Here is a 144,179-nt window from a genome sequence, read left to right on the forward strand (position 1 = left end):
ACCTGGGCATAGTGATGCATGCTTTTAATCCCAATACCTGGGAGGCAGATACTGGTAATCTCTGAGTTTGAGGCCAACCTGGTTTATATAGTGAGTTCCAGAATAGCCAAGGCTACATAGAAAGATCCTGTCTCAAAACAAAATAGAACTGAACAAAACAAAAAGCAAAACACTCAAACCTAAATCAACAAACCAACCAGACAAAAAAACAAAAACAAAAACAAAAACAAAAACAAAAGAACTTTCAACTTTCCTTCCTTTAGAATTGGGAGCAAGGTTAGCTACCCCAGGTATCTAGTATCCAATAAAACCACAAATCTATAGTGGTTATCACAGAGGAAGGGAGTTCCAGGGATTCTGGTGTTCCATGACATTCCCAAGGGTTTCAGGGAGAAAGTAGACAAAGTCTGGAGGTTCTGGAGGTTCTGGAGGTTCTGGAGGCTCTCTGTAGCCCACTTGCCTCCTGCCAAGTCCTCACTCTTATTCTTCAGCATTTAACTCAGTCTGTAGACTCCTAGCTCTGGCCCCTTGGAATAGAACCCCTTGTTCTGAAACACCTAGCTTTGCTTCCAATCCTGGAGACTCCCCTCTTCTATCAAATAATAAGTGACAAAGTTTGAAAAAAGTATTATTGGGACTGAGACATGCTATTTTCTCTCTATGTATTTGGAAGATTAAAAAAAAAAGTGTTAACTGGAGTGGCCTTTCAGTATATCACCTTTTAGGTAACCAGTCATATCTAGAAATGATTTTCAAGTGACCCTGTTTTCACAGTGGGAGTGCGCTCATGTCAGATTACCAAGGAAACACTCTAGAGAACACTCATCGTACACTATGCTGACAGTGTTTACTGAATTTATGGTTTCTACAAAAGCAACAACTCCCATTTAAGCTTCTTTTGCAATACTTCATACATACATGAAAGATATTGATAAGCATATATTAAGTATGCTTCTCTAAAACAGTTTTCCCCTAATCTTTCATAAAGAAATGTAAGTACAACTAGGAAGTTGTACTCACGATTTGGAGAGTCAATCACAGCTTCCACTGGATATTAGCAACAGATTCCTTCCACAGGACTGGGGGAAATCTTCCCAGTGAAGGCTTGGGTTTGAATTTCTGGCTTGTTCTCATGTACCTATACTCACCTTAGGAAGCTTCAAAGATTATGTTGCTGAGATTCTCACCCCTAACTTGATGTATTAGACAAGCTTTATCGATTTAACGTACTTTAAAATGCTCCAAGTTTGAACATAATATTGGGTTCTTTCTCTCCTCTCTCTCTCTCTCTCTCTCTCTCTCTCTCTCTCTCTCTCTCTCTCTTTGGACATTAAGAGCTTTCTCTGGTTTTGAAAAAAAAATATTTTGGTCCTCATCTCTTGGTGAGAAGGTTTGGATGTTAATAGAGTAATTGTTTGTTTTATTTGCCAAAGCTGAAGTGAAATAGCCACAAGAGACCTTGGTGACCCAATTTTAAGATTCCCTAATGAATTTTCTGTGTAATGAACTTGGCGGAAATCCCCAAAAGGAAAAAAAGTAACAGCAAGGACAGTGTCCTCAGAGAAAGGAAGATGCAACAATTGCAAGGAGTGCAGGCTGACATAGTATTGAAGACCAAAGAACACATTGACTTCCTACGTTTGTTTCCCACTCCTGGAGTGGACACAAGATCATCAGACTTACTTTACTTTCATTTTAAAATTATAACTGAGAAATTGAGCATCCTTGGAGTTACTCCAGTTGTGCGGTGACAGCCACTAGGCAAGAATTGCCTCTTTCCATCTACAGACAAATTACTGTCCAGAAAAGGACACACTTGCAGAATAGTCGACTGATTATATCTGCCTAGACAGAGTAATCAGCCCTTAATAATTCTGCATCACTAAGGTCTGTCAGATGATCCTGGGCCAGAAGGATGAAGATTTGATGCTTCAATGTTCGGTAGTATAGGGGCTTTCCAGGTGTTCAGCGGTCTCTATAAATTGGCTAAGTTTTAGAAGCTATGCTTAGTGCTTCCCATAATTCCAGTTAACTCAGTCATTCTGGATTTCTGAAGGGGTTGAAGACCTATAGTCTCATAGACAATCCTGGCTATTTACTTTGAGTGAAAAGATCTGAGTGGATGGTTTTCAGCTGACATTCATTCTAAAGCCAAGAAAAAAGCCAGGTTCAAAACTAAATGTGTTTGTTAGGACAGATGACAGAGGTTCTGGTTAGTCAACAAAATGATGGACTGGGTATTAGGATTATCTTGTACCTCACTGGTACAATTAGGAATAACTATGCTCTAATTGCATTTTGAGAGAAAAGTTTTATTTTAACAGGAAGAGTGACACCAGGTGATGAGAGAGAGAAAGAGAGAGGGTGGGGGCATGGAGGCAGATGTTCACGTGTCTTCACCAGTCAAAGATAGTTTATATATCTAGGTTGGGTATTGGGTTACACTTCTGATTGAGCATTACCAAACTTATAAAGCCTTTGATTAACATTTTAAAATGTATAAAAGCAAAAAGGAAAAGGGGGCATGGGATAGGGGTTTTCTAGGGAGGGGAAATGGGGATGGCATCTGAAATGTAAATAAAATATAAAAAAATAAATAAAAAAGAAAAAAATAAACAGATGATATATCTGTGGAAAAAAAAAACAACAACAAAAAAATATAACTGAATGCCAAAGACCAGCTCTGGCAGAGGACAGGACTTGAGAAGGATGGATGTCGCAGCCAATGTGGAGATAAATTACACTGGACAGCAGCTTGAATTTTCTCTCAGCCTCTGAAGATGTTTTGTCTGTGTCTGCACTGGGGAGGCAGAACACAGAGGAGGAAGCACTGCTTTATCAGGACTACAGGGCTTATTTATATTTCTTATAGCAGTAATTAAATAATTTTATATTTGCACTTCAAAGAATTTCTAATACATAGTTATACAAGGAGAATAAAACAAAACTTTTAAATTAATGATTATAGTCTAAGTGCCAATAATCATACTTCTTGTGCCAAAGTTTAGCTAAGCGGGCGGGGGTGGGTGGGGAGGGGGAAGAGGACTTGAACTCCCTATCAAAGCTTTGCTGTTTCAGGTACTTGACAGTTTAAAGTTTGAAAAATTTAATCTTTTATAGGTGATTATAACAAGCAAAGTAAAACCTTTTCCTTTCTTTCTTTCTTTCTTTCTTTCTTTCTTTCTTTCTTTCTTTCTTTCTTTCCTTTTTAAAAAAATTAATCATTTTATTCTTTTACATTTCAAATGATAGCTCCCTTCCTGGTATCCCCTCCACAAACCCCCCATCCCATCCCCCATCCTCTTTGCCTCTATGAAGGTGCTCCTTCACCCACACCCCTACTCCCACCTCACTGCTGTAGCATCCCTCTACACTGGGGCATCAAGCTTCCACAGGACTAATGGCCTCTGCTCCCACTGATGCCAGATAAGGCCATCCTCTGCTACATATGCAGCTGGAGCCATGAATCCCTCCATGTATACCCTTTGGTTGGAGGTTTAGTCCCTGGGAGCTCTGGGGAGTCTGTTTAGTTGATACTGTTCTTCCTATGGGGTTGCAATCCTCTTTAGCTCCTGCAAAGCCAAAACTTAACAAGCAGAATTACAACCCATTTCAAGCCTTTCTATTTCTTATTTTCTTTTCTATTCTTATATATGTCTCTCCAATATGCTCTTTATACTCATTCCACCATTGTGTGTGAGAAGTTTCGGGAGCCATTTTCCTGTTTCTAAAAGCAGAGTAAAAGTTTACCTGTTTCTCTGAAGGAGAGAGAGAAAAAGAGAGAGAGAGGGAGGGAGAGAGAGAGGGAGAGGGAAGGAGGGAGGAAGGAAAGGGAAGGGAAGGGAAGGGAAGGGAAGGGAAGGGAAGGGAAGAAGGGAAGGGAAGAAGGGAAGGGAAAGGGAAAGGGAAAGGGAAGGGAAAGAGATGTCTGCTTTCCAGACAGTGTCAAGGAAAGTCAGGGTATATTGGCAGATTTCCCTGCCTGCTGAGGCATAAGAGAAGGTGCACTTGAGAAACAAGGCCAGGGGCTGGAGGTTCCGTTGACCTTAATGGAAGGAACGGGAAGGCAGATATCTTTTTTTTTTTTTTTTTGTTTTTCGAGACAGGGTTTCTCGAAACCTGGCTGTCCTGGAACTCACTCTGTAGAACAGGCTGGCCTTGAACTCAGAAATCCGCCTGCCTCTGCCTCCCAAGTGCTGGGATTAAAGGCGTGCACCACCACCGCCCGGTGGGAACAGATATCTTATGTGTATATTTCAGCAATTGTTTCTGTTAGCTTGTGGCTTTGCTTCCTATGGTTTACTGTGTAATACAAAAGGCTATGGCAAATACACTCACTGCTAACATGGTATTGACCTGCAGCCCTCTCCTATCTGTCTCTTGCATCTTCTTTCTGCCTTTCCTTTAGTCATCCTCACTTCCCCCTCAGGGGACTGTTTGACTTCTTGCTGATGGGCCAGTACAGAGAAGAGTGTCAAATTCTAGTCTCCACAAAGTTCTATGTCTATTGTTTTCGCATTCTCCAGTAAAATGCACCAGGACTAATAATGATTAACTTAGATTCATTGCTTCTTGGCTTCCTAAACTCTTTTACATACTGTTTCTTTTTATAAACTTACTCAAACTGATATTATCACTACAGAATTAGTGGGAGTTGTTCCCAATTCTATTTGTGGGTTTTCTGCATGTCCACAGTCCTAGCCTCTGTCCCAGCATCCAGGGGTGAGGTGAAGACATTCTACTTGATTTTTATTACTTTTAATTTTTTAGTTGACAACATTTTTTTTTATTAACAATCAAAAAAAACACTTTGCACTTACAATAGGAAAATAAACATTTCTTTGATTAATAATTAAATGAAAACTCCCCAGAACCTTACAGGTCTTTCAGCAGGTAGAAGACCTGATGTTCAGAAAACAGATACTAGCTTGCTGGCATCAGTAGGATAGCGTTTTTGTTGTGATTTGTTTAAAAATGTACCTAGAAAATTTCCTGTCCAATCTATTTGCAGCGGGAGGTCTGTGATTGGATATAGAAAAGGGAGGTGGAGCTAAAGGCGGCAGAGACAAGGATGCAGAAACCGGTCAGGGCAGGAGGAAGGCGAAATGGAGGCAGACGTGAACCTGTGTGGCTTTAGTAGTCTCAGGTAGTTATGCATATCAAAAGGCTAGGATAATTGGAATAACTTGTCTAAATTATGTGGGCATCTTGAGTATGAGATTTTATTGATATATAAATCCATTGGTTAACTATAAACCTTAAGAGTTTTGATTTACTGGGTTACTGGGTATTGTGATATCTAACCTTGAGGATGGTGGTTATTGCATGGGGCTAGCCTAGCGCCGTGGAGGTAGTGGGGTTGGTGTAGGGGCCAGGCCAAGAGCCGTGGAGGCCGTGGGTGAAGGCTGGCTCTCTATCCTTACTGTTGATGTTCTCTGCATGACTGCTGACATAGACACCTGCTTGCCTTGTTGGGACCTGTACTTTGAACTTGCTGTTTCCTGCTCCTGGACCCCAGATGAACCTCTCCACTCATGGCTGGACTTTGCAGCTTTTCTGTCAATCCTTGACTCTAGTCAACTACAGCAGTAACCCCCTCCTAGGATTTATCTGCTTCCTTCTCTTTTGATGCCTTTAGCGTGACATCATCTAGGGCTTCAGAAATGAATTCTTTTTCTCTGCTGACTTTATTTTATTTTTAGTTTAATTTTATTTTTCATGTAGTAAATATATTATCAAACGATCATTTTAGAGTATATTTTTAATTAGAATATAATTACATCGCTTTTCCTTTTTCATTTCCTTCTAGCTCCTCTCATGTCCCATCTCTCCCATCTTCTCATATCCCCCATCATTCTAAAATTGATAGCTTCTTCTTCCTTATTATTGTTATACACATACATGTATATTTGCACAAATGTATGAATACAACCTGTTGAGTACATTTTTGTTGTCTGTGTGTATATGGTTTCAGGGCTGACAAGTTTGCAGTGGATAGCCAGTTAGGGGGTTCATTCCTGGGAGAAGTTAATCCTTCTCTCAGCAGCCATAAGTTGCCTGCAGTTCTTTGTCTAGGGATGAGACTCTGAGATTTTGTCCCTCTTCTGTGTTAGCGTGTCTATTGAAATTATAATTGCTTAAGTCTCGTTTGTTCAGCCATTTCTAGGAGAGACAGTCACACAGCAGACTTCCTGGTATTTTCCTTTTAACAGTCTCTCTGCTTTCTTTTTCATGTTCCCTGAGCCCTAGGTGCAGACTTGTAATGCAGATATATCCATTGGGGCTGTGGTCTCTCTGCATTGTGATCAGTTGTGCGTCTGTGTTTTAATAATAGTTTCTATTTAATAATAGCAGAAAGAAACTTCTTTGTTGAAGGGTGATAGCTACATTTATCTTTGGGTCTACAGATATAGTTAGAATTTACTTTGTCTAGCAGAGTTGTAGTAGATTCTTTTCTACCATCATCCATGATGACACTGGACCATATAAGTTGGTTGGGTTTCTAGTATCAGGCACCATTTTCCTTCTGTTGAGTGTGCATTAGTTCTACTTAGCTGTTGCTTACCACCAACATGTGAATCCCACTATTGCACTTTTATTGTTATCTTGTCATGCTGGCCATGGTTGTGGTTTATCATCTGGGTAACACTAATAATTGCTTCCCTTGGAAGCTTGCAAGGTACTTTCTGGAACTACAGAAACTAGACCACAAAACGGAGGCTTTTTGTTAGATACAGCTCAAATAATACAAGTCCTGTGTTCTAAAGTGTGAGGTATCTTCAGTAATAAACACTTGAACAATCCGAGAGGAAACCAATGACAACAGCCACAGCTTTTATTGTTTTTGGGAGTCATTTGGACTACTCTTACCAACCTCTTGAAATGTTTTTCATGACTGGTACTGGGGTTTTTGTTAGGGTATAGTTCTTGTAGTAAGAATTGTCAGCTCAGCTGGCATATACAACATATATATGAAAAGTTATATAGGTGTATATATACAAGCACAAATTATATATACATACATACATCTATGTACACATATATACACTTACAGTATTGTGTATAATTTTAAGTAAATATAAAATAAATATGATTTTTTGAGGCTTTATCCAGCAACCTTGGTGTTATTTGTTCCTTTTCTTGCATTCTTCATGGAGGCCAATATAGATCATACTTTTATTTTATGGATATGAGTGTTCTTCTTGCATATATGTATGTATACCTATCACATACATGCCTAGTTCCCTGCAAGATCAGAAGAGGGTTTCTGATCCCCTGGAACCAGAGCTTCAGATAGTTGTCTGCCACCACGTGGGTGCTCAGAACTACACCTGGGTCCTCTGAAGGACTAGAGAGTGTTCTTAATTGCTGAGCCACTTTCTACCCTCCTTTGTTGATTTATGGAAAACAAAAGACAGTAAAAACAAGGTTGCACCACTTTGTAAGATCTTATTAAAACACACACACACACACACACACACACACACACACACTCGCACACACACTCACATACACATGGAGAGGGCAGGGTATGGATGGACAGACAGACAAATATAGAGCAAAGCAAACAAGAAATATATTTCTAAGGTGGGAAAAGGAACCCAAAGATGGTGTCCGAGTCTGCTTGGAGGGTCATGGTTTTTATATGTTTGGGGATTGGCTGGCTTGGGCTATAGCAGACAATTGGATAACCCAGATAGAGCCAGGGAAGCTAATTGATTCCTACCATAGGATTCCTCTATGGGAGATTTGAAAGCACCCTCTCCAACAGTTTTCTCCATCAAGAAAGAAAAAGTCACTAAGACATGGTCTTATAAAGAGAGAAGAACCAGTAAGTTGGTTGTCCTACTTGTTTAAGTGAAAAGTCCACTAACTACCTAGAACATCCTTTTCTTACCTGTTTTACCAGGGATTTGTCTGACTTGGTCATCATCAAAACTTTCTCTTAGCCCTCTTCTGAAACCTTTTGAACTCTACTGCAACCTCTTTAACTTGTATTCATTCGGTAAACTTCATACATACATGCATACATGCATGTATACATACATATATACATACATGCATGCATAATACATATATACACACATACATGCATGCATACATATATACATACATACATGCATGCATATATACATATATACATGCATGCATATATACATACATACATGCATGCATATATACATATATATACATGCATGCATATATACATACATACATGCATGCATATATACATATATACATACATACATGCTTGTATACATACATATATATACATACATGCATGCATACATATATACATACATACATACATACATACATACATATCTACTATGTGCTGTGTGATATGAGCTAAAATTGGTAAGTGTGATTGGAACAAAAGAACCATCATTTGCCTTGACCAGATTACTAAGGTAGGAGGTTATTATCTGGCAAATCACTGTTATTTAAATCATTGCACCTTGTGAATTGACACACATATGCTTTCCTATGTTTCTGGCATAAGATATTCATGCCACACATGTTCAATAATACAAGTTTTCCATATCTCACTCTGCACAAAAATCAATCCCAAGTGGCTTGAAAACCTTATAAATGTGAGACTTCTGAAACTTTAATTAAAAAAAAAAACCAAAGAGGAAAACACTGTAGGAAGAAAATTTATCCCCTTGTGACTGCACATTCTCTACACAAGCAAAGCCAAATCTAAGAATACTCAGGGCTGTCCCTGCCTTCTTTATTCCAGAGACTGGGGTGTTTTTTTTTTTTTTTTCTTCTTCTGAAACAGGACATTTGTGTAACAGCTGATTTTAACAAGGTAGCAGCCCTTACAGAAGGCTCCTAGTCAGCTTCTTTTCCGGAATGTGGGGTCACATGCATTCTGAGATCCTTGACTGAATTCAGCTGCCATCCCCTCAGTTTTCTTGTATGTAATATATGCACTGCGTACTTGAGGGACTTCTGTGCCTTCATCCGTGTACACTGCTCACCTGTTCCCAATTTCACTTATTTGACTTTGTATTATTATTTTTTTTTAATCTCCTGTATCTCCCAGTCAGGTCACCAGACTCAGCTTTGTAGTCCTTGGCAAAACACTTCAAAATATAGGCACAGGTAAGGACTTTTTGAATAAGACTTCAGTCATCCTGTAAATTAAGCCAACAATTTACAAATATTTCATGAAGTTAAAAGGGGTTTTTCGAAGAAAACAATTGCTTAACAGAGAACTCATTAAATGGGAGAAAGTCTTTGCAAGCTATATAGCTTACAGATGATTTATATCTGGAGTATACAAATACTAAAAAATCAAATAACAAAAATACACCCCAGCCAATAAATGAGCTAATGAAATGAGCAGATAGTTCTCAAAAGATGAAATACAAATGGACAATAAACATGTAAAAAAAAACTCTACAGAAATGCAAATTAGATCTATATTCAGATTTCATCTCACCCCAGATAGAATGGCAACCATTAAGAAAACAAATAATGCTGGTGAGAACATGGATCCGTATACAAATGTAAGTCTAGCCAATATAGCTATCAATATGGAAGTTTCTTAAAATCCCAAACATTGACCTTTCATGAGACACAGGTATATCATTACGGGATAATTCTCCAAAGGACTCCAGGTCCACTATCACAGATATACTTGCACATCAGTGTTTATTACCATGCCATTCACAGTTATGGAAGCAAACAGATGAATGGGTAAAGAAAATGTAGACTATATACCCAAGGATTTATATGAACCATAAAGAAAAACTAAAATGTCATTTGCTGGAAAATGGAGGCAACTTGAGATTGTCATATTAAATGAGTTAAGCCAGACTAAGAAAGACAGATATCACATATTTTCTCTTATTTGTACTTCACATATGTGTGTAGGCACATGGAATCACATATGTACACATGGCATAGTGTGAAAATGCAGTTGTGTAGGAGAACAAGAGAACTAATAGGAGAGGGAGAGGTTGGGAAAAATGAGAGGACACATGTGTGTGTGTGACAAATATGCTCTAAGTACATTTTATACTTGTATGAAAATGTCTTTATGTAAACCAAAAAGATGTTTCATAATGACTAGAGGCAAGTTCACTAAAAATGTATAGCAGGGGTGGGAGAGATGTCTCAGAGGTTAAAACACTGGTTGCTCTTTTAGAGGATCTGGTTTCAATTCCTAGCACCTACACAGAAGCTCACAACCATCTGTAACTACAGGTCCAGGAGATCTGACCTACACTGGTGACAGACACACATGTGGCACACAGACATACATACAGGCAAAACACCCACATTCATGAAGTAATTAATGATAAAAATAACAATAACAAAGTACTCATTAGAGCCTGATTTTAAGTCTATGCAGTGTCCATGTGTGTCTGATGATCCTTGGGTAATAGTATTGGTATTCATCCACAAGTATTAAATTTTAATCAAATGTGTGGTCTATGTCTATAGGTAGAATGGATTTCCATATAGCTAAAGAATAGACAACAACAAAAAAATAAAAAAATAAAACAAACAAACAAACAAAGAATAGACAAGAATGCTTAATAGAGAAGGCTATCATTTAGAAAAATGTTAAATTTTATTTTATTTTAAAATATTTTTGGTTATTTTGTTTATTTACATTTCAAATGTTATCCTCCTTCCTAGTTTTCTCTCTGAGAACTGCCACATCCTACAATGTCTCCATGAGGGTGTTCCCCTTGCTGTAGGACAACCAGTCTCTTCCTGAGAATTAAGCTTCCCATCATTTTTTACACAACTTTTCCTCTACTCACGGGAAGTGCAATTTTAGAGATGGCAGTTTTCAAGATTTGAACATTTTGGTACTGTGATCTTTAGGATTTTTGATTTTAGGCATGTTTGTTCCACCAGTGTTCAACATTCAGAAGTATGGACAATTACGTCTGAAGAAAGAAGACAACAAACAGGCAGAGACAATTTTACCACAGGGAGACCCTTTGAAACTAAGATTAAGAAAAAAAATTTTTTTTATGTCTGTTTATTTTTGGGAAAGCAAATTTGGTGACTAATGCAAGTAAAACAGCCTCTTCTTTAACTGTTCAGTTTGATGCATGTCTAGTCTAAGATAATCAGAGAAGCTTAGATAATCTGAGAAGGCTTTGAGGATGTAATGTATGTGCTGAGTTTTTCAAAACTCAGTGGTCTTCTTCTCCATGTCTACAATATGATGACATGTGGTGGGTGTGGTGGTTTGAATAAGAAATGTGTCCTGTAGGCACACATATTTGAGCACTTTCAGTTTACCTCCTTCTTTTTCTATTTTGAGTGTGTGTGTGTCTCTCTGTGTGTATTGTATATGCAACTATGCCTGTTTGTACATACATGGGCAAACCTGTGTGGATACATATGTGTGTGTATGTGTGCAAGTGCAAGTGCATGTGTGTGTGTGTGTATGTGCTTACGCCAGAGGTTAGTGTGTTTGGTCTCTCGGCCAAAGCTAGAAGCTCAGTGATACAATAGTCTCCATAGCAGCTTGCTCTGGGGGTCCTCTGTCTTTTCTGAGTAAACCACTATGCTTATCCTGCATCTGTGCGGGTTCTAGGATCTAAACTCTGATTCTTGAACTCATATAACAAGCACTTTACCAGTGAGTGATTTTTCAGCCTTCAACTCTCCTCTTTTGCCCCCTAACTCCCTCTGGAATTCTCTCAACATGTTCCCTTCTTCCTTTCTTCCTCCCCTCTTCCTCTTTCTAATTTTTTCTAATTTTTCATAACTCAATGAGTTTATAATTAGGGAGCTTACATGTATACATATTTGGGATTATTTTCTGGGTGATTGGGCAATTTATTGGTGACTTTATCACCAAGTAAAACGACTCCCTTCATATGAATCCCTCAATAACCAGTAATGATTAATAACTCCTCAATAGGGGGTGGGTCCTCATGTGTTCTTCCCGAATCCATGCTTGAGTGTTGATGATCTCTGTTTTGTCCAGGTGACCACAGCTGCTGTGAGTTCATGAGTATAATCACCATGTCATATCCAGAAGAGAGCATTTCATAGCACCCTTCTCCATACTCTATCCTCATGGTTTGTTTGTTTTTTTCTATTTCTCTTCCCTTAGTGTTTTTTGATCTTCAGGTGGTGGTGATAAATGTCTTTTTTAGGGTTGATCACTCAACAGACACTTTTTAAAAAATTATTTATTTAATGTATGAGTGCTCTGCTGCATAGACATCCACCTGCCTGAAGAAGACATCAGATTTCCCTATAGATGGGTGTGAAGCACCATGTGGTTGCTGGGAATTGAACTCAGGACCTCTGGAAGAACAGCCAGTGCTCTTAACTGCTGAGCCATCTCACCAGTTGCCACTCAACAGACACTTATTCTCAGAACTTTTACCAATTATGAGTCTTTGACCTCATCAAAAGAAGCTACTCTGACTACTATGACCAGCATTGAAGGTAGCACTAATTTATGAGAATAAACACAAATATTTAGAAACCAGTTTGACATGCCCATTTAGCTAAATGGCAGTAGTAGGTTCCCTACTTAGGGTCTGTGACCTCCCTAGCCATTAACTTACTGTATCTAAATTACCAGGTGTGAATTTCTTCCAGTAGGGAGGATCTTAAATGCAATCAGAAAGTGACTGATTTTCCATGTAGCATATATACCACTATTGAATGAGTCAGTACATCTCACACAGAATGCTAATATTAGTACAGTATGAAAGGCCCATTTTGGGTAAGAAATTGATAGCTACTTTCCCCCTAGTACTCTGCATGGCATCTTCTGGTACAACAAAAGCTACCCATTAGGATAGAAGCTTCTAGCTCAGTTTCAGGTTGATTTATCTCATGTCTTATAACTGAAGTATGTGATGTCGTCAACCATAAGGTTTTTGTCATCTAGTTATGGTGGATAGCCAAGAGCAGGGGCAATAGCTTGTATTATTTTGGAGGTCTTTGAGGGCTTCCCTAATGAAAAGGATGTAGAGAGGTAGGTATCCACAATTCTATCGACATTCAAGCACTGGAATTTTAATTTCATAACCCACAGTTTCTGGGAACAGTATAATCTAACCATTCAGAGTATCTCTGTTCAAAATCATTTAAAAATATTTTAAATTAGCTTATAAAGAGGAGGGTTTTTATACTTTTCACACATTATTAGTTGTAGTTAACTCTCCCCTCATGATCTCTTCTCCCCTAACTCCAGTCCCAATTCTTACTTAAGCCTCCCCCACAGTGTTCATCACCTCTGTTTTTATATCATGTGTTCTCCTGTCCATTTCTCAAAATGAGAGACAAACATATATGTACTTTAATGGTTTATGCTTAATTAATATTTTATTTCTATATTTGAACATTCTCTTTCTTCATTGAGAGCATGGCAATCTTTTTGAAGGAATCACTGAAAGCTTGTCTAACTTGCTTATTTCTCAGAGTATAAATGAATGGGTTCAACATGGGAGCAATTGATGTCATCAGAACTGCTACACCTTTATTGATAGCCACTGATTCCTTTGCCGAAGGGTTGATGTAAATGAAAATACAGCTTCCATAGGTGATTGAAACTACAATCATGTGAGAAGAACAAGTGGAAAAGGCCTTTTTCCTTTGCTGGGCAGAGGGGAATCTTAGAATGGTCTTGATGATATGTAAGTAGGACAGAGTGACGCACACAAGGGTCAGAATGAAGGTCAGCACTGCACAGACAATCACCAGCTGCTCTATGAGCCAAGTATCTGAGCACGAAATCTTCAAGATAGGAGATGCATCGCAGAAGAAATAATCAATAACATTTGAGTCACAGAATCTCAAATTTAGGAACAGGGTAAGTGGTGGCAATATGACGAGCAAGCCAGCCGACCAGCAGCAGAGAACAAGCGTCTGACACACCTTGTTGCTCATAATGGTTACATAATGCAGGGGTTTGCAGATGGCCACATAGCGATCATAGGACATGATGGCCAGCAGAAAAAATTCAATCACTCCAAAAACATCAGTAAAAAACACTTGAATGACACAAACATTATAAGTGATTGACCTGTCTCCTGTTGCTATGTTGTACAAATATCGAGGGATACAAGCAGATGTGAATGAAATTTCTAATATGGAGAAATTTTGTAGAAAAAAGTACATAGGTGTTTTAAGGTGGGAGTCTAATACAGTGAGGGATATGATAGTCAGATTCCCAGTTATGCTGAGCATGTAGGCAAAAAATAGAAACACAAAAATTGGAATCTGAAGTTGAGGATCATCTGTTAGTCCCAGCAGAATGAAGGTGGTTATCGTGTTGTTTTTCATTACTTACTACTGAATTATCCAATCCTCATGTAAAATGTAGTGATGTCTTATTTGAAAAGTAGCGGAGCCAGAGAGCTGTAAGCACTGACTTTTAGAGTGAACTTATTCCTGTGTAGTTTCTTCTGCAAGTGGAAGCTGATACTGTTGCTAGTCTTGAGTGTTTAGCTATTAAATAATTTAGTTTATTGGCATCACAGTTTGTGATATATCTTAAAGATCAACTTAAATGTTATGACATTCATATTCTTCACTTTTATACTTATAATCTATACCTAATTGGGTTTTCTTGTGGTGTTAGATTTTAATCAAAGTGTGTTCTGATTCAATAAAATTATTTTCTTCGCATGTCTAAGATTTCTTTTGTATTTGTAAGGTGCACATTCAAATGCCTTTCCTAGAATATTTGGTCCTCGATAAAATGTAAACATGTAACAGCTCATCTGGATTCCATGAAGAAGCTCTGCTGCTTTAGCTGTAACTTGTACTTGCCACGATGATTAAGCATGCATTTATAAAGTGTGTTTTCTCTTTTAAGTTGAAATTTCTACATTGCTTTATAGCATCTCTATTTTTATATTTATCTGTTAGCATGTAATTCATACACACTGTTTACTGGAATCCACAATTCACTTCATGTGAAAATGTTTATTCAAGCTGAGAAAAGAAAAAAAAATATGTCCTTTATCCTTTCAGTGTGCTGAGTATGGGAAATGTTTTAACAAGGTATTAATACCATCAGGTTCAAAATCAAGTTAAAAATACTGCACACACTTTCTATGTGCTGACTCTGAATAACTACTTATTTTGATGTTTAGTTTGAATGTCACTTTACTAAAAGTCATCTAAAGCTCTATTATCTGCATTGCTCATTTGTGCTCTTGTGTCAGGTTATTCTACTTCAGCACTTTCTCTGAGAAAGTAAGCTTGTTGAAATCATGGACTGTTCTATTCTCTTAACCCAGATAGCAACCTAAACCAACACAGTCATAGATTGGTAATTCACATATAAGAAACAGCTTGGCAGTATATAAATATCCACACCATTGACTTACCCACTGAAAGGGGCATCACATTCTTTTTGGGCTTCATTTGTAAATAGTTTTGTTACTGAAAAACTGTTTTGTATCTGTGTATGATATACACATGTGTATGTGTGTGCATTAGAGGTGTTCATGTATGTATATGTGCATGCATTTGAAGTCCAGAGGTTCACACCAGGTGTCTTTCTCTATTGCTCTCTATTTTATTTTCTGAGACAAAATCTTTCACTGAACCTGGGGTTTGCTGATTTGACAAAGCTAGCTGGCCAGTGAACTCCACAGATCTTCCTAAAGACTACAGGTGTGCACCACAGCACCCGGCTTTTTATGTAGTTGCTGGGGATCTGAACTCAGGTCCTTGTGCTGGCAAGCATTTTATTCACTGAGCTATTAACTCAGCTCCTGTCATTGATTTTAACTTTAAAATTTTTGTATGTTTTAAATTTGATCTTGATATTTTCTTTTTGTATTTGAAACAAGAGAGATACTAGTGAGTAAAGTCATTACTCTTTTACATGCTGTTCAAAATGTTAAATATCATCTCTTCCTTGCATTAGCTGTCATTATAGCTTGATTACTGAAAATTTTAGCTTTCTTGAGACATTTTTCAGTAATACATTTAGGTTTGAAGTGAAGGAATTCACATACCTTAATATATAATGTTCACATTATTTACATAATAATATATAGCAAATACTTTTGCATCTCCATAAATACACTTAATACCATTAATTTACCATACTACATTTGTGTTAAAAGTTAAAAACTCTCTCTAGTTTTGTAAAACTGTTATGATTTCAGAGTTTTACCTATATTAAAAATAATATGAACATATGCTAAACTTTAAAATAATTTTCTATATGCTGTTATGCATCACTTTAAGACTGTTAAAATATCTGTAAAGTGTGTCTTTATAGTTTCACAATTCTTAAAATGTACCTTCAATAGTTGAAGCTACAATTATTTAGAAACTTTATGTACTAGAATGTTGTCTATGAACTTTACATTACTTTCCCCTGAACTTACAGTGTGGCTGTGTTGTAGTAATAATACTCAGATTGCCACAGATATGTTAAATATACCTTTTCCAAGATTATTATTATTTTTAATGCTGTGTCTCATTATCTAGACCCGGTTGGCCTGGAACTCACTATGTAGACTGGGCTGGGTTTGAACTCAAAGAAATTTGCCTGTCTGCTTCTGTCTCCCAAGTGTTGGGATTAATGGTGTGTACCACTATGGCTGGTGTGTGTGTGTGTGTGTGTGTTTTCTTCTCAAGACTTTTGGCAGTTTTCTATTCTTTGATATAAATTCTGGTTTATGAGATTTTCATTCATAAAATTACACCACGATATAGGTTCTGATCTTTAAGGTTTTCATTCATAAAATTATACCATGGAATAGTCAGCTTTTCAGTTTCCATTTAAGAATTTCACCACATTTATCTACAGGCTTTTCTCTTGTATTTTCTATTTCTGTTTCTTCCATGGATATTTTTGTAATATATGAAAGTAGGACTTCCTAATTTTTGATTTAGAATAATAGTTGCTCCATTGGTTTTTTTTTTTTTTTTCATCAATTGACCTTTAATGTCTAGAAGAGGCATGGATGCAGAGCATAGATGTGGCAGGGTCTCAGTCCCTGCACCAGAAATGAAAGATGAACAAAAAAGAGACACTTCCAACTGGCCAGAGTCTGGGAGGGCAGAGAGAAACACAGATCTGAACACTCATAAGAAAAATAAAACCTAAAACCAAACATTCAATCTTGTACCCAATAAAGGTTTGAACAGGGAACTCGGTCACCACCAGTTCCCATCCTCCCCTGCCAGCACTGAAGAGAAACAAAAGCTCAACACACACAAAGGGCTTAGGAGGAAGGGACGTTCTCCTGCCTTCCCCCAACCCCCAAGAATGGGCTGGGGAAAAAAGTAGCTAGATTTCCCCAACCCTTACAGTGTTAACCCTACACAAGTTCTGAATGTGATTCATAAGAATCAGCAGCTCAATTGGCAATGACAACCCCCACCTACCCCAATCCTGTCACCGACAGACAAGGTCCATTGTTTTTTTTTTTTAATCAGGTGACATTTTCTTTCATTAGCACATTGAATGAAGTGTATTTTAGTTTTTGAATGATCATCTCCAGTGTTTAATGATGAAGGGAAAACAATTCTGTCTACATTTCCCCAATGAAACTAGCATGTTATGTAGACAGTTGTTCTTTTGCCTTTAAAATCTTTTGCCGTAAGAGATGAAGGCTTCATCCCCCTATGTTATATGTCAAGTTTACTACCACCATCAATGGGAAGGAGAGCTGACGGTGGTTTTGGAAGACCCATGACATTCCCAGGAACTATAGAATCTTAAATGATTTTAGTCAATTGAGTGCACTATTTTTAGCATCTCTCCTTTTGTCAACACATGTCTTCGGAGTGTCTACTCCTGGAGTTAGTTTGTGGTAACTTGCTTATTCCTGTACTACTGTGTGATAACCCTGGCTATAAAATAACCTTCAGTTGCTTCATTAAGGGCAAATATATCCTAGCTTTTAAGAGGCAAAGCTTTAGAAAATTATTACATCTTACAAATGAAATTTTTTATTAAAACATTGTTAGAGAGCCAATTTTGTTCACAACAGGATGAGTTATCATACTGGGTGATTCTTGATTCTACATCTTTTCTCTTTAAAGAGAGTGAGGTTATGAAATCACAGCAACTGGCCATAAATTCACATGGTATTTACACTTTGGTGAAAAAACAGCACTATTAAAATACAACTCAGAACTACCTGTGTATCTTTATGTAACAATTTATATAAATAACTACAGCAGTTGATTTTGGTAGGTCAGGTCTGATATGCTTACCAGAAAAATCATCGCCAAATATGAAGTTGAATGAAGAACCACTGTGCTTACTCTTCTGACAGCTAAGAGTAGGTTCAGCTGATTCTTTAACAAGAGTCTGGAGTCCGTTTTGATACAGAGAACCTACAAGCAAAGGCTCATGTAGAACTTTCTAGTTTCAGCGTACCAATCCCCACTTTCTCTCATGCTGTGCGAAGGCCTAGCCCTACAAAACTCCCAGAGTTTTTCATTTCCTACACACTGGACAGATTTTCTTAATCAGGACTTTGGTTTCTTTTTAACCTAGGCATATATTCTAGATTTCTTTTGGTTGAAAATAAAACATAACTGTAAATGTTGTCTTCTTTTTTTTCCAAAGCATTGACATGATGATTTCTTTGGGTAGTTTTTTCACTGTTACAAATTGCATTTGATTTATTTCCTAGATCTGAAACTAACTAACTAACTAACTAAATATCTGAGTCCTCAGTGACCTATGTTCAGACATCACTAATGAGTATCTATAATGAACTCGGGCAAAAAAATCCTGAAAGATGCTGTAGTGGGGACAGTGTCCTTAGAGACACTGGTACAGACTAAAGACACACAGGAAAACATTCATATGGTCAAGAACTGGCTGGCATCTTCTGTGTTTTTCTCCTTACTATAAATAAAAGGTTAAAGACTATTAGGCAGTTACAACTACTATTTTTCTCAGGCATTAAGGTGATAAAACAAAAATATTAGAAAACTTGAAGCACATTTCCTTTTAATATTTGGAAATAAATGACAGCATAAATATTTAAAAGTAGAAGTATTATTTTATTATTTACAGTTATAACTTGCTTTTTCTCACTTAATTATGTAAAACTGTTATCTAAACAATGACCATAGAGATCTATGATATATGTAATATACTTTTCATCATCCATTTATATTTTAAATCACTCTTCTTTGAGAATTTTTTACAATGTATTTCAATTATATTTGCTCCCTCTCCCTCCTCCTCCCATAACAACCCAACTTTATGTCTTTTTTTGGAAACTCATCAAGCACAATCTTTCCATATATTCTTGCATGTGTTGCCTTCATTGGAGGGTAGTAAACCTGCTAAGGGCTGAACCCTTAAAGGAAAATAAATTTTCATATTGGAATTCTGTCCCCTCAGGCCTGCATAAATATTGTACATGCTGTATCAACTGCTTTGATTTAATATGTGTAACTGTCATGATGGATCCAGGAAGCACCATTTCCTTGTAGCCCTCTACCCCTACTTCCAAATGATCCCTGAGCTTTGGGGAAATGGGGTTATGATACAGGTGTCTTAGTTGGGGCTGAGCATTTAGTAGCCTATTCTCACAGACACTCTGGTCAGTTGTGGGTTTCTGTGTAAACTTCCATCCATTTGCAATGAGGATTGATAGATGCACTAATCTATAGATATAGCAAGAAGTCATTAAGAGTCAGTATAATACTAATTCTTCTAGTTATTTACTAAAATTTTATTTTTTTAAATAATTTTTTTTAAATTTTTTGCTTTGTTTTTGTTTTGTTTCTCTGTGTAGCCCTGGCTGTCCTGGAACTCACTCTGTAGACCAGGCTGGCCTTGAACTCAGAAATCCAAGTGCTGGGATCAAAGGCGTGCACCACCAGCGCCCGGCTTTCTATTTTTTAAGGTTTATTTATTTATGAGTACACTGTAGCTGTCACCAGATACACCAGAAGAGGGCATCAGATTCCATCACAGATGGTTGTGAGCCACCATGTGGTTGTTGGGAATTGAACTCAGGACCTCTGGAAGAACAGTCAGTGCTCTTAACCATTGAGTCATTTCTCCAGCTCCCTAAAACTTTATTTAAAAGAACTTTCAAATAAGAAAGTCATACATCAAATTAACCAGTCCTAAAGTCTATACATCTCAGTGAACATCTATACATTCAGAGTAGCCATTTGAAGCTGTGAAGCTTCCAATTGGACTTTATATTTCATCATCAAATATATTTTTATGTACATACCCACAACCAAAAAAGTAACAAGCCATGGCAGAGTTACAACTAGAAAAACAATTTAGTAGATTATTAGATTGACCCTTATGGCCTATGACCTGTCTACCCATAGATTTTTGGTCCTGATAATAGTGCCAGGTATAGATTTGACTTATGGGCCTTAAATCCAGTGGGAAAATTGTTGGTTACTACCTTGACATTTGTGTCACCATTATACCAATGGGCAGTGTTGACAAGATGGTCCTTGTTGTTGTTTGTTGAGATCATAGCTTGGTAATATTGTTTATTTCATTTCTTCTCTAGCAGAGTGCATAGCTCCTTCCAACAGTGTGAAATCTAACCAGTAGAGATGAAGCTTCCAGTTGTATTTCATCTTGATTTCTCTGTTATAACTCAAATTTGTGCTGTCTTCAGCAATAGGGTCTCACCATCACATTTTTGAGGGTAACCAAGAACATGGGCAATAGCTGTAATGTTTGGGTGGCACAGCCCTGACTACTGAAAAATGGCAAAAGTCACAAAGCCAGCACAGATTTTGACACAGTCCAGCAAAGCTGAGCTGAATGAAGTTTTTCACTTTGGGGTTCTGATCCCTCCATGTTGCATTTGTGGAGGGACTTTTAATATTATGATTCATTACGTCTTTTCCCCAGAAAATTATTTCTGCTCTCAAAGAAGTAACCTTCTCTGACCCTACTCGTGAGTCTTTCTTGCCTTGGAAATTGTGAAAAGCACAAAAAAAGCTGAATATCCCCAGAGTTCTGCCCCTTAGTAAACTCAGAAAACAATAGATTTGGCAACAAATCAGAATACAGGCTTCCTCTTATATGCAGTCTACAGGACATTGCCCCCAGATAACAAAAACTTAGTAACAAAATCAGTTTACCTAAAACGACATTTTATAATATATATGATATAAAATTAATATAAAAGAAATATGAGACTTTGTTAATCATAAGGAGACTTGGTGGTGGCTATGCAGCATCTGCAGGGAACAGCATATGAGTGCTTCTCTGATGGGATTCTACTATGGTGAGGTCCATGGAAACCCCTTCCCACTTGCCAAAGACCTGTGGTGAATTCAGTGGCCTCTATGCTTATTACCTAGATAGTGTGTGCTACAAACTCTTGCTTTCACTAATGCAATATTCATAGCAATATTTCACTTTGCGTTTCACTTTGTTGGTCATGGGTAAGGCTCGGCTCATGCATGCTGAAAGCCCTGTGGATGATTCTGTGCTTTTTTCAATACTCTTTTAAGGGGTAAAACCCTCCTTTAATCTTTGTCATGTATCAATCCTCTAGATTTGACTATTAATCCTGAGTATTTTAGAACATGTAATCATGTCCCTAGAGAAAGAGCTACAGTCACACCAAGTAAGACTGTGGCAGTTGTAAAGGTCCTGCTTGCATGACTGTTCTGAGGAAACTATGACCAACAGAGACCTAAAATGGGAGGCTATGTCTGATTAATAGAGATGTAAAATGGGGAAACTATGTCTGATCAATAGAGACTTAAAAAATGGTTCGTGGATAGATGGTATCAGAAACTGATAAGTGCTTATCAGGAAATGTTGCTTGGTACAATGAACATGTCTCTGAAATTAAAAAAAAAAGTGTTATGACAGAGGGATGCTCTTTGATGACTGGACTTATACTCACAAATGTTTATTCTGTCTCTCATTTACATAACTGTGTAACCACATTTGCTACTATCCGGGTATGTGCTCATGTCTACAAGACATGCCTGGCTTGTCTTTATTTATTTATGGCTTGCTGAAATTGTGCTTTGTAATGCAAATTAAGGTTGGGGAGTGATTGATCCAGAGGGAGGGGGCAAGGAAGAAGGGAAAATATTGGGGATTTTTTTGTAATGATGGGAATTTTATAATGCTGATGTTATGGTTTCTTTAAATACAATAACCAATGATTTCACTGCTCAGGTGTAGGCATAAATTTTTTGCAACCTACTTTTAATAAGGGTTCAGTCTCTCCTCTAGCACACCACCCAGGAGAGATAGTGGAAGAGAAAAGTTATTTGAATAGGGAAGTGAACCTGTTCAACAATAGTTGTTGAGGGGAGAGCTTGATCTTCTTGGGCAGCAAGCAGACAACAGGTGGCTGTAGTTCAACCCTGAAGAAACTGCCAGGCTCATCAACTGGCCTGAGGCAAGGGCACAGAAGCTGCAATCTTCCACAGGAAGCTCAAGAACAGTTCTTGGTTGAGTTTCTCTCAATTGTGGTGTTATCACAAGTTGAGCTCAGTAACTGCAAACCAGTACATGTGTATCTTTAGTGAAGAATAGCAAGGTGAAGCAAACCAATCCAAAGCTCACTGTTCCTCTTCTACTGTGGGGTCATATTTATACTCCTTCATCAAATGTCCATTCACCTGTGTCTGCTTCAGAAAAACAGTCTTGCATGTGTTTGCTTTAGCAAGACATCCTTTCACCTGCGTGCCTTAGCACAACAGCATTTGGCATAACTAACTTTCCAAAGAACTAGAAGTTTCCGCTTCATTTGGGCGAGCAGGATTATGATTGTATGGATAAAGATAGCTCAAGCTATTTGGTTGAATAGCTTGCTTGAATGTCAAGAGGTAGTCATTGTCTTCATTTGCACAGAGCCCCCTTCCCCCTCTCAGGACCTGAACCTTGCAGCTGGAGCTGGTCTCCAGCAGAGTCTGGCTCTCATTAAGTTACAGTGAGGCCTATTATGAATAAAGCTGCTATGGACATATTTGATAGGACACAAGTGTCCCTATGGTATAGTAGAACATCTTTTGGGTATATGCCCAGGAGTGGTATAGCTGGGTCTTGAGGTAGAACTAGTCCCAGTTTTCTGAGAAACTGTCAAATTGGTTTCCAAAGTGGTTCTAGGAGTTTGCACCCCCACCAGCAATGAAGGAGTGTTCTCCTTGCTCTACATCCTCATCAGCATGTGCTATCATTTTAGTTTTAGATCTTAGCCATTACGGTCGGTGTAAGATAGAATCTCAGAGTAGTTTTGAACTGCATTTCCCTCGTGACTAGGGATGTTGAACATTTCTTTTTTTCCTTATTTTAAAATAGCTAAATAAATCTTTAATATTTGTAACTGCAAAATGTACAGAAATTGCACAGCCACACGAAGTCTTTGAACACCAACTTCTCTTTATTATTGCATGGTTAAAAGTCTGCACTGGAGGGAAGAGCTACAGCCAACTCTGACGTTTGCATTTTTCCTTTTTCACATACTTACAAAAAGGGGAGCTGGGCACAGTGGGGGAGATGGGTAGCCTTGTGGCTGAGTATATAGAAAAGAGGGGCTAGTTCTCTGGATAGTCTGGCTCCCAGACCTACAGGTATAAGAGAGTAGTGTCCCTTGGGCATGTGCTGAGGTACACGTGGAGCTCTGGCCCTGATCCCCATCCCCCACTCCTGGGCAGTTAGAAGAACTTGTTGGACATTAAAGATTTGCTATAGTCTAAAACTGGAAACAACCTAGATGTCCCTCAACTGAAGAATGGATAAAGAAAATGTGGTACATCTATACAACAGAATGCTATCCAGCTATTTAAAACAAAGACATCATGAATTTTGCAGGCAAATGGATGGAACTTGAGACTATCATCCTGAGTGAAGTAACCCAGAGTCAGAAAGATACTTACAGAATGTACTCACTTATAAGTGGATATTAGCCATAAAGTGCAGGACAACCATGTTACAATCCACAGACCCAAAGAATCTGGGTAGTATGGAGGTCCCAAGGGAGAATTTTCAAATCTCAGTCATTAGGGGAAACGAGGTGGGTGGAGAGAGGGAACTGGGTAGGAGTAGAGTTGAGGAGGTGAATGGGGATGGCAATCAGGTGCAGGGAGAGGGGAAGTGAGAAAGGACTGGGAGTGAGAACAGAAATCAGAAAAGGGGGAGGGAGGTATGTATATCTGAAGAGTTGTTGACTAGCTGGAGGCTTGGGATGGGAGAGGATGAGGGAGGTGATCCTAGCTAAGATTCCTACCAGAGGAGGACATAGAGACTGAAGTGGCCACCTCCTGTAGCCAGGTATGACTTCTAGAGTAGGGAGGGGGACATCAATCTACCCACCAAACCTTCAACATAAAATTTGTCTTGCCTACAGATGTGCAGAGATAAAGATGGACAAGAGACTGAGGGAAAGCCATCCAATGACTGCCCTAACTTGAGACCCATCCCATGTGATAGAGCCAAGTCTGACACTATTAATGTTACTCTGCTATGTTGGTAGACAGGAACCTAGCATATCTGTCTCCTGAGCAGCTTCATCCAGCACTGGAGGCAGATACAGAGACCCAGAGCTAAACTTCATGCAGAGCTCAGGGGGTCTTGTGGAACAGTGTGGGATAGAAGTGAGAAAGTGGGATGGGTCAAGGACACTGTAAGAAGAGACACAGAGTCAACTAACCTGGGACCATAGGGCCTCAGAGAGCCTGGGACACCCACCAAAGAGCATACAGGAACTGTACCTAGACCTCCTACATATTTGTAGCAAGTGCATGGCTTGAATGCTCATGTGAGAGTCCCCTAATGAGCGGAGAGGCGGGCAGGGAAGGGCTGTCTCTAACTGTTCCCTGCCATTGGATCCCCTTCCTCTGACTGAACTGCCTGGCTGGGCCTCATTGGGAGAGAGTGTGCCTAGTACTGCTGGGACTAGATGTCCCAGGGTGGAATGGTACCCAACGGGTGCTTCCCCTCTCTAAGGAGAAGGGGTGGGCAATGGGAAGTGGGATTTGTAAGGGTGAGACTGGGAGAAGAGGAGGGAGGGGCTGTGATCAGGATATAAAATGAATAAGAAAAGTTACAGTGAGGTCTTTTAACTAAAAAAACCAGCAGAAAATAGAATGCATCAGTATATAGCCTGTGAGAGCTTTTAAACTTTTAAGTTAGGCTAACTTACAAGCTGTCCTTCAATCCCTAAGCATTGTTCAAGGCTTGGGAACTCAGATACATTTCTATCTGTTTAATGTTTCACTTTCCTGAAGAACAAAATGTCATAAATACTTATGTAGTCTAAAGTGATTTGAGATTGATAGTACATATTCTCTCTGTACTTGTAACACATGTTCAGGGACAAAATGATATGATATATATTTCTTTTGAAATAATAACTTTGTCCTTATTATGGAATCTATATAAAGAAACATCCTGCTTGCTAGTTAGTCTGAGATGCAAGATTCTCCAGCCACAGTCTCTGACTCATTCACTCAACACTTCCTTCTGCCCATTCCTTATCTCTTCTGCTAGGACATGTCTAAATGCTGGGGCTGACTCCTGGCAATTGACAGTCTGTGGGATCTCACTTGTTAACAACTCCCAAAGGTATAACCCATTCTTGACACTGGGCTTTTTATTTGTTATCCTGGTGTCTCGTATGAACATTTTTGCCCCATTATAGGATAGTTACACACAAAACCATTTTATATGTGTGTGTTTATGTTTTGTGGTGCTTCAACAGTAGTAATTTTCCTATGGCTTTTTCTAAATGACTTTAGTACTTTTTATGGGACTCCTGAGTGTGAGAATGAGTGATTCTTGTGGTTCCTCTTGGGACTCTTCCTTCTTTTAAGTTATCTTGAGTTGTCAATGATGGTTTTTGCTTTGTCTTACTGTACTTTACTTTGTCATGTTTTGTTGTTATCTCCTAGAAGTATATTTTTTTTCTAATGTAAAACCAAAAGGGAGTGGTTCTGGAGGGGAAGGAAGGAAGGAACTGGGAGGAGTAGAGAAAAAATTATTTTCAATTAAAGGAGAAAAATATAAAAATGAAGGGAAACAGTAAGGTCACAGGAAGAAGATGAATAAGTGTTCTGTCCTACCTCCCAAAAGCCTATAGTTAATAATATTGATTTAAAAAAGTTTTATTGAGAGTTTTGAGACTGGTTCTTACAATGTACCCTGAAGTGACCTCAAACTCCTGATCTTGCTATTTTAGTCTTTTGAGAGGGTTGGGGACTTCAGGGATGTACCACCATGCCTTGTTTATATTATTGTATTTCATATGGAAACATTTATGATATCCTAGATGATTTTACTAGATAGAAAATAAAGAAAAAATTTGAGATTACAGGCATGCTAAATTGCTTAACTCTTGTACCCATTCCCCCATGTATGTAAAAACATCTTGTTGTTTCTTTAAATATTCATTTTAAAACAAATAGAAATAACACAAAATAGAGGCTTGCAAGCAGATAATAAATTGAGCTCAATTTTGACTTATAGCTTTAGACAATGTAAATTGCAGAAAACTTTTACATTAGAATGAACAATGAACATCCATCATTGGTTTCAAATGCTTTGGTACAATTCAAATACATTGCCTCTCTGTGCCTAACTTATTTTAGTACAAATTAAAAATGATAGAATTTCACCCCATTTTATGGTCAAAAGTATTCCCTGCTATGCATGTGCAACATTTTGATTATCTGCTCACTGGCTTCTTCCTGTTTCTCCTTTGTATCTCTGAGAGTACATAGTGGGGATGGGGTGTGGTTTTGTGATTTTTTTTTTTTGTGTGTCCTCTTCTGCTTTTAGGACCTAAATAGTGCCTACCTTAAGGAGAAAATACATTAATATCCATTAAATGAATTAGTGAATAAATCAATTGAAAGTTTTAGATTAGAAGAAACAATGATGACTTACTTTTTTTTGCTGAAGATGTAAAGGTCTCCTGGCAATCGCTTCTGTGTTGATTTATTTTACATTATCATTTTTTGGTATTCTTAATTTTGAAGTGAACAGAGGTTATGATTTCTGAAATTTGCATACATGGAAGGATGTGATACTAAAAGAGGTCTGTGGGAGTAGGAATGTCAGTCAACCACGATGAGAAAGTGTGTTCAGGAAAAGTCAATCTGATCTATAAGTTTGGGGAGTTTACAGTTCATGTTTATTGGGTTTCACCATCTTATTTCTTGGAAAATACTGTAATTCTTTTTATTGAGTCACAAAAGGCTTGCTTGACTTGCCTATTTCTAAGTGTGTAGATGAAGGGGTTTAGCATAGGGGCAATGGAAGTAGTGAGAACTGTCACACCTTTGTTGATGGCCACCTCATCCTTTGCTGAAGGCTTCATGTAGATGAAGATGCAGCTGCCATAGGTGATGGAAACCACAATCATGTGGGAAGAACAGGTAGAGAAGGCTTTTTTCTTTTGTTGGACAGAAGGGAATCTAAGAACTGTCTTGATGATATTAACATAGGAGAGAACAACACACAGCAGTGTTATAATGAGTGTCAGTACAGCGCAGATGAGAACTGTCTGCTCCATGAACCAAGTGTCTGAACAAGAGATTTTAAGGAGGGGAGAAGCATCACAGATAAAATGATCAATGATATTGGAATCACAGAACTCCAGATTCAGGCCGAGGCTAAGTGGGGGGATTAAAATAAACAAACCAGCTACCCAAGAACAAAACACAAGTCTTCTGCAGACTGTGGTACTCATGATAGTCAAATAGTGAAGTGGCCTACAGATGGCCACATAGCGGTCATAGGACATGGCAGCTAGAAGGAAAAATTCAGTTATGCCAAAGAGATCAGTAAAAAATACTTGGACAACACAGGCATTATAGGTAATCCTTTTGTCACCTGTTGCTATGTTATACAGGTATCTGGGGATGCTTGCAGATGTGAACGAGACCTCTAAGAAAGCAAAGTTCTTAAGGAAATAGTACATGGCTGTTTGAAGGTGAGGATCCACTAAGGTGAGGGAGATGATGACCAGGTTTCCAGTTATGCTTAGTGAGTAGGTGAAGAAGAGAATGATAAAGACAAGAACCTGCAGTTGCTGGTCATCTGTCAGTCCCAGTAAGATGAAAGTTGTGACAGTGTGGTTCCTCATCACTGATTTCTGGTTTCTTTTAGATCTGCATGGAACATTTGGAAAGTTTTAGATATAGATTCAGATTGAAATTTGCCAGATTTTTCTTATTCATTATACCTTTAAAAACCCATTAACCTTTAAATGTCTATTGTGTAAGGACTTCTAATTCCCGTGGTTCTGTTATTTTATGTGAAACAAGACTACATTTGGCTCAAGAATTATCAAAATTGGTTGTAATTTTCTGATATATTTTTCAAGTGTGTTGCTCTTTTGTGAAGTGCTGAAACAATCCAAACAATGTGAGAGAACTATGCACATACAGTCACTTCTGGTCTGTGTTGGAACTCTGTAGTTGAAATATTTAATTTTGTTTAATGCAATTTGTGTTTTTACCCTGAAGAACTCCAGAATTAGCATTCATGAACATAGAGCGCACGCACAAATATCAACTCAATTATGTGTACCACATACCTACAGACACCACACACACACACTTCTGTAGTTGCTTCCATGATACTGCCTCCTTATGGGTTTCTCTGTCCCTTAGTGATCCTTTAACAATTCAGTGTGGTACATAGCAGAGAAAGCTTTAAATTGTGATATAATTATGCAGAGAACACACATTCTCTCAAAAAATACTTTGAAAAATAAATTTCAAAGATGCTGTAGGTGATGACTTTCTACCTCATCAAATCACATTTTAATCTACTCTTCCTATGCAGGTCAGTCTTAATCTCAAGATAAAAAAACATGGAATAAAATAATAAGGAACATGATTAATCTAATTTAAGAGAAAATATTGTGACACTGTTGAGGACATTTGCATAAGTAAATAGCATTAATTAATTTAGAAGGAACATTTGCATATCCAGTTAGAAACAATGGTTTTCTACAAACTATGAGGGTGTGAGAGTCAATTTGATTTTTTTGTTTGTTTTAGACCTTTGACAAAATTGTCAAAATTGGTGTTTTTTTAAATCCTTCTTTACTTAAAAAAGATTACGGCATTTTCATTAGTTCCTATGTGTTAAATTATAATTATTCATGTGATCATCATTATACCCATATCTTAATTTAGCCATGGCCCTTTTGATTTTCATTTGTGGCCTGACATAGTAATTTGTATATATCTCAGATACAATACATCCCAGTAGCATGCTCTTTTCAATGAAGGTAATATGTTACAATATGGACCACATCCCCAGTGACAGATGTTTTAGCCTCTGATTCCAACAGAACGAGAGTGCTCTGTTCCCATCTTACCTGGTTGATTTTCATTTCTCCAACTCTAGCTAAATATCTTCTAGAGAGTTTCCTGCATGTTTGACAATTGTGGCACTGGAAACTCCAGTCTCTGCAACCCTAAGAAACATTGCCTGTTATCAATACACAAAGAAGAAAACTCATTTAGGAATCAAATCTTGGAATATGGACCCCCCCGTTTTTGTTATACAACTTGACAACACCCAGACAATCCCACAAACAACTGGTGTCTAACGAGGGCTTCTAAATGTATTGGTCTCTTGCATGTTTTCCAATCAGATATACACAAAGATATTTCCCTTTCTATTTGGGCTTCTAATGCAAAGCATTTTCATACTGACTTTATTTACATTTTGTATGAAGTTGAACTGATGGTTAAGTATATTTTTTGGGTATATTTTTTAGTTAAAACTGTTTTCAGACATGATCTTTATATGTACAATCCAGAAGGTCTTCTAACCCCCAATCCTCCAGTCTCAGTCTGCTGTCAGGATTACCCCATGCTTCACCACAAATGACTACTTTGGTTCTTAAAAGAGACCAACATTTTGCTCTGTTTATCTTTACAGGTCACAACAGAGGAATTGCCTTCTTTTTCTTGGATGCTTGAAAAAATTCTTTCTTCCTACTCTACCTCTAGTCTCAGATGTGACCGCAATCATGCCACTGAGTAAAAGATTAGCATTGCCACTGTTAGCCCTTAATAGTCAGTGCTATTGATGTAGCTAGCTGATTTCTGTTTATTCTATTTTGAAAATGAAATGAGGAGAGAGATTTTTAATGAAGTAATTCATTGTTCATCAATTTGGGGGTGTTAACCTAGTTATATGCAAGATATGATGATTATGATGATGAGTTAATTTGAGGTTCACAATCAAGGTGATAGATTTCTTAATAGCCATCAAAATGTAACATTTATTTATTCTGTGAACCATTCAAGTGCTGAGATTATAGGCATGTGTCATCAGCTGATTTTAACACTTAAATGCCAACATATTGTTATATGTAAAAATCTTCTGAAATTATATACAAAGAAACCATGTTGTATAAGTGAAGAGGATACTCTATAACATATAGAAATTATCATTTATATTTATTTCCCATTTTAAGAGTTATTTTTTTCCAGGGTATGAAAAACTGAGATCAAACAAAGTAAACATAATAAAGACAAGGAAATAGATTGTGTTTACCATTGTGACTGCTGAGGATAGATTTTATTGCTTGTTGAAGTTTGAAGTCCTAAAATTCCTTAATTCAAATGATAATTGAGATGAATATTTTCATATCAACTCCTAGTCACCTTTGTCACTGTCAAGCTTGTGACCACTTGAGGATGCTTAGACACCTCAGTAGAATCCATCTTCATCCAGTTTTTGGACTTTCCTATTATACTGCTTTTGTTTTCTTCCTGTAAAAACAAACCAATCAGCCACTGATATGAAGGCTTGCAGGATGTGAGGAATGGTCTCCACTTATGAACCTTGTTATTCTGATTTATCAGAGTGATGAGAATCTGCTTTTTCTAGCTTAACATTGGGCTATTTGGTGAAAATGCAACTAACTAACTAAACATAATCCCTGGTGATATAGACTCCCTAATGAATCTTCTGAGTAACCTAATTTCAGGTTTAAGAAAGTATGCTGCACTGTGCTTCTTTAGAGACAGTGTCTTTGGAGACAGAAGGCTATAGCATTAGATAGAGTTCATCAAGACTGCAAAAGAATCTGATTATACACTAATCTACATGCTTAGACATAACACATAACACATAAGCTGAAATGAAACCTAAAAGGAGAGCTAGTAAAAACCACATTTCTTATCTAAAACTTCTTATGTGAATCATTTATTATATTTGAGAAATTTTAAATAGTTCAGGAAAATGGAGAAAATACACAAAATCACATAATTTAATTGCTGCTTTTATTGTAGTGGTTTGTTCTACAATTGCATCAAAATGCTTATAAGTACTACTTATGAAACACTGAAAGACTTCTGGGTAAAATAGCATTTAGCAGCCTCACCCATTTGATTGGATGAAAGAAAAGAGGCAGGATGGTTAAAATGCAGCCATTTTTATTCCTTAAAGAAGTGATAGTTTTAATTGAATTTATCAATACCAGCTGAGGTTTTTTTTTTTTTTTTTTTTTTTTTTTTTTTTTTTTTTTTTAAAAACAGGTGGGAGAGGCTGTGGACAGAGCCTAGCTGCCATTAATGGATTAATGGCTTGGAGTAGGTTAGACCAAACTACAGGAAATCCTTGCCTTAATAATTAGTTGGATGACCAAGGACTAGACACGTAATTGGTGGGGACACCTGGGAGTTGAAGCAAAACAGTAGGAACTGTCTGACACTGACATATACTCTCTCTTCCCATTCACACCTACCCTGACAAGAGCTAAAGCAGAGTCTTGAGTCCACTGGACCAATGGCCCTGTAAACCTTCATTGACAGATAGAAAGGGGATGTATGTATCAAACTGGGAGGTGGTGGCAAGCTCTCTCATAAGGATGATGGGTAAGTTTGGCAGTATTGCACAGGAAGTATTCCCATGTGAACATCCCCTCATACCCCTCCCTCTGCCAACAACATGCACAGTTGAATACCATAAGCAGAGAGGTTCTGTAAAACTCAAAGCTGGGTGAACCAATGTCCATATATACTTTGGGGTAGATAGTGAGGGGACTGAAATGTGAGTCTGAGGGTTGAGACAGCCTTGTTCTCAAAGTTTCCTCCATAAGTCAGGAGGAAACTACAACAAGGATCCCACCCTGGTTTTCCTAATAAAAGCTACTGATCCTTATAGACCATTGAAGAGGAAGTTGAACTGTAGTTGTGCAGTTGTTTGGGAAACTCACTTTCAAAGAGGGTTTGTTCAAATGTGACTGGAGCAACATGTAATCCAGATTTACTTTTACAGATTTGAATTAGAACTACAAACTGTGTCTTCCCTATGAATGAATGCAGACTCTAAGAAAAACCACACAGAGAGTGTTCAGAACCCATTCCATGAAGGCAAAAAAAATACTGATTGTTGTGACTGAAAATAAAAATCCCTCAGAATTCCGTTATAGTTTACACTCTGTCTATTGTTAATTAATTTTTTATTGTTGCAAACAATTTTGATAAGATTTAAATTGAAATAGAATTTTATAATTTCTCTCTTTTCTTCCTGTAGCCCCAGATACCTTCATTTGAACCTCTCCCATGTCCTGCTCAAGTAGATAGCTTCTTTTCCTTGATTAGTTTTATATATGTATAGATGTATGTACACACACACACACACACACACACACACACACAATCTCCTGAGTCTGTTGTTGTTGTTTGTGTGTATATGGTTTAACGACTTACAACTCTATAATAGACAACTAATTAGAGAGCTCATTCCCTGAAGAGGTTAATTCTTCTCTCAGCAGTTATTTGTTCTTTATCTATCGGTAGAACTCCATGAAAATTCTACAGGACACCATGAAATGATCAACATTATCAATTGTGGAAATAAAAGGAGATGAACATGTTAAAAGCATTAAAAATGTACTTGATGAAATCATAGCAGAAACCTTTGTAAGTGTAAAGGAGCAATCATATAGGTTCAGGAAGCATTTAAACACCAAATAGACAAGATCAGATAAGAACCTCACATCATATTACAGTCAAAACCTTAAATGTAGAGAATGAAGAAATAAATAATGAAAGCTACATAGAATAAGTCACAAAAAGGCAAACACATTAGAATTACAGAAAATTTCTGTAATAGAAATTTGAAATAAATTTGAAATTTGAATTTTGAAATAAAGTAGAAATTTGAAGCCAATCAGCAGTGGCGCAGCGCCTAAGGTGGCCGCCTGCAGAGGGCTCGGGCCCTCTGCTCTCTCTCTGCCTCCATGTGTTCGAATACCGCTATGTCCCGTGCCTCTCTGCCCGAGTCTCATGGGAAAAAAATTGAAATAAAATAGAAACCACAAAAGGCAGAATACGGAGAAATGTATTCTATTACTGAAGGCAATACATGCCAATCGAGATTACTACATCCAGCAAAACTACCAGTTATAATTAAAAGAGAAACAAATACTTTCCTTGATAAAAATAAGCAGAAGAAATTCTAATTAATGCTAATTAAAGAGGAGACTTGAAGAAATCCTTGAGGCCGGAAAGAAACATGAACACATCCAGGATCCTTCATAAAGAAGAAGCCACACTGAAATAGCAGCTATAGACACAAACACTCCAAAATCAACACAATGACAATAGTAAATACCTTTGTATTACAATCTTAAGTTTAATGGACTAAATTTTCCAAAATAAATAAATAAATAAATAAACAAAGTTGTCAATGATAGTTTTTGCTTTGTCTTTCTATATTTTACTTCGTCATGATTTGTTGTTGTCTTCTAGAAGTATATTTTTTTATAATATAAGTCTAAAAGTGAGTGGTTCTGGAAGGAAAGGAAGTGGGGAGGAACTGGGAGGAATAGAGAAAAAAATCTATTTTAAATTAAAGAAAAAAATATAAAAAATAAAGGAAAACAGTAAGGTTGCAGGAAGATAATGAATAAGTGTTCTGTCCTACTTCCCAAAAGCCTATAGCTAATAACATTGATTTAAAAAGTTTTATTCAGAGTTTTGAAACTGGTTCTTGCAATGTACCCTGAAGTGACCTCAAACTCCTGATCTTGCTATTTTAGTCTTTTGAGAGGGTTGGGACTTCAGGGATGTACCACCATGCCTTGTTTATATTATTGTATTTCATATGGAAACATTTATGATATCCTAGATGATTTTACTAGATAGAAAATAAAGAGAAAATTTGAGATTACAGGCATGCTAAATTGCTTAACTCTTGTACCCATTCCCCCATGTATGTAAAAACATCTTGTTGTTTCTTTAAATATTCATTTTAAAACAAATAGAAATAACACAAAATAGAGGCTTGCAAGCAGATAATAAATTGAGCTCAATTTTTATTTACAGTCTTAGACAATGTAAAGTGCAGAAAACCTTTACATTAGAATGAACAATGAACATCCATCATTGGTTTCAAATGCTTTGGTACGTTTCATCTTTGTTTGCTGAAAACATTTTTCCTTTAGTTTTCTGTCATAAATAGTGACTCAGATACATTTGAAAACACACACACACACACACACACACACACACACACACACACACACACACACATTCGAGAATCTCGTACCTCAAGATAATAGAAAGTCCAGGCACTATTCATACTCAAAGTAGCAAGAGCTTGGAAGTTTCTTCCTTCAGGGTTGACAGTCCATTATAGTGGCGACCTGCAGTTTAAGAACTGTGAGATTGGAAACAAAGATACTTTGGACAAACTGTAGTGAACACTCTGTGTGTTTACCATGTATGAAAATGGCAATATTATGTGTAGTTTTGCATATTTCTTTCAGACATTTCCTTATGTTTTAGGCATTTATGTATTCATTTTACTTTATTGTTTTGCTTATGTGTTGGTCATATCACTGGCATTTTGTGTAATTCAATATATGTATACACAGGTGGCAGATTGCAGTTAAAATATGTCTCAGAATAGTTGGGCACAGTGGCCATGCCTCTAATTTCAGCACTCAGGTGGCAGATTCTGTAAGTCTGAGGCCAGCTTTAGGACACAGACAGAACTATATAGAGATTCTCTCATTTTCAGAAAAACTATTTTCAATTCATTCTTTTAAACTTCAAATGTTTTACTTTTTTGTTTTGAAAACATAACATTTAGGATTTTGATGGTTGTTTATTTGATACCTTTTAAGATATGAATATTTTTCAGAGCTTGTTTGGAGGTTTTAGCACATCTAATCTTACACTCTTGACTGAAGACAAGTTCTCCTCAGCTCAGGGAAGTTTGTCCTCTTTGATGGAGTGACTTGAGGAGGGACAAACTCACATGGAGAGGTGAGGAAGGAAGGGCCCACCCATCTAATGATCCAGACCAGCAGATCAACCTTGGCTGTGATCAATGGTATAACAGGTGTCTCAGTCAGACCACCCTTACATCCTGGGCAAGATCTAGGCCAGAGGTGAAGTGTGGAGAATTGGGAGGAGTCAAGGGAGGGGAAACTGTGGTTGAAATTTATTGCAAATAATGAGTAAACCAACAAAAAACATTTTATCTCAAAATAAATTTAATACATTTTAAAGAGCATGAAGTGATTATTTTTAATATTTTTATGATATCAAAAGGCTTATTATTTTCTATCATGGCAAACATCCATATCAGTGTGGGACTTTTTATATTTAAAGTTATTTTATTTCATATTAATTATTTAAGCATGCATTAAAGCATAAAGGTGTGCATATTCATGAAGTATCACATGGTTTCTTGATACAAGAAAATACCGTGTAATGGCCAAATCAGAATACAAATTTTGTTTCTTCAAAAATTATTAATTTCTGTATGATAAAAACATTCAAAATGTATTTCATGCATTCTGAATTATATAATATGCTATCATTACCTATATAGCCACTATACTTGCAATATCACACTAGAACTACTGAATTCCACCTACCTGTGATTTAATTAAATTTTCCTCACCTTTCTCTTCCTCATTACCATCCTAGCTTCTGACAACACCAATCTAGTCTCAACTTGTCTGAGATCAGCTCTTCTATAATCCACATACTTGCCTCTCTGTGCCTAACTTATTTTAGCACAATCGTCTCTATCCTTTCTGTACTAAAAATGATAGAATTTCATCTTATTTTATGGTCCAAAGTATCCCCTGATAAGCATGTGCAACATTTTGATTATCTACTCACTGGCTTGATCCCATTTCTCCTTTGTATCTCTGAGAGTACATGGTGGGGATGGGGTGTGATTTTTTTTTTTTTTTTTTGTTTTGTTTGTTTGTTTGGTTTGTGTCATCTGCTCGTTTTAGGACCTAAATAGTGCCTGCCTTAAGGAGAATACACACTAATATCCATTAAATGAATTAGTGAATAAATCAATTGAAAGTTTTGGATTAGAAGAAACAATGGTGGCTTACTTTTTTGTTGAAGATGTGAAAAATCTCTTGGCAATCGCTTCTTTGTTGTTTTATTTTACTTCATTTTTTGCTATTAATTTTTGAGTGAAATAGGGGTTATGATTTCTGAAATCTATTAGCACACATGGACACATGTGATCCTAAATGAGGTCTGTGGGAGTAGGAATTTCAGTCAACCACAATGAGAAAGTGTGTTCAGGAGAAGTCAACATGATCTAGAAGTTTGGGGAGTTTACCATCCATGTTTATTGGGTTTCATCATCTTATTTCTTGGTAAATGCTATAATTCTTTTTATTGAGTCACAAAAGGCTTGCTTGACTTGCTTATTTCTAAGTGTGTAGATGAAGGGGTTTAGCATAGGGGCAATGGATGTGGTGAGAATCATCACAGCCTTGTTGATAGCCACCTCGTCCTTTGCTGAAGGCTTCATGTAGATGAAGATGCAGCTGCCATAGGTGATGGAAACCACAATCATGTGGGAAGAACAGGTAGAGAAGGCTTTTTTCTTTTGTTGGACAGAAGGGAATCTAAGAACTGTCTTGATGATATTAACATAGGAGAGAACAACACACAGCAGTGTTATAATGAGTGTCAGTACAGCGCAGATGAGAACTGTCTGCTCCATGAACCAAGTGTCTGAACAAGAGATTTTAAGGAGGGGAGAAGCATCACAGATAAAATGATCAATGATATTGGAATCACAGAACTCCAGATTCAGGCCGAGGCTAAGTGGGGGATTAAAATAAACAAACCAGCTACCCAAGAACAAAACACAAGTCTTCTGCAGACTGTGGTACTCATGATAGTCAAATAGTGAAGTGGCCTACAGATGGCCACATAGCGGTCATAGGACATGGCAGCTAGAAGGAAAAATTCAGTTATGCCAAAGAGATCAGTAAAAAATACTTGGACAACACAGGCATTATAGGTAATCCTTTTGTCACCTGTTGCTATGTTATACAGGTATCTGGGGATGCTTGCAGATGTGAACGAGACCTCTAAGAAAGCAAAGTTCTTAAGGAAATAGTACATGGCTGTTTGAAGGTGAGGATCCACTAAGGTGAGGGAGATGATGACCAGGTTTCCAGTTATGCTTAGTGAGTAGGTGAAGAAGAGAATGATAAAGACAAGAACCTGCAGTTGCTGGTCATCTGTCAGTCCCAGTAAGATGAAAGTTGTGACAGTGTAGTTCCTCATCACAGATTTCTGGTTTCTTTTAGATCTGCATGGAACATTTGGAGAGTTTATGTATAGATTCAGTTTTAAGTTTGCCAGGTTTTTCTTATTCATTATACCATAATAAACAAACAAACAAACAAACCATTAACCTTTAAATGTCTACTGCATACAGACTTCTAATTCCTGTGGTTCTGTTATTTTATGTGAAAGAAGACTACCTTTTGGCTCAAGAATTATCAAATTTTGCTGAAATTTTCTGATATATTTTTTAAGTGTGTTGCTCCTTTTTGAAGCGCAGAAACAAGCCAGACAATGTGAGAGAACTATGCACAATACAGTCATTTCTGGTCTGTGTTGGAACTCTGTAGTCAAAATATTTAATTTTGTTTAATGCAATTTGTGTTTTTACCCTGAAGAACTCCAGACTTAGCATTCATGAATATACAGTGCATGCACACATATCAACTCAGTTATGTGTACCACATACCTACAAACACCCGCCCCCCATACTTCTGTAGTTGCTTCCATGATACTCTCTCCTTATGGGTTTCTCTGTCCCTTAGTGATCTCTGGGTGGTACATAGCAGAGAAGGTTTTAAAACACACTATAATTATGCAGAGAACACTCATTCTCTCAAAATATTCTTTGAAAAATAAATTTCAAAGATGCTGTCTGTGATGATTTTCTATCTCATCAAATCACATTTTAATCTACTTTTCCTACGTAGATCAGTCTTAATCTCAAGATAAAAAAACATGGAATAAAATAATAAGGGACATGATTAATCTAAGAGAAAATATTGTAACACTGTAGAGGACATTTGCATAAGTAAACGGCATTAATTAATTTAGAAGGAACATTTGCATTTCCAGTTAGAATCAATGGCTTTTCTACAAACTATGAGGCTGTGAGAGTTAATTTGATTTTTTTGTTTGTTTTAGACCTTTGACAAAATTGTCAAAATTGGTGTTTTTTTTTCTTTAAAAAAAAAAACAAACCTTTCTTTACGTAAAAAAATATTACAGCATTTTCATTCGTTTCTATGTGTTAAATTATAATTATTCATGTGATCATCATTATACCCATATCTTAATTTAGCCATCGCCCTTTGATTTTCATTTGTGGCCTGACATAGTAATTTGCATATATCTCAGATACAATACATCCCAGTAGCATGCTCTTTTCAATGAATGTAATATGTTACAATATGGAATACATCCCCAGTGACAGATGTTTTAGCCACTGCTTCCAACAGAACGAGAGTGCTCTGTTCCCATCTTACCTGGTTGATTTTCATTTCTCCAACTCTAGCTAAATATCTTCCAGAGAGTTTCCTGCATGTTTGACAATTGTGGCACTGGAAACTCCCGTCTCTGCAACCCTAAAAAACATTGCCTGTTATCAATACACAAAGAAGAAAACTCATTTAGGAATCAAATCTTGGAATATGGATCCCCCAGTTTTTGTTATACAACTTGACAACACCCAGACAATCCCACAAACAACTGGTGTCTAACGAGGGCTTCTAAATGTATTGGTCTCTTGCATGTTTTCCAATCAGATATACACAAAGATATTTCCCTTTCTATTTGGGCTTCTAATGCAAAGCATTTTTATACTGACTTTATTTACATTTTGTATGAAGTTGAACTGATGGTTAAGTATATTTTTTGGGTATATTTTTTAGTTAAAATTGTTTTCAGACATGATCTTTATATGTACAATCCAGAATGACTTCTAACCCCCAATCCTCCAGTCTCAGTCTGCTGTCAAGATTACCCCATGCTTCACCACAAATGACTACTTTGGTTCTTAAAGAGACCAACATTTTGCTCTGTTTATCTTTACAGGTCACAACAGAGGAATTGCCTTCTTTTTCTTGGATGCTTGAAAAAATTCTTTCTTCCTACTTTACCTCTAGTCTCAGATGTGACAGCAATCATGCCACTGAGTAAAAGATTAGCATTGCCACTGTTAGCCCTTAATAGTCAGTGCTATTGATGTAGCTAGCTGATTTCTGTTTATTCTATTTTGAAAATGAAATGAGGAGAGAGATTTTTAATGCAGTAATTCATTGTTCATCAATTTGGGGGTGTTAACCTAGTTATATGCAAGATATGATGATTATGATGATGAGTTAATTTGAGGTTCACAATCAAGGTGATAGATTTCTTAATAGCCATCAAAATGTAACATTTATTTATTCTGTGAGCCTTTCAAGTGCTGAGAATATAGGCATGTGTCATCAGCTGATTTTAACACCTAAATGCCAACATATTGTTATATGTAAAAATCTCCTGAAATTATATACAAAGAAACCATGTTATATAAGTGAAGAGGATACTTTATAAAATACAGAAATTATCATTTGTATTTATTTCTTATTTTAAGAATTATTTTTTCCCAGGGCATGAAAAACCGAGATCAAAGTAAACATAATAAAGACAAGAAAATAGGTTGTGTTTACCATTGTGACTGCTGATGATAGATTTTGTTGGTTGTTGAAGTTTGAAGTCCTAAAATTCCTTAATTCAAATGATAATTGAGATGAATATTCTCGTATCAACTCCTAGTCACCTTTGTCACTGTCAAGCTTGTGACCACTTGAGGATGCTTAGACACCTCAGTATAATCCATCTTTATCCAGTTTTTGGACTTTCCTATTATACTGCTTTAGTTTTCTTCCTGTAAAAACAAACCAATCAGCCACTGATATGAAGGCTGCAGGATGTGAGGAATCGTCTCCACTTATGAACCTTGTTATTCTGATTTATCAGAGTGATGAGAATCTGCTTCTTCTAGCTTAACATTGGGCTATTTGGTGAAAATGCAACTAACTAACTAACTAAACATAATCCCTGGTGATATAGACTCCCTAATGAATCTTCTGAGTAACCTAATTTCAGGTTTAAGAAAGTATGCTGCACTGTGCTTCTTTAGAGACAGTGTCTTTGGAGACAGAAGGCTATAGCATTAGATAGAGTTCATCAAGGCTGCAGAAGAATCTGATTATACACTAATCTACAGGTTTAGACATAACACATAACACATAAGCTGAAATGAAACCTAAAAGGAGAGCTAGTAAAAACCACATTTCTTATCTAAAACTTCTTATGTGAATCATTTATTATATTTGAGAAATTTTAAATAGTTCAGGAAAATGGAGAAAATACACAAAATCACATAATTTAATTGCTGCTATTATTTTAGTGGTTTGTTCTACAGTTGTGTCATAATGCTTATAAGTACTGCTTATGAAACACTTAAAGAATTTTGGGTAAAACAGCATTTAGCTGCCCCCTCCATTTGATTGGATGAAAGAAAAGAGGCAGAATGGTCAAAATACAGCCATTTTTATTCCTTAAAGAAATGGTAGTTGTAAATGAATTTATCATTTACAATACCAGCTGAGTTTTTTTTTTTTTTTTTTGTAAACAGGTTGGAGATGCTGTGGATAGAGCCTATCTGTCATCAGTGATTTGGAGTAGGTTAGACCAAACTACAGGAAATCTTTGCCTTAATAATTAGTTTGATGTCCAAGGACTAGACTCGTAATTGGTGAGGACACCTGGGAGTTGAAGCAGAGCAGTGGGAAATGTCTGACACTGACTCATATCCTCTCTTCCCCTGTTGCTTCTCTATCTGACCAGCAGACAGGAATGACGCAACTCAGAGTTCTCAACACAGTTTATTCAGGATCCTTAACCATCCTCTCTCTCTCAAAACCCCTCTTTTCTTTCTCTCTGGAAGCCCTTCTCTCCTCTCTCTCTGGAAGCCCTTCTGCCTCAGTCCCTTCACGGCCATCCTTTTATACCCCTGCCTGTCCCAATCAGCACCTGCCACATGGGCATGCCTCATTGGTGCACCTCAAACAGCCCGATTCTCTGTGGCAGCAAGTCTGCGCAGTAGTTTTGCAGTCGTGGCTCTGTTAGGGAAAGGTGCTCGAGCATACCCGCTCCTCACAATTCCCCCTTATTTATTAATTTTGGCAGAGGGTGCCTGTCTTAGGTTTCCCCCTTTCAAGCAACGCTCCTTACCCATCATGGGGAGTCAAACAGCTTTGGTTTGGTCCCTGTCTTAGGTTGGTAATGTGCCCAAGGAGTCTTACCCGTCATAGACTACCTCTCTAGCATGCCAAGCTACACTTGAGGAGACTGTCCATCTCCACTGCTGCAAACGCTTGTCCTGAGATGTTTTCTGTTGGGCTTTCATCTGACACATGCACCAAAAGGCAAGGCAACTGATGGGGACCAGGCACATAGCAACCTCCCTGATTCCCACCTACTCCTTGATGTAGGACATTGCTTGAAGTGTCCAGCTGGTCAATCTGGAGGCCAGGGAGGCATCCACTCTGGTCAAGTTAATGTGAACAATGGACTGTCATAATTCTCTCGATCAATTTCCTGTCAGAAACTGAGAAAAGCTTTTGGAAAGATTACTAGCATGGCTTATAAAAACTAGCATTGCTCCTTATCATTGGTATCATCCACATCAGCAGAAGAGTCTTCCTTAGCATCTCCATTCCTGTCTTCTTGCTTTATAACCCTAGTAAGTCTTTCTGGAACCCAAATTGGCTGATGTTGATCCTGAGGAAACACACAAACAGACCCTCTCGCCCACTCCAATACTGGGTCAGGGCCACTCCATTTTCCTGTCAATATGTTTTTCCACATTACCATGCCTTTATGGGTAGCATCAGGATCAACATGGCGATCAGCTGCAGACCATCCCTGCTTATCCAGAGTCAAAAAATTTAGGGTAAAGAAGGTTATAGCTACTCTCTCTCTAGGCTTGCAGCTGGAGGCTATTCCCCCTCTTTGTTTAAGAAGACATTCCATTAGGGTGCGGTGTGCCCATTCAGCAAATCCCTGACCCTGAGGATTATAAGGCAAACCATGGTTAAGGTGAACTCCCATGGTCTTACAAAAGGACACAAAGGAAGTAGAGGTGTATGCTGATCCATTATCTGTCTTTAAACATTTAGGCATGCCCCAGGCTCCCCAGGCTTCAAAACAATGAGCAATGACATGGCAAGCCTTCTCCCCAGAATGCAGGGAGGCAAACATAATCCCAGAAGAAGTGTCTATAGATACATGAATATATTTTAATCTTCCAAACTCAGGGAAATGGGTGACATCCATTTGCAATAAATGTAGGGGGCGTAGTCCTCGGGGATTAACCCTGATTCCCATCTGGGGTAACAATGGGGCACAAGCTTGACAAGCTTTCACTATGTCTCTAGCATCAGCACGAGGAATGCCAAAGCGAGATGATAGGGTTTTAGAATTTACATGAAACTGGCTATGAAATTGTCTTGCTAACTCCAGGTAATCATAGAGCACAAAATTTGCAACATCAAAACAGGTCTTTGAAGCTTTATCAACAATATCATTTCCTTCAGTCAATGGACCAGGTAAACTAGTATGGGCACAAATACGTTGAATAAAAAAGGGTTGTTCCATATCTAGGTTGGGTATTGGGTTACGCTTCCGATTGAGCATTACCAAACTTATAAATCCTTTGATTAACATTTTAAAAAAATTGTATAAAAGCAAAAAGGAAAGGGGGGCATGGGACAGGGGTTTTCTAGGGAGGGGAAATGGGGAAAGTGGATGGCATCTTAAATGTAAATTAAAAAAAAAAAAGGGTTGTTCCCTATTCCAAATAAGAAATTGCAATTGGGTAAGTAACTCTCCTATGGTGGACTTTAGGTTTATTTTACCTACAATTTCCAATTGTTTAATAGCATTTACTACATATTGACTATTAGATATCAAATTAAAGAATGAGAAAATCGTTCAAAAACCTTTATCACAATCTGTAATTCTATAACTTGGGGGATGCTGGAGGAAATTGGATGGTTACAGGCAACGATCCTGCAACCAAAAACGCTCCACATCCTGTCTTAGAACCATCTGTAAAAATAGTAGGGCAATTTAACAAACGTTTTCTATGGGTGATCCATGGAAAGACCACAGGATGAGCATTAATCAATTGTAATATAGGGTCCTTTGGGAAATGATTATCCATTGTTCCATTAAAAGTACATCTCAAAATTGCCCAATCATCCACAGTGGCTGTCAATACTTCAAGTTGAGTGGCTATATATGGTACAATTAGGCTTGTAGGTTGGATGCCAAAGTGTTGAACACTCTGACAAATTCCCAGCATGGCTAATTGGGCTACTGCAGTTGGATAATGAGTGAGTGTCTGAGCAGGAGAAATTTTCAGATGCACCCAAAGTAAAGGGGCCCCTTGCCATAATACTTCTGTAAGCTGACATTCAATTGGCAATATGCATAATGTAATATCCTGGGATTCATCTCTATGCCTCAAGGCTGCATCTTGTATGCCCTTTTCCACTAATGTTAATGCCATTCTAGCTTCATTAGTTAAATGTCTAGGGGACTTGATGTCCGAATCACCTGGTAAAATATCATATAATGGCTGTAATTGTTTATTAGACAATGAGAGATAGGGTCTAAGCCACTGTATATCTCCCAACAATCTTGGAAAATCATTCAAGGTATGCAAATTATCTGTGCGAATCTGAATTTTTTGAGGAATTACTTGTCCTAAAGATATTTTTGTTCCTAAATAATTAACAACAGAGCCCTTTTGTACCTTCTCAGGAGCTATCACTAACTGCTTCTTTCTTAAACTTAACACAACAGCTCTATAGGCTTCATTAAGCATCTGCTCGGTAGGGCAGCAACAAGAATATCATCCATATAATGATAACATTTGATTTTCAAAAAATTCTGTCTGATTTCTTTCAAGGCAGCATCAACATACAGTTGACACATAAGTGGGACTGTTGACCATGCCTTGTGGCAATACAACCCATTCATATCGCTGATCTGGCTCTGCATGATTCATGGAAGGGACTGTAAAAGCAAACCTAGCCGTATCCTTTTGATGCAATGGGATTGAAAAGAAACAATCTTTAATATTTAAAACTACAATAGGCCAATTTTTGGGTAATGCGGAGGGTAAAGGCAGACCTTGTTGTACCAGTCCCATTAAAATCATTTGTTTATTAATTTCTCTTAAATCATGTAGAAGCCTCCATTTCCCAGATTTTTTCTTTATCACAAAAATGGGTATATTCCAAGGTGATGTAGCTGGCTGCAGATGACCTAACAATAATTGTTCTTTTACCAGCTCTTGTACAGCTTGTAATTTTTCTGAGGGGAGTGGCCACTGAGGAACCCACATGGGTTCCTCAGATCTCCATGACATTGGAAGAACATCCTCAGTGGCCACTATGAAAAACCCACTCCACTTCTATCTTGCTTCTGTTTTACAGGCATGGGAGACGTTTGTCCCTGCAATCTTTTCCCCAGTCCTTTTCCTGGAATGTAACCCATGCCAGACATTATGTGACGAGATTGTGGGCTATATTCCTTCTCATTAGTTAACACATAGCCCATTTCTTTCAGGTGATCCCTTCCTCATAAAGAAACAGGAAGCCCCATAACATAAGGCTGAAAAACTCCAGAATGTCTTTCATCATCTCTCCAGTGTAACAATCAAGAGCTCATCTCAGGCTCCTTGGCGTTTCCTAATCCCCTTAACATCTGATTTGAGTTTTGTTTAGGCCACTCCTTGGGCCAATCCTTAATACTGATTATGCTGCGATCAGCGCCAGTATCCAAAAGGCCAGAAATTGATTTTTCTTCTATAAATAATTTTATTAAGGGCCGAGAATCAAGATTCAGGGAACAAAATATGGAATTGGTTCCAGTAGAGCCAAAACCTTTGGGTCCTCGCTCAACATTCTTTGCAGGAAATCGATCATGGCAACTGGGTAATAGTAACATTTGTGTTATTCTATCTCCAGGAGAAATGGCGGACACTCCTCTAGGGGAGGACACCATAATTTTTACTATTCCTGTATAGTCTGGATCAATCACCCCAGGATGAATTATTAAGCCTTGCAAAGTGATGGAGCTCCTTCCTATAATCAAACCCACTGTGCTGAATGGTAATGGTCCCTGAAAATCTGTGTCAACCAATTGAGGGCCCATTTGAGGTGTTAATATGAGTCTGGAGGTGGAACAGAGGATAAGTCCTGCACTTCCCACTGTGGCTCGCCATGGTGACCCCATTGCATTGGAGGCCTCAGGCTTGGCCAACTCTCGGCTACTGCCCCATATATTTGAGGGTCCTGAGGTCGGGGGCCCCATGGCAAGTTTTTTGGCCTGACTCCTCTATATCCAGCATTGATAGACTGTCCATTGATATCCTTTACAGATCTGCATTCATTCGTCCAGTGGTTCCCTTTTTTACATTTAGGGCAAAGACCAGGCACCCTTGCTCTGGGGCCATCCGGGACTTGAAATTGGGGACACTGTCATTTTACATGTCCTGGTTGACCGCATTTAAAACATTTTCCACTTTTAGGGTTGTTTTGACTTTGGGTCATCTGCATAACAGCGGCTGCCAACCGGGCATTAGAAAGAGGTCCCCCTAGCTCTCTACAAATTTTTATCCACACCTCTAACCCTTTGCTCTTATAAGGATTAATAGCCTGTCTACATTCTTTGGTACATTGTTCAAAAATCGGTTGCTTTAATAGTGGCATGGCTGCATCAGGATCCCCAAAAATTCTTCCCCTGCCTCCACCATTCTAGCCATGAAGTTGGCAAATGGCTCTGCAAATGAGCCCCAAACAATCTTGGTTAGGTTTCCTGACACCTCACCTCTATTGGGAAGAGATTTCCATGCTCTAGTCCCTATATAATTGATTTGCTCATATACGTGCAAAGGGTAATTTGTTTGTTGATTTGCAAATCTGCTTTGGCCCAACAACATGGTCTGCTGGCCATTAGTGGCATTTACAGCAGCCTGCACCGCTGAGAACTCTATAAAGTAGGCCTTCTAATCTAAGTATTGGCCAGGAGATAATCAAGCTCTAGCCAAATTCTGCCAATCACTGGGTGCCATGCAATATCTATGGAGGGACTTCAGTTGAGAAACCACAAAAGCGGCACTAATGCCGTATGCTCTGACCCCCTCAGCCAGTCTTTGGATAACCTTCCAATCAAGAGGCTCATGGTGCCGATTGCCTTGGGCATCTTGAAATACTGGGAAACACTGAGCCCGTAGTTCCCTCCAGACTTCAGGGCAAAAACTCTGTCCTGATTCTCCAGTAGGAGTGTACAAAGGTGGCCGAGATGGCCCGGTGCAGAGGGTTCTATACCTTCCTCTAGGTCTTGCGCCAGTCTCTCTAACTCGGCTTCGGAAACCTCTTCTTCCTCAAAACTTTTTGTTCTCAGACTTTTGAGATCACTCCTCTTTCAGTTGCTCCAGCGCATCGCTACCCTTCTCTAACTCTGCCATCCCTCGTTCCTCGGCCATCTTAAGGTCCTTTTCCAAAACCGAAACCTTATCCATGGCCTGTAAGAACTTTTCCTTTCGCTTTTAACTCATCCCCAAACTGGGAACTTATACTTTCACTTTCAACTCGTCCCAAAACCAGGAACTTATATTGTCTCCTATCCGAGAACTTAACTTGTCCCACTTGCCTGGGAACTTTTTAGTCTCTGAACCAAGAGCTTTCTTTTGTCCCACTTACCTGGGAACTTACCAGCTAGCTGCCCTGACTGCTCTGAGTTCTGAACTCCCCATATGGGACACCACTTGTCACTTCTCTATCTGACCAGCAGACAGGAATGATGCAACTCGGAGTTCTTCTCAACGCAGTTTATTCAGGATCCTTAATCATCCTCTCTCTCTCAAAACCCGTCTCTTCTCTGTCTCTGGAAGCCCTTCTCTTCTCTCTCTCTGGAAGCCCTTCTGCCTCAGTCCCTTAACTGCCATCCTTTTATACCCCTGCCTGTCCCAATCAGCACCTGCCACGTGGGCATGCCTCATTGGTGCACCTCAAACAGCCTGATTCTGTGTGGCAGCGAGTCTGTGCAGTAGTTCTGTGGTTGTGGCTCTGTTAGGGAAAGGCAGGCAGCGCTCAAACCGCCAAGAAGTGGCACTCAAGCACACCTGCTCCTCACATTCCCCATTCACATCAACACTGAGAAAAGCTAAAGCAGAGTCTTGAGTCCACTGGACCAATGGCCCTGTAAACCTTCATTGACAGATAGAAAGGGGATGTATATATGAAACTGGGTGATGGTGGCATGTTCTCTCCTAAGGATGATGGGTGAGGTTGGCAATATTGCACAGGAAGGGTTCCCATGTGAACACCCCCTCATACTCCTCCCTTTGCCAACAACATGCACAGTTGAACACCATAAGGAGAGAGGTTCTGTAGAGCTCAAATCTGGGTGAACCAATGGCCATATGTACTTTTGGGGAGAGAGTGAGGGGACTGAAATGTGAGTCTGAGGGCTGAGACAGCCTTGCCCTCAAAGTTCCCTGTGTAAGTCAGGAGGAAACTATAACAAGGATCCCACCCTGTTTTCCCTAATAAAAGCTACTGAACCAGCTAGACCATTGAAGAGGAAATTGAACCGTAGTTGTGCAGTTGTTTGGGAATTACACTTCCAAAGAGGGTTGGATCAAATGCCACTGGAACAACATGTAATCCAGATTTACTTTTACAGATTTGAACTAGAACTGCAAACTGTGTCTTCCCTACAAATGCAGACTCTACAGGAAAAACCACGCAGAGAGTGTTTAGAACCCATTCCATCAAGGCAAAAAATACCGATTGATATGACTGAAAATAAAAATCTCTCGGAATTCCATTATAGTTTACACTCTGTCTATTGTTAATTAATTTATTGTTGCAAACTATTTTGATAAGATTTAAATTAAATAGAATTTTATAATTTCCCTCTTTTCTTTCTTCTTCTAGCCCATCCCAGATACCTTCATTTGAACCTCTCCCATGTCCTGCTCAAGTAGATAGCTTCTTTTCCTTGATTAGTTTTATATATGTATAGATGTATGTGTACACACACACACACACACACACACAATCTTCTGAGTCTGTTTTTGTTGTTTGTGTGTATATGGTTTAAGGGCTGATGACTCTACAATGGACAAAGAATAAGAGAGTTCAACCCTTGAAAGGGTTAATTTTTCTCTCAGCAGTCGTTAGTGGTTCCCAGTTCTTTATCTATCGGTAGAATCCCATGAAAATTCTATAGGACACCATGAAATGATCAACATTATCACTTGTGGGAATAAAAGGAGATGAACATGTTAAAAGCATGAAAAATGTACTTGATGAAATCATAGCAGAAACCTTTGTAAAAGGGCAATCCTATAGGTTCAGGAAGCATTTAAACACTAAATAGACAAGATCAGATAAGAACCTCACATCATATTATAGTCAAAACCTTGAATGTAGAGACTGAACAAAAAATAATGAAAGCTACAAAGAATAAATCACACATAAAGGCAAACACATCAGAATTACATAAAATTTCTGTAATAGAAATTTGAAATAAATTTGAAATTTTTAAATAAATTAGAAATTTGAAATAAAATAGAAACCAAAAAAGGCAGAATACAGAGAAATGTATTCTATTACTGAAGGCAATACATGCCAATCGAGATTACTACATCCAGCAAAACTACCAGTTATAATTAAAAGAGAAACAAATACTTTCCTTGATAAAAATAAGCAGAAGAAATTCCTTGCCTCTTTAATTAAGATTAAAGAGGAGACTTGAAGAAATCCTTGAGGCTGGAAAGAAACATGAACACATCCAGGATCCTTCATAAAGAAGAAGCCACACTGAAATAGCAGCTATAGACACAAACACTCCAAAATCAACACAATGACAATAGTAAATACCTTTGTATTACAATCTTAAGTTTAATGGACTAAATTTTCCAAAATAAATAAATAAATAAATAAATAAATAAACAGAGTTGTCAATGATAGTTTTTGCTTTGTCTTTCTATATTTTACTTCGTCATGATTTGTTGTCTTCTAGAAGTATATTTTTTTATAATATAAGTCTAAAAGTGAGTGGTTCTGGAAGGAAAGGAAGTGGGGAGGAACTGGGAGGAATAGAGAAAAAATCTATTTTCAATTAAAGAAAAAAATATAAAAAATAAAGGAAAACAGTAAGGTTGCAGGAAGATAATGAATAAGTGTTCTGTCCTACTTCCCAAAAGCCTATAGCTAATAACATTGATTTAAAAAGTTTTATTCAGAGTTTTGAGACTGGTTCTTACAATGTACCCTGAAGTGACCTCAAACTCTTGATCTTGCTATTTTAGTCTTTTGAGAGGGTTGGGGACTTCAGGGATGTACCACCATGCCTTGTTTATATTATTGTATTTCATATGGAAACATTTATGATATCCTAGATGATTTTACTAGATAGAAAATAAAGAGAAAATTTGAGATTATAGGCATGCTAAATTGCTTAACTCTTGCACCTATTCCCCCATGTATGTAAAAGCATCTTGTTGTTTCTTTAAATATTCATTTTAAAACAAATAGAAATAACACAAAATAGAGGCTTGCAAACAGATAATAAATTGAGCTCAATTTTTATTTACAGTCTTAGACAATGTAAAGTGCAGAAAACCTTTACATTAGAATGAACAATGAACATCCATCATTGGTTTCAAATGCTTTGGTATGTTTCATCTATGTTTGCTGAAAACATTTTTCCTTTAGTTTTCTGTCATAAATAGTGACTCAGGTACATTTGAAAACACACACACACACACACACACACACACACACACACACACACACACACACATTCGAGAATCTCGTACCTCAAGATAATAGAAAGTCCAGTCACTATTAATACTCAAAGTAGCAAGAGCTTGGAAGTTTCTTCCTTTGGGGTTGACAGTCCATTATAGTGGCGACCTGCAGTTTAAGAACTGTGAGATTGGAACAAAGATACTTTGGACAAACTGTAGTGAACACTCTGTGTCTTTACCATGTATGAAAATGGCAATATTATGTGTAGTTTTGCATATTTCTTTCAGACATTTCCTTATGTTTTTAGCATTCACATATTCATTTTACTTTATTGTTTTGCTTCTTTCTTGGCATGTGTTGGTCACATCACTGGCATGTTGTGTAATTCAATATATGTATATACAGGTGGCAGATTGCAGTTAAAAGATGTCTCAGAATAGTTGGGCACAGTGGCCATGCCTCTAATTTCAGCACTCAGGTGGCAGAGATAGGCAGATTCTGTAAGTCTGAGGCCAGCTTTAGGACACAGATAGAACTATATAGAGATTCTCTCATTTTCAGAAAAACTATTTTCAATTCATTCTTTTAAACTTCAAATGTTTTACTTTTTTGTTTTGAAAACATAACATTTAGGATTTTGATTGTTGCTAATTTGATACTCTTTAAGATATGAATATTTTTGAGAGCTTGTTTGGAGGTTCTAGCACATCTACTCCTATATGCTTGACTGAAGACAGATCCTCCTCTGCTTTGTCCTCTTTGATGGAGTGACTTGAGGAGGGACAAACTCACATGGAGTGGTGAGGAAGGAAGGGCCCACCCAACTAATGATCCAGACCAGCAGATCAACCTTGGCTGTGATCAATGGTATAACAGGTGTCTCAGTCAGACCACCCTTACATCCTGGGCAAGATCTAGGCCAGAGGTGAAGTGTGGAGAATTGGAAGGAGTCAAGGGAGGGAAAACTGTGGTTGAAATTTATTGCAAATAATGAGTAAACCAACAAAAAACATTTTATCTCAAAATAAATTTAATACATTTTTAAAGAGCATAGTGATTATTTTTAGTGTTTTTTATATCAAAAGGCTTATTTTATTTCATATTAATTTTAAGCATGCATTAAAGCATAAAGGTGTGAATATTCATGAAGTATCACATGGTTTCTTGATACAAGAGAACACAGTGTAATAGCCAAATCAGAATACAAATTTTGTTTCTTCAAAAATTTATAATTTCTGTATGATAAAAACATTCAAAATGTATTTTCAGGCTTTCTGAATTATATAATATGCTATGGTCACCTATATAGCCACTATATTTGCAATATCCCACTGGAACTACTGAATTCCACCTACCTGTGATTTAATTAAATTTTCCTCACATTTCTCTTCCTCATTACCATCCTAGCTTCTGATAACACCAATCTAGTCTCAACCTCTCTAAGATCTTTTATAATCCACATACTTGCCTCTCTGTGCCTAACTTCTTTTAGCACAATTGTCTCTACCCTGCCTGTACTAAAAGTGATAGAATTTCATCTTATTTTATGGTCCAAAGTATTCCCTGCTATGCATGTGCAACATTTTGATTATCTTCTCACTGGCTTGATCCTGTTTTTCCTTTGTATCTCTGAGAGTACATGGTGTGGAGGAGTTGTGTTTTTTTGTTTGTTTTGTTTGGTTGTTTGGTTTGTGTCATCTACTCATTTTAGGACCTAAATAGTGCCTACCTTAAAGAGAATACACACTAATATCCATTAAATGAATTAGTGAATAAATCATTGAAAGTTTTAGATTAGAAGAAACAATGGTGGCTTACATTTTTTGCTGATGATGTAAAAATCTCTTGGCAAGCGCTTCTGTGTTGTTAATTTTACTTTATCATTTTTTGGTATTCTTAATTTTTGAGTGAAATAGGGGTTATGAATTTTGAAATCTATTAGTACACATGGACACATGTGATCCTACAAGAGGTCTGTGGGAGTAGGAATTTCAGTCAACCACAATGAGAAAGTGTGTTTAGGGAAAGTCAATCTGATCTAGAAGTTTGGGGAGATTACCATCCATGTTTATTGGGTTTCACCATCTTATTTCTTGGTAAATGCTATAATTCTTTTTATTGAGTCACAGAAGGCTTGCTTGACTTGCTTATTTCTAAGTGTGTAGATGAAGGGGTTTAGCATAGGGGCAATGGAAGTGGTAAGAACTGACACTCCTTTGTTGATGGCCACCTCATCCTTTGCTGAAGGCTTCATGTAGATGAAGATGCAGCTGCCATAGGTGATGGAAACCACAATCATGTGGGAAGAACAGGTAGAGAAGGCTTTTTTCTTTTGTTGGGCAGAAGGGAATCTAAGAACTGTCTTGATGATATTAACATAGGAGAGAACAACACACAACAGTGTTATAATGAGTGTCAGTACAGCGCAGATGAGAACTGTCTGCTCCATGAACCAAGTGTCTGAACAAGAGATTTTAAGGAGAGGAGAAGCATCACAGATAAAATGATCAATGATATTGGAGCCACAGAACTCCAGATTCAGGCCGAGGCTAAGTGGGGGGATTAAAATAAACAAACCAGCTACCCAAGAACAAAACACAAGTCTTCTGCAGACTGTGGTACTCATGATAGTCAAATAGTGAAGTGGCCTACAGATGGCCACATAGCGGTCATAGGACATGGCAGCTAGAAGGAAAAATTCAGTTATGCCAAAGAGGTCAGTAAAAAATACTTGAGCGGCACAGGCATTATAGGTAATCCTTTTGTCACCTGTTGCTATGTTATACAGGTATCTGGGGATGCTTGCAGATGTGAACGAGACCTCTAAGAAAGCAAAGTTCTTAAGGAAATAGTACATGGCTGTTTGAAGGTGAGGATCCACTAAGGTGAGGGAGATGATGACAAGGTTTCCAGTTATGCTTAGTGAGTAGGTAAAGAAGAGAATGATAAAGACAAGAACCTGCAGTTGCTGGTCATCTGTCAGTCCCAGTAAGATGAAAGTTGTGACAGTGTGGTTCCTCATCACTGATTTCTGGTTTCTTTCAGTTCTGCATGGAACATTTGGAGAGTTATAGATATAGATTCAGTTTTAAATTTGCCAGATTTATGTTATTTATTATACTTTAAAAATTCATTAACCTTTAAATGTCTATTGTGTAAGGACTTCTAAGTCCCGTGGTTCTGTTATTTTGTGTGAAACAAGACTACATTTGGCTCAAGAATTATCAAAATTGGTTGTAATTTTCTGATATATTTTTCAAGTGTGTTGCTCTTTTGTGAAGTGCTGAAACAAGCCGGACAATGTGAGAGAACTATGCACATACAGTCACTTCTGGTCTGTGTTGGAACTCTGTAGTTGAAATATTTAATTTTGTTTAATGCAATTTGTGTTTTTACCCTGAAGAACTCCAGAATTAGCATTCATGAACATACAGTGCACGCACACATGTCAACTCAGTTATGTGTACCACATACCTACAAAACACACACACACACACACACACACTTCTGTAGTTGCTCCCATGATACTGTCTCCTTATTAGATTTCTCTGTCGCTTAGTGGTCTCTTAACAATTCAGTGTGGTACATAGCAGAGAAAACTTTAAAGCACGATAAAATTATGCAGAGAACACACATTCTCTTAAAAATTAATTTGAAAAATAAATTTCAAAGGTGTTGTCTGTGATGACTTTCTACCTCATCAAATCACATTTTAATATACTTTTCCTATGTAGATGAGTCTTAACTTCAATATAAAAAACATGGAATAAAATAATAAGGAACATGACTAATCTAAGAGAAAATATTGTGACACTGTAGCAGACATTTGCATAAGTAAATGGCATTCATTAATTTAGAAGGAACATTTGCATATCCAGTTAGAAACAATGGCTTTTCTACAAACTATGAGGGTGTGAGAGTTAATTTGATTTTTATGTTTTTTTTTTTTTTAGACAAAATTGTCAAAATTGGTGTTTTTTTAAATCCTTCTTCACTTAAAAAAAATTACGGTATTTTCATTAGTTCCTATGTTTTAAATGATAATTATTCAGGTGATTATCATTATGCCCATATTTTAATTTAGCCATTGATGTTTTGATTTTCATTTGTGGCCTGACAGTAATTTGCATATATCTTAGATACAATACATCCCAGTAGCATGCTCTTTTTCAATGAAGGTAATATGTTACAATATGGACCACATCCCCAGTGACAGATGTTTTAGCCCCTGATTCCAACAGAACAAGAGTGCTCTGTTCCCATCTTACCTGGTTGATTTTCATTTCTCCAACTCTAGCTAAAAATCTTCCAGAGAGTTTCCTGCATGTTTGACAATTGTGGCACTAGAAACTCCCGTCTCTGCAACCCTAAGAAACATTGCCTGTTATCAATACAGAAAGACGAATACTCATTTAGGAATCAAATATTAGAATGTGGACTCCCTTTTTTATTATACAAGTTGACAACACCCAGACAATACCACAAACAACTGGTGTCTAACAAGGGCTTCTAAATGTATTGATCTATTGCATGTTTTCCAATCAGATATACACAAAAATATTTCCCTTTCCATTTGGTCCTCTAATAGAAAGCATTTTCATACTGACTTTATTTACATTTTGTATGAAGTTGAACTGATGGTTAAGTATATTTTTTGGTTAAAACTGTTTTCAGACATGATCTTAATATCTACAATCCAGGATGACTTCTAACCCCCAATCCTCCAGTCTCAGTCTGCTGTTGGGATTACCCCATGCTTCACTACAAATGACTACTTTGGTTCTTAAAGAGACCAACATTTTGCTCTGTTTATCTTTACAGGTCACAACAGAGGAATTACCTTATTTTTCTTAGATGCTTTAAAAAATTCTTTCTTCCTACTCTACCTCTAGTCTCAGTGGTGACAGTGATTATGCCACTGAGTAAAAGATTAGCATTGTCACTGTTAGCCCTTAATAGTTAGTGCTATTGATGTAGCTAGCTGATTTCTGTTTATTCTATTTTGAAAATGAAATGAGGAGAGAGATTTTTAATGAAGTAATTCATTGTTCATCAATTTGGGGGTATTAACCTAGTTATATGCAAGATATGATGATTATGATGATGATTTAATTTGAGGTTCACAATCAAGGTGATAAATTTCTCAATAGCCATCAAAATGTAACATTTATTTATTCTGTGAACCATTCAAGTGCTGAGAATATAGGCATGTGTCATCAGCTGAGTTTAACACTTAAATGCTAACATATTGTTATATGTAAAAATCTCCCAAGATTACATAAAAAGAAACTATGTTATATAAATGAAGAGGATGCTTTATAAAATATAGAAATTATCATTTATATTTATTTCCCATTTTAAGAGTTATTTTTATCCCAGGGTATAAAATACTGAGATCAAACAAAGTAAACGTAATAAAGACAAGAAAATCGATTGTGTTTACCATTGTGACCTCCAATGATAGACTTTATTGGTCATTGAAGTTTGAAGTCTTAAAATTCCTTAATAAAAATGATAATTGAAATGGAAATTCTCATATCAACTCCTAGTCACCTGTGCCACTGTCAAGCTTGTGTCCACTTGAGTATGCATAGAAACCTTGGTAGAATCTATCTTTATCCAGTTTCTTGGACTTCCCTATTATACTGCTTTAGCCTTCTTCCTGTAAAAACAAACCAATCAGCCACTGATATGAATGCCGCAGGAGCCACAGGATGTGAGGCATCGTTTCCACTTGTGACACTTGTTATTCTGACTTATCAGAGTGATGAGAATCTGCTTCTTCCAGCTTAACATTGGCCTATTTGGTGAAAATGCAACTAACTAACTAAACATAATCCCTGGTGATATAGACTCACTAATAAATCTTCTGAGTAGCCTAATTTCAGGTTTAAGAAAGTATGCTGCATTGTGCCTCTTTAGAGACAGTGTCTTTGGAGACAGAAGGCTACAGCATTAGATGGAGTTCATCAAGGCTGCAGAAGAGTCTGGTTATACACTAATCTACATGCTTAGACATAACACATAACACATAACACATAAGCTAAAATGGAACCTAAAAGGAGATCTAGAAAAAAACCACATTTCTTATCTAAAACTTGTCATGTGAATCATTTATTATATTTGAGAAATTTTAAATAGTTCAGAAAAATGGAGAAAATACATAAAAATCACATAATTTAATTGCTGCTTTTATTGTAGTGGTTTCTTCTACAGTTGTGTCAAAATGCTTATAAGTACTGCTCATGAAACACTGGAAGATTTCTGGGTAAAACAGCATTTAGCAGCCTCACCCATTTGATTGGATGAAAGAAAAGAGGCAGGATGGTTGAAATACAGCCATTTTTATTCCTTCAAGAAGTGGTAGTTCTAAGTGAATTTATCAATACCATATGAGATTTTTAATTTTTTTTTTTTTTTTTTTTTTTTTTTTTTTTTTTTTTTTTTTTTTTTTTTTTTGGGAAAACAGGTGGGAGAGGCTGTGGACAGAGCCTATCTGTCATCAGTGACTTGGAGTAGGTTAGACCAAACTACAGAAAATCTTTGCCTTAATAATTAGTTTGATGGCCAAGGACTAGACACATAATTGGTGGGCACACCTGGGAGTTGAAGTAAAACAGTAGGAACTGTGTGACACTGACTTATACGCTCTCTTCCCCATTCACACCAACACTGAGAAGAGCTAAAGCAGAGTCTTGAGTCCACTGGACCAATGGCCCTGTAAACCTTCACTGACAGATAGACAGGGGATATATGTATGTAACTGGGAGATGGTGGCATGCTCTCTACTAAGGATGATGGGTGAGGTTGGCAATATTGCACAGGAAGGGCTCCCAAGTCTCCCTACCTGCTATTCCCGACAACAACATGCACAGTTGAATACCATAAGGAGAAAGGTTCTGTAGAGCTCAAATCTGGGTGAACCAATGGCCATATGTACTTTTGGGGAGAGAGTGAGGGGACTGAAATGTGAGTCTGAGGGCTGAGACAGCCTTGCCCTCAAAGTTCCCTGTGTAAGTCAGGAGGAAACTATAACAAGGATCCCACCCTGTTTTCCCTAATAAAAGCTACTGAACCAGATAGACCATTGAAGAGGAAATTGAACTGTAGTTGTGCAGTTGTTTGGGAATTACACTTCCAAAGAGGGTTGGATCAAATGCCACTGGAACAACATGTAATCCAGATTTACTTTTACATATTTGAACTAGAATTGCAAATTGTGTCTTCCAAACCAATGTAGACTCTACAAGAAAAATCACACAGAGTGTTCAGAACCCATTCCATGAAGAAAAAAATAGCAATTGATGTGACTGAAAAAAAACTTACATAATTCCATTATAGTTTACACTCTGTCTATTGTTATTTTTCATGGTTGCAAACTATTTTGATAAGATTAAAATTGAAATAGAATTTTATAATTTCCTTCTTTCCGTTTTTTCTCTACCCTATCCCAGAAACCTTCATTTAAACCTCTCCTATGTCCTTCTCATGTGTATAGCTTCTTTTAGTTTGATTAGTTTTATATATGTATATATGTATGTGTACACACACCCACCTACCCATACCCCCCCCCCCCCACACTCAATCTTCTGAGTCTGTTTTTGTTGTTTGTGTGTATATGGTTTAAGGGCTGATGACTCTACAGTGGACAACCAATTAGAGAGTTCAACCTTTGAAGTGGTTAATTTTTATTTCAGAATTCATTAGTGGAAGTAACATATAAAGGCAGACCTATAAGAATTACACCAGACTTCTCACCAGAGACTATAAAAGCCAGAAGATCCTATACTGATATCATACAGACCCTAAAAGAACACAAATGCCAGCCCAGACTACTATACCCAGCAAAACTCTCAATCAATACTGATGGAGAAACCAAAATATTCCATGAAAAAACCAAATTTACACAATATCTTACCACAAATCCAGCACTTCAAAGGATAATTGGTTGAAAACTCCAACACAAGTAGAGAAACTACAACCTAGAAAAAGCAAGGAAGTAATCTTCCAACAACCCTGAAAGAAGATAGCTATACAAACATAACTCCACAGCCAGTAACAAAAATAACAGGAAACAACATTCATTTCTCCTTAATATCTCTTAATATCAATGGACTCAATTCTCCAATAAAAAGACATAGACTATCAGACTGGATACATTAACACAACCCAGCATTTTGCTGCATACAGGAAACGCACCTCTGTGAAAAAGACAGACATTACCTCAGAGTTAAAGGATGGAAAACAATCTTCCAAGCAAATGGTCCCAAGAAACAAGCGGGAGTAGCGATTCTAATGTCAAATAAAATCGATTTTCAACCAAAAGTAATAAAAAAAGATAAAGAAGGACACTTCATATTCATCAAAGGAAAAATGTACCAAGAGGAACTTGCAATTCTAAACATCTATGCCCCAAATGTAAGGGCACCCACATTCATAAAAGAAACTTTACTGAAGCTTAAAGCATGCATTATGCCTCACACAATAATAATGGGAGATTTCAACACCTCACTCTCAGCTATGAACAGATCATGGAAACAGAAACTAAACTGAGACACAATGAAACTAACAGAAGTTATGAACCAATTGGACTTAATTGACATCTATAGAACATTTCATCCTAAAGCAAAAGAATATACCTTTTTCTCAGCACCTCATTGTACCTTCTCCAAAATAGACCATATAATTGTCACAAAACAGGCTTCAACAGATACAAAAAGATTGAAATAATCCCTTGTACCCTATCAGATCATCATGGACTAAGACTCGTCTTTGACATGGACAAAAACAATGGAAAGCCCACATACACGTAGAAACTGAACAATGCTCTACTAAATGATGACTCGGTCAAGGAAGAAATAAAGAAAGAAATTACAGACTTTTTAGAATTTAATGAGAATGAGGATACATCATACCAAAACTTGTGGGACTCCATGAAAGCAGTACTAAGAGGAAAACTCATAGCTCTAAGTGCCCACAAAAAGAAACTGGAAAGAGCATACACTAACAACTTGACAGAACACTTGAAAGATCTAGAACAAAAAGAAGCTGATATACCCTAGAGGAGTAGACTGCAGGAAATAATCAAACTCAGGGCAGAAATCAACCAAGTAGAAACAGAAAGAACTATAAAAATATCAACAAAACCAGGAGCTGGTTCTTTGAGAATATCAACAAGATAGACAAACCCTTAGCCAGACTAACCAAAGGGTGCAGAGACAGTACTCAAATTAATGAAATCAGAACTGAAAAGGGAGACATAACAACAGAAACAGAGGAAATTAAAAAAATTGTCAGATCCTACTACAAAGGCCTATACTCAACAAAATTGGAAAATCTGGATGAAATGAACAATTTTCTAGACAGGTACCAAATACCAAAATTAAATCAGGAGCAGATAAACCATCTAAACAGTCCTATAAACCAAAAAGAAATAGAAGAAGTCATTAAAAGTCTCCCCACCAAAAAAAGTCCGGGGCCAGATGGTTTTAGTGCAATATTCTATCATACCTTCAAGGAAGACCTAATACCAATTCTCTTCAAGCTATTCCAATGAATAGAAACAGAAGGAACACTACCCAATTCATTCTATGAAGCTACCATTACGCTCATACCTAAACCACAGAAAGACCCAACAAAGAAAGAAAACTACAGACCTATTTCTCTTATGAATATTGATGCAAAAATACTCAATAAAATTCTTGCAAACTGAATCCAACAATGCATCGAAACAATTATCCATCACGATCAAGTAGGCTTTATCCCAGGAATGCAGGGATGGTTCAATATTTGGAAATCTATCAATGTAATCCACTACATAAATAAACTCAAAGAAAAAAACCCACATGATCATCTAACTAGATGCTGAGAAAGCATTTGACAAAATTCAACATCCCTTCATGTTAAAAGTCTTGGAAAGATCAGGAATTCAAGGCCCATACCTAAACATAGTAAAAGCAATATACAGCAAGCCAGTAGCCAACATCAAACTAAATGGAGAGAAACTTGAAGCAATCCCACTAAGTTCAGGGACTAGACAAGGCTGCCCACTCTCACCTTATCTGTTTAATATAGTACTGGAAGTCCTAGCTAGAGCAATTAGACAACAAAAGGAAGTCAAAGGGATACAAATAGGAAAGGAAGAAGTCAAAATTTCACTATTTGCAGATGATATGATAGTATACTTAAGTGACCCTAAAACTTCCACCAGAGAACTCCTAAACCTGATAAACAACTTTAGCAAAGTGGCTGGATATAAAATCAACTCAAACAAATCAGTAGCCTTCCTCTACTCAAAGGATAAACAGGCTGAGAAAAAAATTATGGAAATGACACCCTTCACATTAGTTACAAATAATATAAAATATCCTGGAGTGAATCTAACCAAGCAAGTGAAAGATCTGTGTGACAAGAACTTCAAGTCTCTGAAGAAAGAAATCGAAGAAGATCTCAGAAGATGGAAAGATCTCCCATGCTCCTGGATTGGCAGGATTAACTTAGTAAAAATGGCCATTCTGCCAAAAGCAATCTACAGATTCAATGCAATACCCATCAAAATTCCAAATCAATTCTTCATAGAGATAGAAAGAGCAATTTACAAATTCATTTGGAATAACAAAAAATCTAGGATAGCGAGAACTATTCTCAACAATAAAAGAACTTCTGGGGGAATCACCATCCCTGACCTCAAACTACAGAGTAGTTGTGAGAAAAACTGCATGGTATTGGTACAGAGACAGGCAGGAAGATTAATGGAATAGAGTTGAAGACCCAGAAATGAACCCGCATACCTATGGTCACTTGACAAGGAACCTAAAACCATCCAGTGGAAAAAGGTCAGCATTTTCAACAAGTGGTGCTGGCTCAACTGGATGTCAACATGTAGAAGAATGCAAATTAATCCATTCTTATCCCCTTGTACAAAGCTCAACTCCAAGTGGATAAAGGACCTTCACATAAAGCCAGATACACTGAAACTAATAGAAGAGAAGTTGGGGAAGACCCTCGAATACCTAGGCACAGGGGAAAAGTTCCTGAACAGAACACCAATGACTTATGCTCTAAGATCAAGAATTGACAAATGGGACATCATCAAATTGCAAAGCTTCTGTAAGGCAAAGGACACTGTCAATAAGACAAAACGGCAACCAACAGATTGGGAAAAGATCATTACCAATCCTAGATCTGATAGAGGGCTAATATATATACAAAGAACTATATATACAAAGAACTCAAGAAATTAGATGCCAAACAACAAAATAACGCCATTAAAAATGGGGTACAGAGCTAAACAAAGAATTCTCAACTGAGGAAACAAAAATGGCCGAGAAGCACCTTAAGAAATGCTCAACATCCTTAGTCATCAGGGAAATGCAAGTCAAAACAACCCTGAGATACTACCTCACACCAGTCAGAATGGCTAAGATCAAAAATTCAGGTGATAGTAGATGCTGGTGAGGATGTGGAGAAAGAGGAACACTCCTCCATTGCTGGTAGGGTTGCAAGCTGGTACAACCACTCTGGAAATCAGTCTGGCGGGTCCTCAGAAAATTGGACATAGCACTACCTGAGGACCCAGCTATACCACTCCTGGGCATATACCCAGAAGGTCCTCCAACATATAACAAGGACATATGCTCCACTATGTTCATAGCAGCCTTATTTATAATATCCAGAAGCTGGAAAGAACCCAGATTCCCTTCAACAGAGGAATGGATACAGAAAATGTGGTACATTTACACAATGGAATATTACTCAGCTATTAAAATTAATGAATTCGAGAAATTCTTAGGTAAATGGATGGAACTAGAAAATATCATCCTGAGTGAGGTAACCCAATCACAAAAAACACACATGGTCTTTACTCACTGATAAGAGGATATTAGCCCAAAAGTTTGAAACAACAAAGATTCAACTAACAGACCACATGAAGCTCATGAAGAAGGAAGAACAAGTATGGCTGCTTCAGTCCTTCTTAGAAGAAGTAACACAATACTTATGGGAGCAAATATGGAGACAAAGTGTGGGACGGAAACTGAAGGAGAGGTTGTATGGAGACCATTCCACCTGAGTATTCATGTATATACACCAAAAATAGACGATGATATGGATGACAGGAAATGAATGCTGACAGCAGCCTGATAAGGCTGTCTCCTTAGATGTCACCCAGAGTCTGACATACCCAGAGGTAGATACTCACAGCTAACCATTAATCTGATCAAGGGTTCCCAATGGAAAATTTAGAGAGAAGACTGAAGGAGCTAAAAGGATTGGTGGCCCCATGAGGAGAGCAACAATACCAACCAGCCAGAGCTCCCCAGGGTCTAAACCACCAGCTTAGGAGCACATATAGTGGGACACATGACCCCATCTGTATATGTAGGGGAGGATGGCCTTGTTGGGCATAGGTGGGAGAGGAGATCTTTGGTCCCATGAAGGCTGAACACTGAGTGTGGGGGAATCTGAGGGTGGGGAGGTGGGAGTGGGGAGTAGGTGGCTGCACACCCTTATAGAAGCAGAAGGAGGGGGGATGGGATAAGGGGTTCTTGGGTGGTGGGGGGATTGGGGTAAGGGGATAAAATTCGAAATGTAAATATTATATCCAATTAAAGAGGGGAAGAAAAGAAAAGCTGTTAGAACCAACATCTTTAATAAAATGTCAGCCCTCTTAAAAATTATCTTGATACTAAAATTTGTTTTGAGAATTGTATATTGCAGAATACACAGCCTTGGTGTATCTACTCATTAAGCAAGCTGAGCAGACCTGCTCAAACCTCTGAGGTCCTGGAATTCCATCTGGATGCAGTGAAGACAAAGTGTCAGAGGCTTATCAATTTACTCTTCCCCCCACCCCTCTTCTAATATTTCAACACCCATAATCAGCTGAAAGAAGTTAATGAAGAGTCAGCGCCCCCATCCCCTGGGCTTGGGGACTAAGGTGGTAAATATTGGACTGTCTTTCTAGGGAAAAGTAGTGGTTTTGTGGGAATAGGGAGGATTAGCTAGGATTTATTGCATAGCCATAACCTATTGGTAGAAATCTGTACAATTAGTATCAGGATAACGTTCTAACTTCTTAAATGGCACAAATTTACTTTGATTACAAATTTAAGGTTTTCATTGGTACGAGCTTCTTATTGATATAAAAGTGAGATGAATATTGATACTCTCATAGGCATTGTACCTGTATAACACATTTAGGAATACAAGGCTTAGACCCAGTCCTTCTTTAACTTTTTTAACAGATTTAAGATGGTTAGCTTGTGAGTTAAGGGACTATAGCAAATTCATGGCTTTGAGTTTATTGTTAGGGTGTTTCTATGTTTTATTTAGAAATAGCTGAGTGGAGTTAACAGACAACAGTCCAGATTACCTTACATGGATAGTTGGTTTTCAAAACGTCAGAAATCCACAGAATTGACATTACAAACATTTCTATAGTAATGTTCATTTTGATTATAGACCTGTCTGCTCCTGACAGCTTCCTATATTGAATTCTTAGAAGAAATTGAGCATCTTTGGAGTTACTCCAGTTGTGGTGAGACAGCCATTAGACAAGAATTGCCTCTGTCCATCTACAGACCAATTACTGTCCAGAAAAGGACACACTTGCAGAATAGTCCACTGATTATATCTGCCTAGACAGAGTAATCAGCCCTTAATAATTCTGCAGCACTAAGGTCTGTCAGATGATCCTGGGCCAGAAGGCAGAAGAACAGGTGCTCAGATATTTTGCTCATCCTGATAAGCCCTTAGAAACAGTGATCACAGTAGTGTTCACGGAACTTTGTTTATTACAGCCTTTATATTTTAGTATGCCTTAAGAAGCACAGTAGCTGGGTGACAACCTAGTTCCATGCTGCTAGAATCTACCTCCTGCTGATAATTCTGAGTTACCACTTACTATTTTCTATGTTCTGTTTTGGCTGCTCTTAACTCCAATTAGTCTAGGCTATGCTTTCTTGGCCCAGATCCCAGCATGTACTCCTTGCTTCTCCACCCAATGTCTCTAGTCGCTCCACACTCTCCTGGCATACTGGATCTTCTTTCTTTCCTCTGATCCCAAGCCCAGGAAATCATAAAATCCTGCCTCTGTCCGTCCTCTGCAACTATTGGCTGCTGACATTTTTATTTACAAACAAAAACCAACTGGGGGTAGGTTTCCAGAAGCTGTCTGCATACCCTCTCTTGAAAACAATTTTTTGGGGAACATAATTGACATTTGTAATACAAGCAGCTATAGGACTCTACAAACAACAATTTTCAGGGAAATATGAAGCTATCACTGGAATACCCTACCTCCCCATGTATAGCTTCTGGGAACAACAAGATAGCTCCATTTAAAATAAAAATTAGGATTTTTTATTAGCATATAGAGTAGTATGCAGTTTTTCATCTATCCTGAGTTTTGGTTGACTCTCAAATACTAGTTTCTGCTCTAATACTTTTCTTCTCCATTTAGACTCTTTCACTCCATTACATTATCCATATATACTTTTTTTTTTTTTAAAATTGGAGACATACTTCCCCCGTTTCCAGATCTACTCCCTCTCAGAAAAGAGCAGTTTTTCTCTCTTTTCTGAAAAGAGCAGGGCTCCAAGAGATAGCAACCAAACAGGACAAAACAAGATATAATTAGACAAGGCAAAGATCTCATATCAAGGTTGGACAAAGCAACCCAATAGGAGGAAAAGAGTCCTAAGAGTAAGCAAAAGAGTCAGAAACATTCACTCCCGCTATTAGGAGTTTCACAAAACCACCAAGCTATCAGCCATAGCATATATGCAGAGGACTTGGTACAGACCCTTTCAGGCCTTGTGCTTACCTTTTCAGTTTCTGTGAGCCCATATGAGCCTTGCTTAGTTCATTCAATCGGACACATTTTCATGGTGTCCATGACTCCTACTTCTGTGGGACTACCTGATGTCTGAGTGGAGGAACCCAATGGAGACATCCAATTTAGACTCTCTCTCCACATAATGTCTGGCTGTGGGTCTCTGCACCAGATCCCATCTGCTGCTGGAGAAATCCTCTCTGATGACTACTGGACAAGGCACTGATCTATGAGTATAGCAGGAATATCATTAGGAATAATTTCATTGATTTTTTTTTTTGCCTGTCTAGATCTCTGGCCTATATCTAGTCTCTGATTTGTGGCCATCCAAACAGTGTAGGACATGGATTCCCCCTTGTAGTGTGGGCCTCAAATTAAGCCCAACATAGGTTTGCCACTCCCACAAGTTCTGTGACACCATTGCTCCAGCAATTTTTGCAGGAAGGACAGATTGTAGATTGAGAGATTTGTGGCTTGGTTGGTGTCCTTGTTTCTCTTTCCATAGCCTGCATAGTACCTTCCCCTGTCAAAGAGACTAGAATGTCAGGGTGAAGATTCCATGTAGACACCAGTTTGAACTCTCCAATGAGTTGTGTGAATGTTGTTCTTAGCAATGTGGTCTCAGTTTTGCAGTGAGCAGTGGTATCAGTTTCTAGAGAGAAGCTCTCTGTCCTACCACCATCTTGGGTTGTTTAGGAATCTCCTTGGTTCCCCCTTGGTCAACAACACAACTGAATTCAACCCAATGCTATCACTGAAGCATTGCCTGGCAACAAATGACCAATTCAGGCTTTATATTCTCCATCACTCCAGGAGTCCTTACTAGGGTCATCCTCATATGTTCTAAGAAATTTTGATTTCTTAGGTTTCCACACCCCCATATGATCCCAGGTCCTGTTGTCTTTCCCCTGCACTCTCTCCCTTCATTCCTCCCCAACCTGATCATTCCTGCTCCTGTCCTCACCCACCACCAGTCCACCCACAAAAATCTATTCTATTTCCTCTTCCCAAGGAGATCCATGTGTCTTGCTGCTAGATCTCTCCTCTTTACCTAGCCTCTGTGGGTCTATGAATTGCAACTTTATTATCATTTACTTAACAGCTAATATCCACTTACAAGTGAGTACATACCATGTTTGTCTTTCTGGGTCTGGGTTACCTCAGTCAGGATGATTTTTTCTAGTTCCAACTATTTGCCTGCAGATTTTATAATGCCATTTTTAAAAAGCAGATGAGTAATACCATATTGTGTAGATATACCATATTTTCTTTATCCGAAGGGTTGAGAGATGTCTAGGTTGTTTCCAGCTTCTGTGTATTATGAATAGGAGCATCTTTTGAGTATATGCCCAAAAATGATATAGCTTTGTCTTGAGGTAGATCAATTCCCAATTTCCTGGGATAGGAAATCAGTGGAACATTTTGTGTAATAAAATCTCTTAATGTCTATATTTGTAGACTGTATAAAATACAATAAAGTACATAAGTAACAATAAGATATCTGAATGTGTCATTATGTAATACAAACAGTTTGGTGCACTATAGGATATCTTTTCTTTATACTAATCAAAAGATTTGAAGAAATTGTGTGCCTGCTAGGGTAGGGCAAGGATAGGTCTATGTACATTGTTGTGGCTCTGGATCTTATATGATGGAACAAATATCAGTCTTAAAGTTATAAAATAAAAAACAAGAACAAGATACAATTCTGACATTTGAAGATAACAATGTAATGCTCCTTTTATTTCCCTATTTTTCTTTGCACTTGCAGAACTTATTAATTACAAAATATCAGCAAGATGGTTCAAGAAGAGACCATTGTAGGGCAGTTTAGTCCTGGGTTTAACTAATCCCAAATGAGTTGAGAATAGATTATCCCCTGGGCTTAGACTAAGTCCATGCACTCATTAAGAAAATTGCTTGACCAAAGGGAAGCCAGGTTGGATGTTTCCAGTTGATTGGTACACTTTTTTTCTCTGTCTCTCTATATTATTTGGTTTTCAAGAAAGATGAGTTATGACATCACCACATCCATGTCTTGAATTTCTGGTTACATTCTTGTCTTTAATTGACTGTGTCAGGGATTCATAGACTTGCAGAGAAGGTAAAGTTCTATTTATGTTTGTGCAGTTTTTAATTTTATTTTATCCAGAGACCTTCAAAAGGTTTCACCTTCTATTGTCTTAAAAAAAGTACCAGTTGCTTCATTTTTTCTTAAAGAATTCCAAGGATGACAATAGTATGTTTATAGCACACTCGGTTTCTATGAAATGATAAAAATGATTAAAGATACATTTATTTTCATTCCTAAGTGAAGCTGTTAGCAACCTTACAAGTAATTCTACATGTACCCCTTAACGTGGGAGGCTTCAGTGCAATAAACAGAGGCAAGAGCAAATGACAAAACTGGCTTCTGAAGAATATTACGAATATGTTTATTTTTATGTTTTTAAGTGGGAGAACTTAAGTCATGGCTGACTACTGTTTATATCTGAGTGATATTACCATATATACCAAACAGTGTGTTTCATATTTGTGAACAAATGCATCTTTATCCATCATTGAAAGGTTTAATTTACTGACAAAAGAAAGTATTCCCAAATTATTATTTAAATATTTTTATTAATGTTAATTTTACATTTAGTGTATTTTAACTATTGTGTAAACCATGTAACAGTTATTTGTCAGTTTTGATGACACATTGGTGGAAAAGATGTCTATTCTTAAAGAGAAAAAAAAATGAGACATGGAAGACTGAAGTAGAAAGGTAAATAATGTCCATTATCTGCTTTATTATTTATCACTTGCTGAACTGCATAGCATAGAAACTAGTACAGCAACTTTGATAACAGAATGTGATGTCTGTTAAACATCAGGAGATAACAGGACTAATGAAGTCATATGGGTTACAGTGTAGAGCTCTGTGGTTTGAGAAAGTAAATCCTATAGATAATATTATTTATTCTAATAATTCTTTGAGAAGGATGGCACTATTATTATACTTTGCGATAAAAAAAAATCATATGAGTTCCTTGTGTCCTCAAGAAAGTTTAGGTATGAGGTCACAAATAAACTTAGTAAAAATAATGTTAAAATAATGTGTGCCTTAGAATTCATAGAAAATAGTTATTGATTCCTGACTCTGTTTAATTATTTTCTCTGGCCCATGTTTTAATTGTCACAAATCAAAATTTATTTTATTTTATTGTCTTGCCTGTTTTATTGTTTTGAGCAGAGTCTCTTTGTGTAACTCTGGATGTCCTAGAACTAGTTTTGTAGTCCAGGCTTGCCTCTAACTTGTAGAAGTTGGTTTTCTTCTGCCTCCTGAGTCTGGGATTAAACACTTGTGGCACCATTGCCCAGCTTTATTTCTTTTTTATAATAAAATAAAATCTAGTCTCATTTTGGTGTTTACAAATACATTTACTTCTTGTCCATTTAAAAACAACACATATTGGGCTGGAGAGATGGCTTAGCCATTAAAGGCTAGGCTCATAACCAAAAATATAAAAACAACAGGTTGAAAACAACCATGACAGCATTTAGGTTTAGTAAATATGTTTGGGTTTCTACCAATAAACTATAGAAATTTTAAAATAGTATCAGAATTGAAATCAAATGTTATATATTCATTCTGGAAAACATATAATATGTAAAATCAGAACATTTGTTTCATATTGAAAATGATACTATTAAAATATTGTTACACAAATCTATAGTTCAAAGGTATCCTACACATATAGAAATTATGACTGTGTGTATAGTTTTCTGTATAATTGTTGAAGGGGCTTTAAATATCCACTTACAAATATTTTTCCATTTAACACAATGATTTCTGTTTAATAGGAATGAGCAGATAGTTTCACTTCATTGGATATTGTAATATCAAAATTTAAGCATTAATTCTCTTACACTAAATTTTCATTTGAATTTATTAATCAACAGATTTTTAGACAATAAACCAGCATGAAAAACTATTCTGTGATCACCGAGTTTGTGCTCTTGGGTATATCAGACACACCAGAACTTCAGGTTGTGATTTTTATCTTTTTATTCATTGCTTACATCCTAAGTGTGTGTGGAAACTTAAGCATCATCACTCTCACCTTGCTAGACTCTCAGTTGAAGACTCCTATGTACTTTTTCCTCCGGAATTTCTCCTTCTTAGAAATTATATTCACCAGTGTTTCAATCCCTAGATTTTTAGAGTCAATAATTACTCAAGTCAAGACCATTTCCTATAACAACTGTTTGGCTCAGTTATTTTTCTTCATCTCCATGGGAGTGTCTGAGTTCTTCCTTCTAACTGCTATGTCTTATGATCGCTATGTTGCCATCTGCAAACCACTGCACTACACCGTCATCATGAATCAGAAAGTCTGCACCCTTCTTGTCCTCACTTCATGGCTGGGAGGGTTTCTGACCATCTTTCCATTGCTCATGCTATTTCTCAAGTTAGATTTTTGTGCTTCGAATGTCATCGATCACTTCTGCTGTGACTACTTCCCCATTCTACAGCTCTCGTGCTCCGACACATGGTTTTTAGAGACAATCGGCTTTTACTTTGCATTTGTCACTCTGCTGTTCACACTGGCTCTAGTGATCTTGTCCTACATCTGCATCATCAGCACCATTCTGAGGTTCCCATCTGCCAGTCAGAGGAAAAAGGCTTTCTCCACCTGTTCCTCTCACATGATTGTCATCTCCATCTCTTATGGCAGCTGCATTTTCATATATGTGAAACCTTCTGCAAATGAAAGAGCATCACTGACCAAAGGGGTGGCTGTTCTCAATACTTCAATTGCTCCCATGCTAAACCCTTTTATTTACACCTTGAGAAATCAACAAGTAAAACAAGCCTTCAAAGATTTGATTCATAAAGTAATATTTAATAAAAAGAAATGAACATATTGGTCATCATGAATGTCATTGTACCTCTTCAAAAATGTACAAATCAACCTTTAATTATATTACGAGCACCTTGGTTTTAGCTTCTTAAAAAAGCATTTTGTGTGTATGAGTATTTTTCCTGATTGTATACCTGTGTACATTTTGGTGTACTCATTGCAAGCCTCGTACCCACAGAGGCCAGAAAAGGGCATTGGGTCTCCTGGAAGTGGAGTTACTGATGGCTGCTAGCCATTATGTTGGTTCTATGAATTGCACCAGTGTCCTCAGAAAGAATTGAATGAAATTTTAACTTTGGAGCTACGTCTCTATTCCCTGAACTTTTCTTATTATTTGAAAGTAACCTGGATATGTTTTCCTTTGAAACTTTGTGGGTATTGTTTTCTATTTTCTCTGTGTTGAAACATCTCATCATGGAGGAGGTAGGATCACTGTAAAATGTTATGGAACATTTGATAGATATTCATATTTTGGAATTAGAACCTATTTTCATTGTATCTCTATGTCCAAACATTTGATAGTGATGGTAAAATTTGCTTACATTTGGTGTTATGTGCTTGTGTTATATTAAAAAATGTACAAGCTGGGCAGTGGTGGTACACGCCTTTAATCCCAGCACTTGGGAGGCAGAGGCAGGCGGATTTCTGAGTTTGAGGCCAGCCTGGTCTACAAAGTAAGTTCCAGGACAGCCAAGGCTACACAGAGAAACCCTGTCTCGAAAAACAACAACAACAACAACAACAACAACAACAACAACAACAACAACAACAAAAACAAAAACAACAAACCAAAAACGTACATATGTGTGAATGTACATGCCTGTGTGTATAGAGGCCAGAGAACAGTATTATGGTCTCCATCTATCCTTCTTGCCTTGTTCCCTTGAGGCAGAATCTCTCACCGAACTCGCAGTTCATGTAAGATGGCCATCAACAAGCTCAAATGTTTGTTTCTGTCCCCTTGTTTCAGTTTCTACTTGTTTCTGTTCCCTTCAGTTCTTGGGTTATAGGCAAACATGGGACTATGCTCAGACCTTAATTGGCTACTGATATCCAGACCCTGCTCCTCATGATTGTACAGTGAGCACTCCTAACCACTGAGCATCTCCCATGCCAAGTAGACTGAAAATTTATTAAAATAAATTAGTCCCTTGGGCTGGTGGCAGAGAAAAGATCATACATTAAATAACTCATGCTACATGGAACGTATGTAAAAACATGCCAAATAATTCTAAATGCCTTCTGTCTTATTCTCTTCCTTTTAAATGTTCTGCTTTTTCATCTCTTCAGCCAAATTAATACAAATACTTTCTATAAAATGGGGAAACTAATATACAGAGTCATTTCAGTCATAGTCAAGAGCTGATACTATCTATACTGTAGCCAATTTGGATGCTATAATATTGTATGGAAATTGGAGATAATATATATCCATGTATTGTACATACAGAAGGCAATAGAAGATTTGATTTCAGCCTTGATTCATTAGGTAACAAACAGCTTAACTTTTTTTATGTTTTAGAATTTCATATGTGTTTATAATGAATTACATCTACCCCCAGCTTCTTCCTTCCAATTACCTCCTTCCAACCTCACTCCCCTCACCCCCATGTTTTATTTGTTTGTTCATAAGCCACTTAGTGCTGTCCATATGTTCGTGGCTGTGAGGCCACCTTCTGGAGCATGAGTAACCTACCAGTGGTCACATCCTTAGAAAACAATGAATCTCTCTCTTCTACCAACTATACACTGCCAATAGCAGTGGGGTATGGAGATCATCTGCCTTCTTTGTGCTGGAGTTTTGATTGACTTGATCTTGTATAAACCTTGTGCAAGTCACCACAGCTCCTGTGACCCCATGAGTGTGGTAACCATGTTATGTCCAGCAGATGATATTCATAGCATGCCTCCCACCTTTTGGTTCTTACATTCTTTCCACCTCCTCTTTCTTGATGTTCCGAGAGCCTTGGTGGAGGGTGACTAAAATATATGACCATTTCTGGCTGAGCACCCAGTCACTCTGTGCACTTTGGCCAGTAATGCATTTCCCCACTGACTGTCACTCACTTATAAAAGGTTTTCTGACAAAGGCTGAGGAGAACTTAGTTCTATGTGTATAAACATACACATTTAGAATAGAGGTTCTCAAGATGTGGATCATTTGGGGATCAAATGATTCTTTCATAGGGGTCATAAAAGACAATTGGAAAACACAGACATTTACATTATGATTCACAACATTAGAAAATTACAGCTATGAAGTAGTAAAAAAATTAATCTTATGAGTGGGTTCACCACAATGTAAGCCACTGTATTAAAGGCTCACAACATTAGGAAGGCTGAGAAACCACTGATTTAGAAGGTATTTGACAGCATGGCCATTTAAAATAACTTGAACCTATGGCCTACTTATCTATGGGCTTTAATACAGGTTTACAGCAAAAATATATAATCCTATCCTGTGAAGCAGGGCTCAGATCTATTCTTTAACTGATTGCTTATCCCAAGCAGTCTTGCTGCTATTGCACAAGTGGACACATTTTTTTTGTCTATCACACAGCATCACAGCATGAAGTGTGTAGTGCTAGTTAAGGCCATTGATATGTTTGCTCCCCAGCAGTCTATATGGAACATTTCAGCACGATGAAAACTTGTAGCCAGAAGAAAATTCCTTGGGCATCTTCAGATATTTTTCTCTATTTTCTGCAGTGCCTACAATTAAGGTGTGAGGTGTCTTTACAACTGGAGTTCTTACCATGTTGGATGACCAAGGGAGATGATAATAGCCTGTGTAGTTTTGCGGGCCTTGGGGCTCACTCTTGCCAATAAATCACAGAGGAAGATCTGATACCTTGTAGGGTAATTTTCATTTAACAACCAGTGTCTTCTAGGAGTTACATGGCCCACCTGTGACTCCATTTGAATTCTTATTTTAAAGTTATATTATAAAATTAATAGCTCAACTTTCATTAAGCTAAGTAAATTACCTCAAACTATATTGTGAAATGATATATTAAAATTACATTGATCTATATATTTTTGTTTTAGTGTATAAACACTAGCTTCCTACTGATCAAAAGGTAGAAATTATTCTATGCCTGTGTTTAATTCAAATACAAGTATAAAGGACAGTTTTTATAGATAATACACTTCTTCATAGTAGATCTAAGATATTTAACATTTGATAGCTATATGAATTAGTGCATAGTACATAAGATCTCTGATACATAATGCCTACTTAATGAATAATAATAAAAGTTTGAAAAGCCAAATGATGTTGAAGATTAAATTTCCAGTAATTAGAATAAATAGTACCTTTTATAAATTACTGTTGCTGTAAACATCCATTCTCAAGAATTAACTTCATTTGAAGAAAAAAAATTACAAAATTACTACAATGATTTTTTTTGGAGCATGTATGTAATACTTACATGATAAGCAATTATTTACATTATGTCACTGAATTCTTAGAAAATTTATTGAAACTATTATTCCATTAAAAATCCTGAAGATTAAGGAAATTAACATTAAGAAAATTCAACACCAAAAATTCCCTTTAAATGCCTATTAGTGCTTTTATTCTTTGTTTCCTTAATGCAAAGCTCATATGCTTATTCATTAATATTTTAATGACAATAGGTTCTTTTTTTCTTACAACATATTCTTATCATAGTCCCCATGTCCTCTAAGATTCTCCCTACCTTTCTGCCCATATAACTTCAGACATTCTTTCTCTCTCGGTTTAGAAAACAGTTCATCAAATCAACCAACCAACCAACCAACCAACCAACCAACCAACCAACCAACCAGAATAGAAGAAAACTAACAATAAGAAAATAAAGAAACAGTTAAAAATACAAAGACAGACACAGACACAGACAGACAGACACACACACCACTAAACACATAAAATTGGAAACCATACTTAAATATCAGTTATGTAAAAAAAGATCCACAAAAAACTTTCAGAGAAAATATATCCAAAAATCTCATTGAGTTCCAGTTTTGTTGGCCATTTACTGCAGCACAGGGTTCCTGCCCTTAGGTGTGATTTGTATACCCAATGACATGTCATTGGAACAGATTTGTTTTTCCTTTGTGAGTGGTTGTCAAGAGGAGAGAGCCTCTCGATTAGAGATGGGAGATCATGTCCACTTCTCTTCTCAGTGCTGGGACCCTATCTGGCTAGGCTGTGTGCAAGTTCTGCTCATGCTGTTGCAGTCTCTGTGAGTTTATATATGTGTTAGCCTGCTGTGTTTTGAAGACATTGTCTCTTTAGTGTGTCTTCCATCCTCATTCTTGTAATGACTCTTGTAATCTTTGTTTTCTCTTCTGCAGGGTTCCTCAAGCCCCAAGGAAGGGAGTTTGTTGGAGACATTCCATTAAAGATCGAGTGTTCCAAGGTCTCTTACTCTCTGCCCATTGTTCTTTTGTGGGTTTCTGTATTTGCTCTCATCTACTGTAGGAGGAAGCTTTCTGATGATGGCTGAGCAAGATTGGTCTTTGGGCATTGTATATAACAGGTGGGAGGCTACTAGTCCCAGAGTCTAGATGCAGAAAGCATGTCTTTAAAATTACATGCAATAGGATATAGCAGAATGTTGTTAGGAGTCATCACATTGCTATTGTCTAGCAGAAAAATATTTGCCTTTCCTTTATGGCTATGTCCTATCTAGTCCTAGCTCTTTTGGCCACATGGGCAGTGTCAGTCATGGGTTCTATCTTGTAGAATTGGACTTAAATCTAATCAGATAGCATGTTGTTAAGCCCACAGCAAAGTACCATTACTGCATTAGTGTAGCATGTAGGCAAGTCATCATTGTAGAGCAAAGGGTTTATAGCTGGGTTAGTGTTTACCTTTCTTCTCTGGTTGAACACAGAGTAACTTCCAGTTCCATGAACACTAGTCCATAGGGATGAAGGCTCTACTTAGGCATCAGCTTGACTGCTCTGTGTTCAATGAGATATGCAGGTGTCTCCAGCAATAGGGTTTCTGCTACCCCAGGCCTAATCAGGGAAGTGTCCTTGGGGCCACTTTCCTGGATTCTTACAGGTTTAGTAGACTTTGAATCTGTTTGGTGGCCTTTAAATCAGCTATAGGGATGGTGAGTGGAGTATTCCTGACTTGGCTATCTGATTCATGTTCATAAGTTATATGAATTACAATAGGATCCTTCAGCTGAGTGGGAAAGGTCTGAGGTTGTAAAGCCAGACTGGTGCCTGGGTCTTCCAGGTCATGTTAGGTGCCTTTGAATTATTGGGTGCTTAGAATTGTGGTTCTGTGACTCCAGAAAGGTTCTGGAGCTGGACAGCATTTGTATGGGCTCCAGTGTGAGCTGAGGATGGGCGATGGCCTGGAATCAGATATCTATGACCTCAGACTGATGCTAGGGCCAATCCAAGCTCTGATGTGGGCTACAATCTGAAAGGATATATTGACTGTTTTCTATATAAAGTAATTTATGCACCCAATGCTCCATGACTACACACTGTGTGAAACGTTCAAATTAGTGCATACAACCTTGAAGAAATTTTATTGAGTTACTGGAATTTTATCAGAGTAAGCTAGGAAAAATAAGAACAAATCCCAAGTATATATTTTTGCCTCCATGGGATCTTTAAATCTTCCACAGCTGCAAAGAACTTTAAGGCTTGTATGTTCCAGAACTGACAACTAATTTTGAATTTTCTCTGCTAAAGTACCAAATGGGAAATATGTATAATTATATGTCTTGAATAATGGCCAGGGAACAAATTACAGACATAGCTTCAAAGGCAACAGTAACAAAAAAAGAATTTTCTAAGTATAATATTACAGAACTCATAAAAAATGTTGTATAAAACACAAAAATTATGAGATGAGTGTTGAAAAGTTAATATCTTCAAATAGAGCAAACAGTAACATATAACTAATTAGAATGTTCTTGACTCATTGTGGTAATACCATATTTTTTGAAACAAGAGGAAATGCTAATACAGATATTAGAAATATTAAAAAGGAGCTTATTATGGGGAATTATGGGTATAGCTCCAATCCATGCCCAGTGTCTCAGTTATTGTTCTATTGCTGTGAGGAGACACCATGACCAAGGCAACTTCTAGTCAAAAGCATTAGATAGGGGGCCTGCTTACAGATTCAGAAGGTTTATTCATGATAATTATGGTAAGAGCATGGTATCTGGTAATGCTAGCAGTGGCTTTTAACCCTCAGAATGAGCAAGAAAGTTTTAGGACCTTTTAGAAGTTATCATCAGCATTCAGTATAGTTAGGGAGCTAGACCATCCAGAGACCATCAGTCTTTAAAGCCACACCAGAGTCCTACTCTGTGTTTTGTTTCTGGCACCAGATTGTGGGGTAGGGGCTGTGAGAGGTAGTGGGGTACCTAGTTGAGTCTGCTTTGATCCTAATGGGATGATAGGAATTCGGCCTTGCTTCTGGGCCCTGGTTCCTCTCACTTAGCTTTAGCCATCCACAGCCCCTCCCCCAAAAAGGTTTGTGGCCTTCAGTCACAGGTAGAAGGCATGACTACAGACTGCAGAGCCTCAAGAGATCGCCATATTAATGAGATACCTAAAGGCCAGAGGGTGTAGCCAATTAAGCATTCCTTTCCAGAAACCTCCTCCTTGAAAAAAATATTTAACTTCAGGCCCACCCCGAGAAAGCAGGGTTCAGCTTCATCCACTTTCCACCATGACAATAAACCTTTTAAACCCATGAACTTCCTCATGTCTTTGGGGCCACCATGGAGAACTGTAGAGGGGGCCTTCAACCAATGAGCCACCGCTTAATGTCCCGCCAGAGGACTCTGCATTCCAGCCACAGAGGCCACCAACTCAAGCAAGGTAGCCGAGCCAGCCATGACCCAGCCAAGAGAGTCTCCTCAACCAAGAGTTTCTACCCCGTGAGGTGCTACCAGAGCTTCTCTCCCTCGTCCATTCTCGGCTGTGGGCCAGTCCAGCTCATATGCTCCCCATCTCAGTCCTTCTGTGGTCTCCCAGTGGCGCCTGGGTGTCCAAGGGCTGAGACCACTGGTCTCCCACCAGCCGCCTTGGCCCGGAGACCCCTGACCCAAGAGCTCTGCCCCTGCAGGACCTCAGACTGAGATCTCTCCATGTCCAGAGTGGAGGTCAGTGGCTTCTCATAGCTCCTCATCTGCCCAGCTGTGTGGAGTAAACTCAATCAAATTCCTGAGCTTCTGCTCCCTGAGCCGAGGTTCCAGCTGCCTAGGAGACAGACACGTGGGAACCACAACTCAGTCCAACAGAATTCATGCCCACGCGAAAGCTATAGCCGCATACCAGATGACACAACTTTTCTAAGAAGGCCACATCTCCTAAACCTTCCTAAACAGTTCATCAACTGGAGACTAAGCATGCAAGTAACGATCCTATGGGGGCCATTCTCATTCAAACTACCATATCTGGTGGTCTCAGAATGAGGGCCTATTTGCTTCAAGCCAAGTCTGAGTTTTAACACATGAGAACTGTCCAAGGTCAGGAATAGATGAACATTACAGTTCAAGATGTAAGATAAATGAGCCTGGCATGAAGGCTTAACAATAAACGTGCAGCCCGGTGTAATGACCTCATTTCAATCCTATGTAGAGGAAAAATAAAACTGACATTTGCTAGTTGTTCTCTGACTTCTACATGCATGTTGTGGCATGTACACATGCACACACATTGACAAACACACCATATAAGAGAGAAAATTCACTCTTGCTTTGTTCTTTTATTCATTTGTGATACACAGTAGACTAAATGTACACCCACAAAGGAAAGGTCATCTTTAGACTGTACTAGTTCAAATGCTAATCTTTCAGAAAACATCATCACAGACATCTCACAAAAGAGAGTTTTACCACCCAGTTGAGAATCCTGTAATTCAGGAGGACGATTCATTTACAATTACCATATAGAGTAGGTCTTTACTTTACTGCTGTAGTTCTAGGTTAAGCGGGAAATTGCTGGAGCCTGTTCCATTGTATTTTGATAGTTGAGATGATGTTATAGAAACAAACTGTAGGCTATTTACTGTATAATATGTACCTAAGATCTATATGACATACAATATAGACTTCTAATTCTTATAAATATGTAAGTCTTCAAAGTCTGATGGGATGCTAGTGGAAAATCAAGTCAACTGTAGTCACCTGTATTATTGGCTTTCCTGACTCAGTCTAGTTTCTGTCATCTAGGTGTTTAAAGATATTCATGTGATCAAAAGGTAACATTAGAAGGAAAGATTTATTTGGGCCTATGGTCCTAGAGGGATAGGAGTCTATCAATACCACAGTGGAGAAACAGGGCAGTTGAAGCAGCAAACTGAGAGCATATTTGATGCCATAAGCAAGTTTAAGAAAGTGAATAAGAATACCTCCTAGATTCTGAAACCTTAAATCCATCCTCTAGAAACATCCTCCAGTAAGGCCACACTTCCTAAATTACCTTAAACAGCACACCAAATGAGAACCAAATATTCAAATGCCTAATTATATGGTAGCATCTCATGTAAACTACCATACTGACCCTGGTAGGCTTTTGGCCATATTGCAATGCAAAATGTATTGCAATTTCAAGTCTCTGTGGTCTTTTAAAGTCTCACCAATGCTTCTAAAACTCAGTCTGTTCTAAAACTCAAGGGAGTCTTGTAACTGTAACCTTATGTAAAATAAAAGCAAGTTTTGTTCTTTTAACCTATGATGACACAGGAGAAACTGGACAAGAGCAAGATCAAATCCCAGCAGGCAAGTGTCAAATTCTGTAGCTCCATGCCCAATGCCAAAGGGCTGTAATAGCTCTATTCTTTCAGCTTTGTTGATTGCAACATACATTTTCTGTTAGGTCTCACTTCCAGTGTGTAGCTTTCTTTGGCATATAGCGCATACTTCTGACTTCTCCAAACATCTTAGGGTTTCCAATGCAATCTGAGTTTCACTCCCACAGCTTTACCCAGTGGTCTCTTGTGGGGTGGTGGGCTGTGAGAGGCAGCTGGGTAACTGGTCGAGTAAGCTTCAAATCCTGGAGACCCTAAAGGGACAGCAGGAGTTTGGCACCGCTCCTGGGACTCCTGGATCCTCTCACTTAGCTTCAACCCTCCATATCCCCTCCCAAAGAGAGGTTTGTGGCCATTGGTCACATAGTACAGGTAGAGGGTATGACACAGGCTGCAGAGCCTCAAGACATCTCCATATTCATGAAATACCTAAAGGCCAGAGGGTGTAGCCAATTAAGCATTCCTCCCCAGACCCTCCTCCTCCTCCCAAAAGGTATTTAACCTCAGGCCTGCCCTGAGAACATGGTACAGCTTCATCCACTTTCCACCATGACAATAAAGATCTTAAGACCATATCTTAAAACCTGGACTAGCTTTTGTCTTTGGGGCCCACCGTAGGGGACCACGGAGAAGGTCTTCAACTACAGAGCTGCCATCTAATCTCCTGCCAATGACCTCTCTATGTTCCAGCCATGGAGACCCAGCCAAGACCCAGCCAAGCGAGTCACCATGACCAACACTCTCATTTTTTCCCCCTTCCCCCTTTGGCTGCTTGTCGATCCAGCCTGTACGCCCCCTGTCTTGGTCCTTCCATGTCCTCTCCGTGGTGGTGAGAGCCCAAGGGCTGGAGACAAGTCGGTTTCCAGCCACCCCTTGGCCTGGTGATCCCCAAGCTAAGAGCTCTGGCCCCTGCAGAGTCTCAGACTGTGTTCTCTCCACCCCTGAAGCGGAAGTGGCTTCTCACAGCCGAACATCCACCCGGTGTATGGAGTGAACTCAGTCTATTTCCCCTGCCTCTGCTTCCCTGAGCTGCAGCCCCAGCCCCTTGGGGCGGCAGACATGCAGGACCCACAACTCAACCCACAGGACCCATGCCCGCTCCTGTACAACAGCCTAACAGTCTTTCAGGTTCTTTTCATAGGGTCTTCCTTGCTACACATTAGCTGGCCCTATAGCTCTTTATTTGGAAGCTAGCCTGGTAAGGAACTTGGGCTTTTAAAATCACATTTTTATTTGTCTTTCTTTCTAGGATCAGTAAATTCTCAGTTATTTTCCTTATACAAGTTAGAAGCTTAAATGGGGAGGGTCTATGTTTCAACACAGATCAAACTTGTCCTTAAATTCTTTTTCTGTCTCATCTCAAGCCTTGTCTACAATATCAACCTTCCTGGCTCTCTTTCTTCTTTTAAACTGTATGTATTGTATTTATTTCTGATAAGATGGTATTTTTCATTTTAGTGCTACTTAAGAGTGATCATTAATAGCCAGATAGTGGCTGGTAGTGTTAGAGTCCCTAAACATATTTAGACAGGACAGGAACATAGAATGTCTGCCCAGGAATGATGTGGTCAATGAGAAGTGTCAGCCCAAGAGAATACCTATGTGGGATCCAGATGGTGATGCTGTAGTGATGATATTGTTAAAATCTTTAGGACTTACATCATACCACTATATGCTCTTAATATTGGGATATTAATTACAAGATTTATTGTTTGGGTCTTTTTTTTGTATTTTAGTTTTGCAAGACTTGAATATATCAACATAATCTTTTTTGTTTCCTATTCTGTTGTGCACTGGCAAAATTTAGTAATTAGTACAATATTGGTAAGACTGTGAAAGAAGAGACCATTGTAGGATGTTTTAGTCCTGGGTTTAACTAATCCCAAATGAACTGAGAATAAAAATCTCCTGAGCATAGACTGAGTCCATGTACTCATTAAGAAAATTGCTTGACCAAAGGGAAGCCAGGTTGGATATTATAAGTTGATTGATACACACTTTTCTCTGTTTTTCTATATTGTTTGGTTTTGAAGAAGGATGAGTCACGTCATCACTATGTACATGTTTTGAACTTCTGGTTGCAAACTTCTTGTCTTTAGTTGAATGTGTCAGGGATTCATAGACTTACAGAGAAGGTAAAATTGTATTTATCCTTGTGCAGATTTCAATTATATCTTATCCAGAGACCTTCAAAATGTTTACCTTCCAGTGTCTTAAAACTGTATCACTTGCTTCATTTTCTTAAAGAATTTCAAGGATGACAATAGTATGTTTTCAGCACATCCTGTGTCTGTGAAATGGTAAAAGAGATTAAAGATACATTTATTTTCTTTTGTAAGTGAGGCTGTTAGCATCCTTATAAGCAATTCACCATGCTTTTTTATGTCAAGTTTTGTTTAATTAAAAGAGGCAAGCATGACCTGAATGACAAAGCCATCTTCTGAAGAACATTATGAATATGTTTATTTCTATGCTTTTAAGTGGCAGAATTTTAGTTATGGCTGACTTCTGTAGAGTTTTATATCTGATGATATTACCATATATACCAAACAGCATGTTTCATATTTGTGAAAAAATGCTTTTTATTCATCATTGAAAGGTTATTTTAACCTTAAAAATGCAACAATCCTGAAATGATTTAAATATATTTATTACTCTTAATTTTACATTTTAGTAAATTTTAACTATCATGTAAACCACATAACAGTTATTTGCCAGTTTTGATGGTGTATTGATGAAAAAAATATTTCTAAAGAGTAAAAACATGGAGACTCAGAAGACTAAAGCAGAAAGGTGAATAATATCCATTATTAGTTTAGTTCTTATCACTTGTTGAATTGCATAACACAGAAACTAGTACAACAACTTTGATAACTTACATCACAGACTCTAGGTTGTCTGTTAAATATCAGAAAGAACAGGACATACAGGTTACAGTGTAGAGCTTTATGGTTTGAGAAGGTAATTCCAATAGGTAATTTTATTCACTCTGATAATTCTTTGAGAAGAAAGCCACTATTACACTTTGAGATGAAAAAATGCTTTGTATGAGTTTCTTTTGTATTCAAGAGAGTCTAAAGATAAAATGACAAATAAACTTAGCAAAAAGAAAATGTTAAAATGATACAAGTATCTCAGCATTAATAGAAAATAACTATCGATTTCTGGCTGCATTTAATTATTTTCTGTGGTCCATATTTTAATTCTCACAAATCAAAAAGTTGTTTTTGTAATAAAAGAAAATCTATTCTGATGTCTTTGTTAACAAACATATTTACTTCCTTAGCCAATAAAAACAATACATATTAATGTTGAAAATAACTATGCTAGCACTTAGGTTTAGTAAATATGATCGGGTGTTCAGATTCTACTAATATACTATAGAAGTTGGGAAATAGTACTGAAATTGAAATTTAATGTTATATACTCACTTCTGAAAGCAATCAGTATGTGAAACCAGAAAAACTGTTTTGAATTAAAAATGAAGATGTTAATAAAATGTTAGATAAATCTATAGTTCAAAATGTGTTACACACATAGAAATTAGGACCATATGTGAACTGTTGGTGTATAATTGCTCAAGAGGGCTTTATATACCCATGTACAAAAATATTTTCTTTCAGCAAGATGTTTTTTTGTTGAAGAGGATGAGAAGAGATTAGAAAATTAGAAGTGTTCCATTGCTCAACTCCAAGGAATGTAGCAATATCAGTATTTAAACTTTTGTTCCTTTTAACACTGTGTTTACACTTTGATTTCTTTTTTTTATCTGTAGATTCTCTGAACAATAAATCAATATGAAAAACCACTCTATGGTTACTGAGTTTTCGCTCTCAGGTATATCAGACACACCAGAACTTCAGGTTGTGATTTTTATCTTTTTATTCATTGCTTACATCCTAAGTGTGTGTGGAAACCTAAGCATCATCACTCTCACCTTGCTAAACTCTCAGCTGAAGACTCCTATGTATTTCTTCCTCCAGAATTTCTCCTTCTTAGAAATTATATTCACCAGTGTTTCTGTTCCTAGATTTTTGGGGTCAATAATTACTGAAGTCAAAACCATTTCGTATAACAACTGTTTGGCTCAGTTATATTTCTTTCTTTCCCTGGGAGTGTCTGAGTTCTTCCTTCTAACTGCTATGTCTTATGATCGCTATGTTGCCATCTGCAAGCCATTGCACTATGTTATTATCATGAATCAGAAAGTCTGCACCCTCCTTGTCCTCACCTCATGGCTGATAGGATTTCTGAGCATCTTCCCTTTAATCATGCTTATCCTCAAGTTAGATTTTTGTGCTTCGAATATCATTGATCACTTCTGCTGTGACTTCTTCCCCATTTTACAACTGTCTTGTTCAGATACAAGGCTTTTAGAAGCATTTGGCCTTTATTGTGCCTCTGTCACTCTGCTGTTCACACTGGCTCTAGTGATCTTGTCCTACATCTGCATCATCAGCACCATTCTGAGGTTCCCATCTGCCAGTCAGAGGAAAAAGGCTTTCTCCACCTGTTCCTCTCACATGATTGTCATCTCCATCTCTTATGGCAGCTGCATTTTCATGTATGTGAAACCTTCTGCAAATGAAAGAGCATCACTGACCAAAGGGGTGGCTGTTCTCAATACTTCAATTGCTCCCATGCTGAATCCTTTTATTTACACCTTGAGAAATCAGCAAGTAAAACAAGCCTTCAAAGATTTGACTCATAAAGTGATGTTTAATAGAAACAATTGAATGTATTGTTTAATGTGAATGTCGTGGCACCTCTTAAAAATGAAGGAATCAACCTTTATATTATGGGCACCTTGGTTTTAGCTTCTTAAAAAAGTATTTTTTGTGCGTATGTGTATTTTGTGTACTTGTATACTTGTGTACATTTCTGTGTACCTATTGCAAGCCTCATACACAGAGGCCAGAAAAGGGCATTACGTCTCTTGGAAGTGGAGCTATTGATGGCTCTGAGCCTATATCTTGGTGTTGTGAATTGCAGCAAGAAAGAGCTGGAAGAACTTATAACCTTGGAACCACCTCTCTAATTCCTGAATTTGTGATTTGAAAGTAACTGTGTTATGTTTTCCTTTAAAACTGTGTGGGCATTGTTTACTATTTACTCTGTGTTGAAACTTTCAATCATGGAGGAGGTAGGGTCACTGCACAAAGCTATAAAACATTTGATAGACATCCATATTTTGGAATGAGAACCTGTTTTCACTGTATGTCTTTCTTCAAAAATGTAATGCCAATGGTAAAATTCATTTACACTTACTGTTATATGCATGTAATAATTTCCTTCTCCATTTTATTGGGTATTGTTTCTCAAAACTAACAATAATGAAATAAAGAAACAGCTCAAGGCACAAAGACAGACAGACATAGACACAGAAAGACAGACATACACTAAACACATAAAATTGAAAACCATATTTAAATAAAATATCAGTGATATAAAAATATTTCACATAAAGCTTTGAGATAAAATAAAATCCAAAAAATCACATTGAGTTCCTTATGTTGGCCATTTAATGGCATGGTTCTTGCCCTTAGGCATGGTTTGTATATCCAATGACAAGCCATGGGAGCAGATTTCTTTTTCTTTTGTGAGTGTTTGTCAAGGGGAGATAGCCTGTTGTTTAGCTATGAAAGATCATGCCCACTTCTATTCTTGGTGCTCAGACCCCATCTGGCTAGGGTGTGTGCAAGCTCTGTTTATGCTGCCACAGTCTCTATGAGTTTATATGTATGTCAGCCTGCCGTGTCTTGAAGATATTGTCTCCTTAGTGTCTTCCATCCTCACTATATCTCATAATCTATCTGTTTCCTCTTCTGCGGGTTTCTTTGAGGAAAGGGGTTTGTTGGAGACATTCCATTAAATATTGATTGTTCTAAGGTCTCTTACTCTCTGCCCATTGTCCTTTTGTGGGTTTCTGTTTTTGTTCTCATCTGCTATAGAAGGAAGCTTCCTGATGTTTGCTGAGCAAGATTGGTCTTTGGGTATAGCAGAATGTTTTTTAGGAGTCATCACATTGCTATTGTATAGCAGAAAAATGATATTTGGCTTTCTTCTAGGGTTTTCTAGTCCTAGCTCTTTTGCCACATGGGTAGTGTCAGTCATGGATTCCATCTTATGGAATTGGGCTTAAATATAAATCAGATACTAGGTGGTTAAGCCCACAGTGGTGTGTCACTATTGAATCAGTGTATCATGTTGGCATGTTACTACTGTAGAGCACAGGGTTAATAGCTCCATTAGTATTTGCCTTTCTTCTCTGGTTGCACATGAAGTAACTTCCAGTTCCATGAACACTAGTCCATAGGGATGAAGGCTCTACTTAGGCATCAGCTTGGCTTCTCTGTGTTCAATGAGATGTGCAGGTGTCTCCAGCAATAGGGTCTTCCCATCAGTTTGTGAAGAACAAAGTCCATCTACACCTTGAGTACTTCTATTTATTAACTTCTTATTAAAATGAATATAATGGTTTCTTTTTCCACAAATTTGTTTCTAGACACAATGGTATTGATCCTCAAGATTGAACGTTCCCATTACTATTCATAATTAACACCACAATCATATCTTTCTAGGCAAAGTTATGCAAAATTGATAAGGCAGTAAAAAGAAAATCTTATAAGTCTTTTAATCATTGTTACTTCTGAGGAATTTTTGTTACTACCAGGTCAATAGAAATTCCAGAAGGAACCCTTGCATGAGGATACAGACCCTGAAATATTTGAATGTTGCTATATTTTTAAAAAAGTTACAGAGTTCTTTAATATATATATGTTAAAAATTCCTTAAAACAGCAACAGAGCTATTTATCCTGTCTAGGATAGTATGTAGCTCCTATCCATGTCCAGTGTCCTAGTTACTGTTCTATAACTGTAAGGCAACATCATGACCAAGGCAACTTATAGCCGAAAGCATTAAATAGGGGGCCTAGTTACAGTTTCAGAGGTTTCAGCCATGATTTTTATGGCAAGAGCACAGTGGCAAGTAGGCAGGCACGGTCTTGTAGAAGTTGCTTAGCCCTCTCATCTGATCTGAAATCTGGAGAGAGAGAGAGAGAGAGAGAGAGAGAGAGAGAGAGAGAGAGAGAGAGAGAGAAAGAAAGAGAGAGAAAGAAGCTGGCATGGGCTTTTGAAACTTCAAATCCTTCAACTTCCAGATAACCCAACTCTTCCAAGAAGACCACATCTAACATGTTCTAAACAGTTTACCAACTGGAGAATTAAGCATGCAAATATATGATCCTGTGATGGCCATTGACATTCAAACCACCATACCTGGTAATCTCAAAATGAGGGCCTATTTGCTTCAAGTCCAACCTGAGTCTTAACATGTGAGAATAGTACAAGGTCACTAATAGATGAATATCACAGTTCATGATGCAAGATAAATGAGCCTGGCATGGAGACTTACCAGGAAACACACTTGTGGTCATGTGTAATGACCCTATTTCAATTATATGTAGAGGAAGTACAAAGATGACTTTTCTATGACTTCTACATGCATGTTGTAACATACTCACACATACATAGACAGGCACACCATATATGAACTTCCCCCCCTCCCCTGTTCTTTTATTCATTTGTGATCTATAGTAGACTAAATGTACACCCACAAAGGAAAGGTCATCTTTAGATTCTACTAATTTAAATGATATTATTTAAGGAAACATCATCACAGACATCCCATTAAAGAGTATTTCGCCACTCAGGTGAGAATCCTGTAATCTATTTACAGCCACCATATAGAACAGATCTTTACTTCAATATTGTAAACTTCTAGGTTAAGTGAAAAATTGCAGGAGGCTGTGTTGTTGTATTTTGATAGTTGAGAAGGTATTATAGAAGCAAACCATAGGCTATTTACTGTAATACATGTAGCCATGTCACTGTCCAGAGCCTGACATATACAGAGGCTGATGCTCGCAGCTAACCATCAAGCTGATCACAGGATCCCCAGTGGTGGAGCTAGAGAGAAGACTGAAGCAGTTGAAGGGACTTGTGGCCCCATGGAGAGAGAGACAATGTCAACCAACCAGAGCTCCCAGGGCCTAAACAGCTAGCCTGGGAACACACATGGAAGGACCCATGTCTCCAGCTGTATATGTAGAGAAGAATGGACTTGTTGGGCATCAGTGGGAGAAGAGGGCCTTGGTATCTTGAAGGCTGGATGCCCCAATGAGGGGGAATTCTAAGGCAGGGAGGTGAGAGTCCATGGATGTGTGAGGGCACATCCTCATAGAAATGGGAGGGCAGATGGGATAAGGGGTTTCTGGGGGAGGGAATGGGGAAAAAGGATAAAATATGAAATGTAGATAAAGCTTCCAATAGTAATAAAAAACAAAACAAGAAAACAAACAAACAAACAAACAAAAAACCCCCACAGATAATGGAACTGGCTATCACAGTCAAATATTTGAGACTTTTGGCAGCAATTTAACATTACCCATATTATTGGAATTTCTTGTAATTGTCAAGGAAAAGAGACTTTTCCTTGTGGAAGGGGCCCATGGAACTTTAAAACAATACCTTCATAAAATAAAAAAAGGGGGAGATATATCCCAATATACCACAAATTTATTTAAATAATGATCTTTTTATTTTAAATTTTTTAGTTTTAAAATTTTGGATACCAAGGAACTTTTTGCTGAGTGTCTATGGCACTCTACAACTAGGCAGACTTATGCATAGGTGAAGGGGAAGGATCTACTTACTGGCATAAGGTATGATCCTGATCAGGTATTAAATATGGAGAAGAGGGCATATTTGTGTTTAATCTGCAAGATGCTGAAGGAGCATGGTGCCTGCCAGAGTGATGAACGAGACATGCTGATGTCAGGACAAAGAATGATGCTGACCTGTGAGAATGCTGAGTGCCTTGACAATGGTGACTTGGAAGCTATATTGGACATACATTTCTGACCCACCTTTGCTTGCCTATACCCCTAATGGGACAAGCTGCCTTGCTTCAAGTTTTTAGACCTTGTGGAACAAAGAATCAAAAAGAGAAGTTATAATGACACTTCTATTTTTTTTACATGTGACCAGTTATTTAGACTCAATCATGGGCTGGTCAAGAAACCAACCAAATATTGGAAATAACAGTCTTCATTTGGAAGTCTGGTTCCAGACATTTTCAGAGACATATATGGAAGTTAGCTGCAGTTCTCTATGATGTGTTAGCAAGAGATAAAGTTGGGACAGGTTCTGGATTTCAAACAGGTGTTAGCACATGTGTTAAGGCTCTTTTAATTTCAAGTCAAAATTACTTTTGTTTCTTTTACAGTATTTAATGTAAGTTGCATTGACTGTATACCTTCTAATTGTGTCAATGTTTTGAAATCTGGCATGCCAGTTATGGAGGTCTATCAACCAGCAATTGTTTTATTGCCTTGAGTATCACAGAACCTTGGTATCCTAAAAATAGCTTGCAAGTACTGGAAGAAATAAGCCAGTCTTTAAGCAGAAGCAAGAGGGTAATGGGCTTGGTTATTGCTGGTATAACAGTTTTAATCACATTAATTGCCAGCACCACTGATTCTGCAATTGCTTTGACATAAGAAGTTAAGACAGCTACTTTTGTTAATCATTTAGCAAAAATGCTACTAATATGTTGAATATACAACAGGATTTAGATAGGCACTTGAAAGAACAGATTGATGCTCTTTATCCTATTCAAATTATTGGAAGGAGGTTCAGAATTTAAGAGTAAGGAGCCATCTCAAGTGTCACGCCAAATACCATTGGATTTATTAGTTCTAAAATTTACAGTGGTAGTCATTATAATTAAGAAAAAGTTTAAAGACTTGCAATGTATTTGGCATAGTTATAACATCTCTCTGGATGTTTTAACTTTGCATAGTGAGCTTATGAATTTCAAGAATGCTGCTCTGCTGAGTGTTGATGCTGTAGATACTGCTGATAAAATTACCCATGGCCTGAGGTCAGTATTTCTATTTTGGTCAAGCTTCAAAAATGACATACATAGCTCGATTATGTTAGCCCCTTTTTTGTCTTGGGAATACTTTTATTCCTGACCATTGTGTTAAAGCTTGCCTTTAACAACATCAACACATTGGCAGCCAAAATACATGACTTGAAACTGAAAATGGACTCCCACAGAGAGTTAATAAATTAACAGGCTGGTAAGCCAAGGATGGGAAGATTCTGCACAGAGCCTGACCAACCAAAGACAGAAGTGCATTGCTTTTGATAATGAATATTCCATGATGGGTAAGGAAGGCATTCTTATCAGAACAACCCAAGACAGGCTCAGTCTTGTTAACAAAATAAAAAAAGGTGGAGAGGTGGAGAGCCTTTGGGACTGCTTGGCAAGATTCTGACATGGGTCCAGGACAAGGAAATGGGCTGCTTGGCAGGAATATGACATTGGCCAAGGACAAGGAAGTAGGCTTCAGGCAGTAATCTGACATTAGGCTAGAACAAAGAAGTAATTTCAGACAGGAATCTAAATTTTAGGCTAGTACAAGGAAGTAGGCTTCAGACATGAAAATGACTTTGGGCTAGGACAGGGAAGTTGGCTTAGATAATTTGGTCATCTTGAGAAGCCCTTAGGAACAGTGATCATGGAAGTGCTCACAGAATTTTGTTTATTGCTTTGCTTGTTCTTTGAGTATTTGTGTTTATTGTCTTGATTGTTCCTTGACTATTTGCATCTATTGTATTGCCAGTTCTCAACATAAAACTGACCTTAATACTTGCATGTAATTAAAATGGTATAACAGCAAAAAGAGGAGGGGGATGGGATAGGGCAGTTCTAGGGAGGGGAAATGGAGAAAGGGGATGGCATCTCAAATGTAAATAAAATATCCAATAAAAAAGAAAAAAATGTAGCCATGTATTGTATATCTATAGATATTTACCTATAGAAGGCTGAAGGTCGGATGCTTCAATGTTTTGTAGTATAGGGACTGTCCAGGTGTTCAGCGGTCTCTATAAATTGGCTAAGTTTTAGAAGCTATGCTTTGTGCTTCCCATAATTTCAGTTAACTCAGTCATTCTGGATTTCTGATGAAGACTTATAGTCTCATAGCCAATCCCGGCTATTTACTTTGAGAGAAAAGATTTGAGAGGATAATTTTCAGCTGACATTCATTCTAAAGCTAAGAAAAAAGCCAGGTTCAGAACTAACTTTTTTAGTTAGGAGAGATGACAGAGGTTCTGCTTAGTCAACAAAATGATGGACTGGGTATTAGGTCTATCTTGTACCTTACTGACACAAATTGGTATAGTTATGCTCTAATTGTATTTTGAGAAAAAGTTTTATTTTAACAGGAAGGGTGATATGTAGGAGGAGCTAAAGTGGGAGGAGTAAGGAGAGGAAGAGAAGGAGTAAGGAGAGGAGGAGGAGCTAGGAGATGAGAGAGAGCAGAGGGGCCGGGGGGGGGGACATTGAGGCAGTTGTTCGCATGTCCCTGCCAGCCAAAGATAGTTGATATATCTAGGTTGGGTATTGGGTTACACTTCTGTTTGTGTGGGCATCTTGTTATTGAGCATTACCAAACTTATAAAGCCCTTGATTAACATTAAAAAAATTGTATAAAAGTAAAAAGGAGGAGAGGGGATGGGATAGGGGTTTTCTAGGGAGGGAAAATGGGGAAAGGGGATGGCATCTGAAATGTAAATAAAATATCCAATAAAAAAATAAAGAAAAAACTCAAACTTAGGATAAAAATCAATATGCATAGTGTAAATAAATATTTAGAATATGATAATTTTAATATAGTTTTATATTATTACTCTATTGTATTGTTTATAATTCTATATAATTTTTGTCACTGTATTAGTCTACAATTTGATTATAATCAAGAAACAATAAAAAGTAGGTATAATAACAATAATAACAAATCTGTTGGAAAAAATGTGTATATCCCAATTTTATAACATTTTTATAGCCTTATAAATATATTTTGTTTTTTAAAATTACATATGGATATGTTCAATATAAGTATATATTCATATAAAAATGATGAATTGGAATTGCCGTACTTAAGGGACACTTTCTAGAAGTCATAAGTTACCAAATAAAAATCCCAGTTACAAATGAAAAAAATAAAAACAATAAATAAAAAACCCCCAAAACATTTAGCCATGTATTGTATATCTATATGACATACAATACAAGCTTCTAATTCTTGTAAAAACATAAGCCTTCAATGTCTGATTCAAATGGTAGTGGATAATAAAGTCAAATGTTGTCACCTGTATTATTGGTTTTCCTGACTCAGTGTAGTTTCTGTGATCTAGGTTTTTAAAAAATATTCATGCCATCAAAACGTAACAGAAAAAGGACAGGTTTATTTGGGCTTATGGTGCCTGAGGGGGTAAGAGTCCACTAATACCACAGTGGAGAAACATGGCAGTTGAAGTAGCAAGCTGAGAACACATTTGAAGTCATAAGCAAGTTTTGGAAAGTGAGTAACTTTGAATTCTGCCTCTAGTAACATACTTCTTCCAGCAATACCACACTCCCTAAATTACCTAACCAGTGTACCAAATGAGAACCAAAATATTCAAATGCCTAATTATATGGTGGCATCTCATTCAAACTACCATATTCTACTGCCTGACCCCATTGGCTTTTGGCCATATTGCAATGCAAAATGTATTTAGAACAGTTTCAAAAGTCTCTGTGGTCTTTTAAAGTCTCACCAGTGTTTAAATGTCCTACATCCAAAGACTGCTCTGAAACTCAAGGGAATCCTGTAACTGTAACATCATGTAAAATAAAAGCAAGTTGTGTTCTTTTAACTTATGATGACACAGAGTGTACATTAGTATTTGAAAATGAAGCTATGGAAGCATAGTGAGGAGATTCTGGGAAAGAGCAAGATCAAAACCCAGCAGGCAAGTGTTAAATTCTGTAGCTCCATGTCAAATGCCAAATGGCTGCAATAGCTTTACCCTTTTAGCTTTGTTGATTGCAACATACATTTTCTGTTAAGCTGGTTCCATTTCCATTGTGTAGCTTTCTTTGGCAGATATCTCATGCCTCTTGCTTCTCCAACATTTTAGGGTCTCCAATGCATCTGGGTTTTACTTCTACAGTTTAACACTATGGAAGTTTAGGTCCTTTAGTTAGGGACTTTCTTGCTACACTTTGCCTGGTACTATGACTGTCTGTTTGGCAGTTAGCCTGGCAAGGAACCTGGGCTTATATCTCATTTACAGCATTTTCATTTGTCTTTCTTTCTAGGATGAGCAAATTCTCAGTCATTTTCCTTATACAAGTTAGAAGTTTAGATAGGTAAGGTATATATTCAAATGCAGATTATACCTGTCCTTAAACTTTTTTCTCTCTCTTGTCTCATGCCTTGTCTGCAACATCAAGTTTCCTGGTTCTCATTCTTCTTTTAAACTGTATATTTTGTGTTTAATTCTGTCTTATTTAATATTTTTCATTTTAGTGTTGCTTAAGAGTGATAATTAATAACCAGGTCATGGGTGGAAGTGTTAGAGTCTCCAGACATAGTTAGACAGGATGAGAACATAGTATATCTGCTAAGGAATGATGTGAGCAATAAAAGAGGGGAAAAATAGAAAAGCGGTTAGAACCAACATTCTTAATAAAATGTCAGCCCTCTTTAAAAAAAAAACTATCTTGATACTAAAATTTGTTTTGAGAATTGTATATTGCAGAATGATCAGCCTTGGTGTATCTACTCAACAAGCAAGCTGGGCAGACCTGCTCAAACCTCTGAGGTCCGTGAATTCCATCTGGAGGCAGCGAAGACACAGCATCAGAGGATTGTCAACTTGCTCTCCCCCCCCCCACTCCTCTTCTAATATCTCAACGCCCATAATCAGCTTGAAGAAGCTAATGATGAGTCAGCGCCCCTATTCCCTGGGCATGGGGACTAAGGTGGTAAATGTTGGGCTGTCTCCCTAGGGAAAAGTAGTGGTTTTGTCGGAATAGAGAGGATTAGCTAGGGTTTATTGCATAGCCATAACCTATTAGTAGAAATCTGTATAATTAATATCAAGATGAAGATATAAATTCTTAAATGGCACCAATTTACTTTGTTTACAAATTTTAAGGTTTTCATTGGCATGAGCTTCTTAGTGATATAAGAGTGAGATGAATATTGTTACTCTCATAGGCATTGTACCAGTATAACACACTTAGGAATACAAAGCTTAGACCCAGTCCTTCTTTAACTTTTTTAACTGATTTGAGATGGTCAGCCTGTGAGTTAAGGGACTATAGCAAATTCATGACTTGGAGTTTATTATAAGGGTGTTCTCTATGTTTTATTTAGAAATAGCTGAGTGGAGTTAACAGGCAACAGTCCAGATTACCTTACATGGATAGCTGGTTTTCAAAACATCAGAAATCCTTAGAATTGACATGACAAACATTTCAGTATTAATGTTCATTTTCATTAGAGACCTGTCTGCTCCGGACAGCTTCCTATGTTAAATTCTAAGAAGAAATTGAGCATCCTTGGAGTTACTCCAGTTGTGGTGAGACAGCCACTAGGCAAGAATTGCCACTTTCCTTCTACAGACAAATTACTGTCCAGAAAAGGACACACTTGCAGAATAGTCGACTGATTATATCTGCCTAGACAGAGTAATCAGCCCTTAATAATTCTGCAGCACTAAGGTCTGTCAGATGATCCTGGGCCAGAAGGCAGAAGAACAGATGCTCCAACGTTTTGAAGTAGAGCGAGTGTCCAGGTGTTCAGAGGTCTCTATAAATTGGCTAAGTTTTAGAAGCTATGCTTTGTGCTTCCCACAATTATAGTCAACTCAGTCATTCTGGATTTCTGATGGGGTTGAAAACTTATAGCTATTTACTTTGAGAGAAAAGATCTGAGTGTATGGTCATCAGCTGACATTCATCCTAAAGCCAAGGAAAAAGCCAGGTTCAGAACTAAGTGTTTTAGTTAGGATAGATGACAGAGGTGCTGGTTAGTCAACAAAAGGATGGACTGGGTATTAGGACTATCTTGTACCTCACTGGTACAAATAGGCATAATTATGCTCTAATTGTATTTTGAGAGAAAAGTTTCCTTTTAACAGGAAGGGTGATGTGTAGGAGGAGCTAAGGTGGGAGGAGTACTGAGAGGAAGAAAAGGAGTAAGAAGAGGAGAAGAAGAAGGAGAGGAGAAGCTAGGTGATGAAAGAGAGATAGAGGGGGGAGACAGGGAAGCAGATGTTCATGTATCTCCACCAGTCAAAGATAGTTGATATATCTAGGTTGGGTAGTGGGTTACACCTCTGATTGAACAATACCAAACTTATAAAGCCTATGATTAACATTTCTTAAAAAAATGTATAAATGCAAAATGAAAAGGGGGCATGGGATAGGGGTTTTCTAAGGGGGGGGGAATGGGGAAACAGGATGGTATCTGAAGTGTAAATGAAAGATCTAATAAAAAAATAAAAAATAAAAAAAAAGACAAGGGAAGAGAAGGAGAATGAGGAGGAGGAGGAGAAAGAGGAAAAGGAGAAGGAGAAGGAGGAGAAAGTTCTGAATGTCCCATATCATTAGGAAAGCAAGATTCAGATTTAAAATCACTTCTAGTGTTGATGATAGAGGACTTTAAGAAGGACATAAATAACACTCTCAAAGAAATTGAGGAGAACACAGGTAAACAGGTAGAAGCCCTTAAGAGGAAACATAAAAATCCCTTAAAGAATTACAAGAGAACACAACTAAAAAGGTGAAGGAATTGAACAAAACCATCCAGGACATAAAAATGGAAGTAGAAACAATAAAGAAATCACAAAAGGAGACTACCCTGGAGATAGAAAACCTAGGAAAGAAATCAGGAGTCATAGATGCAAGCATCACCAACAAAATACAAGAGATAGAAGAGAGAATCTTAGGTGCATAAGATACAATAGAAAATATCAACACAACTGTCAAAGAAAATTCAAAATGCAAAAAGTTCTTAACACAAAACATCCAGGAAATCCAGGACACAATGAGGAGACCAAACCTAAGGATAATAGGTATAGATGAGAGTGAAGATTCCCAACTTAAAGGGCCAATAAATATCTTCAACAAAATTATAGAAGGAAACTTCCCTAACCTAAAGAACGACATGCCCATAAACATACAAGAAGCCTACAGAATGCCAAATAGACTAGACCAGAAAAGAAATACCTCCCATCACATAATAATCAAAACACCAAAAGCACAAAACAAAGAATATTAAATGCAATAAGGGAAAAAGGCCAAGTAACATATAAAGGCAGACCTATCAGAATTACACCAGACTTCTCACCAGATACTATAAAAGCGAGAAGATGCTGGACAGATGTCATACAGACCCTAAGATAACACAAATGCCAGCCCAGGCTACTATACCCAGCAAAACTCTCAATTACAATAGATGGAGAAACCAAGATATTCTACAACAAAACCAAATTTACAGAATATCTTTCCACAAACCCAGCATTACAAAGGATAATAGTGGGAAAGCTCTAATACAAGGAGGGAAATTATCCCTAGAAAAAGCAAAAAAGTAACCCTCTTCCAACAAATCCAAAAGAAGATAGCCACACAAACAATGCCACTGCTAATAACAAAAATAACAGGAAGCAACAATCACTGTTCCTTAATATATTTTAACATCAATGGACTCAATTCCCCAATTAAAAAAAAATAGGCTAATTGACTGAATGTGTAAACAGGACCCAGCATTTTGCTGCATACAGGAAACCCACCTCAGTGACAAAGACAGACTCTACCTTAGAGTAAAAATTTGGAAAACAATTTTCCAAGCAAATCATCCTAAGAAACAAGCTGGAGTAGCCACTCAAATCTCTAGCCTGAGAACACAAAGGGAGGGACTCTTGGCTCTACCTGTATAAGTAGCTGATGGTGGCCTTGCTGGTCATTAGTGGAAGTGGACGGCCTTAGTGACTGAAGGTTTGGATTCCCTAGTGTTGGGGAATTTGAGAGTAGGAAGGCGGGAATGGGAGGATGGTGGGAGCACACCCTCATAGTAATAGGAAGAGGGGTGAGGGGGTAAGGGGCTTTGGGAGGGAATGGGAGAGGAGATAATATTGAAAGGTAAATAAATAAAATATCCAACTTAAAAAAATGATAATGGGTCTGGCAATTGTAGTTGAGTAGTCGAGACTTTTTGTCAACAATTTATTATGGGGATTTTGTATAATCCTCAAGGACAAGGTATTGTAGAAGAGGCCCATGGAACTTTAAAAAGATAGGTGAGACATTCTGTTGATGAGATAAAGAATGATGCTGACCTGTGAGCTTGCTGAGTGCCCTGAGAAGGGTGACTGGGGAGCTGTATTGGACATATGTTCCTGACCCACCATTACTTGACTATATCCCAGATGGGACAAGCTGCCTTGCCTCAAGTTTTAGACCTTGTGGGATAGAGAATTGAAAAGAGAGACTATGTCTCTTGTATTCTTCTTAAAGGTGACCAGCTACTAGGACTCAATCATGTACTGGTCTAGAAATCAATCCAATATGGGAAATAACAGTCTACTTTTGGAAGACTGGATCCGGACTTTGTCAGCAACATATTTGGAAGCTAGATGTAGCTCACTATGATGTTAGGATAGCAAGAGATAATGTTGGGACAGGATCTGGATTTCAAACAAGGGTTAGTGTATGTTTTAAGGCTCTTTTAATTGTCAAGCTAAAATTGGTTTTGTCTCTTGTACAGCATTTATTGTAAGTTGCATTGACTGTATACTTTCCAATTTTGTTAGTGTGTTGAAACCTGGTGTGTCTGTTATGGGGGTCTATCAACTAGCTTTTGTCTCACTGCCCTGAGTATTAGAAAACCTTGATTCTCTGAAAAAAAAAATTGAAAGTGCTGGAAAAAGTGAGTTAGGCTTTAAGCAGAAGCAAGAAGGGTAGTGGGCTTGATTATTGCTGGCATAACAGCTTTAATTCCATTAATCGCTAGCACCACTGCTTCTGCAATAGCACTGACATTAGGAGTCAAGACAACTATTTTTGTTAACCATCTAGCAAAAAATGGTACTGATGTATTGAGTATACAAAAGGATTTATATAGATATCTAGAACAATGAATGATGCTCTATAACCCATTCAAATTATCTGAAGGAGGTTCAGGGTTCAAGAGTTAGGAGCCATCCCAAGTGTCATGACAAATATTATTGGAGTAGTGTTACTTTTGAAATTCACAATGATTGTCATTATAATTAGAAAAAAGTTTAAAGACACCTGTAGGATATTTGGCATAATCCTAACACATCTCTGGGTGTGTTAACTTTGCATAATGAAACTATGAATTTAAAGAATGTTGCTCTGTTGACCTTTGATGCTGCAGATAATGCTGATAAAATTATTCATGGCCTGAGCTCAGTATTTCCATTTTGGACAAACCTCAGGAATAGCATACATAGCTTGATCAGGCTAGCCCTTCTTGTCCAGGGAATACTTTTATTCCTGCCCATCATGTTAAAGCTTATCCTTAACAATATCAACATGTTGACGGCCAAAGTACATGGCTTAAACCTGAAAATGGACCCCCAGAAAAAGTTATTAAATTAACAATCTGGCAAGCCAAGGCCTGGTAAAATTCTGCACAGAGCCTTACCAACTTAAGACAGAAGTGCATTGCCTTTGATAATGCATATTCCATGATGGGTAAGGAAGGCATTCTTGTCAGAACAACCTAAGACAGGCTCAGTCTTGTCAACAAAATAAAAACTGGGAGAGGTGGAGAGCCTTTGGGGCTGCTTGGCAAGAAGCTGATATGGGCCAAGGACAAGGAAAGGGGCTACTTGACAGGAATGAAATTGGCCAAAGACAAGGAAGTAGGCTTCAAGCAGGAATCTGACATTAGACTAGAACAAAGAAGTAATTTCAGATAGGAGTCTAAGTCATAGGCTACAACAAAGAAATAATCTCAGGCAGGAATCTAAATATTAGGCCAGAACAAAGAAGAAGTAATTTTAGACAAGAATCTAAATTTTAGGCTAGAAGAAGGAAGTAGGCTTCAGACATGAAAATGACCTTGGGCTAGGACAGGGAATTAGGCTCAGATACTTTGGTCACCCTGATAAGCTTTAGAAACAGTGATCACAGGAGTGTTCATGTAACTGGGTTTAATGCCTTGCTTTTTCTTTGACTATTTGTGTTTATTATATTGCTTGTTCCTTGACTATTTGCATCTATTGTATTGCTACCTCTACCTAGAACTGGCCTTATTACATGCGTGTAATCAAAATGGTATAAAAGCAGAAAGGAAGAAGGGGTATAGGATAGGGGTTTCTAGGGAGGGGAAATGGGGAAAGGGGATGGCATCTGTACTGTAAATAAATAAAATATCCAATAAAAAAGAAAAAAAAGCCTATAGAAACTGGAAAAAATAAAAATGACCTCCTGATATATAATTTGAAAAAAAAAAAAAAAAGAAACACCAAACAAAATGAAAACAAAAAAGAATTCCAATTTGTAGTGCTGATGTACTCACTGAAGCATGATTAAATGACTGGTGGACAGACCCTTAAAGAACATTGAGTCATTTACCACTCTCACCCTCACCAGAAGCCATCAGTTCCTGAAGGCTACACTTCCGTATTTTTATCACAATCTTCAATGGCTTTCTGTCTAGGCTGTTACTTTTTGGGAGGAGGGGTACTAACCCTAATCCTGACCAATAATAAAATTAATAAATTATGTATAAATCTTCTTGGATGTCTCATGCAAATTTTTCAAAAATAGTTATTTTTAAAGATAACTTGACAAGTAATGACATCAATTACTCAGGGTTAATGGGAAAACCAAGGTAAGAATGTTGAACATTTTCTGTAATAAAATTTCATGATGTCTGTGCTTGTAACATTTGTAAATTGTAATAGTGTGTTGCTATGTTTGCAGAATACACAAAACAATTTGGTATAATATAGTATATTTTATTTTAAATAATCAAAAAATTTAAAATAAATGTATGGCTGGTAGGTAGGGTAAGAACATATTGTGGCTCTGGATCTCATATTGTACAATACATATCAATTTTTATGTTAAAAAATAGAAAACAAAAGCAAAGTACAATTCTAACTTTTGAAGATATTAACACAAATTCTTTTAGTTCCCTATTCTGCTTTGAACCGGCAGAATTTACTAATTAGTAAAATATCAGTAAGACTGTCAAAAGAGAGACCATTGTAGGATGATATATTTCTGGGTTTAACTAATCCCAAATGAAATGAAAATAAATTATCTCCTGGGCATAGACTGAGTCCATGCACTCATTAAAGAGAATTACTTGACCAAAGGGAAACCAGGTTGAATGTTACCAGTTGATTGGTACACTTTTTCCTCTGTCTCTCTATCTTGTGTGGTTTTCAAGAGAGATGAGTCATGACATCACTACATCCATGTCTTGAACTTCTGTTCGCGTCCTTTTTGTCTTTAGTTGAGTGTGTCAGGGATTCAATATTTGCAGAGAAGGTAAATTTGTATTTATGCTTGTGCTTTCAATTTTATCTTATCCAGAGACCTTCAAAATGTTTTACCTTCCAGTGTCTTAAAACAGTGTCAGTTACTTTATTTTCTTAAATAATCCCAAGGATGATAATAGTATCTTTATAGCACATATTGTGTCTGTGAAATGATAAAAGAGATTAAATGTACATTTATTTTAATTTCTAAGTGAGGCTATTAGCATCTTTACAAGCAATTCATCTTGTATGTTTTTTTAATGTCATGTTTTTATATAATTAAAAGAGGCAAGCATGACCTAAATGACAAAACCATCTTCTGAAGGATATTATGAATATGTTTATTTCTATGCCTTTAAGTGGCAGAATGTAAGCCATGACTGACTACTGTATGGTATTATATCTGAATGGTATTATCATATATATCAAACTATATTTTATATTTGTGAACAAATGTTTTTTATCCCTCATTGAAAGGTTATTTTACTAGAAAATGTAAGGATCCCCAAATTATTATTTAAATATATTTATTACTGTTAAATTTAGATTTTAGTGTATTTTAACTATTGTGCAAACCATGTAACACTTATTTGTCAGTTTTGATGGCATATTTATGAAAAAGTGTATATTCCTAAAGAGATAAAACATGGAGAGCTGGGAGACTGCAATATGAAAAGGTGAACAGTGCCCATTATCATCTTTAGTACTTATTACTTGCTGAACTGCACAGCACAGAAACTAGAACAACACTTTGATAACTTCCACCACAAACTGTGATGTCTGCTAAATATAAGAAGAGAACAGTACTTATATGAATCATATAGGTTACAGTGTAGAGCTCTGTGGCTTTGGAAAGTAATTCCAACACATAATTTTATTCATTCTGACAATTCTTTGAGAAGGAAGCCACTATTTCACTTTGAGATTGAAAAAAAAAATACGCGTTGTATGAGTTCCTTTTGTCCTCAAGAAAGTTTAAAGGTAAAATAGCAAATAAACTTAGCAAAAAAGAAAATGTTAACATGATACAGAGTCTCAGAATTCATAGAAAATGGCTATTGATTCCTGGCTCTGTTTAATTATTTTCTCTGGCCCATGTTTTAATTCTCACAAACCAAGAACTTGGTTTTATAATAAAAGAAAGTCTATTCTGATTTCTGTGTTCACAAACATATTTACTTCATTATCCACTTTAAAATAGCACATATTAATGTAACTATGACAGCACTTAGGTTTTGTAAATGTGACTCGGTGCTCAGTTTCTACTACTAAACTATAGAAGTTTGGAAATCATATTGAAGTTGAAATTTGATGTTATATTAAGTCCTGAAATCATACAGTATGTCAAACCATAAAACAGTGTTTTATATTAAAAATGAAGATACTATTAAAACATAAGTCTATAGTTCAAAAGTACATTATACACATAGAAATTAGAACCGCAGGTACAGTGCTTGTGTATAATTGCTCAAGAGGGCTTTAAACACCCATGAACAAAAATATTTCCTTTCAACGAGATGTTTTTGTTTAAGAAGAATGAGCAGAGATTGGAAAATCCTAGCGGAAATATTACATTGCTTAACTTCATTGAATGTAGCAATATCAGTATTTAACCTTTTGTTCCTTTTACACTGTGTTTACACTTTAATTTTTTTTTTTATCTGTAGATTCTATGATTCAGTATGAGGAACCACTCTATGGTTACTGATTTTGTGCTCTTGGGCATATCAGATACACCAGAACTTCAGGTTGTGATTTTTATCTTTTTATTCATTGCTTACATATTAAGTGTGTGTGGAAACCTAAGCATCATCACTCTCACCTTGCTAGACTCCCAGTTAAAGACTCCTATGTATTTCTTCCTCCAGAATTTCTCCTTCTTAGAAATTACATTCACCAGTGTTTCAATCCCTAGGTTTTTGGAGTCAATAATTACTAAAGTCAAAACCATTTCCTATAACAACTGTTTGGCTCAGTTATATTTCTTTCTTTCCCTGGGAGTGTCTGAGTTCTTCCTTCTAACTGCTATGTCTTATGATCGTTATGTTGCCATCTGCAAGCCATTGCACTATGTTATTATCATGAATCAGAAAGTCTGCACCCTTCTTGTCCTCACTTCATGGCTGGCAGGATTTCTGAGTATCTTCCCTTTAATCATGCTTATCCTCAAGTTAGATTTTTGTGCTTCAAATATCATTGATCACTTCTCTTGTGACTTCTTCCCCATTTTACAACTGTCTTGTTCAGATACAAGGCTTTTAGAGTCATTTGGCCTTTATTGTGCTGCCATCACTCTGCTGTTCACACTGGCTCTAGTGATCTTGTCCTACATCTGTATCATCAGCACCATTCTGAGGTTCCCATCTGCCAGTCAGAGGAAAAAGGCTTTCTCCACCTGCTCCTCTCACATGATTGTCATCTCCATCTCTTATGGCAGCTGCATTTTCATGTATGTGAAACCTTCTGCAAATGAAAGAGCATCACTGACCAAAGGTGTGGCTGTTCTCAATACTTCAATTGCTCCCATGCTGAATCCTTTTATTTACACCTTGAGAAATCAACAAGTAAAACAAGCCTTCAAGGATTTGATTCATAAAGTAATGTTTAATAGAAACAAATGAATGTACTGGTTAACATGAATGCCATTGTACCCCTTCAAAAATGTAGGAATCAAACTTTATGAGTTCATTGGTTTTCAGCTTTTAAAGAAGTATTTTGTATGTATAGGGTGCTTTGCCTGCTTGTATGCCTGTATACATTTCTGTATTTCTATTACAAGTCTCATATTCATAGCTATCAGTGGAGGACATTGAATTCCCTGAAATTCTTGTAAAGCAGTGGTGTGTGTGTGTTTGTGTAGTGTGTGGTGTGTGGTGTGTGTGTGTGTTGTGTGTGGTGTGTTGTGTGTGTTGTGCGTGTGTGTGTGTGTGTGTGTTTGTGTAGTGTGTGGTGTGTGTGTGGTGTGTTGTGTGTGGTGTGCGTGTGTGTGTGTGGTGTGTGTGTTTGTGTGTTGTGTGTTGTGTGTGTGTGTGTGTTGTGTGTGGTGTGTGTGTGTGTGGTGTGTGTGTGTGTGGTGTGTGTGGTGTGTGTGTGTGTGGTGTGTGTGGTGTGTGTGTGTGTGGTGTGTGTGTGGTGTGTGTGTGGTGTGTGTGTGGTGTGTGTGGTGTGTGTGGTGTTTGGTGTGTGGTGTGTTGTGTGTGTGGTGTGTGTGTGTGTGTGGTGTGTGTGGTGTGTGTGGTTTGTGTGGTGTGTGTGGTGTGTGTGGTGTGTGTGTGTGTGGTGTGTGTGCGTGTATGCTGGGAATTGCACCACTGTACTGTGAATGAAAAGCTGTGTTTTTAACTCCCAATCCATCTCTCTAGTCACTCAACTTTTTAAAAATTGAAAGTAACTATATTATGTTTTTCTTTCAACCTCTGTAATTATTGTTTTAACTGTTTGGACGATTCTATCCTGGAGATTTGGGCATTAGTGTAAATGTTATGAAACATTTGATAAACAATCACATTGTGAAATATGAACTTATTTTGGTTACTATGTTTATGTCCAAAAATATGATGCTAATGGTAAAACTCATTTACATTTGGTGTTATACACCTGTTATTGTTTTCTTCTCCATTTCACTGGGCAGCATTTCTCAATCTTCCATTTCTAACTTAGATACAAATTTGTATCATGTTTTATATTCCTTTAGATTGTGTGTGCATTCTATCATGGCTATTTCGTTTTGTGTTTATATTTGGGGTGGTGTGCAAATTTAGGTGTTTGTGTATACATATGTAAATGTGCATGTCTGTGAGGAGACCAGAGGAGAGTATTGGATGTTTCTGTCTGTCACTCTTGCCTTGTTCCTTTGGGGAAGAAACACTCACTGAACCTGGACTTCAGCTAGGCTCAGCATCAACAAACCTAACTAGTTTTGTTCAGTTCCCTTGTTTCAGTTTCTACTTTTTTCTGTTCACGTCAGGATGTGGATACACTCAGATTTTATGTGGCTACTGATATCTAAACTCTGCTCCTCATGGTCAAAAAGTGCAGCAAGCACTCTTTTTTGGGGGGGGGGTGCTTCCATAGGGTATCTCATTTTTTCAATATTTTTATTGGATATTATATTTACATTTCAGATTTTATCCCTTTATCCCATCCCCCACCACCCAGGAAACCCCTATCCTGATATCTGTTTGATATCAGTCCAGGATCTTCTGCCTTTATACGTTACTTTACCTTTTTCCCCTTACTGCTTTTAGTATTTTTTTCTTTGTTTTGTACATTTGATGTTTTGATTAGTATGTGATGGGAGGTATTTCTTTTCTGATCTAGTTTATTTGGAGTTCTGTAGGCTTCTTGTATATTCATGAACATCTTGTTCTTTAGGTTAGGGAAATTTTCCTCTATAATTTTGTTGAAGATATTTACTGGCCCTTTAAGTTGGGAGTCTTCACCCTCATCTATACCTATTATCCTTAGGTTTGGTCTTCTCATTGTGCCCTGAATTTCCTGGATGTTTTGTGTTAGGAGCTTTTTGCATTTTGCACTTTCCTTGACAGTTGTGTCAATGTTTTCCATGGTATCTTCTGCACATGAGAATCTCTCTTCTATCTTGCTTTTCTGGTGTGATGGGGTGTCCAGGGCTTGCTATGGTCAGAGAACTGGGTTCTAATGATGCCAAGTAACTTTGGTTTCTGTTGCTTACCTTCTTAGTTCTTGTGCTTGCCTTTTGCTGTCTGGTTAACTCTAGTGCTACCTGCACTCACTGTCTCTGACTGGAGCCTGCCTTTCCAGTTATCTTGCTTGTGTCTGAACTCCTCAGGGTCCAGATGTCTCCGTGATCCTGTGATCCTGAGCTCCAGCTGCTCTGAGTGCAGTGGCTCCTCTAGGATGTCTCAGGATATGGTGTCTCCACAGTAGCAGACCAGCTAGGTGTCTGCTTCTCTGAGTGAAGTGGCTCCTCTAGGATGTCTCAGGATATGGTGTCTTCACTGGAGCAGACCAGCTAGATGTCTGCCCCAGCTATAAGGACCAAGTGAGGGGCGCAGCAAGCACTCTTAACCAATAAAAATCGGAGGTAATATGTATCTATGTATTAAGCATATGTAAGACAGTGGACAATTATATTATTGTTGATCCATTAGCTAATAGCTTAACTTAAATTTTTCATACTTGAGAATTTCATACATGTATATAATGAAAATTATCTACCCCATCTTCTCCTTTCCAACACATTCTCTCACAGCCTCTTACCTTTTTCATGTTTGTTTGTTTATAAACCACTTAGTAATGCCCATATTTCCATGGATGTGAGGCCACCTTCTAGAGCATTGGGAACTTATTAGTGGCCACATCCTCCTAAAACAATGACTCTTTCTTCCACCAGGTATACCTCTTCCATACTGTATACACTGCCAGTAGCTCCTCAGTGAGGTGTGGGGTCTGGAGATCAACTGTGCTGGGATTTTGATTGGCTTGATCTTGTATAGGCCTTGTGCAGGTCACCACAGCTCCTGTGAACCCACGAGTGTGGTCTCCATGTCATGCATGTCCAGCAGATGGTATTCATAGCATGCCTCCCACCTTCTGGTTCTTGCATTCTTTCCACTTCTTTCTTGGGGCTCCCTCAGCCTTGGTGGAGGGTGACTGAAATAGATGTCCCATTTCTGCCTGAGCACCTGGTAACTCTGCACTTAAACCATGTATCCCTCCACTAACTGCCACTCACTTACAAAAAAAAAACCAAAACAAAACAAAAAAAAAACTCTTCTGATAAAGATTGAGAGCAACAGGTCTGTGGGTATAAACAAAAGCATGTAGAAGGAATTTGATAACATTACCATTTCAAATTACTTGGACCTATGAATTCCCTACCCATGGACTTTTGACTGTGATAACAGCACAAAATATAGAATTTTGCTCTGGAGAAAAGGCCTCAGTTCCAATTGTAAAGTGTTTAGTTACCCCAGACAGTCTTGCTGCCATTGCACAAGTGGAAATATCTTGTCTAGCAGGAAAGTATCACAGCTTGCAGTGTCTAGTGCTGGGTAAGGTCACTGATGGCTTTGCTACCCAGCAGTTTATATGGAAACTTTCATCTCTATGAAATCTTGTTGCAAAGAGAAATTTCTCTGAGTGTCTTGAGATTGTTTTCTCTATTTCCTGCATTCAAGGTGTGCAGCATTTTCAGAACTGGAGTTCTTACCATGTATTATGTTGGATAACCAAGGGAAATGGTAATAGCTTGTGTAGTTTTGCAGACTTTGGGCCTCAACCTTGCCAATAAATCATGGGAGGCATTTAATATCTTGTAGGGCAATTTTCATTTAATAGTCAATGTCTTCTGGGAGTGTCCACCCATGAATATTTGAATTCTTATTTTTAAAGTTGTTGTATTTTAAAATTAATAGTTCAACTTTAGTCAGACTAAGTAAATTATATCAAACTATATTGTAAAATGATATATTGAAATTAAATTAAATGGTATATCCTTTTTCAGTATATAAAATCTATTTTGCACTCATTAAAAGGAAGAAATTACTCTTTTTGTGTCCCTGTTTATTTCAAATACAGACTATGTAGGACTGTGTTTAATTTCAAATACAAGCTATGTAGGACTGTGTTTGAGGAAATACATTTCTTCATACGTGATCTAAGATTATATTTGACATTTGCTAGCTATATGAATTAGTGAATATTACACAATCTTTCTGACCACAATGCTTAATTTTCAAATAATAATAAAAGTTTAAAGTTCAACTGAGGTTTAAAATAAAAACTCACAAAGATTTGAATAAATGGTACCTTTTAAAATTCCAACTGTTTTGAATGTCCTTTTCCAAGAGAAGAATTTGAAATAAAATGACAGAATTACTAAAGCTAATTTTGGAGTCTGAATATGACTTAACTATAAAGAATATTTTTAAATATAATTTTGTTGGATTTTTTCAAAAACTCTCTAGAAATTGTAATTCTATTTTAAACAAAAATCTGAAGATTAAGAATTTAGGCAACTCATCCAACACCAGAAATCCCATCAAAAGCCTATTTGTGGTTTTACTCTTAGTTTTCCTAGTGTTAAGTCTGCATACTAATTTTATTTTATTTTATTTTATTTATTTATTTATTTATTTATTTATTTATTTATTTATTGTTTTGTTTTTTCGAGACAGGGTTTTTCTGTGTAGTCCTGGCTGTCCTGAAACTCACTCTGTAGACCAGGCTGGCCTCGAACTCAGAAATCCGCCTGCCTCTGCCTCCCAAGTACTGGAATTAAAGGTGTGCGCCACCACTGCCCGGCACTAATTTTATTTTTAATGACATACAACATATGACATTTTCCCATACAACATATTCTGATTACAGTTTCCCTCCCTTCTTCCTAGATCCCCCTATCTCTCTATCTATCCTATCCTAGGTCTTCCTTTTTTCTCTGTTTAGAAAACAAACCAGCAAATAAACATGAGAAAACAATGAAATACAGAAGGAACACACACACACACACACACACACACACACACACAATTGGAAATTATAATGTTAAAAAAAAATAGCAGTGAGGTAAAAAGAAAATGCCCAGAGAAGAATTATGAGACAAAATATACCCCTAAATACTCCTGAGTTCATTTCATGTTGGTAATACACTGCAGAACATGGGGCATGCACTTAAGTGTGATTTGTATACTCAATGAGACTCTATTGTAGAAAACCATTTTTTCCTTTGTGAATAATTGTCAATTGAGATAGCTTCCTTGTTAGGGATGGAGATCCTATCCATTTCCCACTCTCAGTGCTGGGAACACAGTTGGATTAGCTGTGTGCAGTCCCTTGCATGCTTACACAGTGTCTGTGAGTTCATATGTGTGTCAGCCTGCAGTGTCTGGAAGGCATTGTTTCTTTTGTGTCTTCCATGTTTTCTGGCTTTTGTAGTTTTTCTGCCTCTTCTTTTTAGGGGTTCCCTAAGCCCTTAGGGAAGTGGTTTAATGGAGACCTCCCATGTAGGAGTGAGTATTCCCATGTCTCTCACTTTCTGCACATTGCTCAGTTGTGGGTCTCTGTATTTGCTCCCATCAACTGCCAGAGGAAGCATCTTTGATGATGGCTGAGCAGGACACTGATCTATGGTATAGCAAAATGTTATGAGTCATTATATTGGTACAGTCATTAAGCAGAACAATAGTATTTGTTTTTCCCCATGTCCATGGCCCATCTAGTCCCAGGTTTTTGGCTACTTGAACCATGTCAGACATAGGTTCCACCTTGAGCAGTGGACCCCTAATCCACTCAGATAGTTGGCTGCTGTTATAGGGGCCAAACCCTATGTATGACTAGACAGGTATTGGCCCTTGTAGAGAGTCTACCAGTATTACTGTTTTAATTTGGCATAGTATTAAGTGACTTTCAGTGAGTTATTTTACTCAAAGTTTAGTGTAACAATCAACTGTCATAGAAAAAAAATCTCATCAGTTGGTGGCAATAAACAGACACAAAACTGGACAAGTAGCAGGGGATAAGAGACTTAAGAATGCTAAGCTATGAAATGAGCATCTGCATTACAACCTGTGTGAACCTATGTGAAAAACCCTGTGAACTCACTATCAACTATGGAAGGAACAGAGTGCAGACTGTTCTTCCCACAAGGTGGCCTTCAAGAGAGAATTGCATAAACTGTGATAAGTGAATGCAATGACAGCAAGGACAAGGATGGAATGTCCTGGCATGTATACCTCATCTCATTACCAGTATTATTGGCTCTTTTCACATGACTAAAGATGATAAGACAATACCAGGTGTATTCCCTCACTGTACTTGTGCTTGTTTAAGCTTCTAAGGCTCTCCTCATGCTTTGCTTGTTTTAATAATAAAAATGAGACACTAAACAGATATTGGCCCTTGTGGAGAGCCTATTAGTATTACTGTTTTAATTTGGTATAGTATTAAGTGACTTTCAGTGAGTTATTGTACTCAAAATTCAGTGTAACAATCAACTGTCATAGAAAAAAAATCTTATCAGTTGGTGGCAATAAACAGACACAAAATTGGCCAAGTTTGGGGGGTAAGAGACTTGAACTCTAATGCTTGGAGTCCTTGGTTACCCCATGTTGATATTTTGGTATATCTTTCAACCTGTGAAGACTTAGCCTTGATGGCTTTAGTGGGTTGACAACAGCTCTCTCTTTTCAAGGCTCAGTCATCATTGTGGAAAGGGAGAGGAAAGATTAAAAGAGCAAGAAGTAGTGCAATGACAAAAGGAAAGAATGTATTTTAAACACAGCAGAGCAGTTGTACATATAAACTCACAGTGATTGTGTGATTGTGACTGCATGCACAAGATCTATACAAGCTCAAACCAGAGTAAATCCCAGTGTGGAGATGGGAGATAGACATGATGTTTAAACCCTAGCAGAGTAGCTATTTAAAATGAATGACCTTTGAGACATGGAGAGTTCATTTTCTTTAAGAGTATGGCCCCTGAAAAAAATGTGGATAAAATACCTTAGTGTATTTTATACATTTTCTTTAATTTTAATTATTTTATGAATAATCAATTAAATTTATCAACACTCAATAGTTCTTCACAGATGTGACACCTAGAAATCATAACAATGACCAATGTGGCAAGATATTCCTGGATGAGCAACCAGTAGCAGCACTTGTTTTGGTTGTAACTAAAAACTATCTAATTGGATTTATGGACTGCTTAGCTTGAGGAAAATCATGCCTGTGTCTGGAAATCTAGCCAACTAGGTAGGGTTAGTAAACTCATGGATCATTGTGCAGAACTTACTATCACTAGTTTACTAGACCAGCATAATTTATAACTTCATTTTTATAAAATAAATGTACTTTTATGAAGTATATGTACTTTTCTTCTGTACTCATAGGTAAGTGTAGCTTTTACAACTAACCAAGAAAACTTCCTTTTGTAAGAGGTGGAAAACATAGAAAACCCACAACTGATCAAAATGAAGAGATCAGCCTATTGTTAGAGTTCAGTGTCAGTGGCTACACACACACACACACACACACACACACACACACACACACTCACACACATAAACATTTAAAATCAAATTTGGGCTTTTGGAAGAGTAGCAAGTGCTCTTAAATATCAATCAATCTCCCCAGCCCACATTTTTAAAGAACTCTTTCTCAGTCTCTCTCTCTCTCTCTCTCTCTCTCTCTCTCTCTCTCTCTCTCTCTCTCTCTCCCTCTCTTAGTTTTTACAAATGAATCAATATTCCTATGAGGCATTTATAGTTTTCTTAAGTTATGCTTTAGAATATCTTTATGGTAGAGGTAGTTTAGTAAGGCATTAACTTCTGTATTAAACACAAGATAAAGCATAATTTGTACTTATTACAAGTCACAGAAGTAATAGGATTGTAAAATAATAATTTTCATTAGAGTGTAAAGGTGAAAGCATTATCAATATTATTAAATCAAGATTTAATATTTTTTGTAATATTAAATCTATTGTTCTAAACCCATTCTTTTTTCTTAGTTTATTGTTTAGAATAAATAATAAGTACTAGGGGTTCTTAGTTAACTATGGGTATTGCATGAGCCAACTAAAAGGTGGGGAACATTTGAACAAAATTTGCATATATAGTGAACATGCTCAATCTGTTGTCATAATTCCTTAAACTTTATAGCTATTTACATGGAAATTAACTTGTATTCTGCACTTTCAGTACTATGGAGTTGATTCAAAGTATACAAGAGAATGTTAATATATGGGAATACTGAAGCATTTAATGTAAGGCACATATGCATACGAACATTTTAGCATGCTCATGGGGGTTCCTGAACCAATTCCATGAGGATACCAAGAAATAGATAGAACTTATCATGGTGCCTGGTGCCAAGATCCTCATGAAAGCTGAAATTAGAATGGACAATAAAAACAATTATTCACTGATACTGTTCGATCATTGCCTGTTGTTTTAACATTTTTTTGATGTGAAGGCATATTTTTATTTAATGAAAGTGTTGCATACATAATTATTGATACATTTAAATGTGATGAAATTTCCCAGTTAGAAAGCTAAAGATAAAAAATTTAAAGTACAGTTTATGGATAACATTTTTAATAAAAAGTTGACTTTCTATGGTAGTAAATTTCCCTACTTCTTGAAGAACAGTGCAATTCTTTTGACTGAGTTATTGAAGGCCTGTTTGACTTGTTTGTTCCTCAAGGTATAAATGAATGGGTTCAACATGGGAGCAATGGAAGTGGTGAGAACCATCACACCCTTGTTGATAGCCACTGAGTCCTTTGCTGAAGGTTTGACATAGATGAAGATGCAGCTGCCATAGGTGATGGAAACCACAATCATGTGGGAAGAACAGGTAGAAAAGGCCTTTTTCCTCTGCTGGGCAGAAGGAAATCTTAGAATGGTCTTGATTATGTATACATAGGAAAGGCTTACACACAGAAGGGTCATGATAAATGTCAACACTGCAGAAACTATCACTATCTGCTCTATGAGCCATGTTTCTGTGCATGAGATTTTTAGGAGGGGGTATGCATCACAGACAAAATGGTCAATAACAGAGTCACAGAATTCCAGATTGAGGCCCAGGCTAAGAGGTGGCAGGATCACAAACAAGCCAGCTGCCCAGCAACAGAGAATAAGTCGTGTACAAATCCTGCTGCTCATGATGGTGATATAATGCAGGGGTTTGCAGATGGCTACATATCGGTCATAGGACATGATGGCCAGCAGAAAAAATTCTGTCACACCAAAAAGATCAGTACAAAATATTTGAATGACACAGTTGTTATATGTAATTGTTTTGTCACCTGTTGAGATATTGTATAAGTATCTGGGAATGCAAGCAGTTGTAAATGAGATTTCTAGGAAGGAGAAATTTTGTAGGAAAAAGTACATAGCAGTCTTTAGCTGTGAATCTACAAAGGTGAGGGAAATGATCGTGAGGTTCCCAGTCATACTCAGCATGTAGGTGAGAAACAGAAAGATGAAGATCAGAGTTTTCAGTTGTGGATCATCTGTCAGTCCCAGTAGGATGAATGTTGTTACTGTGTGGTTTCTCATAATTAAGTTGTTACCTCTATCCAGTCTGCATTTAAAATTGAGAGATATCTGTCCAGGAGTAGTGATTAACTGGGAAATATTATGATATTCAACAAATTGTTACCTCTATCCAGTCTGCATTTAAAATTAAGAGATATCTGTCCAGGAGTAGTAATTTATGGGAAAATATTATGAAACCCAACTCATATGCATGTATACAGTCTGTTTACAAACATGAACACACTGATTGCTTAGGTCTTACAATTTTTGATCTTTTCTAGATAGATTTAGAAAGTCAAATTGCCTTGTCTATACATTTTGTATGTTATGTGCCCTTTCTTCTCTTTACATTTAATTCTTAAATTATTATTACTTTGGGTTCATATCTTCCCAATCAGTTTGAGTTGCTTGCTAAAGCTTTCTGAGACTGTGTTCCTCTTTAGAGCCTGAATCCTGAAGTGAACTCTTTTATTATTTTTGGTTTGTTCATGTATTTCTTGAGGTTTTTATTTATAAAAATCACAAATATTTTCAGGTTCAGGTTCGGTTTCAGGTTGTTACAAGCTTTCTACTTGTGATCTAATATGCTATAGTCTAGTATTATAATTACAAAAATTTATATATTCCTTAAACAATTCCTTTAATTATTGACTCATTTCATCCTATTAAATTCCAGTTAAAAATTACATTATTATCCTATCTTGGGATAAAGAAAAGAAAATGTCTTGAGGGAAGGCTTATTGTATAGTAAGATAATGTTATACATAAGACATATATTTGAAAAATCTTCACAATTGCTTTTAGTGTTTAATTTTGGTGTACACTTGAAATACCACTACCAAAATCATGAAGTAAAAAAGAAAAAGCCATATTTAACTGTTAATCCTGTCTTCAAAACTATCTCAACTTCACTGTCTTTTAGTTTTGTCTTAATATGGAAGTGACATTACTCTTCATATGTATTCCACACTGAAACACTAAATATGCAGTATTTGTGATTAGCAGACACATTTGAATTATTTCAGTTGATCTACAATGCTTTCTTTTTCCTGTTAATATGTTCAATTGTTAATATACCAAAGTCACTTTTTGTCCATTATTTATATTTAAAATTTATAGCAAAATTATTCAAGCAGTATGAAATTTTTGGTTCAATTTAGAGACTTTGTAAGTAGAATGTGTGTTTCTAACCACAGAACATTCATAGCACTCTTTCACACCTCACCTTGAGGACTCACATGTGTTTATCTGTCACCTTTCTTTGTAAGTTTGAGGCACTTTTTTTTCTTGCTGATGGCATTATGTAGTCCTTTGTATTTTATTATTTGTCAACACAACTCTATTTTCTTGAAATTTTAATCTCTAAAAATGATTACTCTTCATATCAGTCATATAACCTAGTAAACTTGGAACACAAGTCCAAAAATGAAGTATTTGATGCACACACCTAATTCTATTTCATTTTGTATCTTTTAATCAAGCCAGTATGTTATGATTACTAAACCTTTTCTGCAGGTTTCATTCTGAGACAAGCACTTGGCTTACCTATCAGGAATCTTCCTCCAATGCTCTTTGTCTCCAGTTCTATTCCTGTTCCTCAGTCCACAATTTCACAAATGTCTAGAGAACTGCTTGCAGATATTTTTCTACAGTTCTCAAATTATCCAATTTTTTGACAATCTCTTATTTCTTGTTGCACTTTTTTTATTAACCAGGGTCTGCATAGGTTATGCAAGAACCACTGAGATACAGCCTCGGTTTTCACTGATGCTTAATATAACCTTATTAATGCCCATGTCATATCCAATAATTAAACCCTCTAAAGTTCTGTTTAAATTACTACTATACTGTGTTTTCTATCTATAATTTTAATACAGTCTGTGAAGCCTTTTTGACTAAAGGAACATGGGACCCCAGAGGCAATACAGAACGTAGAGTTGGCAGGATAGAATTCATCATACTCACCTTTCTGGCAGTTGTTCACAGCCTTTCTCTCTTAGTTATTTAACCACATGGATTCACATAAATATAATGTAAAATGATTATTTCTGGTGACCACTGATTAAATCTAGTCATGTGAAAAATACATAGTAGTCTGAATGCATTACATTTTCTGTTTTTAATCATTTGGAATAACTTTCTCATTGATGATGCAGTACCATTCCAAGAAATTAACTTTCTTATTTCTTCTAGCACTGAAAAATAGGTTCAAAGAAATGCCTGCTAGTTTGGGAAGAGCTGATGTTCTGAACTCTTTGTTCAGAAAGAGGGTTTTTTAATATCAAGATCAATAATTTTTATTAATTTGCCACATCTGCAGCAAATAAACACAAGAGTCCTTGGTGACCCTGGCTCAAAAATAACTAATGAATCATTTGTGGGAACAGGACCTTTGGAGACTTAGGGCATCAAAATCACTTATAAGGAAATGCGAGGAAAGTGTAGAATCTAATTAAAAGATAGCCTAGTCCAGTTTCTTATAATTAATGCTTGTTGTGTCTGCTGTAAAAGAATTATCTCTCATTTTCTGTACTATCAATTTGTTATAAGGTAAATAAATTACATAGGTTTAAAAGAGTACTCAGTTTTATTCTATGTGAATAATGTTTTAATTTTATTTAAAAAGTTAACCAGTGTGTTTATGTGTACTTGATGTGTGTGTTTGCATACCATGTGTGTACCACACATGTGGATGTCAGAGAACAAATTTGTGGAGCTGTTTCTCTCCTTCCACCTTTATGTGGATTCTGGAGATCAAATTCAGGTTTCCAGGCTTATAAAACAGGTGTCTTAAGAATGGCACCATAATATTATTTTTGAAAGTCAAACTAAGGAGCTCAGGAGAAGGTTCAGTGCAGAGAGTAAAGTGCTTAATGTGACAATATGAGGGCCTTAATTCAATTCCCAGTGTCCATGTGAAGCTAGTTTTGGTAGTGTGACTTTCTAATCACAGTGCACCTGTGGAAGGTGGGAAGTAGAGACAGGAGAGTCTGTGGAAGCTTATGGGCCTGACATCTTGGATTTTTGCCAGAATAGACCAGACTATTTCACAGGGAAGTAAGTATTGTAGATCCAAAGGTTTATGGGGAGAGGTATGTGTTTACCTTTTTCCTTTGGTAGTAAGCAGAGTAACTTCCAGTACCATGAACACTAGTCACTATGGGTAATGGCTCTAGGTAGACACTAGTTCTACTTTGTGTTCAATAAGTTGTGTAGGTATTGCCTTCAGTCAGTTTGTGATAAGCAACCAATAGCCTTGGCAAAAGCTAGGCTGTTTTGGAGTTCCTATGGCACCCCTTTGGCCAATAACTTCATTAGATATAATGCAGTTGCAGTATTGGAAACTTCATTTGGTAGCATGAGATGTTCAGTTGGGGCTCCATCTTACCTATTATTTGGCAATTTAATCTGGATCACTTTCAAATATGTACATATTTTAGGAGACTTCTACTGCATCAGGTTTCTATACAGCCCTTAAATGATCCTTTATTTTAGTTGTATATATCTGTATTTTCTCCCTCAGCCCAACTCATCCCTTCCTCTCCATTTGATTCTCCAGTTCTAGTACCCCCATCCATACATAATGATCTATTTAATTTCTTCTTTCCAGGAAGATCCACCCCAGATCCTTTGTCTATATCTAATCTCTGTGCTTACAGACTATAGTTTGCTTACCAATGACTTAACAGCTGATACACACACATAAGTAAATGCATACCATATTTGTCTTTCTGGGTCTGGGTTACCTTACTTTATCTGCATTTTTTCTAGCTCTATACATTTACCTCTCTCTTGTTGAAGTAAATATTTAAAACTGCCACTGGTCAAGCCGACTATCTAAGTTGCGTTGGCTCTGACTAGCTCAGTTGCCATGTTCTGTGGCCATAGGCCACGTTCAGGCCGCAGCTAGAAATGGCCAGCCAGAAACACCAGCCCTGCCACCCATGAGATGCCAGCATGGGAGATGGCTCTGCAAATCTCTGCAAGGCTGGGCATTGTCCAGACCATCCCGCCAACCATGTGGGCTCAGTATAAATGAGACTCTAATGCTTAGATTATCCAAAGGCTTATGTATTTGGTAATGATCAATAACAAGAGGCCCACTCAATCAGAGGTGTAACCCAATACCCAACCTAGATATACCAACTACCTTTGACTGCGGGAGGCACATGAACATCTCCCTCCATGTTCCCCCCTCTCTCATCTCTCACTCATCTCCTAGCTCCTCCTCTTCCTTCTCCTCTTCCTCTCCTTACTCCCTCCACCTTAGCTCCTCCTACACACTCTCTTTTTTATTTTTCTTTCTTTTGTTCTTTCTTTTACTTGTCTCCATCAATTAAATACTTTAGTTTACATCTTGATTATAGCTTCCTCTTCTTCCTCTCCTCCCAGTTCCTCCCTCTCACCTTCCCTCCTCCTTTCTTCTCTCCCTTTCTCCTCAGACAAGGGGAGCCCTCTCATGGATTCAATCCTCCTTGGCATATCAAATTGTAGTAGGACTAGGTGCATCTTCTATTGATGGTAGACTAGGCAGCCCAGTTAGGTTAAAGGTATCCGAAGGGAGGCAACAGAGTCAGAGGCAGCCTTTGTTACTGCTGTTTGGGGGTCTCAAGTGAAGACCAAGCTGTACATCTGTTAAATTTGTGTAGGAGATCTATGTGCATGCCATGTATGCTCACTGGTTGGTGGTTCAGTCTCTGTGAGCTTTTATGAACCCAGGTTATTTGATTCTTTAGAGTTTCATATGGTGTCCTTGATTTCTCTAGCTCCTTCAATCCTTTCCCTCTACCATAAGATTTCCCAACCTCCACCTGATGTTTGGCTGTGGTCTGCATCTGTTTCCATTAGTTGCTGTGTGAAGCCTTGCTAGATGTCAGTTGCTTGCAGATGTCAGAAAGCAAATGCTAGGTTCCTAACTGTAAGTATAACACAATATCATTAATAGTGTCAGGGGTGAGTTCTCTTTTATGATATGGGTCTCAAGTTGGGCCAGTCATTTTTTGGCTATTACCTCAATTTTTGTTCTCTGTTTATCCCTGCACATCTTGGAGACAGGAAACATTGTGGGTTGAAGGTTTGTGGCTGGGTTGGTGTACCCATCCTTCCATTAGAAGTCTTTTCCAGTTACAAGAGGTGGACATTTCAGGTTTCTTATCCCCTATAGTCTTAGCAAGATCACCCTCATAAATTCTGGGAAGTTTCCATTGTCCTAGGTTTTTAGCTCCTCTCAGAGATACTACAGAGTAAGTTCTAGGATAGTCAAGGCTACCTGCCCCAGCCCACGGGGATTCGATGAGACTCTAGGGAAGGGAGCAAAAGAATGATAGGACAAGAGACACAAAGAAGAAGCACCTGTCTGAATGTCTGATCAAGTACTTAACCTTTATTGTTCAGGTTGCCATTATAAAGGCAAGCAGGCAGGAGGGTCTCTAACAGTCAGGGTCCAGGGTCATCCTGTAATTGCAAAGTTCTCTAAGCCCACATGAATTCCTAGCCCAAATTACTTATCTAAATATTTTCTCACAAGCAAGAAGGCAATTAAAACATTTCTCGGCTCAAGTTGCTTAGCTGATTAGTATTTTCTCCCTGGCAGGGGGGCAATAAAGTATTTCTTAACTGAGGCTATTTACTTAACTGACATTTACTTTCAGGCAGGAGGGAGTCTTGGCTCCCAGCAGCTACCAAAGACTTTCATGATTTAATTTTTTTTAAACAGCTGAGTAACATTCCATTATGTAACTGTACTACATGTTCTTTATCTGTTTATCCATTGATAGAAGGCTAGGCTCCCAATTTTTGACTATCATGAATCAAGTGTCTTCTGGGCATATGCCCAAGAGTTGAAGAGCTAGATCTTGAGATAGATGTATTTCCATCTCCTTAAGAAACTGTCAGACTGATTTCTATAGTGGCAGTAAGTTTGTACTTCTGCCAGCAATGGGTAAGTGTTCTCCTTACTCCACACCCTTGCCATTGTGATCTGTCACTTGTTTTATTGATCGTAGCCATTATAATAGGTTTAAGACAAAATCACAAAGTAGTTTTGATTTGCGCTTCCTTGGTGGTTAAAGACATTGAACAATTCTTTAAGTGTTTCTCAGCCATTTGAGTTTCCTTTTATGAGAATACTTTGTTTGGATCTGAGCTCCATTTTTTTTTTTTTTCTGAGACAGGGTTTCTTTGTATAGCCCTGGCTGTCCTGGAACTCACTCTGTAGACCAAGCTGGCCTTGAACTCAGAAATCCACTTGCCTCTGCCTCCCAAGTGCTGGGATTAAAGGAGTGCACCACCAGGGCCTGGCCTGAGCTCCATTTTTTTTTTTTTTTTTTTTTTTGGTTTTTTGGTTTTTTGAGACAGAGTTTCTCTGTATAGCCCTGGCTGTCCTAGAACTCACTCTGTAGACCAGGCTGGCCTAAAACTCAGAAATCTGCCTGCCTCTGCCTCCCTTTAAGCTGGGATTAAAGGCGTGTGCCACCACCACCCGGCTCTGAGCTCCATTTTTAATCTGTTATTTGTGTTCTCTATGTCTAGTTTTTAGAGTTCTTCATGTATTTTAGATATTAGCCTTCAATTGGATGTACAACTGGTCAAAAACAGTTCCCATTCTGTAGCCTGGAACATATATGTATGTATACAGCAGAATGGTGGATTCTGTTTACACCTCTGTTCTGTTAACTTGTGTCTTTTTAAAGGGGAACTGAGTTCATTGATGTTGAGAGGTATCAATGACCAATGATTGTTACTTCCTGCTAATTTGATGTCTCTAGTATTAGTGTGTGTGTATTTCTCTTGTATTGGTTTAAATTTTGTGAAATTATTTATTTCTTTTTTTTTTTTCTTCAGTATAGTTAGCCGTATTGGGTTGGAGTTTTTGTCCTACTATCCTTTGTAGTGCTGGATTAGTGGAAAGATATTGTTTAAATTTGATTTTGTAGTGGAATATCTTCATGTCTTCATCTATGATGATTGAAAGTTCTGCTGAGTATAGTAATCTGGGCTGATTTCTGTGGTCTCTTAGTGTCTGCAATACCTCTGGTGATGCCCTTCTAGCTCTTAGAGTCTCAGATGAGAAGTCGGGTGCAATTCTGATAGGTCTGGCTTTATATGTCATTTAGCCTTTTTCCCTTGATGCTTTTAAAATTTTTTCTTTGTTCTATATATTTAGTGTTTTGATTATTATGTAGTGGGAAGATTTTCTTTTCTGATCCAATCAGTTTGATGTTTGATCTGGGAATCTTCTTCATCCTCTTCCTCTTCTTCTATTCCTATTATTCTCAGGTTTCAGCTTTCCATAGTGGCTCAAGTTTTGTGTCATGAACTGTAGGAAAAAATATGACTGGGGAACCCAGGGTTCCTCCCGTCATGCTGTTGGTTAGTTGGCCGGGAATGTCCTGGGTTCCTCCAGCTCTAAGTTGAGCCCGGCTGCTCATTAACTCAAAGCCTCTCCACGGTTCCTCAAGGCATGGCTCCAACACACGAGGAAGTCCTTGGGTTTCCAAAACCGGTTTATTGACATGGTGGATGGTGGATGGATCTGGATGTATACCCCATAAAACCCAGGGCAGACCTGAGTTAAATAGGGAGGGAAGGAGGGGGGAGGAGCTGGGGAGGAGCTGGGGAGGAGCTGGGGAGGAATGTTTAATCGGCTCCACCCTCTGGCCTTTAGTTACCTTATTAGTATGTAAATCTCTCTAGGGCCTGGATCACACCCTCCTGTGTACGTGACTGAAAGGTGAAGGTGGAATGGAGATTAGACCTCAAGTTAGGCCTGACAATGAACTTTTTAGATTTTGCATTTTCTTTCACTGGTATATTGATTTTTTTCTATTGTATCTTCTACACCTGAGATTCTCTCTTTCACCTGTATTCTGTTATTGATATTTATGTCTGTAGTATTCTCTTTCCTATGTTTTCCATCTCCAAGATTGCCTCAGTTTGTGTTTTCTTTATTGTTTCCATTTCTCTCTTTAGGTTTTGGGTAGTTTAATTTATGTCCTTCACCTGTTTGATTGTATTTTCTTGTATTTCTTTGTATTTCTTTGTTTCTTCTTTTAATGCCTCTATCCATTTGAATGTGTTTTTCTGTATTTCCTTAAGAGATTTATTCATGTCCTTCCTAAAGGCAACTATCATATTTATACTATTGGATTTAACATTTTCTTGTGAGCTTCAGTTTCATTAGGATATCCATGGTTTGTTGTAGCATGATAGCTGAACTCTGGTGGTGCCATGTTGTCCTGGGTCTTGTTGATTGTGTTCTTATGTTGTCCTTTAGACATCTGTTTTCCCTGGTGTTGAGTGGATGATCCTGATGGCAGCAGGACTGCTCAGGATGGTGGGGGGAGATATGGGCCAGACATTGGAGGTAAGGGTACCCTACTTTGTTGGCTTTGCCTCAGGCTGACCCTACTCTGCCGGTTGTGTGGATCCTATTCTGCAGGCTCTGTCTAAGTCAGACACAGCTGGGGTGACAGGTGGATCCAGTTAGGATGCATGGTCATGCAGGGTTCCAAACTGGTTAGTTTTGGGTCCCCCAAAAGTTTTCACTGAGAGACAGGATGCTCTTAGAGTCCTTTGAGACTTCTTTGGAACACAGAACAAAGTGAGAACTAGACAATAATGCTCAGGCGACTGGGAGCACCCCTATTTCCATTTTCCTGTCTTGAACTGTTTTCTTCATTTCATTCTATGTTTATGTTTTCATAAATTTCATTAATGGATGTTTTAAATATACTTTTTTGAGGACCTCTAACATATTTTAAAAGCCTATTTGAAGTTCTTGTCTTGTTCCTTGGCTATATTGCATTTCTCAGAGCCTACGGTAATGAGACTGCTGCACTCTATTGGTGCCATATTATTATGGTTGTTATTGATTGTGTTTTAATGCTAGCATCTAGGTATCTGGGTTTAGGTTGATTGTAATTCTAGGTGCTGATACCTGGTTGTGTTTGTTGGGTGGTTTTCTGTTGCCTTCTCTTAGGAGAACATGGTGGCTGTGGGTTACCTAGCAGGGAATGCTTTTGGGATCCTATGATGTATGACTACTGGATGTCTTTGGTAGAATACATTTCTAGGTATTGGGAACTGACACTAAGGAATGTGAATGAACAAAAGGTGTGGAGTTTAAGTATATCTAGAGGAGGGAATAAAGCACTGTGTGTAACCAGGATCTTCATAGACCCCCAGGGAATTGGAATAGAGAAGCAGGAGTGGCCAGAATAAGTTGGAATGACCTTGGGGAATTGCATTTGGAAGAGATGAAGGATAATGAAGATTGCCTGCATGATTCCTTGGCTATCATGGCTCACAGGTTTTCAGAAAATCATGTAACTGTGTTAACATTTTTTCCCTTCTACTTTGCATAAATTTTCATGTTTTTAGTTTTCCATTCATTTTCTTATTATGTATGAATGTTTTATCTTAGGTTTTTAACAACTAACTGCTCCTTGAAAAATTCTGTGAAAACTTGGTCAATGAACAGAACTTAAATCAGTTTCTTATTCACCTAAATGGTTAATGGAAGTTTCAACTTTGTAGTGATTGGGAAGTTCCCCCTAGAGTGTTTTTATAGAGAAAATATTAATAAGAGCATTCATAATCAGCACAAAGCATAGAAAGTAATTTAAGAATTGCCATCTTCTTTTGTAAGTGACTAATGGATAATGAATATTTATTTATTTATGAATGAATACTTTTATAGACCATGTCTCTCAGTGGTACATATCATTTCCACACTCATTTGATTAGCTACAGTGTAAAATAAAAAGACACACCTAAAAGTGCAGAAAGTATGGTAGAAAACCACAGTCTATTGTGTCTCCAAGGATGACAGTCATACAACAATTTTAGGTTGACTGCAAGACTAAACATGTTAAAAAAAGCTTGATTTGAATCAAGATAGATAAAGTCATGTTCATAGTATGCAAGTTTAAGAAGAAAGTGTGAGTATAAAAAGATTAAAAAACAAGGATAGAATAATATTATAATAAAGCTTCAGATTTTGCATTCATTTATTTTTCTTTAAATTTAATATTCTTTATTTTTTTACATCTTTGAGAGGAATGCAATTTTTTTAATTGAGTAATTGAAAGCTTGCTTTACTTGCTTGTTTCTCAGTGCATAAATAAAGGGATTCATCATTGGTGAAACTGATATGATAATAAGTGAAATTCCTTTATTGATAGCTACATCATCCTTGGATGAAGGTTTGACATAAATGAAGATGCAGCTACCATAAGTAATAGAAACAACAATCATGTGGGAAGAACAGGTGGAAAAGGCCTTTTTCCTTTGCTTGGCAGAGGGAAATCTCAAAATGGTCTTGATGATATAAACATAGGAAAGGACAACACATACAAAGGTGATGATGAATGTCAACACAGCACCAACTATCACCATCTGTTCTATCAATAATGTGTCTGAACAAGAGATTTTCAGAAGAGGAGCTGCATCACAGCAAAAATGGTCAATGATATTTGAGTCACAGAATTCCAGACCCAAGCCTAGACCAATTGGTGGGAGAATGATGATCAGTGCTGCTATCCAACAGAAGAAGATGAAGTTCTTGCAGACTCTGCTATTCATGATGGTCATGTAGTGCAGAGGTTTACAGATGGCCACATAGCGATCATAGGACATGATAGCCAGGAGGAAAAATTCTGTAACTGCAAAGAGGTCTATAAACAACAATTGACTGGCACAAGCAATATAGGTAATGGACTTGTCCCCAGATGATATGCTGTATAGAAATCTGGGAATACAAGCAGTTGTGAGTGAAATTTCTAAGAAGGAGAAATTTTTGAGGAAAACATACATAGGTGTTTTAAGATGGGGGTCAATCAGAGTGAGGGTGATGATGGTTAGGTTACCAGATAAACTCAACATGTAAGAAAGGAGCAGAAAGATAAAAAGCAGAATTTGCAGCTGAATGTCATCTGTCAGACCCAGCAAAATAAAGGTTGTTACTGTTCGGTTTCTCATTCTTGATTATTGCCTCTTGCCCAATCTGGTTGAAAAATAACAAAGATTTTATAAAACCTCAGAGTTGAGTTAGGTGCTAATCTCAAGACAAGCTAACTTGAGTATCATTCCCATATTACCATTGCTTAGTGAAGAAGCAAGTACATAATACAAGCTGATATTTGAACATTTCTTTGTGTCACAAAATAGCTTATATTTGAATCACATATTTCATACTGCTATTATTATGTGCCCACAATCTAGCTGTAATTGATATCAGTTTAACACAAGCTTTTCTCTGTTAAGATAATCTTAACATTATATTTATCTTTAGTATTAGTTATTAGCTGATAAATGCTTATGTATTTGCAGTTTAGTTTCTATGGTTAAAGTACTTTTTACTGTGGCTTATTAAAGATCCATTTAGGTTACAGAGTGTGAAGGCACACACAATCCTGGCAGTTGGGAGGCAGAGGTAGATAGATCTCTGTGAGTTAGAGGCCATCCTAGTCTACATAGTGAGTTCCAGGACAACCAGGGCTATGTTGACAAGACACCGACTCAACATACCCTCACAAAATGATCCTAAATGTGCTGTAGTTCACATGTTTTTGCCAGATTGATTTATATTTCCACATAAATTAACATATATTTTCTATATGTGATAATTAGTGTTGATTATATTTTCCTCTAAATGTCACAATAGGATGTCTATATACCTATTTTGTGATTCCTAAGACAGGCTTCTACAAAGTATTGTTCCCTAGCTTGTAAGTGGAAGTGTGAAATAGAATCACCCGATTATTTGATTTTTGTGATGAAAACACTAGTGCCCTCCAGTTAGCTGCAAGTTTAATATTCTCTAGATATCGAAGATATTTCCCTTTATTTCTACCAGGAGGGATTTCAATAAAAGTATATTTTTGATATTAAAATTCTAAAATGAAGTTCCCTGTATTTATTTTTAAACACATCCAGTAGTAGCATATTTTCTCTCTGTATTTATTCTGTTGTGATAATTTTGATTCAGGTAACTAGAAGTATGCTGACATAATTAAAGAGCCATATCCTTGTCATGTTGTTTTGGGTCAACCTTGTTTTAGTTTGCAATGGTCTTAATCCTTTATTATATGACAATGCCCTTCACAATAGCCACAAAAAATAAGATATCTTGGGGTAACTCTAACCAAACATGTGAAAGATCTGTATGACAATAACTTTAAGTATCTCAATAAAGAAATCTAAGAAGATCACAGAAAATGGAGAGATCTCCCATGCTCATAGATTGGCAGAATTAACATAATAAAAATGACCATACTACCAAAAGCAATCTACAGATTCAATGTAATCCCCATCAAAATCCTAACACAATTCTTCAAAGACATGGAAAGAGAAATTCTCAAATTTATCTGGAAAAGCAAAACACCCAGAATAGTGAAAATGATTCTTAACAATAAAAGAAGTTCTGGGGAATCACCATCTCTGACCTCAAACTATACTACAGAGGGATGTAATAAAAAGTGTATGATATTGGTACAGAGACAGATATGTTGATCAATGGAATAGAATTGAAGACCCAGAAATCAAACCAAAAACTTATGGACACTTGATTTTTGACAAAGAAGCCAAAAATATACAATGGAAAAAGAAAACATCTTCAATAAATGGTGCTGGTCTAACTGGAAGTCTGTATGTAGAAAAGTGAAAATAGATCCATATTTGTCACCTTGCACAAAACTCAAGTCCAAGTAAATCAAAGACCTCAACATAAAACCAGATACCCTGAATCTAATAGAAGAGAAAGTAGAAAAGAGCCTAAACAGAACTCCAGTGGCTTAGGCTCTAAGATCAAGAATTAATAAATGAGACCTTGGAAAGCTTCTGTAAGGCAAAGGACACTGTTAATAGGACAAATTAGCAACCTACATATTGGGAAAAAATATCTTCACTAACCCCACATCTGATAGAGGGCTAATATCCAAAAATATATAAATAACTCAAGAAGTTAACCACCAAGAAACCAAATAACTCAATCAAAAAAATGGGGTGTAGAACTAAACAGCATTCACAACAGAGGAATCTCGAATGGCTGAGAAGCACTTAAAGACATATTCAAGTCCTTAGTTATCAGAGAAATGCAAATCAAAATGGCCCTGAGATTTCACCTAACATAAATCAGAATGGCTAAGATCAAAACCTCAGGTGACAGCACATGTTGGCCATTGCTGGTGCGATCGTAAACTGGTACAGCTACTCTGGAACTCAATCTGGAGGTTACTCAGAGAATTGGAACTAGATTTACCTGAAGACCCAGATATACTACTCTTGGGCATATTCCCAAAAGATGCCCCACCATGCTACAGGGGCATGTGTTCCACTATGTTCATATTGTGATAGCTAGAATCTGGAAACAATCCAGATGTCTCACAACAGAGGAATAGATACAGAAAATGTGGTTCATTTACACAATAGAATACTACTCAGCTATTAAGAATGAGGACAGCCATAAGTTCTGTGACTCTAGACAACCCTAAGACAGTGAGGATACCCAAACTTTGAAAGGAAAGACACACATGATATGTACTCACTTATAAGTAGATATTAGTCATAAATTACAGGATAACTGTGTTACCATCCTTGAGCCAAAGAAGCTAAGTAACAAGGAGGGCCCAATGGAGGATGCTCTGCTTTCTGAGAAGTGAAAATAAAATAGACTTAGGGGTAGATGGAGGGAGGAAACTGAGTGGGGAGGGGAACATGAGGGGTCAAGTTGGGGGAGAATGGAAAGAGAGATTACAGGGAGAGAGAACTTGAGTGGGTATTGGGGACATCTCTAGGATGAACTAGAAACCTAGGACAATAGAAATTACCAGGTATCTGTGAGGGTAACGCTAGCTAAGACTCCTAGCAATTGGGGATATGGAGCCTGAAATGGCCATCTCCTAGAACTAGAAAAGACTTCCAATGGAGGGATGGGTACATCAACCCAGCCACAAAGCCTTAGACCTACAATTTCTCCTGCCAACAAGATGTGCAGTAGTAAAAATGGAGCAAAAATTGAGGGAATGGCTAACAAATGGCTGGCCCACCTTGAGAACCATGCCATGAGAGACAGCCCACCCCTGACACTATGATGATATTCCACTATACTTCCAGAATGGCACTTAGCATAACTGTCACCTGTGAGGATTCACCCAGCAACAGATGGAAATGGATGCAGAAATCCACAACCAAGCATTAGATGGAGTTCAGAGAATGTTGTGGAAGAGGAGATGAAGGATTGAAGGAGTCAGAGATTTCAAGAACACTGCTAGCTAGAAATCATATGGAATCAAGTAATCTAGATGCATGTGGCACACACACACACACACACACACACACACACACACACACACACACACGTATTAGTTGTGAAGCTGGGTCTTCATATGGGACTCCTATCAGCAGGAGTAGGAGCTATACCTGACTGGTGCCCATCTTTAGATCCCTTTCTTCTAACTGGGCTGCCATGTCTAGCTATAATAGGAGATGAGCCTAGTCCTACTGCAACTTGATATGCCAAGGCATGTTGATATCCATGGGAGGCCTCTCTTTTTTTCTGAGCCTTTTCTGAGGAAAAAGGGAGGACAGGAGGATGGCAGGGTAGTGAGGTGAGAGGGAGGGACTGGGAGGAGAGGAGGGAGGGAAAGCTATGGTTGGGAGGTAAAGTAAATAATAAAAAACTAATAATAGTAATATTAAAATTATTTTTATAAGACAATTAAAAATTTGATGCTTCATAAAAATCCTAAAACAAAAATTACTATGTGGTCCATATGTCCCACATCTGATTATATATAAGTTTCTCCATCATAATGAGATTGAAAATTACCATGTTGTATATTTTTGTAGTTGGTTCATTTCAATTAGTACAATGTCCTCTTGTTCTACATATGTTATTACAAATGGCAGAATTTCTTTTTTATTGAAGCTATATAGGATTTTATTTGGCATACATGCCTCATTTTTATTTGTCTATTGATGGGCACTTAGTTTCATATCTTGGTTATTGCTTATGATGACAAAATGTAATAATATTAAATAAATATTATAAATGTAATAAATAAATGTAATAATATTAAATAAATAAATGTAAATAATATTAAAAATCCTGGCACAGGGTTTCTACCTCACTTTTTGTTATTGAGTTCCAGGAAGAGAGACACATTCACATCATTTATATTTACAGCATACCCTAAACAGCACAATATCTGGGCAGCTGCCTACCCTCCATGCTTTTAGAATCTACTTTCCTATTGATAACCTCAAGTTATTACTTATTATTTACTATGTTCTATCTGGGCTGCTTTTAACTCCAGTTGGGCAGCCCTCAGGGCCATGTTTTTTTTATGGCTCAGGTAACCCGTGCTAACTTTTCCTTTCTCCTTTTCTGCATGTTCTTCTTTTATTCCATAGTTCTTTCTTTCTCAACCTTCCCTCTTCTTTGTGCCAAGCCCGTGAAACCTCAACCCCCACCTATGTCTCTTCTGCTTAGTTATTGGCTGTTGGGATCTTTATTTACCAATCACAATTAACTGGGAGCAGAGTCACTTACAGTTGGACTCTCTTGTCTTTGGGGTAACCAGTCTTGGGGGCTCCAAACTAGCATTAGAATAAAAGCAGCATTAGGCCAACCAACTATAACAAAATGAACAAGGGAGTTCAGAAATGTCTTCAATATTAATACAATTCTTTGAGTATGTATTTACAGGGATTTAGAAAGTGTTATATCAATGTTTGTGGAATTAATGTTTATGGAATTAATGCAGAAATAAACATAATATGTGATTTACATACAGAAATAAAGTCACTAGAATGACTTCTAAGAATTTCCTTTCTATATCAACATAACAGTAAAAATTCATTGATGATTTGATACTAACTTTAATACTATAGTAATTGATCTGACTTTCTATGATTATTTTCTATTGAGTGATGCCTAATGAGAGAGTATATTTCCTGTGCTTTTACAAGCTTTAGAAAACTTTTATGAGCCTTACATTCCTACTAATTTTTAACCCCAGCTTCCTCAACACTATCCAGTTAATGGAATTATCATGATCATTGATTGGGGTATTTATTCAGAAATTCTTAGTGGATACTAAGTTAGTCCAATCTCTCAAATTCTTTTCTTCACTTGTGTTCTGCTTCCTTCTGCTCTTTTTCCTTTGCTCCAAAACTTGCTTAAACATTTATGATAATGTATGAAGTCAGCAACCAATGGCCATTGTGAATACTATGTTTTTGTTCTTGTAATCTTGATAAAAGATGAGAAAAGTTGGCACCTCTGATAACCTATGATCTACTTTTGAATTAACAAGAGAAGTCAGGCTTCTGCAATTTGGGGACTGTCTCAGTAGAATTATATATTTATTTCTTGAGACATTTTTTTTTTCAATTTCTTTCACTTTTTTATCAGTGCAACCAGAAACACTTCATCTTAAGTTCAGGTATTATGATTAATCCTGCTAAATGTGTTATGAGAGAAAATTAGTCTATTAAATTTATTTTGTAAATAAAGAGTTCTCTTTATGCTCTTGCATTCTTGCTCTCCCTCTGTCCTTTCACCCCTTCCCCTCTCTCCCTATTCCTCTCCCCACTCTTTCTCCATATGCTCATGGCTGGCCTCTACTCTTCTACTCTCTTTCTGCCTTCCTCTGTCTATACTATCCTCTTAACTCACCTCCCCATACCTTGAATAAACTCTATTCTATAAAAAAGAGTTCTCTTTTCTCTCTACTTCAAACTTAAAAATGTTTCTTATAAAAATAGCTGCTCCAGCTCAATGGGCACTCTTATTTCTTATAAAATACACTCTGGAAGAAATCTATTTTTCTTAAAAGTTTTTGGATTAAGGCTTGTTACAAGTGAAGGCTCTACAGAAGAAGAGAAATAATTCAAGCACATGGGAAGAAATAATTAGGACAGATGGAGTGAGCAAGATATGACCATATTTTTCCTGAGGATGCATGTTTAAATTATTTCCAATGTATTCTATTCCTTCACTTTTAATTTTTGTGAAATAGAGAATGACATCATAGATATATATTTTCTCATCTAGCAATGCTGATATTGAATTTTTCTACCTCTGATTTTTAAATGAGTAGTTTGATTACTATAGAGCCTAAGGAAATAGAATGATGGACAGAGAAAGAAATGGAAGTAATCAAACTAAAAAATACTTACTCTTCTGGAAGGCAATCATGACTTTAGTTGTGCTATAATCTTGGTTTTTCTGAAGGCAAAGCTGAAAGTGTAAGTGTGATTAAATGTGTGTATAAACCTTACGAAGATGTACATGGCTGTAGAGAATTATTTTGAAGAAGATAATGCCTTTTTTGATTAACAGGTTCACATAAAGTTTATATTCTACTTTAAACTCAGTAACCAATTTATTATGTCTTAAAACTTAAGTAAGTACATATAAGATGATCTTTAGAGTATTTTGGTAGACAATTTCTAACTTCTCTGGATCAAAAAGAATTTTAAATTGTGAAGAAAGGTGGTTGTTTTATTATGCTAATCTTTAATAGATATATAGATGATAAAGAGAAGAGTCCTTTGTGGCCAAACTCTAACACGATTAATGAACGTAATAGTCACTAAATTTTGGCAGAATACCAAATAGCAGCAACCTTGGGACTTGTATCCTTGGGGACAATAAGATGCAACAGTTTTATTAGCCACATTCTAAGGACAAATCAATAACAGACTGACAATTCAGAATTTTTCAAAAAATTCTGTATCTAACTTAACTCATAGGTAATAAAGTATAAATATATTCAAAGACAGTATCTAAGTGTAAATTGTTTTTGATGTTTATATATACATATAATTGTATCAGATTTTATATTAAAATAACCTCCTCATTGGCTCTTTCTCTTTGCATTTCCTTTCCCTGATCCCTGCAGAAACCCAAAAGACATGAATATTGGAAAAATATCTGTAGAGGTCAGGAAGTTTAATTGGGGTGAGCAGAAAGGGATATGAGAGGGTGGAGGATTGGAGTAATCAGACTGTATTATATATACTTATAAAATTGTTAAACAATAGATTTAATTGACAAAAGGAGATGCCTAAGTTATCCCATATTCTTGATAAAAATTCAGCTGTCAAATGTCACCTTTTTAAACCCAAGGGAACAGATAGGAGGAAGAGTCTATTATTCCTGTGCAAATAAATTGAGGAAAAGTTTTTGAAATCTTAGAAATAAAACAGAAATTTAACTTTATGACTTTATAAAGCCACTGTTTAACAGGTCATTTGAAAGATATTGAAATTTACAGGAAAAAGTGTCTGTGTGTGTGTTTAATGTTGCTTTTTGCTAGTGTATGTAATGTATAACCTTGCATATAGTTTATAATTGAAAAGATAATCACCAAAACTGTGGATGTCATTAAGTAGTTTAACATATGTTAGAAAATTATGTGGATAGATGTATAATCATATAGCATATATACCCTGAATTCTTCTTTGAAACAGCTTTGGCACCTGATGTCTCCCAGTGTCACTAGAAATTTAATGAATCAAAATGTTCTATTTGTGTCAATCACATATTCTGTTTGTACTAATGACATTTTAATTTTAAAAAATTATACTTTAATAAAATGTATATCTACATAGGAATAGTAAGAGTAGAGAATATCTATTTCTTAGTAATATTTATAAGAATTTTTTTCTTTTTACAAGAAACTATCAGTTGTTTTATTTATTCATCCAATGCCCATTTTCTCTGTCACTGGAAACAGATTCACTGGAAACAATTCACTTTTCTGTTGTTTTGGATTGATCTTCTCAAACACATGAATTCTTAATTTCATAAAGTTTCAACTCAAGCCAAAACCAAACCAAAACAAAAAGAAATACAACAACAAAACAAGCAAACAACAACAACCACAACAATAACAACAAAACAGTGAAAATAACAACAAAACAGAGAGACACACTTTTTTTTCAAATATCAGAAAAACTCATAAAATCAGTACCTAGACCTGTAATCATTACAAATCCAGATACCTGAATGCCAATGTGAGAACTCAAGAATCATCTTCTTAAATGAACAGGATTGAACCTGTGGGTAGCTTGGCATCTGGACATGCCCCACCCTGTTCCATTGACCCAATATTTTTCCAATTTTGATTCACCTTGTTGTGGTATAACAGACCATTTGATATCAAACTACATACACAGCAATGGAATTGTACAATATAGAGACATCTCAAATTAGAGAGTTATTTTTCTATTTTAGAGATCTTCCATTATAGAGTTTTTAGAGATAAGTCATAGCAAGAAATTATAAAATAAAATATTTGTGCCTTTCTTCATCATAAATGAAATAAAACACAACTCATAACCAGAAATTTAATTTATTCTTATTTTTAAATTTTTGAGATTATACTTTAAACAACATTTCTTCCTCCTCTTTCCTCCCTTCAAACCCTCCTGTATACCATTCTCCATTCTTCTTCAAATTCAGGGCCTCTTTTTCACCAATTATTATTGCATGGGTATATTATTTCATATCTATTTATTCATCTATCAATTATCTATCTATCTATCTATCTATCTATCTATCTATCTATCTATCTATCTATTTATCTGTCTATCATTTTCCCAAATATGACTTGTGTGTCCATATAATGTTATTTGCATATATGTTTCCAGGGCTGCCCAGTTTGCATTGGGCAACCAATTGCTGTGTTTCTCTCTGGTGAGGGTCACCACTACCATTCTCAGTTTTTCTGAGTTGCCTATAGTTTTTTGTGTAGGAGTGAAGCCTAGTAGGCTTTTCTCTGTGCTATTTGGCATATTCATTAGTGTCATCCTTGTTCAGTTCATTTTTAGGCAGATCCAGTTGTGGCTTGATGGGTCTAGCTTTTGTTGTTACTAGGATACATAATCTCACAGAAAACTCCCTGACTTTTTTGGCTCTGACAGTCTTTCCAGTCCTCTTCTGCAATGTTCCCTGATCCTTAGGCATGGGAGGGTTTTGTAGATGTATCCAGCCCTTGGGATTGGGATCCACAATTATTTATATTTGTCTAGCTAAGAGTTCAAGTACTATATTAAAAAGGAGTAGAGTGAGTGGACAATGTTTTCTTGTGCCTGATTTTTTTTGTGTTTAGAGATTTTTCTACATTTATTTTGTTAGCTAAATGTTTATCATATATAGCTTTATACTATGTTGAGATATGTCTGTCTACCCCAGTCATCAAAAGATTTTGTCATGGAGGTATGTTGATTTTTGTCAAAATTCTTTTCTGCGTATATTGAGAAGATCATGTTATTTCTGACTTTGAGTTCACTTATATGACTTAGTGCTAACAGAATGTACATGGGTATAGGGCCATCCACTGAAACACGAGTAGTCTTTTAGGGGCCATATCCCTGAATTAAAGTAACTTTCTCTTTTCTACAACCACCAGTTGCCAATAGTTTCCCAACTAGGACTGAGACTTCCTGACACACCCCCTCCACTTCCATCCTGTGATTTTTGTCTGGTTTGCTTTTGGGCAAGTCTTGGGCATGCAGTCACACCCATTGTCAGTTCATATGTACAACTGCCCTCATATGTCAAAGAAAATAACAGAGTACAAAACATTGATTTGTTATCACCATCCATTAGCTCTTATATCTATTTACTCTTCAGTGATGATCCTTGAATTTTGAGATGAGGAGGCATGATGTAGATGCCCCTTTTAAGACTGAGCACTTCACAATCTGGATCTCTTGTTATTCATCATCTACCACCAAACAAGCTTCTCAGATGAGGATTGAGAGACAAATTTATCTATGGGTATAATTATAAGTCATTGAGATTCAGTTTAATACTTTAGTAGTTTATTTAATATTATATGTATTTAGCATAATAGTAATACGTTCTCTCATGGGACCCATGATCCACCCAAACTCATTAATACTGGACATGAGTTCCATTTTGTGGAGTGGCTTTAAATCCTACCAAAAATGGTTGGTTACTCATAACATTCATGCCACTATTACACTAGTGCTCATATCTTTCCAAGTTGTGGTACCTTTCAAGGTTAACAGCTGGATAAGAGTGATAATCACACTTTGCTCTCCAAATAGCAATCATGGCACTTTCCAGAATTATGACAGCTAGCTAAAAGTGATGAAGCTTCCAGGTGAGCACCAGTTTATTTCTCCATGTTCTCTGACTCGAGTATATTGTATGTTCAGTAATAGGGTGTTACGTCTGGAGAGTAGCCAAAGCATTGACAATAGTTTGTAATATTTGAGGTCTATGAGACCAATAATGACAAAAGATGTATTGCATATCTGCCACTGGGAGTTTTATTTGTTAGCCTGTTGTGTGCAGTAGGAGCATTGTTGCCCCAGTATAGATCGATTCCATTTAAACTTTTACCTGTGAGTATGTATATATGTTAATAAGCTTATAAATATAAGTTGCCATTTTTCAGAAGACTTTTAGTGCTGATTATGCCTTTCCACATTCTCTTTTCTGCCATGTCTCCTCACATTTCTCTACTATTAATCTTTCTTGTTTTCTTGTTCTCAATTCATTCTTCATACACTTGAATTGTATATCTCCTTTGATAAAAGCTCATGGTTCTCATGGTCCTTATTACCTTCATGACTTCTTTGTGTATTCCAATTTAAACACCCCCCAATATAAAATATATAAATCTCAAAACAAATTTTAGTATCAAGATAATTATTTTGATTTTCTGAAATCTAGTGTTCTGGAGGCCTACCTCTGTCATGTCTGATCCATATAATTCTGGAGTGATGATGGCTCAGGTGGCCTTAAAGAATTTAAAGAATTTAAAGCTAGCATCCAGATATAATAAAGAAATACAATATTTATCTTTCTGAGTCTGGGATGCCTCACTTCCAGCTCCATCCATTTGTCAGTAAAGTTTATTTTTCTTTACAGATTTATTTATTTTTAGTGAGTGTGTATGAGAGAGACAAAGAGACAGAGAAAGAGAGAGAGACAGAAAGACAGAGAGACAGAGAGAGAGGGAGGGAGAGAGGTCAGAAGAGGGCACTGGATCCCCTAAAACATAAATTACAGATGTTTGTGAGCCACCATGTGGGTTCTGGGAGCTGAACCCGGGTCCCCAGAAAAAGAAACAAGTACTCCTAATTACTAAGATACTTCTGAAGCCATGCATATAATTATTCTTGACTCACATTTTTCAATCTTTTAAGACTGCTAGGCAAGTGATCTCTTATTAGGCCACACCCTCAGCCCAATTCTCTCATTGACTTACACTTTGCCAAGTAGGTAAAAGGTTATATATCATTTGATATTTATTTTGAGGTATTCAAACAAATTGTGTATTATACTACCTGATTCACTTTAAATGTTATAATACTTTCTATCTTTAAGTATAATAAAAAGTTCACAAAACATGATGGATGCAGTGTATAGCACAGACTTTTATTTGTCAACTATGAGATTGTGTGTGCTTCATGTTAGTTAAAGTTAATTCCTGTTATTCTTGCAACTTATAATAAACTGTCTTTAATGGATCCATAGAAACTTCCTACATAGCTATGATACTAATCCTCTCATATTAAGTGTGCAAGAAAGTTAACTTTTTATTTATATTTTCTCTTTAATATTGTATTTAAAATTTCTCATTTTGTTATAGACATTTAAAAGTTTGTTAGTTAAGTCTGTCATGAGGGAATAAGTCATGTCTTGCTTAAAAATAACTTCTCAAGGAAACTATGTAAAGAAATACTTTCACTCCTTATCACAAATGGGAAAAGAAAATCATCTAGAAACAAAGAAAATGTGATTTTATTGTGACAATTTCTGGTTAAGAATTAAAGGTGACACATTTTTATATATCACATTTCTGAGTATTTAGTTTCTTAGTAATTGAATTAATGGAAAAATTAGTGGTTAAAAGGGGCAGGGTCCAGTGGTATATGTTTTTATTCCCATCTCTCTGGAGGCAGAGGCAGGCAGATATCTGTGAGTTCCAAGCCAACCAGGGCTACATAGTGAGATCCTGTCTCAAAACAATTAGACAATTAAACAAACAAGCAAGCAAACAAACAACCTAAAACAAATAGCAGCAGCAGCAACAAAAACACCACAACCAACAAAACCCATGAGTTCAACATGATTACCTGTAGTCTAAGAAAGTATAAAGCTTATTAATTGAAAAATCAGGAGAGAAGGTGCTTTGATTAGTCAACTTAGGCAAACTTCACTTCTTTAAGAGAAATGCAATTTTCTTAAGTAAGTCATGAGAAGCTTGTTTAACTTGCTTGTTTCTTAGAGTATATATGAAAGGATTTAGCATGGGTGATATGGAAGAAATAAGCACGGACACACCTTTATTAATGGTTACCTCTTCTTTTGCAGATGGTTTGATGTAGATGAAGATGCAGCTGCCGTAGGTGATGGAAACCACAATCATATGTGAAGAACAAGTTGAAAAGGCTTTTCTCTTTTGTTGAACAGAAGGGAATTTCAGAACTGTCCTTATGATGTATATGTATGAAAAGACTACACATAGAAGAGTAATGATGAAGGTCAATACTGCAGAACCTATTACCATCTGCTCAATTAACCATGTGTCTGAGCATGATATTTTCAGAATAGGGTTTGCATCACATCCAAAATGATCAATGATATTAGAATCACAGAATTCCAGGTGAAAACCCAAACTAAGGGGTGGGAGGATAATCATAAATGCTGCCATCCAACAAGAAATAACCATTATTCTGCACACCTTGTTGTTCATAATGGTCATATAATGCAATGGTTTACAGATGGCCACGTAGCGATCATATGACATGATAGCTAGAAGAAAAAATTCAGTTACCCCAAAGAGATCTGTAAAAAATAGTTGGGTTGCACATGCGTTGTATGTAATCGTTCTGTCTCCAGTTGAAATACTGTATAAGAATCTTGGAACACAGGCACTTGTAAATGAGATTTCTAGGAAAGAGAAATTTTGGAGGAAGAAATACATGGGAGTTTTAAGGTAGGGATCCACTGTAGTGAGGGTAATGATAGTTAAATTACCAGTTACACTCAATAGGTAGGTGATAAATAGAAAAATAAAAAGAAAGACCTGCAGCTGAGGATCGTCGGTGAGTCCCAGGAGGATAAATGTTGTAATTGAAGTATGGTTTCTCATCGTCAACATCAGAAATTTTCCAAATCTAAATGCTAATGTCAGGGAGACTTGGACTGTAGAACACAATGACAAATCGTTATTAATGAGCATTTTCATAAGTATTCAATTATTTGTTTATGTGTCTTTGTGTCATTTTATTAATATGAAGAATTTCAGAGTGAGAGGATATGTGTTTATATGTCCAGATGTATTTATGGTTTCAGTTAGGTATGCAGGTGATAGCATGTTTATGACACATGTTATGGAGAAAATTAAAACAAAGATGCAAAATATTCTCACTACAAACTGCACCATTCGTTTCTTCTTTACTTCAGTTATTTAGTTTTCAAGTTATTATTTTCTATCTTCTAATATTATTCACTCGAAATGAAATGTACCATTGTATATCTTCCAGTGACTTAACTCGTAAACTATTAAACAAATATAAATCTTTTGACATGCACCGAGCAGTATCTAACTGCACCACATGTGTATTACCACAATCCTCATACTAACCTGAAAAGTATGGAGGGCTATTATTTCCACTGTATTTATTTTAAAATTTATGTATGCATTTATCTGTGTGTATGCATGTACACACATGCCATAGTACACATATACGAAGGTCAGAGGACAACTTGTGGCACTTAATTCTCTACCTTCACCATGAGAGCATAAGTATTAAACTCGGTATTTCAGGTACAGTGGCAAGACTTTTAACCCACTGAGACATCTTTAAGCATTTTTTAATCAAAATAGATTTTTAGAATAGAATAGAATACAATACAATATATTCTGATTATAGTTTTTGCTCCTTAACTCCTCCCATATGCTTTCTGTTTTTTCACCTATTCAAATCCACACCTGTTCTCTCTCTCTTCTATTAAAGTACAAACATCTAAAATAATTAATGATAATAATAATAAACACTAATAATAATGATACAATAAGATAACATAAAAACAAATCAGAAAAGGACAAAACAAACAACCAACAGGAAAAAAGACAAAGAAAAAGTATAGCAAATGCATACAGATATTTTACTGGCCCTATGTGCACTTGAAAATGGGGGAAGTCTGAGGCACCAAGAGGTAAAATATGTGCCCACTCTCTCCTAAATCAGCGGGAAGTCAGTCTTCAGAGTTGTATGTCTTAGTCACTGTCCTCTCATTATTAGACTATAGTTGACTGACTACTTCATTTTCACAATGTTTCTTTTGCTGGTTATCAAAAGCAAAAGCAGAGTTAGTCTTATTTGTTGTTTAAACCAAAATGGTTGAAAAATAAAAAGGAGGTACAGTTAAATGTTATGTTGGTACTACTGATGTAAAAGAATAATTATGGACAGAAAATCTCCAATGAATGTTTTGTGCAATTATTTGTTTACTTTATATATAATATCTGAAAGAGATTAAAACCACCAAATACAACTAATTTTCCCTGTTGATTCCTCTATCTTTGTCCAATATTTTGTTTCTTGAATAATTAAGATCAGAAACTGAGGACATTTTATTTGTTAAAATTATCAGCCAAGTTAAGGTGAAGTTTCCCCAATTGTATTGATAGATATTAACACAGGGTTTTAGCCTATACATTATATTTTTAGAACTTTTTTTTTACTTGTCTAAAAATAAAATATTTTGAGATTAAATTATTTTACTATGGTATTGAAATATTTTCATCAGAGAGTTATTTTTAAAATATAGTTACATATTCAACTGAAACATAGTAACTATTCGCATTTATGGGTTTTAGTGGAACATTTCAACCCTGTATGCAATGTGTGGCATGTCTAACACTTCAAAGATCATCTCTTTCTCTTGTAAACCTTCAAAAGTTTATATGAACTTTCACAGAAATTTCAATGCATTGAAGTCTCTAGAACATTAGGTATTATTCTTCCTATCAACAGTACTGCTGAATTTGTTAACTTCAGAAAGTCTTGTTTCATGTACTTTTAGACCTTTGAATTTTGTCTTTCTACTTTCTGTTTTTTTTTTTTTTTTTTTTTTTTTTTTTTTTTTTTTTTTTTTGTCTGAGTGAGCACTGCCTTCTTATACTACTGGCCTTATATGTACTGAGCACTACCATTGGAGTGGTACCCCTGTCTGTGGTCATGGGAAAAATTGTGGTAGCTTAAACCCACTTGATAAGTCCATTGTCATCAGATGACACACTCTGAGAACCTCTCTCTGGCCTTCCACAACATCTGTCTATCTGTCTATCTATCTGTCTACCTATCTGTCTGTTTGTCTGTCTATCATCTATGTATCTATGTATCATCTATCTATCTATCTATCTATCTATCTATCTATCATCTATCTGTTATGTATCTATCATCTATCTATCTATCCATCTATCTATCATCTATCTATTATTTATCTCTATCATCTATCTATCTATCTGTCATGTATCTATCATCTATCTATCTATCTATCTATCATCTATTATTTATCTCTATAATCTATCTATCATCTATCTATTATCTATCTATCTATCTATCTATCTATCATCTATCTATTAATTTTCTATGTATCCTTCCATCCACTATCTATTTATATTATATATAATATATTTTTGTATATTATATAGATGTTCATTCTCTAGCCTGTGCTAACTCAAGCTTGCTATTCTATTGCCACTGCATCCTAAGTTACGGAAATTACAGATTCCCACATCAGGTTACATCTTCCTCTTTTCACAGCCTCAACTCAGTAGCTTTCTTGGTATTGAACTCAGCTTTACTTAGGTATTGAGACTACCTTTAATCTTTAATCATAAATATATGGCTTTTCCTAAATTCAGACTTGAACAAACATGTAAAAGTTAATAATCCCATAATATTCATCTTGGTTAAGTGATACTTTGAATGTTTAATTTTAAGACAACAAAAATGAATAATAAAATTTTAGAAAAATGTTATTTTACTGATATTTTGTGCATATTTATTTATTTATTTATTTATTTTTGGTGTTTTGAGACAGGGTTATTTTGTGTAGCCTTGGCTATCTTGGCCTTGGCTGCCCTAAACTTGCTTTGTATATTGGGCTGGCCTCAAACTTAGAAATCTGCTTGACCCTGCTTCCAAACTGCTGGGACTAAAGGCATTTACCACCACCACACAGTACACATATTTAATTTAAAAAATCTTTAAAAATATGTATATATGTTTGTGAGGACTTTTATTTTTGAATCTTTCTAAATCACACAGGCTCATAATTTCCAGGCTCATCATTCAAGCAAAAATTTCATCATTGATTGTAGAATATTTATATGAAATGCTAGCACAAGTATTGAATGTTTGTTTATTAAACAATTTTGTTGATTATTAGAGGGAAAAACATGTCACTATGTTTCCCATTCATCATCCTGCAAATGTATATATAATACATACAAGAATACAAATGAACACAAGTGGAGTAAAATGTGTTCATACTTACCATTTGTCTAGAGGTCATTACATGGTATCTGTTGGCAGTTTTTCTGTAGGCGTCAACAGTGTGGCCCAAGTTGAACAGTGACACTGCATCAGAGACGTAAACATCAAATTTTTTCAGGGGAACACACTGATCCTGAAAAGGCCCTGAAGTATATGAGCCTCTAGCACACACTTTTTCCATGAGAGAGCATCTCTCATTTAAAACACAGATGTGTTCCTGCTTTCCTATGAGTTACAATACAGTAATGCATAGCATTAATCGCTGGTTTTGTGATAGGCAGTCAATTTAGAGGAGTTAAGTTTCAGTATATATTTAGCACTTCAGACTGTTACTATTATTTTATATATTCCAACTATAATAGAATAGAGACAAGAAACAAAAAAATCCTTGGAGCCCCATGTTTAAAAGTCACTTAGGAATCAAGATAATAATTTTTTTGCAATCAGTTCCTCACAGGCAATAATAGGGGAAAGCCCAGGGGATGAAAAAACATTATATACCTTGTTGGTTCTGGACAGCAGGACTCAAACAATACTATTTAACTGTTTCCCTGAATTGTCCACAGTAATAAAACTAGCATAAGATCACTATATTCTTACAAAATAACATGGACATTATAAAACTTTTATAATAAAGGGAAAGAAAATGGCAAAAAATACCCCAACAACAAAATGTCAGCTATAATAGTCAACAATTAGGTTGAGGAAATCAGAGTAATCTGTTGGCTAGCATTCTGTATGCCAGAATTTATGTTTTATTATCACTTTTGTAATGACAGCTGTCAGTTTAGATATTTGTTAGCATTGCTTCTCTGTAATAGCACACTGCCTCAAGGTTTCATGTGACCATCTTGGCACACACTAGCAGCTTGATAGCACACCTGAAAGCTCTAGAACAAAAAGAAGCAAATGTACCCAAGAGGAGTATATGACAGGAAATAATCAAACTTAGGGCTGAAATCAACCATGTAGAAATGAAAAGAACTATACAAAGAATCAACAAAACCAGGAGCTGATTCTTTGAAAAAAAAATCAATAAGATAGATAAACCCTTAGCCAGACTAATCAGAGGGCAGAGAGACAATATCCAAATTAATAAAATCAGAACTGAAAAGGGAGACATAACAACAGAAACTGAGGAAATTCAAAAAATCATCAGATCCTACTACAAAAGCCTATATATTCAACAAAACAGGATAATCTGGATGAAATGGACAATTTCCTAGACAGATACCAGGTACCAAAGTTAAATCAGTGACAGATGAACCATCTAAACAGCCCCATAACCTCTAAAGAAATAGAAGCAGTCATTAAAAGTCTCCCTACCAAAAAAAAATATCCCAGAACCTGATGGTTTTAGTGCCAAGTTCTATCAGACTTTCAAAGACCTAATAACAATTCTCTATAAACTATTCCACAATATAGAAACAGAAGGAACACTACACAATTCATTCTATGAAGTCACAATTATGCTCATACATAAACCACACAAGACCTAACAAAGAAAGAGAACTTCAGACCAATCTCCCTTATGAATATCAATGCAAAAATACTCAATAAAATTCTTACAAACTGAATCCATGAACACATCAAAGCAATCATTCATCATGATCAAGTAAGCTTTATCCCAGGAATGCTGGGATGATTCAATAATTGGAAATATATCAACTTAATCCACTATATAAACAAACTCAAGGGGAAAAAACCACACATGGTCATCTCACTAGATGCTGAGAAAGCATTTGACAAAATTCAATACTCCTTCATGGTAAAACATCTGAATAATATTCACAGGAGCAAATACAGAGACAATATGTGGAGCAGAGACTGGAGGAAGGACCATCTGGAGACTGCCCCACCTGGGAATCCATTCCAGGTGCAATCACCAAATGCAAACATTGTTGTGGATGTCAGGAAGTGCATGCTGACAGGAGCCTGATATATCTGTCTCCTGAGAGGCTCTGCTAGAACCTGACATATACAAAGGCAGATGCCCACAGCTAACCATTGAACTGACCACAGAGTCTCCAATGGAGGAGTTAGAGAGAAGACTGAAGGAGTTGAAGGTGCTTGTGATCTCATGGGAGAGTGATGATACCAACCAACCAGAGCTCCCAGCGTCTAAACCATCAGCCTGGGAACACACATGGAGAGACCCATGGCTCCAGCTGTATATGTAGTGAAGGGTGGTCTTGTCTGGCAACAGTGAGAGAGGCGGGCCTCGCTCTCCTGAAGGCTGGATGTCCAAACATGGAGGAATTTGAGGCTGGAGAGGTGGGAGTGGGTGGATGGTTGGGGACACACCCTCATAGAAGTAGGAGAAGGGGTATGGGATAAGGGGTTTCTGGATGGGGGACTGGGGAAAAGGAATAACATCTGAAATGTAGATAAATAAATTATCCAGTAATAATGCTGCTGCTGCTGCTGATAATAATAATAATAATAATAATAATAATAATAATAATAACCAGATAATGGAACTGGCTTTCACAGTTGAGCATTTGAGACCTTTTGTCAGCAATTAAATATTACCCATATTACTGGGATTCCTTATAATTTTTTAGGACAAGAGATTGTGGAAGGGGCCCATGGAACTTTAAAACAATATCTTCATAAAATAATAAAGGGGGATGTATGTCCCTGTATACCACAAATTTACTTAAATCATGTTCTTTTATTTTAATTTTTTTAAAAAATTTTTTAGATGCCAAAAAACTCTGCTGAGTGTTGATGGCACTCTACAACTAGGCATACTTATACATAGGTTAAAGGGAAGGATCCACTTACTGGCATAAGGCATGATCCCAATCAGGTATTTAATATGGGGAAGAGGGCTTGTTTGTGTTTAATCTGCAGGATGCTGAAGGAAAATCGTGGCTGCCAGAGTGATGGATGAGACATGCTGATGCCAGGGCAAAGAATGATGCTGACTTGTGAGAATGCTGAGTGCCCTGACAATGATGACTGGGAAGTTGTATTGGACATATGTTTCCAACCCACCATTGCTTACCTATACCCCAGATGGGACAAGCTGCCTTGCTTCAAGTTTTTAGACCTTGGGGAACAGAGAATCAAAAATAAAAGTTATAATGACTCCTGTAGTTTCTTAAATGTGACCAGTTATTTGGACTTAATCATGGACTGGTCTAGAAATCAATACAATATTGGAAATAACAGTCTTCATTTGGAAGTCTGGTTCTGGACATTTTCAGAGACATATTTGGAAGTTAGCTGTAGTTCTCTATGATATTATGTTAGCAAGCAATAAAGTTGGGACAGGATCTGGATTTCAAACAGGTGTTAGCACATGTTGTAAGACTCTTTTAATTGTCAAGTTAAAATTACTTTTGTTTCTTCTACAGTATTTAATGTAAGTTACATTGATTGTACACTTTCTAATTGTGTCAGTGTTTTGAAATCTGGCATGACAGTTATGGAGGTCTATCAACCAGCTTTTGTCTTAGTGTGTTGGGGGCCGACTTTTAGCAGAAAGCGGCTATCAGCTTTGCAGCCATCTTGAGCCATATACCCTGACATAAGACTTGGATTACAATAGCCTACAACAGCTGAGCACACTCTGATAATCTTGGTTTAGATACCTTGAGATTAAAGGTGTGTGAGAGTAAAGGTGTGTGAGATTAAAGGTGTGTGACTTAAGAGTATGACTTAGAAGTATAGAGATCAGAGTTAGAGACAAGACCTAAGGGCATGATTAAAGGTGTAACTTAGAGGCGTGGCTTAGAAGTAAGACATATAAAAGGCAGAGACAGAACAGATCAGAAGACAGACTATAGAAGACAGAACCAGACATTAGGGAGACTATAGAGGGAGAATCAGACAGGAGACACTTAGAGGAAGAGAGACTGAAGAATAAACGGGATTGAATCACACCCTGTCTGGTCTCCATTCTTTGAGTCTGCCCTCACCCTCACTCTTGCTGAACCCCGACCCGCAGACTGGAGCAGCAGCTTGGGCCAGGATACAGTGGCTGCCCAAACGTGGGTCAGCCCGGGCCTCAACATTTTGCCTGGGCTGCAACATTTATTTTGGTGCCCGAACGTGGGACTAGTGTGGTCCCCAACATTATTTTGGCGCCCAACGTGGGGCTAGTGTGGACCCCAACATTAGTGCCCTGAGTATCATAGAAACTTAGTATTCTGAAAAAGCTTGCAAGTACTGGAAGAAGTGAGTCAGGCTTTAAGCAGAAGCAAGAGGGTAGTGGGCTTGATTATTGCTGGTATAACAGCTTTAACTACATTAATTGCTTGCACCACTGATTCTGCAATTGCTTTGACACAGAAGTTAAGACAGCTACTTTTGTTAATCATTTAGCAAAAAAATGTTACTGTGTTGAATATATAAGAGGATTTAGATTGGCTTTTGAAACAGTGGAGCAATGCTCTTTATCCTATTCAAATTATTGGAAGGATGTTCAGAGTTTAAGAGTATGGAGCTATCTCAAGTGTCATGCCAAATATCATTGGATTTGTGTTAGTTCTAATATTTACAATGGTAGTCATTATAATTAGGAAAAAGTTTAAAGACACTTGCAGTGTATTTGTCATAATTCTAACACTTCTCTGGATGTTTTAACTTTGTATAGTGAGCTTATAAATTTAACGAATGCTGCTCGACTGAGCGTTGATTTGGAAGATACTGCTAATAAAATTACTCATGGTTTGAGGTCAGCACTTTTATTTTGGTCAAGCTTCAAGAATGGCATATATAGTTTGATCATGCTAGCCCTTTTTGTGCTGGGAATATTTTTATTCCTGCCCATCATGTTAAAGCTCGTCTTTAACAACATCATCATGTTGGCAGCCAAAGTATATGGGTTGAAACTGAAAATTGGACCCCCAGACAGAGTTATTAATTTAACAAGCTAACAAGCCAAGGATGAGTAAGATTCTGCACAGAACCTTACCAATCTAAGACAGAAAAGTATTGCTTTGGATAATGCATATTCGATGATGGATAAGGAAGGCATTTTTCTCAGAACGACCTAAGATAGTCTCAATCTTGTTTATGAAATAAAAAAGGGGGAGAGGTGGAGAGCTTTTGGGGCTGCTTGGGTCCCAGAATCTGACATGGGTCCAGGACAAGGAAATGGGCTGCTTGGCAGGAATATGACATTGGCCAAGAACAAGGAAGTGGGCTTCAGGCAGGAATCTGATATTAGGCTAGAACAAAAAAGTAATTTCAGGCTGGAATCTAAATAGCAGGGTAGAAAAAAGAGGTAATTTCAGGCAGGAACCTAAATATTAGGCTAGAACAAAGAAGTAATTTCAGGCTGGAATCTAAATATTAGGCTAGAATAAGGAAGTAGACTTTAGACATGAAAATGACTTTGGGCTAGAACAGGGAAGTAGGCTCAGATATTTTGGTCAAGTTTTTAGAAACAGTGATCTTGGGAGTGTTCACAGACTTTGTTTATTGCTTTGCTTGTTCTTTGACTATTTGTGTTTATTGTCTTGCTTGTTCCTTGACTATTTGCATCTATTGTATTGTTAGTTCCTCAACCTAGAACTGACCATAC

The 144,179-nt window shown here is 37.2% G+C and overlaps 10 protein-coding genes and 1 pseudogene across 16 annotated transcripts in view; 3 read left to right on the plus strand and 8 right to left on the minus strand.

Moving 5' to 3' along the window:
• Nucleotides 1-1,376, minus strand: part of LOC143435740 (olfactory receptor 6C2-like) — a 4,871-nt gene extending 3,495 nt beyond the window's left edge. The window contains exon 1 of the mRNA XM_076919193.1: nt 1,149-1,376. The gene's annotated coding sequence lies outside the window, so the exon portion shown is untranslated. The remainder of the gene's footprint in view (nt 1-1,148) is intronic.
• Nucleotides 1,377-13,296: 11,920 nt separating this feature from the next.
• LOC143436405 (olfactory receptor 6C2-like) lies at nt 13,297-18,646 on the minus strand. The gene is made up of 2 exons (XM_076920740.1): nt 18,193-18,646; nt 13,297-14,940 (listed from the first exon to the last, which is right to left on the minus strand). Exon 2 carries the CDS (start codon nt 14,284-14,286, stop codon nt 13,333-13,335), a length of 954 nt encoding a protein of 317 aa, XP_076776855.1. The 5' UTR covers nt 14,287-14,940; nt 18,193-18,646; the 3' UTR covers nt 13,297-13,332.
• Nucleotides 18,647-26,165: 7,519 nt separating this feature from the next.
• Nucleotides 26,166-30,757, minus strand: LOC143435741 (olfactory receptor 6C2-like). Its single transcript, XM_076919194.1, has 3 exons — nt 30,470-30,757; nt 29,280-29,392; nt 26,166-28,059 (listed from the first exon to the last, which is right to left on the minus strand). The coding sequence occupies exon 3, from the start codon at nt 28,032-28,034 to the stop codon at nt 27,099-27,101; it is 936 nt and encodes a 311-aa protein (XP_076775309.1). The 5' UTR covers nt 28,035-28,059; nt 29,280-29,392; nt 30,470-30,757; the 3' UTR covers nt 26,166-27,098.
• A 3,486-nt stretch (nt 30,758-34,243) lies between these two features.
• Nucleotides 34,244-40,328, minus strand: LOC143436406 (olfactory receptor 6C2-like; annotated as a pseudogene). Its single transcript, XR_013106466.1, has 3 exons — nt 39,939-40,328; nt 38,754-38,866; nt 34,244-37,513 (listed from the first exon to the last, which is right to left on the minus strand). The product of XR_013106466.1 is annotated as an olfactory receptor 6C2-like (transcript).
• Nucleotides 40,329-51,011: 10,683 nt separating this feature from the next.
• Nucleotides 51,012-55,932, minus strand: LOC143435742 (olfactory receptor 6C2-like). 2 transcript variants are annotated; one of them, XM_076919196.1, is made up of 3 exons: nt 55,665-55,932; nt 54,380-54,492; nt 51,012-53,158 (listed from the first exon to the last, which is right to left on the minus strand). In XM_076919196.1, exon 3 carries the CDS (start codon nt 53,131-53,133, stop codon nt 52,198-52,200), a length of 936 nt encoding a protein of 311 aa, XP_076775311.1. In that variant the 5' UTR covers nt 53,134-53,158; nt 54,380-54,492; nt 55,665-55,932; the 3' UTR covers nt 51,012-52,197. The 2 variants fall into 2 exon arrangements, with proteins under 2 accessions (XP_076775311.1, XP_076775310.1); XM_076919195.1 differs by having other exon boundaries at nt 55,555-55,932.
• Nucleotides 55,933-66,969: 11,037 nt separating this feature from the next.
• LOC143436407 (olfactory receptor 6C3-like) lies at nt 66,970-73,123 on the plus strand. 2 transcript variants are annotated; one of them, XM_076920742.1, is made up of 2 exons: nt 66,970-67,048; nt 68,890-73,123. In XM_076920742.1, exon 2 carries the CDS (start codon nt 68,911-68,913, stop codon nt 69,847-69,849), a length of 939 nt encoding a protein of 312 aa, XP_076776857.1. In that variant the 5' UTR covers nt 66,970-67,048; nt 68,890-68,910; the 3' UTR covers nt 69,850-73,123. The 2 variants fall into 2 exon arrangements, with proteins under 2 accessions (XP_076776857.1, XP_076776858.1); XM_076920743.1 differs by having other exon boundaries at nt 66,979-67,711.
• A 7,499-nt stretch (nt 73,124-80,622) lies between these two features.
• Nucleotides 80,623-84,519, plus strand: LOC143436408 (olfactory receptor 6C3-like). The gene is made up of 2 exons (XM_076920744.1): nt 80,623-80,762; nt 82,403-84,519. Exon 2 carries the CDS (start codon nt 82,425-82,427, stop codon nt 83,361-83,363), a length of 939 nt encoding a protein of 312 aa, XP_076776859.1. The 5' UTR covers nt 80,623-80,762; nt 82,403-82,424; the 3' UTR covers nt 83,364-84,519.
• A 14,365-nt stretch (nt 84,520-98,884) lies between these two features.
• LOC143436409 (olfactory receptor 6C3-like) lies at nt 98,885-102,574 on the plus strand. The gene is made up of 2 exons (XM_076920745.1): nt 98,885-99,063; nt 100,721-102,574. Exon 2 carries the CDS (start codon nt 100,736-100,738, stop codon nt 101,672-101,674), a length of 939 nt encoding a protein of 312 aa, XP_076776860.1. The 5' UTR covers nt 98,885-99,063; nt 100,721-100,735; the 3' UTR covers nt 101,675-102,574.
• A 5,752-nt stretch (nt 102,575-108,326) lies between these two features.
• Nucleotides 108,327-113,331, minus strand: LOC143436410 (olfactory receptor 6C2-like). Of its 3 annotated transcripts, none has more exons than XM_076920748.1 (2): nt 113,045-113,331; nt 108,327-111,125 (listed from the first exon to the last, which is right to left on the minus strand). In XM_076920748.1, exon 2 carries the CDS (start codon nt 111,098-111,100, stop codon nt 110,168-110,170), a length of 933 nt encoding a protein of 310 aa, XP_076776863.1. In that variant the 5' UTR covers nt 111,101-111,125; nt 113,045-113,331; the 3' UTR covers nt 108,327-110,167. The 3 variants fall into 3 exon arrangements, with proteins under 3 accessions (XP_076776863.1, XP_076776862.1, XP_076776861.1); XM_076920747.1 differs by having other exon boundaries at nt 108,327-111,169; XM_076920746.1 differs by having other exon boundaries at nt 108,327-111,237.
• A 7,432-nt stretch (nt 113,332-120,763) lies between these two features.
• LOC143435743 (olfactory receptor 6C2-like) lies at nt 120,764-128,569 on the minus strand. 2 transcript variants are annotated; one of them, XM_076919199.1, is made up of 2 exons: nt 128,264-128,569; nt 120,764-121,743 (listed from the first exon to the last, which is right to left on the minus strand). In XM_076919199.1, exons 1-2 carry the CDS (start codon nt 128,280-128,282, stop codon nt 121,124-121,126), a joined length of 639 nt encoding a protein of 212 aa, XP_076775314.1. In that variant the 5' UTR covers nt 128,283-128,569; the 3' UTR covers nt 120,764-121,123. The 2 variants fall into 2 exon arrangements, with proteins under 2 accessions (XP_076775314.1, XP_076775313.1); XM_076919198.1 differs by having other exon boundaries at nt 120,768-122,084.
• A 1,971-nt stretch (nt 128,570-130,540) lies between these two features.
• Nucleotides 130,541-138,937, minus strand: LOC143436411 (olfactory receptor 6C68). Its single transcript, XM_076920750.1, has 2 exons — nt 138,645-138,937; nt 130,541-135,278 (listed from the first exon to the last, which is right to left on the minus strand). Exon 2 carries the CDS (start codon nt 135,232-135,234, stop codon nt 134,287-134,289), a length of 948 nt encoding a protein of 315 aa, XP_076776865.1. The 5' UTR covers nt 135,235-135,278; nt 138,645-138,937; the 3' UTR covers nt 130,541-134,286.
• Between the last annotated feature and the right edge of the window lie 5,242 nt (nt 138,938-144,179).

The sequence above is a fragment of the Arvicanthis niloticus genome, chromosome 22, assembly GCF_011762505.2.
Source record: "Arvicanthis niloticus isolate mArvNil1 chromosome 22, mArvNil1.pat.X, whole genome shotgun sequence".
NCBI lineage: Eukaryota > Metazoa > Chordata > Mammalia > Rodentia > Muridae > Arvicanthis > Arvicanthis niloticus.

Bases quoted from the DNA above. Each gene is read 5' to 3' on its own strand.
- LOC143436408 (XM_076920744.1), top strand. From the start codon at position 82,425: ATGAAAAACCACTCTATGGTTACTGAGTTTTCGCTCTCAGGTATATCA.
- LOC143435742 (XM_076919196.1), bottom strand. From the start codon at position 53,133: ATGAGGAACCACACTGTCACAACTTTCATCTTACTGGGACTGACAGAT.
- LOC143436409 (XM_076920745.1), top strand. From the start codon at position 100,736: ATGAGGAACCACTCTATGGTTACTGATTTTGTGCTCTTGGGCATATCA.
- LOC143436407 (XM_076920742.1), top strand. From the start codon at position 68,911: ATGAAAAACTATTCTGTGATCACCGAGTTTGTGCTCTTGGGTATATCA.
- LOC143435743 (XM_076919198.1), bottom strand. From the start codon at position 122,059: ATGAGAAACCGAACAGTAACAACCTTTATTTTGCTGGGTCTGACAGAT.
- LOC143436410 (XM_076920748.1), bottom strand. From the start codon at position 111,100: ATGAGAAACCACACAGTAACAACATTCATCCTACTGGGACTGACAGAT.
- LOC143436411 (XM_076920750.1), bottom strand. From the start codon at position 135,234: ATGTTGACGATGAGAAACCATACTTCAATTACAACATTTATCCTCCTG.
- LOC143436405 (XM_076920740.1), bottom strand. From the start codon at position 14,286: ATGAAAAACAACACGATAACCACCTTCATTCTGCTGGGACTAACAGAT.
- LOC143435741 (XM_076919194.1), bottom strand. From the start codon at position 28,034: ATGAGGAACCACACTGTCACAACTTTCATCTTACTGGGACTGACAGAT.